We start from the raw sequence: 144,179 nt of genomic DNA on the forward strand, positions 1-144,179 counted from the left end.
TTGACTATATTCTGGACCTGCGTTGTCGCGTAATTCGTCATATGACGTGCCGCGTTAGCGCATCCGGAAGTCATCCGGGGCGCGCAGCGCGTAACGTAAGCATAACAAGTCATGTGACTTGTTAATAAAACTTTTCATTGGTTCATTTTACTTTTCTTATTGTAATGATGAAAGGCTTGGTCATATCACCTAAAAATTACGCTTTTCATTACTTCCGAACATTATTTTTTCTTAAATATATGTTATAATGTTCCAGGCTAATGTACTTTCCCGGAAATTTTACAACTGTCCTGCAAGTAAAATATATTCTTTTTTCGAGAAAAAGAGCGTTTCTTCGTCCCATGACGGAGCCGTTGAGCAAAAGAGGGTCGACCTGCTGTCTTAGTCGCCGATACGCCTGAATATGAGATTCTTATCGATCACTTTATGTTGCAGGAATAGAAAACACAACAGCCCTTGACCATTTATCTTTACTGCGTTCCTTCGTATTATACCTTTTACCCTTCATGTAATTGGTCTGCTTTATTTCACTTGCCTTTTAATGATTCTAAAACAGTGACTATTATTAAAAACTTTACCAATGTATATACTACTACCATGTTTTCTTTTAAAAACCTTTATTGTGAAAATTTCATTATACAAATACGAGCCTATAACCACGTGGGCCTGCCACGGAGCAAACTGTAATCGTATATGATGAATAGACATTTACACTGTAGAGGAACGTAACGGGCGGGCCATTAGGTTGCAAGAACTAAGGTGTCTAACAGTTACGGAATCGGTGGACGTACATTTTATAATTAAAATACGACAGGGCCAGTTACAATAAAATTATCTAGATATACATTTGCGGGCAAGTACCATGGGTGATGTTAATTCGAACTTTCAACAGTACAGTAATCAATAACACATCAGAACTTAATATCAATAGGGATGTCGAAATATTCAATCAATTCTCGTCCCCGCCCGCCATGTGCTTCAAAACTGCATACGTATCTCGTGATTTCAAGGTTCTGCAACCAGTACACAACAAGGAGTTACGAGTCCCATTTATTCCGGCGCCATTTTGGGCGAGGACGGGCAGGTCCAGGATATAGTCAAAATGTCTCTACCAACCATCGACTATGATGATGTTCATATGCTGTATTTATTAGAGTAACACTCATCTGTCCACATGAAATTAATTTACCACAATCTAAACATGTCATTTTAATCTTTCCAAAGTTCTTCTAAATATTTGGGACCATTTCCCTTGCCTCTGAAGCTCTCAGTGCCACTTCTTTGATGAATGTACTAGCAGGTCAGGGGTTCTCCTCCAAATCTCTCTTTTATGCAGCACTATAATTAATTGGTGCCACCTCTCCATATGATGATGCATGGTATAGTTACCACAACTATATTTTTTTTCGGTTCCTCTGGAGAGTTCATCGTGGCAGATGAAGCGTGTAACGTACCGGGCATTTACCTTTTTTTGCATGTACAGGAAAGGAAAAAAAAATCGAGCGTCCGAGTTCTAAGGTGTCCCAGGGCCATTTTAGTGGACCAGGCCCAAATCCAAAGAACAGGCCGCCATTTTGAGAGTCCTCTTGCAGCCGCCTGTCGCTGTAGCATCAACAGCAGCCGAAACTCAGCTGAATGGCAACTGAAACGGTAAAGGGGCGCCCCACTACAGCAGATGAGCCTCCACCTAGGAAGGCCCATTCACGCCGGCTCCCCCCCCCCCTTCGGGCACCCCACGCCGTTATTCGGAGCAGTATTGTAGGATGGCCACACCAGTGCGGCAACTTGCTAGACATCACCCCGGTGGTAACCGAATCTCAACGCCTTGTGGTGTCTTCTATTCAGAAAACATTGTTATGCTGCCTTCGACCTATTCGCCGCAAGTGCGCACACAACTCAACTGCATAGCTTGCTAGACACCACCTCGGTGCCATCCGGATCTTGGAATGTCAGCGCCTTTTGGTGTCTTCTCTTCAGAAAATATTGTTGCGCTGCCTTTGGCCCCATTCGCACATTGGTCCGCAACTTAGACATCACCTCGGTGCCATCCGGATCTTGGCATCTCAGCGCCTTGTGGTGTCAGTCAGAAAATATTGTTGCGCTGCCTTTGGCCCCATTCGCACATCAGTCCGCTACTGACACCATCTCACAGGCCAACAGGGCGCCCCACGCCGACTTTTACCATTGTAGGATGGCCACACCAGTGCCACAACTTGCTAGACACCACCTCGGTGCCATCTGGAACTTGGCATCTCAGCGCCTTGTGGTGTCTTCAATTCAGAATATATTGTTGCGCTGCCTTTGGCCCCATTCGCACATCGGTCCGCTACTGACGCCATCTCACAGGCCAACGGGGCGCCCCACGCCGACTATCAGCATTGTAGGATAGCCACACCAGTACAGCAACTTGCTAGACATCACCTCGGTGCCATCCGGATCTCTGCGCCCCACTGCAGATGAAGTGCCTCTCAACTATGAAACCACCAAGGTGACATCCGGATCTTGGCGCGTTGTGCTGCCTTCGGCCTATTCGCACATCGGTCCGCTACTGACGCCATCTCACAGGCTAATGGGGCGACCCACGCCGAGTTTCAGCATTGTAGGATGACCACACCAGTACAGCAACTTGCTAGACATCACCTCGGTGCCATCCGAATCTTGGCATCTCAACGCCTACTTGTATCTTCCATACAGAAAATATTGTTACGCTGCCTTTGGCCCCAATCGCACATCGGTCCGCAACTTAGACATCACCTCGGTGCCATCCGGATCTTGGCATCTCAGCGCCTTGTGGTGTATTCTCTTCAGAAAATATTGTTGCGCTGCCTTTGGCCCCATTCGCACATCGGTCCGCAACTTAGACATGACCTCGGTGCCATCCGGATCTTGGCATCTCAGCGCCTTGTGGTGTCTTCTACTCCGAAAATATTGTAGAAAATATTGTTGCGCTGCCTTTGGCCCCATTCGCACATCAGTCCGCTACTGACACCATCTCACAGGCCAACAGGGCGCCCCACGCCGACTTTTACCATTGTAGGATGGCCACACCAGTGCCACAACTTGCTAGACACCACCTCGGTGCCATCCGGATCTTGGCATCTCAGCGCCTTGTGGTGTCTTCAAATCAGAAAATATTGTTGCGCTGCCTTTGGCCCCATTCGCACATCGGTCCGCTACTGACGCCATCTCACAGGCCAACGGGGCGCCCCACGCCGACTTTCAACATTGTAGGATGGCCACAGAAGTGCGACAACTTACTAGACACCACCTCGGTGCCATCCGGATCTTGGCGCGTTGTGCTGCCTTCGGCCTATTCGCACATCGGTCCGCTACTGACGCAAACTCACAGGCCAACGGGGCGCCCCACGCCGACTTTCAGCATTGTAGGATGGCCACACCAGTGCGGCAACTTGCTACACACCACCTCGGTGCCATCCGGATCTTGGCATCTCAGCGCCTAGTGGTGTCTTCTATTCCGAAAATATTGTTGCGCTGCCTTCGGCCCCATTCACACATCGGTCCGCTACTGACGCCATCTCACAGGCCAACGGGGCGCCCCAAGCCGACTTTCAGCATTGTAGGATGGCCACACCAGTGCGGCAACTTACTAGACACCACCTCGGTGCCATCCGGATCTTGGCGCGTTGTGCTGCCTTCGGCCTATTCGCACATCGGTCCGCTACTGACGCAAACTCACAGGCCAACGGGGCGCCCCACGCCGACTTTCAGCATTGTTGGATGGCCACACCAGTGCAGCAACTTACTAGACACCACCTCGGTGCCATCCGGATCTTGGCGCGTTGTGCTGCCTTCGGCCTATTCGCACATCGGTCCGCTACTGACGCAAACTCACAGGCCAACGGGGCGCCCCACGCCGACTTTCAGCATTGTAGGATGGCCACACCAGTGCACCTTACTAGACACCACCTCGGTGCCATCCGGATCTTGGCGCGTAGTGAAGCTGCAGCAGCTGCAAATAAGCTTCAGACAGTGTTACAACCGCTGCTCAGAACTCTCAACTATGACACCACCTCGGTGCCATCCGGATCTTGGCGCGTTGTATTGCCTTCGGCCTATTCGCACATCGGTCCGCTACTGACGCCGCCTCACGTGCCAACGTATTTTCTCCGCATTTTATACCCTATGCCGCATAACAGGTCATGTGACTTGTTTATAAAACTTTTCATTGGTTAATTTTACTTTTGGTTTCCTAATGATGGAAGGCTTGATCATATGACCTAAAAACAACACTTTGCATTGGATGAAAACTTTTTTTTTTTGTCCCAAACGATGAAAGCCCCACCTTGTTTCTGGATGTTTCAGACTGAAGCTGGCGTCAGCATGAGAGCACCACCATCTCGTAGCTCAGTCGTGGTCATTCCGCGAGCAATCATGGCAGCCGCTCCCCACCAGAAGCCTGCAGGAGTCGGGGCCCCCAAAACTTTTGATGAATTCTCAAGGCGGAGGGGACGCTTTCGAGAATGGGGTCCAAGACCTAGCAGACAAGCGTCCGATTTCCAAGGTGTCCCAGGGCCATTTCAGTGGACCAGGCCCAAAAAGGAAACAGCCTGCCGCCATTTTGAGAGTCCTGTGACAGCCGCCTATCGCTGCACCGCAAGAGTGGGCGCAACTCAGCTGAATTGCGGCTTTTGACACAGTGGACCAAAAACGGACGGAATGGCAACTGAAACGGTAAAGGGGCGCCCCACTACAACAGATGACACTCCACCTGGAGAGGCCTGTTCACGCCGCCTCCCCCGGGGCGCCCCACGCCGTTATTCGGAGCAGCATTGTAGGATACCAAAACCAGTGCGGCAACTTACTGGACATCACCTTGGTGCCATCGTTCTGCTGCCTTGGAACTATTCGCACAACAGTTTGCTACTGATGACCCACCCCCCCGCAACGCCCCACGCCGTTATTTGCTGGGTGGCAACTTACTAGACATCACTTTCGTGTCATCTAGATTTCAGCGCGTTCTGCTGCCTTGGAACTATTCGCACAACAGTTTGCTACTGATGACCCACCCCCCGCGACGCCCCACGCCGGAAATCTGGACGTTGTGCTGCGTTGGGACTATTCGCACAGCCGACCGCTACTTCGTTGTTTTGCCCTAAAAATGTTTATATGTTATTACTATTTTTGTTTTCTTGTATATATTTATAAATTATTAAAGTTTTATAATCTTACTACTTTGTCGGAGTGCTATATATTTTTAATGTGACACATAATTGTAAAAACTTTGATGTACAAAGAGTCATCCCTGGAATCTTCCGCTTCAGGCTCGGTCCCCTCCCCAATCACAATACAGGATGGTTTTCAGATAATAGCAACGCTTCTGCTGTGACGGATCTCATCGAGTGTGGGCCTTGATCTACTATAACTCCTTTGAAGAGGGGTGATTCTTTACAGCTGTGGCCATAAACTACATCTGCAGGGCTAGCTGATGCCCTAGGACCAGCCTGGACAATCGGACACAGAGGAAAAGGAGTGTCAGAGGGTGCGGTAGTGAATAGGGCGAAAGGGAGGTGTCGGGCGGGCACAGGGTGTGATTCTCAGGGAAGAGCAGCGCAGATGGGGGGAGGTTTATTACCCATGCATAAGACAGAGAGCGGGGGTGACCACTGCCTGGGGGAGATGCTTGCGAGGGTGGGGAGCCATGCTAAGGATCGACAGCGTGCACAGAGTGGGTCTGGTCAAGGCATCTAAAATGGCTGCCGTGCACGACAAAAGTGTGGCATTTGAAAAAAGACAAGATGGCGCAGACAATGTTTTTCAACACTTCCTGATTTCCTTCGAATCGAACGTTAACAGACGTTGGGGCATATTACCAAAGTTAAGCGATATTTATCCCTAACGATGCTTAGCAACGATTTTTTTACCGTCAGAAATTATAGCAGATAAACCTTGCTATTATCAAGGTTTATCGCAAATACGATAAAAAACGACCGCAATGCATTAATATCGCTGAAAACTCAGCGATATTCATGCATTACCGAGCTAATGCTCTTAGCCATGTTATCCACCTTCCATTGGATAACATGGCTAAGAACTGCTCAGGGCAGGTGGTAGCTTTTGGAGATATTCGCGCTTATCTCGAATATTTCCAAAAGTTGATAATAGGAGATAGCGATGTTAGCGACTGTTTCCAGTCGCTAACATCTTGGCATGCCCACTTTGCATGTCATTAGTGATAAATATCACTCACATGCAAAGTGGGGCCCAAGATGGTCGCTATCTTCTACTAGCCGTCGCTAACTGGTGTTAGCAACAGCTAGGTAATACACATATAATTTTATCTCCGCGAAGCGGAGCGCTGTTACAGATATATATCTTGTTTTTGAACGTTAATTTCTCAAAATGCACTGAAGCACATATATTGAGACCTAGCAAAGGCACATCGGGCTACCAGTCCCTACAATTTTGCCAAGTTTCGTGCAAATCCATTCAGCTGTTCGATCCTACCGAGAGACAAGATGGCGGCCGCTACGGACTGTTTGGAATGTTTACAGACACCGGAGAGCCAATCAGCTTCGCTTCGCAAAGCTCCGTAACGCGAAAAGTACGCGAAGCGGTGCGCTGTTACAGATATATATCTTTTTTTGAACGTTAATTTCTCAAAATCCACTGGAGCACATATATTGAGATCTAGCAAAGGCACATCGGGCTACCAGTCCCTACAATTTTGCCAAGTTTCGTGCAAATCCATTCAGCTGTTCGATTATTATTATTTTTTTTTTTTTGCCCCGCGGGGCCCTTTTAAAACCTCCACATCAAACCTAAACGGTCAGGGAGGATCTACTATGCCCCCTTATGGTCATTTGCCCCTTCGGTTTGGCCTCCGCTTGTCTCTCGATCCTACCGAGAGACAAGATGGCGGCCGCTACGGACTGTTTGGAATGTTTACAGACGCCGGAGAACCAATCAGCTTCGCTTCACAAAGCTCCGTTGCGCGAAAAGTACGCGTCCTGGAGCGCTGCCCGGTCCGCTGTTACAGATATATATCTTTTTTTAAACGTTAATTTCTCAAAATCCACTGTAGCACATATATTGAGACCTACAAAAGGCACATCAGGCTACCAGTCCCTACAATTTTGCCAAGTTTCGTGCAAATCCATTCAGCCGTTCGGGCTAAAAGTGAGGCCAACCGCCCTATGGAAAACTCAATGTTAAAAACACGTTTTGGGACCCCCCTTTTTTCTCGGCCCCCCCTTGACGAACCCCCCCCAAATTTTCAAGGGCTACTCAGAAACAAAATGTGCCATTTTCCTGAAAGTTTCAGCCAATTCCGTCCACAAACGCCAAAGTTATTAGACATAGAATTTTCAAAAATCCCATAGAGAAAAAATCCTAACTATATATACCTACTGGCGACCGCCAGTAGGTAATATATATATATTGGTAGTTATACTTAGAATGCATTTTCCAAAGGAAAAGTGTTTTTTGATTTAACTTTGGCGTCGGTTGATGAATCGTTGCAAAATTTTCAAAACTAATGACCCGCTATGATCAGCTCCTGTCTTGAAAGGTTTGGGGGGATTCGTCAAGTGGAAGCCAAGAAAAAAGGGGGGTCCAAAAAAGCGTTTTCCCCATGTTAATTTCTATAGGAACTTTAGACATGACTGCAGCCTGAACTGCTGAACGGAATTACACCAAATTTAGCAAAAAGGTAGCTTTTGGTCCAGAAGCACTCTTCTGTTTACATTCTGTAAATCTGTTCAGTAGTTCCTGAGAAATTAAAAAATATATATATTGATATCTGAGAACCAAGAAGGGTTCGCAAACCCTTCCGGGCACGAGCTTTTACTGTGATTGGTTGCCAACATTCCAAACCAGGAAGTGTTGGCAGCCATCTGGTGACTCGGTAACCGAGTCACAAGAAAAAGGTTGAAAAATAAGATGAAAAACAAGAAAAGGGGGCAGGGTAGAAACACCCTGACCCCCTAGGCCTGCTCATAGGGTCCCACAAGGACCCCCAGGGCCAAAAATTGCATTTTAAAAAAAGAAAAACATCGGCTGAATTCGTGCTTGTTGCACCAACTCTGATGGGAAAAGAATTAAAAAATGAAGCGCGTTTAATGCGTTCCTGGGTGGGCCAATTCCTGGGCGGCCCACCCTCCTGGAGCCCTTGATGGCCCTGGGGACCGCCACCCTGCAGGGCCGGCTCCTGCAATGTCCCTGGGTACCCACACCCGGGACATTGATGTTTGCTATGGCAGGGCCATAGCAAAGTCTGCTTTGCTTAGTTGAAGCAAGAGCAGGAAATCCTACTCTCACTTCAACAAAGTAAAGCAGGATTGCTTTTGAGCAAGGCGAGCTGCATGTTATCTGCTCCCCTTGCTCAAAAGCAATGCTGGTTCCCACAGGAGGCGGGGAGCCGGCAGGACTGTGGGGGTACTGGGGCTCCCTCCACAGTCCCAACACAAAGGGCTGGTCACGGGAGATGGGATACCGGGGCCAGGAGTGGCCCTGTAGGGGTGCCATGTGGCCCCACCTCTTCCATTTGAAAAAAAGAATGGATGGGCCCCGGGGGATGTGGTCCCCCAAATCGGCCTGGGGAGGTGGGCAGTGCGGCACCCCCTCCCCAAATAACAATTATTTTATTAATGGCCAAGCCCTGGGGAATGTGGTCCCCGGGCCAAAAGTGGCAATATATTAAAAAAAAAGGAGGCCATGCTCAGTGGGATGGGGTCCACCGGGCCAAAATTGGCCTAGGGAGGGGGCCCCTTTCCATTATTTTTTAAAAAAGAGGTCAGGCCCTGGGCGATGGGGTCCCCAGGGCCACAAAAATAGTAAAAGAAGTACGGGCACACTACCACCTTCTGAAAAAAAAGCTGTCAATACGTTGGAGGCCCTGTCCCCTCCCTGCACCACTCAGCAAATACGCCACCAGATGCATTCTAAGTTGGGGGATAAAGTCACCATGAATACTGAGGGTCCCTGGGGGCCAACTAGCCCACCAGGTACCTCCAGTAAACGCCACATAGTTGTTTTGCAGAGAGTTGGTCCAAGGCCATGTCCTTTTTACACCACTCTGCAAACGCCCCTCTTGGCGCACTGCTGGTGGGGCGATGAGGTCCTCCTGTGTCCTTAGCATCTCAGGACACAAGTGGACTTCATCCCCCATCAGTAATGTCATTTGAGATGTCATCAGTGATGTCACTGACCATGTCATGAGTGATGTAATATGTGACGCCGTCAGGAGTGTATATATATATATATATATATATATATATTTATATATCTATATATACATATACATTCACTGAAAAAAACCATAGGTTTCACACACGTTATAGTTAGGAATTAGCATTTAAAAAACCTTTGAAATTCACTGAAAAAACCATAGGTTTCACACACGTTATAGTTAGGAATTAGCATTTAAAAAACCTTGCAAATTCACTGAAAAAAATAGGTTTCACACATGTTATAGTTAGCTGGACATTTCACTCATACAAAACCTTTGAAATTCCCCCGTTATAGTTAGTTCAGCTAACTATAACTCGCGCGACCGCAATGCACTGCTGATGACATCACATATTACATCACTCATGACATGGTTAGTGACATCACTCATGACATCACTGATGACATCTCAAATGACATCACTGATGACATCACTGATGACATCATCCTTGTGAAAGAGTGGCAGACCTCCTTTCACCCTAATATAACCTTTTGATACACACATTCAAAAAGGGAAACTACAATTTTCAAAAAAATTGAGATACCAATACCAATTACAACAACCTAACAACTACAACCTAACAACTACAACAACCTAACAACTACAACAAATCTAAAACACCTCTGCCTCACTGATGATCAACATCTCCTGTGATAGCCACATCACCCACTATCTGATACACTTACAGTACCTCTACGTCAACTACTAGAATTTTTTTAACCTGATCACCCTCACTCACAAAGTACTTTTCAACACCACACTACCCTTTCTTAACAGCAGTAATTTTCCCAGGCCAATTATTTTCCCTAAAATATGGGTTGTAAAAACACTAGGTAAGAATTTGGTAAGTCCTAAGGCAAACGTTGTTTAAAAATCAATTGAGTATCATTACAATGAGTCCAGCCTTTTGTACATTTTAAATAAGCTGTGTAATGTCCTGATGTTGTAGAAGGACCATCATGGAAAATAATTGCTACAGTTACAAATGTTCTTCCTGATATTGATAGTTGAGAAGCCACAACATGTTTTATTAAAGTTGCCAGTTTTCTTCCATCAGGTCTGCATCCTTGCAGCATTAAAATTACATACTGTCCATATCTTTGTATAAATAATGTTGATAACATTTGTGAGTTACATTGGGTACAGACCATGTTTTGATTTGCTTCTCTAACTAGATTATTAAAAGACACTGATTTGCAGTCTGGTAAAGTCAAATATATAAATCTTTCAGTGTCTATTTCAGAAGTACTTGAAAACGAACAATTGTCACAGTCATGTTGCCATTTATAAGAAAGGCCAAAAAGATTTTCAATATCTATACATTCATCTTGCAATACAACAAGCATATACATTAGAAATTCCTGACAATCTTGCTGAATATTCTGTGAAAATTGATTTAAACCAGAACATATGTCTAAAACATTTCGAATATCAGAAACATTTTCCATTTTAGTTTTATCACTACTACATTTCTCAAACACAGAATTCAACAAACAACAAAATCTTTTGTCGCGATTTTCAACAATTTGTTGTACTAAAGTTTCAAGAAAAAAACAACATTAACCACTACATTAGCATAGCAGTTGACACTAGAACTGTTTTGAAACTGAAAACCAACAGCCTCTTCAATAAAATCCTTTTTCTTCTTGGTTACTATCACTGATTCATCTAGTTTTTTTTCTTTTCTCTGCAACCTCGCTACAATTTTTCTCATATCTTCTTTTTCGACTTACCACATGCTTTTCAAATACTGGATACTGAGGTAAATTGGGAGCATGTTCTCTTCTTAACCTATTATACTCTTTTAAACAATTTACATCTGCACTAATCTTTGTGTCATCAAAATGAATCAGGTATAATCCAGATAAAGTTCTGACTCGAGATAAAGCAACATATGCCAGACCCTCTTTAAACACAGTACTTCCAATATTCACCAAAGCACAATCTACACTTAAACCTTGGGATTTATGAATAGTCACCGCATATGCCAAACAAACAGGAAACTGTTTTCGGCGGACATATAAATCTTTTGCAAGCAAAAATCGAGCTGAACAACGAATCAATTGTTGTACTTCTTCAATTTCATCAAATTTGATTTTCGAAAATTCAATGTCATCTCTATTTGGGTAATTCACAAAATCAACAACATTACCCATTGCTCCATTTACTAAACCTCTATCCACATGTAAATAATGTCGTAAAATTATCCGACAATTTATACATGCATAAACCAGCAGTTTTAGATATTGATTTCTCTAAAGAATCCAATTTTGACTTTAACTTTTCTGACAAAATAATAGTAGCTCCTTCATGCTCTATTCTATCAATAGCTTCCAGTTTTATAATTTCTTGATTTTCTAACTTTAGCATTTTTCCATTGAATATTGAACATTCTTGCAGAGTTGGCATCAAGTATATCACTGATTTTTTTTCTGCAATTTTTCTATGTATATTCTCTGGGAGAATATTTTTGTTTAGGAACACATTTGTAAGTAATCGTGCCTGTAAAGCTTCTTTGCGATGTTCACTCACTTTTCCAATTCTTATATCTTCAAGAATACTTTTATAAACAGCATCCTTTGCCTGTCGCATATTTGTAATGAGTTCTGAATATTCGTAATATGACCAAATATTAACATTTCCAATGCTTCCCAGGCACTTTCTGGTGTCTTCATGTGTAACTGTTTTAAATACTGGCTGTCCTTTCACAGGAGTTAGTTGTAGTAGACCTCCAAAAACTATGACGGGTTTGTCTCCAAATAACACATCATACTCTGTTTTAAGGATGTGTTGCATTCTTAAATGCACAAAGGCAAGTATTAAATTTGATACCATGCTTACCTCATCAATAATGAGAAGTTTCATTTTTTTCAAGACTCTAGAAACTACACAACAAGCTTCTCCAGATAGCTTGTGGTATTCTAATTTATTTTCATGCTCTACTGGCAGCATCAATAAACGATGTAAAGTAATCCCTTTATTATTATGTGCTGCCAACCCAGTTGGAGCAGTAACCACACAAGAGAGTGACCACTCAGTTCTTTTCTGTAGATAAGTTGCAATTCCTTTAATTAGAAAACTTTTCCAGTTCCTGCTTCTCCACTCACGTACAGTCGGACAGGTTTAAATGACGTACATGAGCACTCTTTTTTCTCATGATATAAACCATGCTCAATCTGTTCTGTCACTTGATCGTATATTTGTTTTTGCTCAACATTTAGTTGTTTTTCCAATTCTTCTACGTTTATTACATCCTCTTGAGCTTGTTGCATTGCTGTTTCCACCTCATCCATGGCAGTTGCTGCTTCATTTTGAATAAGTGGTTCTCATAGTGGATCCCGACTCAATGAAGCAGAACTTTGACTGTCTTGAGAACTGTCTCTAGATATCTCTGCTGCAATTGTAGCTTCTTGCTGTATTTCGTCATTCAACATTTTCAGATAATTAGTAAAAACAGGACATTCTATAGTATTTTTAGTTGCGTTGAATGAATCTTCATAACTGTCAAAATCTCCAAGTAGTTCCACTACTGTACGCCATGGCTTAAAGAGTTGCAAAGGAGCTAAATAGTAATATTCTCTTTTGACAGGAGTTTCGTAACTCAGTTTTCGGTGATTAATCAAATGTCCTTTTCTTTGTTTCACTAAACATCCTTCAGATCCAATCACAGCATATACTCCTTTAGTTATATATTCTGTTATATTCCTCTTAAAAGTATAGCTTTGCAGTACTTCATAGAGACAAACGTTCTCAAGATGATTACTTCTATTTGGAATTTTGGATAGTATGTATCCAACATATTTGTCTTCAAAATATCTGTACTGTCTGGTTCTCTCCCTGCTAAATACTCAATTTCTTCTACAGATTTCAAAACTCGATTTTGTGTTCATCCAAGACCTAAACTCACCCAAATGATTGTTCTAGATTTGGAGTATAGATTCGCAGATGATAAGCGATCTGAACATTCATATGCTCCGATTTCTTGATGAGACAACATCTTCAAACCGTAGCTGTACAATTTCTTACTTAGGCTCTTTTCATGAGAAATTTCTTCCCACATTTCCTTTAGTTCCGTCTTTTCAGATTTAGTAATGTAAGACGTTACATATCGAGCCACAGCAATGGAGTTGTCTGCAACATATTGAATATCCATGTTAGCATTCCACATGGACAAAATGCCTGGGTTATAGTCATTTATGTATTTTGACTCTTCATTTCTTCTTAAGTTGTAGGTATTTTTCGGTGATTTTCTTGTGACAGTATGTCGCAAAGATGACATAAAATTGTTCACTCTTCCTTTTGATAATACTGAACGTGGAAATGCAAATCGACATTTTGTGTAGAACTTATCCTTAGATTTGTACTTACGACGACAGTATTTTCCACAATGATGGGTTTGAAACCGTAAGACTTGATGTCTTAATTTCTTTTGTTCTGTACTTTTTGGTACAGCACATGTAGAATATTGTTCAATAAAACTCATCACCGTGTCATCTGAATCTGTTCCAAATTTGGAGGCAACTTTGATCGATAGCCGCATATGTATGTGAGGAGCACCTCTTGCTTGATACTGCTTTCTCCAAAAGAAATCCAGAACCTCTCCAAGAGGAGGATTTTTTTTGTTTGTTATAAAAGACATCATAGCTTCAAATCTATGATTGAAATACCCGCATACATTAACTGGATCCAAAGAGCACAGTTCTCCAGGTGTCTTGTATTCTATATTTTCTAAGTTTGCATTTGCCTCTCGAAGAAATTGAAGTAAATCTTCCCAAGCATTCTCTGCACAGCTTAGGAGTTCCTAAGTTTCTTAGCATACATTTCAATTCCCCATGACGACGGTACCAATACTCATTAGTACCACGCCGACATGCCATGAGAATAATTAGCTGTGATTCCAAAACAGTATCTTTCTGTTGGACTTTATCCATAAAGTCCTTTGCCGAAACATTTTGCAGATGTACTCCACTTTTTAGTATATCGTTCACTGCATAAGAAAGTCCAGACAATTCACTCTCAAATAGAAGATGAAACAAATATGGAATACATTGGCGAAACCTTGGATCTTCTGCATATCTTCTTGATGTCCGGTATTCAGATGCAGGAATCCACCTTTGCCTGTTGGAAATAACTGAGGGAAACAACGAGCTTCCAAGCTTTTTTCCCATACACTAATAGGACTTCCTTTCGCTTCTTTCATTTGGAATAACTCAATAGTATTCCCCATCACTTCTTTAGAGTGAAGTGGATGCACACTGTAAAGTTCATAAATTTCTTCAGTTCTGGGCACATCCACTTTTTCAATTTGTGCAGTTGACAAATCACTGTCCTCTTCTACAGTTGTTTCCTCTTCTCCTACATATACATTTTTATAGTATTGATTATTATTTACCAAATACAACATTGCCTTTTTCACTTTCCTAACATCCACTAATTCTTGCCAGATGTTCATACTCTTCGTAGGAACGCCATGAACTAGAATAACTAGAGGTTCCTCTTCCACATTTTCTATACCAATTGTTTCAATATTTTTCTTTGAATCTAAAGGCAAATATACAACTCTTCCCTTTAATTCTCTCTGTAATTCTGACAGAGGAAATTTCCCTGTCTTAGGCTCCATACGAAAAATAGCATGAAATGGATGCACACATTGAATAAGAATAGACTCATAAGTATTTAAAACCATCAGTTCAGAAGGAATATTTACCAACTCAAGATTATTATGTACAGCTCTAGCAGGCATTTTGTTTTCATTTAATTTGTTATAACAATATTTACAAATATGTTGATCAGAACCCAAATCAAAATAATTTGCTACCAACAAATAAGTTGCAAATTCCTTCCACTCATTATTATTCTCCTTTTCACTTTTTAAATATAGATCAACTAACCTGGTCTGATTTTTATAATGAATTCGTCTACCATGTAACCATGTACTGTAGAAATGCCATAGCAACTCTCTCTGTAGCATGTAGTAATCATTTCAGTGAATTTTCATTTCTACATTTTCAGTCCCACCTTGACCCCCTACACTGCCTGAACAGCACTGCACTGTCCTAAACCCTGAAACACCATCCCTAGCAAAACCTGCTAAACTCTTTCAACACTACTGTACTGCTCTCAATCCAGAATCACCATCCTCAGGGAATGCCCCTATAATGTTGAAACACCACTGAACTGCCCTAAACCCTGAAACAGCCCTCCCTGCATGATCTCCTACAGTGCCCGAACACTGCTGCTATGCCTTAAAGTCTAAAAGAACACCTCTTGCTATACCACCTACACTGGGTGAATACTAGTGTAGTTTTCTAAACTCTGAAACAGCACTCCCAGCAAGACCCCCTTTCACTGTAGTAATCATTTTACTGAATTGCAAGGGATACTGTCATGTGTCTAAGATCATAGTGTGAGTTAGTATTCATATTAAAAAAGGGCCAGAATAATTTGCTTAGTTGACGTGTTTAAAAATATGAGAATACATGTACTCATGGAGTGAGTCAGGCTTTAGGATATGTAGTGCTAGAAAGTTCTATGCAGCATGTGTTTCAGGCCTCTTTATTCTCAAATAGTCCCCGTGCTGTGTAATAGAGATCCTGGGTGTGCTGTAGAAATGCCATAGCAACTCTCTCTGTAGAATGTAGTAATCAGGGTTTAGGAAAGTGCAGTGGTGTTCAGGCAGTATAAGGGGTTAAGATGGGACTGAGAATGTAGAAATGAAAATTCACTGAAATGATTACTACATGCTACAGAGAGAGTTGCATTGGCAGTTCTACAGCATACCCAGGATCTCTATTTCACAGCATGGAGACTATTTGGGAACTGAGAGGCCTGACACACATTCTGCATAGGACTTTCTACCAATACATGTTCTAAAGCCTGACTCACTTCATGAGTACATGAACACCCATATTTTTAAACACATCAACTAAGCAAATTATTCTGCCACATTTTTCTGAAATGAATTCTGACTCACACTGTGATCTTAGACGCATGACAGTATCCCTTGCAATTCAGTAAAATGATTACTACAGTGGTAGGGAGTCTTGCTGGGAGTGCTGTTTCAGGGTTTAGAGTAGTGCAGTAGTGTTAAAAGAGTTTAGCAGGTTTCGGTACAGATGATGTTTCAGGGTTTAGGACAGTGCAGTGGTGGTCAGGCAGTGTAGGGGGTTAAGGTGGGACTGAGAATGTAGAAATGAAAATTCACTGAACTGATTACTACATGCTACAGAGAGAGTTGCTATGGTATTTATACAGCACACCCAGGATCTTTATTACACAGCATGGAGACTATTTGCGAATTGAGAGGCCTGACACACATGCTGCATAGGACTTACTACCAATATATGTTCTAAAGCCTGACTCACTTCATGAGTACATGTACACCCATATTCTTAAACACATCAACTAAGCAACTTATTATGCCACATTTTTCTGAAATGAATTCTGACTCACGCTGTGATCTTAAACGCATGACAGTATCCCTTGCAATTCACTAAAATAATTACTACAGTGGAAGGGAATCTTGCTGGGAGTGCTGTTTCAGGTTTTAGAGCAGTGCAGTAGTGTTAAAAGAGTTTAGCAGGTTTTGGTGCAGATGGTGGCCTAGGGTTTAGGACAGTGCAGTGGTGTTCAGGCAGTGTAGGGGGTTAAGGTGGGACTGAGAATGTAGAAATGAAAATTCACTGAACTGATTACTACATGCTACAGAGAGAGTTGCTATGGTATTTCTACAGCACACCCAGGATCTTTATTACACAGCATGGAGACTATTTGCGAATTGAGAGGCCTGACACACATGCTGCATAGGACTTTCTACCAATACATGTTCTAAAGCCTGACTCACTTCATGAGTACATGTATACCCATATTTTTAAACACATCAACAAAGCAACTTATTCTGCCACATTTTTCTGAAATTAATTCTGACTCACACTGTGATCTCAGAAGTATGACAGTATCCCTTGCAATTCAGTAAAATGATTACTACAGTGGAAGGGGGTGTTGCTGGGAGTGCTGTTTCAGGGTTTAGAGCAGTGCAGTGGTGTTCAGGCAGTGTAGGGGGTCAAGGTGGGACTGAGAATGTAGAAATGAAAATTCACTGAAATGATTACTACATGCTACAGAGAGAGTTGCTATGGTATTTCTACAGAACACCCAGGATCTATATTACACAGCATGGAGACTATTTGGGGATTGAGAGGCCTGACACACATGCTGCTTAGGACTTTCTACCAATACATGTTCTAAAGCCTGACTCACTATATGAGTACATATTGTATACCCATATTTTAAACACATTAACTAAGCAAATTATTCTTCCACATTTTTCTGAAATGAATTCTGACTCACACTGTGATCTTAGACACATGACAGTATCCCTTGCAATTCAGTAAAATGATTACTATCTGCTACTGAAAGATTTTCTATGGCATTTGTGCAGCACACCCAGAATGTTTGCTAGACTGCAAGGAGACTATCTGAGAAATATAACCCTGATATACAAGTGTATAAGTGGTTAGACAATTTCATGTACAAACTCTACATTTTTAACAACAGCACTGTACTGCAAAAAATATGTCCTCAAACACATCAACATACCAAATACTCCTTTCACAATGTTTTGCCCAAAGCAGACAAATTCAACATAGATCCCTTTATAAATTAACAACTCACCTTTAAAAATGCTTTTGTAGTTTTAGAACAGTGTCAATCACACACCAGATTTTCTAAAGCAGAATCTCTGAATTGAGCACCAGTCACTGCAACCAAAGAATGGCATAGCTTCCCTCTCATTTTACACACATATTCTTGTAGATAACCGAACAAATATCTCCCCACACAAATTCAAAACCAAACTAACATTTTAATTGGTTCTACATTGAAACACTTTCAATCTCACATAATATTCAACCTTCCCCCACTGCTCTCTCTGCCTGTTACCATGATAACACTCCATACAACACCTAACTGAACACACAGGTAAAAAGTTCATCTGCAAAGCAATCCAGCAAGGGTGTTTGACTTTTCAATAGAGCAGCGAAACCTGTGCAATGTTCGTTTCAATCACTTTCTCTCAACCATTAGCATTTCTCCTTAAAAAAAACAGTAGCATACACCCTAGTTTTCAATGTTGAATTTTCAGAAACCACCAATCATTTATTTGTTTTCAAGTGCACTGAATCTCATCCACATTTTTTCTAAACACCTACTTTTCAAACTGCCATTTCATTTCCAGAGCCCATCTGAGTACAACCAGATCTCCCTTCGAGATGCTTAGAGTGTGGATTGTAGGACACAGCTATATTTTCTGGAGTGAAAGGTATGCAGCAAATAGATGCTTTCTCAACCTTGATTTACCAAATGTGGATATTATCTGGATTGGCCAGAGAGGATTGAGATGTCACCAATTGATGCCATTGGTAAAATCCTTTTTGCATCTCCCACACCTTGACCTCATAATTGTGCAGTGGTGGTAATGACCTAGGCACTTTGACGGGGTAGGTCTGGAAATGTTTTTAAAGGACACCTTTGGGCAATTGATGTCACTTTTTCCACAAACTGCCTTTGTATATTCTAATATATGCCAAAGGCAAAAATGAAACTGGTCCAACCAATATTGTCCACAGATTGAGAAAGCAAGGAAACATGTGAGTAAGTCTGTTTCTGCTTTCCTCAGACACTATGGTATGGGTTCTATATACCACAACAACTTGCGTTACAACATGCAAGGCATTTATAGAGGAGACGGTGTACATTTCACAGATGAGGGAAACAGAGTCTTCCTCTTGAACTTTAGACTCTGCATTGGTACTTACTTGTAGGTACGAAAAACACTCAATGAACACAGCGGTTAATTTTAGTGCCAACCGAAATCTAAACACTCAAACTTGTTATTTAACTGTATTTTTTTTGTTTCTTCTGACGTGCCCGCAACATGCGCACACCTCGCGATTCTTTTTTTAAAACAAAAAAAGTTTCTTTTGCTCTTCAGGGTATTTCAGGGACACCCTGAGAAGGCCTAGGGGGTCAGGGAGTCTTTACCCTGCCCCCTTTTCACGTTCTCCACTTTCATTTTTGACTCACTTCTGCCTCGAGGGTGCGAGCAACGTGCACGCACCTCGCGATTTTTTTTCAAAACAAAAAATGTTTTGGGGCCCTTTGGGGTCCTTCAGAGACCCCCTGAGAAGGCCTAGGGGGTCAAGGAGTCTCTACCCTGCCCCCTTTTTATGTTCTTCACTTTTGTTTTTGACTCTCTTCTGCCTCGGGGTGCGTGCAACGTGCGCGCACCCCGCGATTTAAAAAAAAAATACAATTTTTTTTTAGGCCTTCGGGGTCCTTCAGGGACCCCCTGAGAAGGCCTAGGGGGTCAGGAAGTCTCTACCCTGCCCCCTTTTCATGTTCTCCACTTTTGTTTTGGGCTCTCTTCTGCCTCGGTGTGACAAAATGGCGGCCAACACTTTTTGGTTTCCACCGATTAGAATGTTGACAAGACGTCTAACAGCAAATCAGGATTCCGCTCGCGCACACCCAATTGGCGCACACCCAATTGGCGCACAGTGTGCGCACGGGTGTGCGTACAGTGCGCGCTTATAGATATTTATATTTTTTTCTTTTGATTTTCTCAGGAACTACTGGATGGATTTACACCATTTGAACAAAAGCGTGATCTGTGAATCAGACTCTACCATTTTGCCAAATTTCTTGTAATTCCGTTCAGCTGTTCGAGCTGTAGCCGTGTCAAATCGTCCTATGGAAAATAAGATGGGGAAAACACGTTTTGGGACCCCCCTTTTTTCTCATCCCCCACTTGACTCATCCCCCCAAAACTTTCAGGGAAGGAGCAGAGTGGGCCATCTTCTTTGAGAAATTCGCGAAGATTCATCAACCGGCACCAAAGTTATTTCCAATAGAATGTTGCAGATTTCCTATGGAAACTAGGTCCTAACTAAAACTACCTACTGGCGACCGCCAGTAGGTAATATATATATATATCTATATATATATATTACCTACTGGCGGTTGCCAGTAGGTAGTTAGTAGTAGGTAGTTATAGTTAGGACCTAGATAGGAAATCTGCAACATTCTATATGGAATAACTTTGGCACCGGTCAACGAATCTTCGCGAAATTCTCCAAGAAGATGGGGCACTTCGCTCCGCTCCTATCCTAGAAGTTTCGGGGTCATTTGTCAAGCGGGGGCCAAGAAAAAAGGGGGGTCCCAAAATGTGTTTTAACCATGCAATTTTCCACAGCGACATTTAGACACGGCTACAGCCTGAACTGCTAAACAAATTTACACCAAATTTGGCAAAAAGATAGAGTTTGGTTCACAGATCACGCTTTTTGTTAAATGGTGTAAATCCGTGCAGTAGTTCATGGGAAAATCAAAAGTAAAATCGTAGATATATCTATTGACGAAGTAGGGTACGCATATACTCCGAGGAGCATACACGTAGCTTTATGAGCACGAGCTGCATGCTAATTGGCTATCAACTGTCTGTCAACACTTTAAACCAGGAAGTGTTGGCAGCCATCTTGTGTCTCGGTAGAACCAAGGCACAATAAAACTGAAAAACAAGTGCGCAAAAGACATAAAGGGTGCAGGGTAGAAAGACCCTGACCCCCTAGGCCTGCTCCGGGTCCCAAGGCCAAAACAAAAATATTTTTTTAAAACAATCGCAGGATGCACGTAGGATACGTGTATCCCATGGGGGAAAAAAACGAAGCCTGCTTTATTTGTAATTAGCCCCTGGGGGGGCCAAATCCTGGGGGCAATGTAGTTCATTATAAATGGGGGCCCAGAGGGGCCCCTCAGCCCCGGGGAACACCACCCCCAGGACTTTAACATTACATATGTGGCGGGGCTCACGGCCCCCCTGAAGCCCAGGGGACTGCCACCCCTGGACTTCTTTTTTTTATAATAATGGGGGGGCCCAGAGGGGCCACCCAGCCCCGGGGACCGCCACCCCCGGGACTTTAAAATTATGTATGCAAGGTGGCTCCCAGCCCCCCCCCGCAGTCCCGGGGACCCCCACCCCCGGGGCTACATTTTTTTCAAAATAAAATAAAAAAACCTGTGTTGTGGGCTCAAGCCCCTCCAAACGCCCGGGGACCGCCACCTCCCTGGGGCACTACATTTTTAAATTGGGGGTCCGTGACAGACCCCCCAGCCCCAGGGACCACCACCCCGAGGCTTTTAAATTTTGGAGCCTCGTGGTGACCCTGGGGACCACCACCCCCCAGGGCCGGCTCCTGCAGTGTCCTGGGGTGCCCACCCCCGGGACACTGTTGTTTGCTATGGTAGAGAGGGAGCCTCGTGGCTCCCACCCTATCATAGCAAACTGCTTTGGTTTTTGGAAGAGAGAGCAGGAAACAAGCTATCTCTTCCAAAAACCAAAGACTATTGCTTTCCTACATGGGGAGCAGCTAACATGGGATGGGGTCCCCGGGGCAAGAAGTGGCCGGGAGGGGGGCCACTCGGCCCCCCTCCACAACAATTGTTTTTTAAAAAACGAGGCAGAGCCCCGGGGTATAGGGTCCACAGGGCTAAAGGAAGCCTCAGGAGGGGAGCCACGCAGCCCCCCCTCCCCATTTTTTTATATAAAAAAAGCAAGAAATGCGCCCCTTAAAATCTAAGGGGTGACCCTCTGGGCGCATCTTTTTCAAAATCGCAACAGCGATTTAAACACAAATGAGCAAAAGTTTGTTCGCCAAAAAGGATTTCTCTAACACAGTTGAAAAGAATCCGTTGTGATTACATGAATCAGTTTATTTCACTTGTATATGAAGAGTTCAATCAATGTTGTAGATCACATTAATAGTTTGTTCATCTTACTAATGGAGTTCAATTATATATGAAGTGGTCCCAATGCATTTCGTGCTGGCATGGCACTTCATAAGGTGAATCTTTTGCTCATTTGTGTTTAAATCGCTGTTGCGATTTTTAAAAAGCTGCGCCCAGAGGGTCGACCCTTAGATTTTAAGGGACGCATTTCTTGCTGTTTCTAATCCTACACCTACAGGACGAGTAGGTGATACCTCCGTGGCACGCTACAATTTAATTACCTGCTCTCAGATTTAGCCTGTGCACAGTCGACAAACTTTTCTTTGTATTTCACAGACGGTCGCCCACCACTGACTGTAGCACGGCCCACAACTACAACTTTCGACAGCAATCATGGCAACATATGAAGACATAACCAGACTCACAGGTGTTCGTGCTGAAACTTTTGCATTTGTTGAGGACGATGCCTCCAAAATGTATGCACTAATTAATGAAGACACCACACCTATTCCCAACAAGAAAAACAAAGAGAATAACATCAAACAACTATTATATCTCACAAAAAGGGAAATAAACCAACGGCTCCAAGCGAGCACCCTTATCAGATACCATCGGGCACAGCGGATTCCAAGAGGTCTTAGAGTTCCATTAAAACTACTACTTTGTGAAAACATTCGGAAATTCGTCGAACGTTGGTATGCCATACTGAATAAATGCTTGTTAGATTTTGATTTTAATTATAATTGAAGAACTCTCCAAGGTGCTAGAAGAATTGAATAAAGAAATACCACAATCCAAAAGCGAACTACAAGAAATGTTGGAACAGGAAGATTGGGACACTGTCATAAAAGATATTAACCAACAACTGGAAAAATACAAAGAGGAAATTAACGAACGTAAGGTTCGCAAATACAAAAGAGACACTATCGATTACAAGTTGGGGGAGGTCTACTCATGGGCTCGTACTAAACCATTGAAATTCCTCTGTTATAGTTAGTTGTACTAAGTATAACTCGTGCGCCCAAGATCCACTGCTGATGATGTCACATATGACATCATTCATGACATGGTCATTGACATCACTGATAACATCACTGATGACATCTCAAATGACATCACTGATGACATCACTGATAACATCATCCAGTGAATGTGGTTTGGTTCATTAGTTAAATATGTTTTATATATTTAGCAATCTGCATTGAAGAAAGACTGGATATATAAATATAAATATCTGGATGGAGGATTTAGTAGCAGTGTGATTGACTGTTTACTTGACTAATTTATAGTGTCTCACTAAATATATTGTATAGTGACTAAACTGTGTGAATATCTGTATCACTTTGTCAGTTGTTGTGTAAACTGCTGCAACCGTTGGTTACTAGCTATGTGAAAGTCTATATTAGTTATTGATTAGTTAACTGAGTATATGTATGGGAGAGTGAATGTGTGTGTGGTTCGGTGGGGGGTGTGTGACTGCCGAAAGATGTGTGAATAGTTGATTCAGTAGGTATATGAGGTTAAGACTACATGTTATAACAATTGTTTGGGTGAGTGAATATCTTTATGAGTGTGATAATGAGTACATGTCCAACAAACTAGAAAAATAAAAGGCAGTGTAGGTGACAGTTATTTTATATAAAAAGTATACATAAGACTCAGTGATTTTATGAGTGACTGTATGGATAACTGTATACTTGTAATAGTGATTTTATAACACAGTAAGTATGAGTTACTATCTATAAGAATACATGAAGAGGTGTTTGTATAAGTGTGTAGGTGAGTAAATGATCCATTCTTTGCATAAGTGAGTAAGATGGCTGCATAAGTGCTGGTGTGTAATGTCGATATAGGTGTATAAGTATATTTGACAGTGTTGTATTGATTATTGACAGTATGTTTGAGTAAATCTATAGGTAAGTGATTAGATGTGTGTGTAGATATAGGAATCACTGGGTGGGTTTTTAGAAACTTGTATTGGTGTGTCAATGGACTCAAATATGGTACTCTAGTGTATGATGAGGTGTATCAGATTGTCATGTGGATTATGTCATCAGTGATGTCATCAGTGATGTCATTTTAGATGTCAGGTTTTTCAGTGAATTTCTAAGGTTTTCTAAATGGTAATTCCTAACTATAACCTGCTTGAAACCTATGCTTTCTTCAGTGAATATATATATATATATATATATATGTTTGTATCATGCATACCTTTCCTCTTTTCAAGTGCAAAAGTTTGTGGTATTAAAACAGAAAAAGGTTTGAGAAGTAAATAAAAGAAATACAAATGACCCATCTTGGCCTGTTCAAAGTGTCATGTTTTACATTACTGAGTAACTCACTTAGAGTTAAAACAACTGGGATACATTTACTCTCTCTCCAAAAGCTATATAATTCAGAATGTGTTTTTGCCTTATAATAATTGCCTCTGTGTATTCATATATTGTTCAATTATGCCATATTTTGAAGCAAAGAGTAATCTCATAAAATGCATTACATTATTGCATATCGATAAAGTGTTGTAGCTTCCTGCAAAGGTGTAATTTCATGGATATATGCAGTAATAATTTGTTATCCTATGTCAGTCATGCCCTTAATGGGCCTACCTTCTCTACTGTGTTTGATAATTTAATTAAAGCAAGATACATACAACTAATATTATAATTTTTTGTTAAATATGCAACATACTTTACACTTGAAACAATGTATCCCCCATGAGATTCAATGGTTATTAATTCCACATTGGTTACATGGTTATTCACAAAATACAATTAAATGAAAAATCATATCACTGATACCCCAATCTAAGAAATCCTAGCAAAATACGTTCCTATTATTTCTACCTCTGCCACACATACTAGAAAAAAATAGGCAACAGACAATAACATAGACAGAACAAAACAATGAAGACAATAAAATAAGGTATAAAAGGCAATAAAAATGACCAAGCTTATTTGGGATTGAAATCATGCATAACAGTCATTCATAAAGTTGTGGTGTGCTACAATTTAAAAGTACCTTACAATATTATACAGCTCTACTCCTCCCTCTATTATTCTTAATTAGAATGGTGTCCACAAGCCAGTACCTCATCACTATTGACTCTATTGGGGGTCTTAACTGTAAGTTAATAATAAACCTAGACTCCATTCTGCACAACATGAGAGCCCTATTGCCGCCTGTTTGACCTGGCACTTTTTACAGAGATATTCCCAAAGTTTTGCCTTCCTCTGCCTATTTTTCTGACATTCTTTTTTCTGCCTTTAGGACTCTGTGCACCTTACCACTGCTAACCAGTGCTAAAGTGCACGTGCTCTCCCCTCTAAAACATTGTATGATTGGTTTGCACTAGTTTGGCATTTTGAATGTACTTGCAAGTGGTATTCTGTATGCCCAGGGCCTGTCAATCAAATGTCATTAGTGGGCCTGCAGCACTTTTTGTGCCACCCACAGACATAGGCTTTCAAACCTGTCTCAGGCCTGCCACTGCTGGGCCTGTGTGAGCAGTTTACTGCTACCTTGATTTGGCATTTAAAACTGCTTGCCAAGCCTTAAACGTCACTTTTATTACACATAGGTCCCCCCTAATCTAAGCCTTAGGTAGCCCTATGGGCAGGGGGCTGTGTAAGTAAAAGGACATGTGCCGTTATAGTGTGGCATGTCCTAGAAGTGACAAACAGCCTACTTTGTTTCTCACTACTGTGAGGCCTACTCCTCTCATACACTAGCATTGGGAATTCCCTTATATATGCTTAAGTGGTAATTCCAGATCTGAAAGAAGTGGTGTTACCATGATTAGTATATTTAAAATGGTAGTGATAAATCCTGCTTATGGGTGGAGTTGGATTTTACATTACTATTTCAGAAATTAATCTTTTCTCTGTTCTTATGACCCTTATGGGCTTACTTACAAGCCCCTTGCGCCTCCAAGGTGTCACTTTTAATATGAGGAAAAAAGGAAGTACTGGTGGTGTAAGGGGCTTGTAAATAAGCCTCTTCATGTTTTGAGCCTGACTCCAATCCATGTCTGTGCCTGGGAGACAGCTACACTTGTGCATACTTTCCAGACTTCCACCACACATGAAGGGCTGGGTGTGACAGGTGTTACATCTGCATTCATCTGCATACTGATGGTCCTCCTAGGCTGGGAGAGGGCGAGTGATTTTACACTATACATATTTATAGGCTGTGTCCTGTCCTCACACAAAGGGTAGATTACTGTACACTGGTGCGAGTTGCCAGGGGTTGGTTACAAGAGAGTGTTGTGCATTTTTAAGCTTTCTTGTGAAGTCACCCCTACATCAAAGACATTTATGAGTATAAGAACAATGGCTCTAATCCCATGTTTTGGAAGCACTTTTGGGATCTGGAACTGAACCTCTGTCAGAATGACTGCCTTGCGGCTTAATGGACTCATCTGCCCTGCTAACTGGTGGGTGGCTTTAAGAACTCAACTGGACTGCCTTTCTGCTGGTTGCGCATCTTTCTGCTGCTCCCTGACTCTGGTTTAACCAGACCCTGTGTTGGGAATTTGTAGCTGGAAGCTGCAGCCTCTAAATATGCACACTGCCAGGAGAACTGTTGTGCTGCTGGCCATTCTAATTCATTGCTTTGCTGAGATGACCTGCTGATTACTGGGCTGAAGGAGAAAATGCCACTCTACAACTACTTTGGATGTGCTGGCCTGTACAATACTACCTGCTTTGGTGCCTTCTTCCCTAAGTGTTCTTCCAGGGCTTATTAAATCATCCATGTCGTACTACTAAGCATGTGGTGAACGCTGATATGTGCCCCTTGTTGTTGTAACTCAGCACGTGGTGAGAAATATGGTGTTGCCGAGGCCCCAAGTACCCTGAGAAGCACATTACAGCACCAAGACAGGCATGCCACCTTCACGGCTTGCGCTGTTCAGGATGTGCATGATGAGCATTCCTTGCTGAGGGAAAGCAGCTGGTGGAGTAACTGAGGATGGGCTAGGCACACAAAAGCCATCAGCCCTTTTCACCCCTCCTGGACAGCACCAGGTGAATCTAGCCCAGGAAGGATGGAACCCCAGACACAGTCCTCTGCTCCTGAGGCCATTTTTATTCCTACCGGGGTCTCCCACATTCCTTGCTGCACTCTTGAGAAGGGCTGGGAGTCTGCACAGCACCTGTGAGAGTCCCAGTTGATGTAACTACCATCTTGCCCCACCCACCAGGGATTCTAGACCTGTCAAACAAAAGTGCCATAACCCCAGGGGAGGGGCTCAGAGCTATTTAATGTGGAGCTGACTCAAGTCCTTAAGCCTTTTATGCTCCTTTACAGCCCTCATATTCAAGGCAGCTATATTTCACTATTTTGAAACTAAGGAACCTAGCAAAGTCTTCTTTCTGATCCTGCCATATGTGTGCTCCCAACCCCTTTGTTGGGCCATACCTGGGGGCACTTGCATAGGCTTAGTGGTGGCATTACGAGGCCCCTATCAAGAACTTGTCACAAATTAGGGAAACTGCAGGAAATGACCGTATAGAATGCAGTAGTTGTGCGGATGCTTCTGTGCCCTACAATTTTGCACTTGTTTATCATATAAAATGTAACAGAGATGCAGGTGTGCTGTAGCCTACATTTTCATTATTGTATATGGTGTTTCAAATGCTTTTCCCTCCAATCTGAATGCATAACTTGCAAAGCATCGATTGATGTATGTCGTTTTAATTCTTGCCCTTGTTCAGGATGATAATTAACATTTAAGTGATTGCTTAGTATGCACAGTATTTATGATTCATATCATTTTGGTCTATGCTATGTACAATATACTACTTTTTTTTATATAATACTGTGTGGAGTTACTCTTGTGGTATATTCGGTGGTTTCTGTATGAATGTACTGCACAAATGCTCTGCACATTGCCTCTGATGATAAGCCTGACTTCTCTTTGCCAAGCTACCAAAGGGTATGCACAGGTTATCTTTGGTGTGTAACTTACTTGTCCTGACAAGACTGATGAGTTCTGCTTGGCTTATGTGCACACCCTAACCAACCAGAAACCCTGGGGCTTATTTAAAACAAAATTACGCAGCACGGAGCTCCAAGCCATTTTGCTGCGTCAAACTGCATTACTTTGAAAGCACTGGGGTGCATCATAATTACAACAATATTATGTATCCTTGTGCTTTCTCCTGCTCCGGCGCACTATTGGCTGCCATGCTACAAAGCAGGAACCCTTGCACCATGGTCAAAGAGTGCCGACGTTGAGGGGATGATTGTATTTGTGTAGGAAGGGACACTTTCCTGCACAAAAACAATCATTGATGGGGAAAAACAAGGAGAAATAGTATTTCTCCTTGTTGCACCTCTTTACGCCTTCCTCTGAGAGGCGTAGGATTCTGATGCATTCCCAGGTTTATGAAATGTTATAAATCTGGGAACGGGGCAGAATCCATGGCTGTTGCCTCGGAACAGCCACAGCAAAACCATTGACACACCCCTTTCATGCAAAGTGATGCATGAAAAGGGGCCTTATTTACAAGGCCATGAAAAGCCATGCAGCTTGGCTTTGCCTGGCCTTGTACATATGGGCCAGTACACTGCGCCATGGTTCATCAAAAAAGTCACACACCTGAGGGGCAAGGGCCTTATAAATAAGACCCCCATTCTAGCACCTCCTCCTTCATTGGAGACTGCCCTATGTAGGCAAAACAGTTTCAGGCAATTATAATTACTGCCATGAGCCACCTGAAAAGGACTTTTTCACCTGCCTTCGACCCCCTCCTCTGAAAGATTATGGAGACATATATCTAGCCTTAAAGGATTTTGAGGAAACCTTTAAGTAGGCATTGAACATCATTGCCCCTTGAAATGTAGCAAAACTAAAACCAAAAATCTTGTCTCACCCTGGTACACTGAATCCCTAAAGAGGGAAAAAACAACTTGTAGGAAATTTGAGCATAAGTGGAGAACGTCCAAAAAGGCTGAGGATAAATTGATCTATAAATCTGCACTAGGAAAGTATCCAAAAAATCAGTGCAGTAAGAAAGATTCTTTCAGTTGTTAGAATCAACACTGCAGAAAATTCTTCAAAATAGCTTTATAAAATCTTAAAAGAATTTACCAACCCGAAGATGTGTACCCCCACCAGTCCAGCATCTTAGGTGTTCTGTGATGATCTTGCAGCCCCTTGTGAACAAAAGATCGTTAGCATTTACCAATCCCTTTCAAAGAATGCAGTATTGATAAGGGAAGCCACACCTGAATCTTTGGCTAGCCCCCTGATTACAACTTAGGAGTCCTTCAATCCTGCCACTTCTGAGAAAGCATTGGGCCTGCCTAACAGGAGTAAATCTGGATCTCCTGGTGATCCATCCACTCCACACACTGTTGTTACTTTGGCCCTGTTAGACTTGGCTCTTTTGGCAGGTTCACCCCGAAACTTTTTGCATTTGCCTAGCCTGTTTCTGTAACCTGGTGTTGGTGATTTTAGGACTCTTTCACTGTGGTCCAGTGTAAAGTGTGTGCGCTCTCTGTGTATGTGTGGTGAGAGTGGCATGCCCTCCCATAGGAATGCATGGGGAATATGTGTGACCATGGTAGTTCCTGATGTGTGGGGAGTGCAAGTTCGAGTTTGGTATGTGCGAACTCATGAGATTAAATGCTGCGCGATGGTGTGAAAGTGACACTTTTAGAAGTTGGCATGTCTGTGCATTGAATGTAATTTGACTGTCTGGCTTGTGATTGGCTGGATCTGGTTGGTGTGCCTGGCTCCAGAAGTCAGGATGGGTCTTCCCCGGGGGTGAATGGAGAGATCTGAATGTTGATGGTCGGAAGGAGTGCACCTGGGACCTGAATAGGGCTGGGCCTTCCCTCCACAATGCTGGCTCCACCCCCTGTGGTGTGTCTGATGTCCCTGACCCATCCTGTGAATAGGCAGAGGGGCTGAGCAAAACAAAGTGCTCAAGAACCAGTTGCATCTGGTTCGCCCCTTGCCTGCACCTTTGGAGACAAAGGATTTCAGTGTATAAAAAGGGGCTGTGACCCCATAAAAACATGTTCTTGTTTCCAACTCGAATCTACCAGGGGCGTGCTGCTGCTGGGGCCCAGGGGAAGGCTTGCCTCCCTGGGCCCTGCCCAGCCACTGGATGTTCTGAATACCTTGAGGACTTCTTCTTGCTGGGAGCTGTGTTGCTCCATCCTCTGATCTCCAGGATTCCTGGGACCTTTCTGGCTGCTCTTGCCCCTGCCAGGACCTTCAGCAGCCTTCCTGCACCTTATTTTGGGACTGGGCGCGCTTTTAATTTAACTTCCCTAGGAAGGGGAGAGCCTGGGGGCTGAGCAGAGTGGCACTGCAGCCCTTGCTGAGGTAATCCCCTGCCTGGGGATCCCATCTCCTTGTGTGCCTCTGGGGGTGCCCACCCCGCTTATGTGGAGTTCCAGCAAGCAGGTCCCTACCCTGCATTATGCCCGTGTTCGTATTGTGGTAAATCCAAGCGGGTGCCCACCCCGCGTATGACCGCCACGTCCCGAGCCACGCTCTAAACCTTTTTTCTGAGCACTGGCCCAACCCGGAAGTCAGGCAGCCATGCCTGACTGGGGGCGGACCCAGCGTGCATCACTTCCGCTTCCCCCCGGCCGGGGAGAAGCCGCGCAGAGCCCGCCGGCTCTGTTTTCGAGTCCTGGTTCCGAGGAGGGGGACCGGGTAAAGATGCGCCCAGGTGTGCCTAACGGGGCTCCCAGGAGTGAGGGGAGCCCCAGAGCACCGCCGCTGTCCCCCGAGAGGAGACGACACCGGCGAGAGGAGAACCCAGGTGAGTGGGGCTCATAGTACTTAGTCAGAGCTGCCCCGTGTGTGCAGTGGGTCGCTCCAACGTAGAGATGGCGGCCGAGAGGGCCCCACTGGGGTCCCCCATTTATCGTGGCCATATCGGGGAGCTTTGTCGGCACCCGGGCGGCCCCGCTGGTGAGAGGGCTGCCCCAACAACCTTGGGCATATTTGTTTAAAGTGCCAAGGTGGCTCTCCCACCCCCCATTAGTTTTCCGAGCCAGATGGCTCCAACGAAGGGCATGCGTTGTTTAAGAGCCCCGTGTGGCTCCAACCCAGGGTACCTTTATTTTCGGAGCCAGAGTGCTCCCAATGTGCCCAGTATTTCCTGAGCCCGAGGGCTCCAATGATGGGCATGTTTATTTACAGAGCTTAGGTGGCTTCAACGTTGTGGCCCCATCATTCCTAGACCCTGCGTGGCTCCAACATGGGGGCGCAGTGATTAAAAGAGCCCTGGAAGTGGCACAGTGGTGCCAGGCCTACCACAGCTGCGCAGCACTTAGTGCCAGCTGCAGCGTTTAGGCCCTGTTCTTGTTCTCAGCTGGCGAGCAAGTAGTGGGCAGCTGCAACGTTTAGGTTTGCGCAGTTGGCGCACCCCTGATTGGCGCTGCATTGGCAGCGCACCCTGACATTCTGGACACAGGGCATTTGAGCCCCTTCTTGGATGGCCAGTTGGCCAGGGGGGTTGGTATGTGGATAGGGCGCAAGGCCCTAATGTGATTGATGTGCTCTAAATGTGGTGCTAGGAAATGTAATAGGTTAAGTATGTGTTACGCACCATGTTTGATACCTCTTGGGGTTGGTTTTACTTATGGAGGTTTGTGTTAGTGAGATTGTACTTCACTGTGATTTATGCCCCTAAATGTGAGTTAGGGTCTAATGTGTTTAGACTAGTGAGAAGAGTACATAATGTAGTTTATGTTACAGGTTGAGGTGGATTACAGTGATTACCAGTAGTTACTGGTTGTAGGTTTATGATCTATTTTCACTTGTACCAGTTTCTGCTAAGTGTTTAATCTGACAGTGGCCCACGTGTCCCTGTTCTGTGTAAACAATCCCTTGATAATATTGCCCGTGCCAGTTGGCACAGTGTATGTTATGTGTTTACTAAGTATGGGTGAATTTTGCAGACCTGCGGTCCGCAAATTCGCGCAAAATCGCAAAAAATCCGCAAATTTCCCGGATTTTCCCGCAAACTCGTGGATTTTTTTGCAATTTACACTGGGGTACTTTCTAGTGGCTAATCCAGTAATTGCTACCTCGTTGGGTAAATGTATAGTGCTTTTCTACATTACAGCTGTGTAAAGTGCCACAAGAGTTGTCTCCAGTGACCATGTGTGTTGTACTGCCATCGCGCCGAAGGGCGCTGAGGTCCCTTGAGTGAGCTGGCCATGCCAAAAAAAAATATTTGAATTTTCGGTAATTTTGCAAGATTCGCGGATCGCGAAATTGCAGAAAATCCGCTAATTTCATGAGCGGAACTGATTTTTGGTCCATGCTTAGTGTTTACTATCTAATGTGTTGTGAGAATACAAAAGTTATTTTTATATAACCTTGTGTGGACTCTGGAGTTCCTTTTATGGTGTGCCTGGGATGTTGTTGCTGTGTGCGTGCACAAATGCTTTACACATTGCCTCCGGGATAAGCCTGTCTGCTCATGCCAAGCTACCAAGGGGGTAAGCAGGGGTTATCTTGGCATGTGACTCCCTTGCCCTGACTAGAGTGGTGGTTTCTGCCTGGCTTTGGTGCAAGCCTTAGCCAACCAGAAATCCCTGTTCTAACATTGGTTGTCAGCGGTGAGGATTAGGACTTGTGTTTGCGCAGTACCACAGCGACAACTGGCTACATTACAAAACTCTGCATTTTTAGATAGTCACACGTTGGGGATTATTGTTTGTGATTTTGTTTTTCCTCAAGAGTGTCATTTTTAAATGGTGTTCCTGCACTTTATGTTTAGTGGCAGAAGAGAGAAAATGACAGGGCGGGATGCCAGTAGATAGGGAGTCCCTTGCTGGGTCCAATGCCCAATCGCTGTTCCCAGAGGTGTGGGTAAATAGGAGAGAGGGAGTGTGGAGGAGAAATGGCTAGCTCAGGAGGGTGGTTATCGCCTGAGTGTAGTGTGTGTGTCTGGATTCCCCAGTATGGTAGGATCCAGTGGTGGCAGCAAAAATGTGTCCAGTGCGTGAAGTCCCATTCCCAGTTCCCAGAGTATGGTGCCTGGTGCTCAGTAAGAGGGGTACAGGTTGAGAGTCAGAGGCAGTGAGGAACTGTCTCACCAGTCTGGAGGGGGAGGGTGTGGATGAGTGGTGTGTTGCCCTGGAGGAGTAGATGCAAGTTCTTTGTTTGATAAGAAGCTTGCATGGGAGGTGTACCTCTGGTGGTTTGCCGTAGGTCCTGCAGAGGCCCTGGAGGAGTAGGTGTGAGTTCTTTGTTTGATAAGAAGCTTGCACGGGAGGTGTACCTCTGGTGTGCTCTAGATCCTGCAAAGGCACTGGACGAGTGAGTGTGAGTTTGTTTGATAAGAAGCTTGCACAGAAGGTGTACCTCTGGCGGTGTACTAGAGGTCTTGCAGAGGCATTGGGGAATGATTGCAACAGGATTGACGTGTGTATCTTCTGGTCTTGTGTGGGAGAAGAGGTTCATGTGTAGCCCAGCTAGGTCCCAGTAGAAGGGGAAGGGTTGTAGGGGCCCACGTCCTGTCTCTGAGGAGAAGGAGTGAGAGGGACTGCCGGGCATATTATCAAAAAAGGGCGTTACATTATCGCCGCTTTTTATCGGCAGGAAACTGCCGATAAAGCGGCGATAATGTGCTTGATAATATGCTCTATGAATTCCAATCGAAGCCCATGTTAGATGTGAAGACATCTAACATGGGCTTCGATTGGAATTCATAGAGCATATTATCAAGCACATTATCGCCGCTTTTTATCGGCAGGAAACTGAGGGCGTCCTCACCTCTGACCCCGGTACATCCGGAGAATGTAGATCCCAGGCGGTAGACCAGTGATGGAGAGAACTTGAACTGGTGGGAGAGTTGTGTTCTGGAGGGTGCAGAACCCCAGAAGTAGAGGTAGGGTGGGGCATTCTTGCCCGTGACCTCTGGTCAGCCTGAGGGTGCAGACCCTAGGTTGAAGGATCAGTGGTAGTGGTAGCTACTCTGAGAGGGAGAGTAGAGAATAGCTATTGTGTGCCAGGGGTTACTGCACCCCACTCTGTGAATTCGTCAGGACCTGTGCCATCTGGATGACCTAGGGCCTGGTCCTAGCCGTGGACAACTAGAGAGTACCAGTGGGGTATCCTGGTTGGACCAGAGAGTTCTTGTTTGGAGGAAACCATGTGGGTTCAGAATGGCGTAGAACCGGAGGGTGTCCCTGCCATGCGGGCACGCGTCCGTGTTTCATCGCCCAAAGCAGGGAAGCCCATCAAGGGAGTGATTGGTCTACCCTGCGTTTCGGCTGGAAGGGGGTTGTGTTGGACTTGGCCCATATGGCAGGTTCACCCCGAAACTTTTTGGATTTGCCTATCCTGTTTCTGTAACCTGGTGTTGGTGATTTTAGGACTTTTTCACTGTGGTCCAGTGTAAAGTGCGAGCGCTCTCTGTGTATGTGTGGTGAAAGTGGCCTGCCCTCCCATAGGAATGCATGGGGAATATGTGTGACTATGGTAGTTCCTGATGTGTGGGGAGTGCAGGGTTGAGTTTGGTATGTGCAAACTCGTGAGATTAAATGCTGCACAATGATGTGTGCAGATTTAATGTGTTTCTAGTGTGGAAGTGCCACTTTTAGAAGTTGGGATGTCTGTGCAGTAAATTTGATTTGACTGTCTGGTTTGTGATTGACTGGAGCTGGCTGGTGTGCCTGGCTCCAGGAGTCAGGATGGGTCTTCCCCAGTGGTGAATGGAGAGATCTGCATGTTGATGGGAGGGAGGAGTGCACCTGGGTCCTGAATAGGGCTGGGCCTCCACAATGCTGGCTCCACCCCTGTGGTGTGTCTGATGTCCCTGACACATCCTGTGAATAGGCAGAGAAGCTGAGCAAAACAAAGTGCTCAAGAACCAGTTGCATCTGGTTCACCCCTTGCCTGCACCTTTGGAGACAAAGGAATTCAGTGTATAAAACGGGGCTGTGACCCCATAAAAATGTTCTTGTTTCCAACTAGAATCTACCAGGGGCATGCTACTGCTGGGGCCCAGGGGAAGGCTTGCCTCCCTGGGCCCTGCCCAGCCACTGGATGCCCTGAATACCTTGAGGACTTCTTCCTGCTGGGAGCTGTGTTGCTCCATACTTTGATCTCCATGATTCCTGGGACCTTTCTGGCTGCTTTTGCCCTTGCCAGGACCTTCTTCAGCCTTCCTGCACCTTATTTTGGGACTGGGCGCACTTTTTATTTAACTTCCCTAGGAAGGGGAGAGCCTAGGGGCTAAGCAGCGCGGTGCCGGAGCCCTTGCCGAGGGAATCCCCCTGCCTGGGGATCCCCCCTTCTTGTGTGCATCTGCGGGTGCCCACCCCACTTATGTGGAGTTCCAGCAAGCAGGTGCCTACCCTGCATTATGCCTGTGTTCGTATTGTGTAAATCCAAGCAGGTGCCGCAGCCCAAGCCGCGCTCTAAACCTTTTTGCTGAGCACTGGCCGGACCCGGAAGTCAGGCGGCCGTGCCTGACTGGAGGCAGGCCCAGCGTATGTCACTTCCACTTCCCCCCGGCCGGGGAGAAGCCACGTAGAGCCCGCCGGCTCTGTTTTCCAGTCCAGGTCCCGAGGAGGGGGACCGGGTAAAGATGCACCCGGGTGCACCTAACGGGGCTCCCAGGAGTGAGGGGAGCACCACCGCTGTCCCCCGAGAGGAGACGGCACCAGCGAGAGGAGAGCCCATGTGAGTGGGGCTCGTAGTACTTAGTCAGAGTGGCCCTGTGTGTGCAGTGGGCCGCTCCAACATAGAGATGGCGACCGCGAGGGCCTTGCGGGGGTCCCCCGTGTCCGTGGCCATATCGGGGCACTTTGTCGGCACCCGGGCGGCCCCACTGGTGAGAGGGCCGCCCCAACGACCGGGGGCATATTTGTTTAAAGAGCCGAGGTGGCTCTCCCGTCTCCCATTAGTTTTCCGACCCAGATGGCTCCAACAAAGGGCATGCTTTGTTTAAGAGCCCCGTGTGGCTCCAACCCAGGGTACCTTTATTTTCAGAGCCCGATGGCTCCCAATGTGCCCAGTATTTCCTGAGCCCGAGGGCTCCAACGAAGGGCATATTGATTTACAGAGCCTAGGTGGCTCCAACGTTGTGGCCCCATCATTCCTAGAGCCTGCATGGTGCCAGGCCTTCCACAGCTGCACAACACTTTGTGCCAGCTGCACCGTTTAGGCCCTGTTCTTGTTCTCAGCTGCCCAGCAAGCAGTGGGCAGCTGCAACGTTTAGGTTTGCGCAGATGGCGTACCCCTGACTGGCGCTGCATTGGCAGAGCTGGAATGCCAGAAACCGGTCCTCGGAAGCTTGTTTCCGGTCCAGGGAAGGCATGGCTTGGCAGTTCGGGCTGGACTGTTCCCATGAGGCACAGGGTCAGACTGATTTGCATATAGCCATGTCTGAACTGGGGTGGCAGAGTGGGCTAAAGAACGGTGATGGATCAAACCCAGATCTTTTGACTGGGTGTGAGTGTTTGATTGGTTCAGATGCTCCGTCCATCACCACCCCCTTTTGTACCGCTTTGGCCGCCATAAGTGTGGTAGGGTATGCTCAGACGTGAGTCCCTTGCTCACTTTGCCACTGGATTCAAGCAAGCCGGGCTGAGGACGGCTGGAATGCCAGAAACCGGTCCTCGGAAGCTTGTTTCCGGTCCAGGGAAGGCATGGCTTGGCAGTTCGGGCTGGACTGTTCCCATGAGGCACAGGGTCAGACTGATTTGCATATAGCCATGTCTGAACTGGGGTGGCAGAGTGGGCTAAAGAACGGTGATGGATCAAACCCAGATCTTTTGACTGGGTGTGAGTGTTTGATTGGTTCAGATGCTCCGTCCATCACCACCCCCTTTTGTACCGCTTTGGCCGCCATAAGTGTGGTAGGGTATGCTCAGACGTGAGTCCCTTGCTCACTTTGCCACTGGATTCAAGCAAGCCGGGCTGAGGACGGCTGGAATGCCAGAAACCGGTCCTCGGAAGCTTGTTTCCGGTCCAGGGAAGGCATGGCTTGGCAGTTCGGGCTGGACTGTTCCCATGAGGCACAGGGTCAGACTGATTTGCATATAGCCATGTCTGAACTGGGGTGGCAGAGTGGGCTAAAGAACGGTGATGGATCAAACCCAGATCTTTTGACTGGGTGTGAGTGTTTGATTGGTTCAGATGCTCCGTCCATCACCACCCCCTTTTGTACCGCTTTGGCCGCCATAAGTGTGGTAGGGTATGCTCAGACGTGAGTCCCTTGCTCACTTTGCCACTGGATTCAAGCAAGCCGGGCTGAGGACGGCTGGAATGCCAGAAACCGGTCCTCGGAAGCTTGTTTCCGGTCCAGGGAAGGCATGGCTTGGCAGTTCGGGCTGGACTGTTCCCATGAGGCACAGGGTCAGACTGATTTGCATATAGCCATGTCTGAACTGGGGTGGCAGAGTGGGCTAAAGAACGGTGATGGATCAAACCCAGATCTTTTGACTGGGTGTGAGTGTTTGATTGGTTCAGATGCTCCGTCCATCACCACCCCCTTTTGTACCGCATTGGCAGAGCGCCCTGACATTCTTTACACAGGGCATTTGAGCCCCTTCCTGGATTGCCAGTTGGCAGGGGGGTTGGTATGTGGATAGAGAGCAAGGCTCTAATGTGATTGATGTGCTCTAAATGTGGTGCTAGGAAATATAATGCGTTTAGTATGTGTTTCGCACCCTGTTTGATACCTCTAGAGACAGTTTTACCTATGGAGGTTTGTGTTAGTGAGATTGTACCTCACTGTGATTTACGCCCCTAAGTGTGAGTTATACTTAGGAGGTAGGGCCTAATGTCTTTAGACTAGTGAGAAGAGTATATAATGTAGTTTATGTTACAGGTTGAGGTGGAGTACAGTGATTACCAGTAGTTACTGGTTGTAGGTTTATGATCTATTTTTACTTGTACCAAAGTGTTGATCCTGACAGTGCCCCATGTGGCCCTGTCCTGTGTAAATAATCCATTGTGAATATTGCCCGTGCCAGTTGGCACAGTGTATGTTATGTGTTTACTATCTGATGTGTTATGAGAATACAAAAGTTATTTTTATATAACCTTTTTTTTAATTTTATTTTTTTTACCTCATATTGCGAAAAGAGAATGGATACTAAGGTGTTCGGGGGAAATTGACGGTCTGTTCATATTGTGAAACCTTCACTGCCCCGGATTTCTGTTAACACTCCCAGCGGGAGTTTCCCAGCCGTTTCTTAGAACCAGTCAATATTCTCCTCTTTACCTTTATCCAACACAATAATTCCAACGTTCTGTGATGAGCTAGCCCTAGAGCTACTCAGGCAGAGATCCAGACCTGCCAGGAAATTATTGTCTCCGCTTTAATCATTGGTAAACAAAGAGAAAAAAAAAACAAGGAAAAAAAGAAAAACCGGCCAAAGCACAAGAAAAAGAGGGAAAAAGGTCAAAATTAAAACTAAATTGTCAATCAGGAGTAAAAAAATGTACCCATATCTCCCAGTGCTGCATTCTTTTTGTATTATTCCCTTTTCTATCCAACCTACATACCCTAGTAACAGAATTTAACCATTCCTCATGTGACGGAGGTACCGGTTTTATCCAGTTTATGCAGATCTCTCTACGTGCTAATAGTATCAGCACAAACATAAAATTTTCCTGAGGTTTACTTAGTCTAGTGATATTTGAAGTGATCCCAAAAATAATTAAATTAAAGAGGTACTTACAGTTATTGGGGTTCTCATTAAGGCCGAGAGTGTCTTACCAATTTCTTGCCAAAAATGCTCAAGTGCTGGGCAGTGATGGAACATATGGGTGTCATCTACTTTTTCTTCGCCACATTTACTGCAGGATTTTATCGATGCACCTTTGAAACTTGCTAACCTCTTTGGAGTCCAATACGCTCTATGTATTGAGAACAGGTGATTTCTTTTTAAAGCAGCGGGTTTTACACACGCCCAGCATAATTCTGATGATTTTTTCCAGATCATGTTTAGATCAAGGTCTTCATTGGTAAACTCTCTTCTCCATATTTTTTCGGGTATTGATTGATCTTCTTCTCCAGCTTCAATTAACGCCCAGTACCATTTTGATATTTCTTTTGTTATCGTAGATTCCTTTGTCATTTCCTTTTCAAAGTTTCCTATGTCTGTTGTTCCTTTTGGAATGGTATTAGCCCAGCTCTTCAATTGATAATATTTAAACTTCAACACTTTCCCTTCCGTTATTGTGTGTAGGTGTTCCCATGATATTAATTCATTTTTGCATAGAAGTTGTCCCCATTTTTCAAAACCCAGTTGTCTAAGTACACTGGATAATGCATCTTTAAGGCATTCTGGTGTTCCAGGTGAATCCCATATTGGGGCCATATTACTCTAATATGGGATCCTCAAGATGCTTCTAAACTGGGTCCATAATTTGACCGCATTTATTAGTAGCTTCAATTTTACTTTCTTATTTGGGATGGCCAAATTTGAAAAGGAAATAGTCTTCTCCATTTGTAATATGTTGCAGGAAATTTGGGAACTTACCGTGCTTCATTAGCAGCGTTCTAAAGTTTTTAAACTGAAAAGCCCTGCAGTATTCAATAATATCAGGGCTTGCAATGCCCCCTTGATTCTTCTTTCTCCTGAGTTTATTCCACGCAATTCTTGTGCTTTTCTCCGACCAAATAAAGCTGGACAATTCTCCTTGTATTTTCTTTAAATCAGCTTTATTAAACTCCAACGGAATCGTGTTAAAAAGATACATGAATTTGGGGATGATGGTCATTTTGACTGCGTTTGATTTGCCCAAAAAGTTTAGTGGTAGACCAGACCATGCTTTAAGAAGTCTTCTCATTTCTTTTACTACTATATTTAAATTTAATTGGGTAATTTTATTCAGGTCTTCAGTTAAAGTGATCCCTAAGTATCTTATTTTTTCCTTTGAGAAAGCTGGTTTTATCGTACAATTCCAACTCATTGCCTCTGTCTTACTGATATTTATCAAATAGCCTGAAACCCTGCCAAAGTCCTTCATTATTTCTTTAATCGCTGGTTCTGAGTTATTGTAGTTGTCCGTGAACACCATAAGATCATCTGCATATAAAGCCACTTTCTTTTCCCAATTTTTATATCTAAAAGGTGCTATTTGGATATGATTTCTGATTGAGCAGGCTAAAGGTTCAATATATAAATTGAAAAGTAATGGAGACAAGATTGAAAAGTAATGGAGACAAGATTGAAAAGTAATGGAGACAAGTACTTTTATATAACCTTGTGTGGAGTTCCTTTTGTGGAGTGCCTGGTATGTTGTTGCTGTGTGCGTGCGCAAATGCTTCACACATTGCCTCCAGGATAAGCCTGTCTGCCTCGTGCCAAGCTACCAAGGGGGTGAGCAGGGGTTATCTTGGTGTGTGACTCCCTTGCCCTGACTAGAGTGGTGGTTTCTGCCTGGCATTGGCGCACGCCTTAGCCAACCAGATATCCCAGTTCTAACAGGCCCCAATAGTTCTTGCTCTAATTACAGACCTATGTCACCGTTCTCTCAATCTGGAAGCTCTTCCAACCAAATGGAAAGCTGCTCGGGTTAGACCTATTATTAAAAAACCTATGGCCTACCCCACAGACTTGGTCAATTACTCAAGATCAATTAACTTTGGATACAGTGGCCCAAGGCCCAAGTGCTATATCAATGCCACTGAGAAAAAATTCTCCCAATAGTCCAAACTTTACAGTTAGGCTAAGTGACAGAAGTGAATACCTAAATCTAAGGCCAACAGAAAAGTTACCTGAAGTTCCTTACCTTTAAAGTCCCTTGATGTTGCCTCAGTTTCAATAGAGGATGATCCTCCCCTGCTACTCCAGGGACAAGCCGGGGAACAGGAAGGACAGAACCTGAAGGGTGACTGGTCATTGGAGAATGAGGTCTTGGCTGAACCTATGTCACTTCTATGGGCTAAACTACTACCAATATTTACTAAACTGGATGTTTTAAATAAAGCTAAACTGGATGTCAAGAATTCAGTGGGCAACCAAAAACAAGCATGTTCTCTTTCTCATGGATAATGAAAGGACAGATACCAAAGCTCCGTTAGGTAGGCTTGAGAATTATTCTCAGGGGATCCTGCCACCTCGTCCCCCACCCGATATCACACATGTCTTCCCTGGAGCCTCTAAAAAACATGGGAATTGCCCTTTCATCCTTTGAAATCCATATACCTAGAGGGACCCCATAGCTCTTAAGAACAAAACGCAATCTGAAGAATGACCCCCTATGGTACTAAAGGGTCAAGGAAGTGCAAAAAATGGTGATAGAGAAGAAGTCCGATTGAAAGTACAACAAGCTATAGGATTGCCCCCAGCCTCTTGCCCATATCTGATCATCCTTGCTGGTGTTCCTGACCTAAGGAGAGGTCAAAAGGAGTCATATGAGAAGTTATTTAACAGAACTGTGAACTGGTTGGTCGGCTCCAGATGTTTTCCACCTTGATTGGCCAATATTATCTTGATGTTAAGGCGGGTGAGATGGATTGGTACTAGGAGGGCGTATATACAAGGAGATTGCTTTATTGTTAATTTTGCTACTCAACCTTTTGCTAAAAGGTTATTACTTGGGAAATTGAGTACTCACGTGGAATCCAGTAACCTTGTTTTATTGCTTTTGAGTTATTTTTATAAACCAAATGATCAAGCGATCTAGGCTCCTTTTAGGGCACCTAATGTACCTAGAGTGAATTCTTGCAGATTCAACAACAACAGTTGGGGGCCCGGTGAGCCTGTCCAGTTTTTCTGATATACCTACATACAACTGATTTGATGCCCCTGCAGATGTAGATTGACTTCCCAGAGAAGAGAATGGTACCCATCAGTGTGTTCCCAGAGATGAGGTGAATTTTTGTGTTACTGATATAACAGAGAGGACGACTGGGAAAGGAGTGCTTTCGAACACTTCAAACAGTAAATTGACCATATTTAGGGGGCGATTACGATATCGGGTGGAGATGCTCTGAACGGGATTCTCCGAATCCGATTTGAAACCTATGTTTCCATCTGAATTGGATACATTTGAGACCGACCAAATACATTGCAGGGAAACCATTTGGGCTGTCGAAATCAGTTCCAAACTGCATTCGGACAGCCCGTTGGAGCCAAGCGTACAGCTCTATGGAAACGGTTTCCCAATACAAAATAGCTGTCGGAATCTGACACTGGGAACCGCTAGCAGGCCCACCTTCACCCTGAGACCCTCGAGTTGGGGCCTTTGGGGATACCCATGGGACTCCTCTATACAACCATGCACAGAGTGGCAGGCACCATGGGGTGCCTGCCACAGGGTGCATGGTTTTCCCCAATCACCCCTTTTTTTCAATGGGAGCCTGTGTGCTCTGCCTGTGTGCTCTTTATGAACACAGGCTCCCATTGAAGTCAAAGCGAACCCGACCAAACGATTGTGATCGGTCGGTCAGACTTGCAGAACCCGATTCAGTCAGAAAAAATTCCAAACCGATCGGTCAGAAGAGTTTCCGACCATCATCGTAACTGCCCCTTAGTTGGAACAGTGCAGGGTTAAGCTCACTATTAGCGGATGAGCAGGGGATGGACCTATGTAAAACATATGGTATAGTGTATTTTCAAGAAACCAGGGACATAGTGGGGATTTTTTTGATGGGTTTATTGCATTCTGGGCTAATGGTGAGGCTTGCCCGCTTGGCAGAGTAAAGGGGGAGCCTGGCAACGTTCATAAGTTTAAGATTAGATTGCACCACATGACAAATAGTATTTGACTTCGGAATTATCTTGGGTGTGTTACTATCTTTTCCCCACAATATTAGGGTGCTGATGATTAATATCTAGACTTCACCATCTACAGAGATAGCACTGGACATAGAGCTAAGAAGATTCAGTGTAAAACATTGCTAAAGTGGCCCTTCTTGCCAATAGTCCTGCTGTTTAGAGATTTTAACTTACATCCTTGCGAGATTTGTGTTGAGAAAAGGAGGGATCAGGAACATAGTGAACAAATTCATTTTAGGTACTCATGTACTTTATGGCCTCAGAATTAAACCTTATTAATATTTTATCTAAAGAAACATACAACTCCCCTACGGCAGTCCTGACTTTTAAGGGTAGAGGTAATAATACAGCTAGTGATTATATTTTTGCATCTGCATGCTTGATTCAGTTTCTGGTGGGATTTAGAATAGTATGTATTATCTTCAGTGACCATAATCCAATCATGGCAGAATTTGGCTTGTGTGATCTTGCATCTAAGACTTCTATCATCGGACCTGCCAACATCAAAAGCACAAGGGAGGAATTTATTAGATGGGATAAGGTCATACTGGAGGACGTTCAGAAGAATTTGGTCCAGAGGTGTAGCCGGGAATTTGAGATGTGTCTGAATACTGGTGCCCATAATCGAGCCATTGTGGACTCATTCTGTACTATTTGTACTGAGGTCCAGCGAGCCCTGACTAAACACATAATTCCAAGACAATTAGCTCAGGACCTAAATTGGTTCGATAAGAACTGCACAAGGGTTTATGAAGAACTAAAGGCAGCCCTTAAATCAAAACCAAGCTCGACATGCGCAGTAAAAGTGGCTCGCAGGAATAGAATAAGCACCTTGAAAAGAGAAGCTTGTAATAAGCTTAAGGAAGCTTGTAGTATGAGAAATAGTGCAGTCTTCTGGAAAGTCATTAATCAGACATTATTTAATGAGCGAACAGTACTGGATCTGAGTGTAACTATATCTGCTCAAAAGTGGGTAGATCACTTTGGTCACAATAATGCAGGTGACAAGGATGCTAATCTTATTGCACCTCTGTCCAAATAAACAAATGTTTATTTTGAGTTGGAAGAGGTGATATTGACACCTGCGAAGGCTCTAGGCCCAGATGGGGTCCAGACAACCTTTTTAAATCATGTCAGGCCATATTCCCTCATTATGGAAGCAATCAGTTAGAGTAACGATTTTTAAAATAGGGAACCAAGCTCTTTTTTTATAGACACAGAAGTAAGGGTCTTGGGTAGGGTTTTACTGGAGCAATTAACAGATTGGGTTACTAACAAGAATATCTTGTCAGAAATTCTATATGAGTTTAGGCCGGGCCGAGGCACTATAGAACAAAACTTGAATTTATATCTTTTAGTTCATAAATACACAGTGATCAAAAGGGAAAGTATACATCTAGCCTTCATGGACCTGAGCACAACTTTTGACATATTGGTGAGATCTAAATTGTGGTCTGTGCTGAGGGACATGGGTTTGGATGAGGCCCTGGTGATGTTTATGCATGATTTGCACGCAGGACTTGATACTTCAGTAAGATACGGCCCATTGGGGGAAAGCACTGTGCCCTTTCTGTTAGGTATTTTAATGCCTATGCTTTTTATTTTATATATTAATCAATTAGATCCATTTTTAAGGGAACATTGTAAAGATGTGCTGAAGGTAGGACATAGAATGGTCCCCGCCTTGCTGTACATGGATAATTCTGTTCTTATTTCCTGTGTGGCCAATGACTTACAACTTTTATTATGCCCATTTTATGATTTTAAGGAAAATCTGGGCCTAAAAAAAACTACTCCAAATCATATACTATGATAATGGGACCCAGAAATATCAAAACTAAAACTAACATAATAAAGGATCATGATGTTAAATATTGGAGCGATTTGTTAGCATGAACTGAAAGCCATTTTGTATTTCTGGCAGCCATCTTGTCTGCCATGTGCTGCCACGTGCTCGCCATGTGCTCTGTCCTTCCTCGATGTTGACTGCTCTTGTAATCTGCCTAGAAACAAACTATATTTAGCATCTTCCACCTTCATACATGCTCAGTTGAACTTGCAGCTGTCCTTGCAACTGTTTCTAGTCTGTAAATGTCAGGATGTGTTCACAAGAATTAGCAACTGTTAGCTCCTCCCACTTTGTTGAGCAAGCAGATCTTGCATGCCCATCTTAGGCATTTTGCATGCTTACATGAGCCAGGACTGCCCCTTGGTCTTATACTGACTACGTAACCCTAAGCATAGATAAGGCACCAGTTGTCTGTACTCCTCAGACTGCCTCATTCATTTGCTAAGGCTTCTGTGTGACGTAGTCTCCCTCATTTGAGGTTAATAAAGATGTTACATTTATATTTCAGCTTCTGTGCCAATTTCTTCTTTGTTGGTTTAAAAGGACCAAGTATCAGTGGGACCCCTGAAAGGGTTTCTATTTTCTACAAAAGGCGCTCCAACGTGGACCTCATCAGAGAAGTGGTTATCTAAGGAGTGATCTTGTCAGGAGACAGAAATCTACTGTGGAGGACAGGACATGACTCTACTAAGGAGGTGCTCTGTGCACGGAGATTCTGGGGATTCTCTGTCTCTGCAGCCCAGTATATTTCTGATCGTCCTGATTTTGATCCTTCACATGATGTCATTCCTGACTGAGAACCTTTTTGGCGTGAGCATTCTAAAAAAGACCGTTAGGTCATTCAGAACTTGGCAGTTAGAATTTGGACAACCATTTGTTTGGTAAGAGTCATTCTGCGGCACTTGCTGTTGGTTTTGATGCCTTGGATTGGTAAGGTAGTTTAGTAACACTTACTGTGGCTTAGATTTGCATTGGCCAATTTTTGATTAGTATGTATGTAATATGTAAATTGCAATTTATGTAGGCAGGTAATGAGGAGATTTTTCTTTATTTGAATTTGTTTGAACGGCACAACGTACGAAGAGTTCCTTAAGCGCTACTTTGATTATAATACTGCATATTTCGCACTATTTTTGGCATGCCTGTTTCAAGCACACATCGAAGAATGTGTTGCTTTTTGGAGGTACCATAGTGAGATGTGAATTAAATTAGCCGGCTCCCCTGAGGGAATAGCTAAATAGATTTAGGTATAAAAACATATTTCTTCCTTGGTGATTCTGTATCCCCATGGAATTCAAATATGGACATAATACAAACAAGGATCCTTTTCTGTGCATGTTTATAAATAGAGATATGCAGAGCGATTTTTTGGTGTTCTGCCAGTCCAAGCTAGTGAATTGAGTGTATTTTGGCTTCTTGAAAATAAAACAGTTTGTTGGGCTTTTTTTTGCAGTCTTTTGGAATACTATTAAGAAGCTCTTCTTGTAAATATGACATACAACTAGTATTTACAAATGGTTTGGTTTCAGCACAGTCTGTGGGCTGTCCTTTGCTTCTGTCCTAAGTGTTGATCTGTGGGTTAATCGTGTGTCTAAATGTCTATATGGTTCATCGTTTCACATTAGTGATACTTCTGTAAGTAAATAGCGACTGCGCTATTTGTGAAATAATGGCTCTTAAGCGCGCTGTATCATGTGTTCTGAGTGTATGACCCCTTCTGTATATGTCTGGAATGAGCTCAATGTGTGTGTTTGTGTTTTCTTGCTGTCATCAGTCTGTTATGCAAAATGTCATTTAATCAATATTAAATAAAAATAATAAAAATCCAGAAATGAACCATATGATATGCTAAATATCTATATGTTACTATTTAGTTTATAGAGTAAGCAACTATGCACATGTACAAACTGCCAATGCTTAAAAGATAAAATTAGAATTCACATTGAATAGGAATGAAATAGGCCTTAAAAAAAAGAAAAAGTGTGTTTTGCAATAAATAAACAATAAGATGTTACACCATTTTCCTTAGATACATTGTATTGGATATAAACAGGCAAACACATCATCTGAGTAAATTGGATGTTGTTGAACTAAATACATATTATAGAACATGCGTTGAAATGCCTCAGTTTTAAATAGACAGACACCATGCTTCCATTTCAACACTAAAAAAAGCTTTACAACAGCTGTGTTTTAACTGCCCCTGAGCAGCAGTTATTGTTTTGATTGTAGACCATGGAGAGACAGGAATGTTGACTCAGCCAGGATTTTGTCAGTTAAACACGGGGTAAAACTCTCCATTTCAGACTGCTGTTTTAAAAACTTACAAAAAGCATGTTCAATATTTTGAATAACAGGAAAACATTTAAAGTAAGGATTTCCTTTCTTAAAGCCTTTTTTTATAAGCATATTTGTGGTTCTGATGTTAAATAATTGTCCTTTTAAAAAGTGGCGCAAAAATTTGTCATGTTTCAAGTAAGGCTTCTGTGCTTAGGCTTGTGAATGAATGCGTCTAAATCTGATAGGCAAGGGATGCAGCTTGCTTTTCATGTGGAATTATCAAAAATGATTGGTTTTATTAACAAAAAGATTAATTATGAATTTTTTTTAAAAAAAATAAGTGCTTTTAAATTTGTTTTTTAATATTTTTAAAAACCCTAAGCATATATAAGGCCCCAGTTTTCTGTACTCCTCAGACTGCCTCATTCATTTGCTAAGGCTTCTGTGTGATGTTGTCTCCCTCATTCGAGGTTAATAAAGATTGTTTTTTTATATTTCAGCTTCTGTGACAATTTCATCTTTGTTGGTTTAAAAGGACCAAGTATCAGTGGGACCCCTGAGAAGGGTTTAATTTTCTACAATGAGATAGGTAAGGTGGACAAGTTCTGCTACTTAGGCATCTTGCTGGATGATAAATTGTCCTGGGATTCTTTAATGAAATCACACGTTCAACCTTTTCATAGGGTCGCCTTCATTATTGATGCCGTTTCCAGGTGACGGCTACAGCCATATAAAGTATGTATTACACCTCTACAATGCTAAGTGTGTTCCAACTCCATCCTTTGGAGCGGAGAGCTGGGGTTACAAGTCTTCCATTATTATACAAGTGGCAGAAAACATTGATTTTAGAAAACTGTTCCGCAGAACATACCTGCCGAAATAGCGCACGTTGAGATAGGTGCACGCTTTATTCCTGACTACATACATTTGCACCCTACACTTTTATGGTTTTTGATAAGGGTAAAAAACAAGTCAGAATTAAACAGATTGATATTGAGAGATTTTCCGAATATGTATTAGCCTGAGTTACATAAAAATTACACTGACAAATTTGGGTAAACCACATCCTTATAATTTATTAGAGCTAATTTCTAAATCAGATATCACATGGGTCAAGAGAGCATTTAAGGTATATACCCAAGAATCTAGAACCTTAGACTCTCAGCACAAAAAGTATGGTATGGTGAAATCTATGGAAAAAATCGAATTTTACCTAACATTGGATATGCTGGTTATGCACAGAAGGTTTTTAACATACTTTTAGTCTGAATATGTTCACTCAATTAATAGTGGGATGGCATACACCATCAGACCACCCTATTTGCACATGTGATGCATCCTCTACACTAGACACTTTACACATTGTTTTAATTTGCCCTAAATGGGACGATCTGCACCATAAATATATCCGTCTATTACTTGTGCCTTCGAATTTTCTGCAAGGAAGACCAGCTCTTTTATCTTTGCCATTTTTGACAATATTTATGTATGTTGATCTTTATCCAGATTTTCAGCTTGGGTATATTTTGCGTGACATTTTATTTATTTTATTTATTTATTTATTTATTTAGGAAGTTTTATATAGCACTGCTGGAACCAAGAGTATCAGAGCGCTTTACAAGGTAGGTAGACATATTAAGAAATAATCAACAATTTACAATGTTCAGAAAAATTCACAAAAAGGTAAAACATTGAATTAAATGCTAGAGGGGGCAGAGAAACAATGGGATAATAAGAGGGATAAAAGGGAGTTGACATTAGGGAGAGAAGGGAGTGTAGAGAAGGGGAGTAGGGAATGGAAGGAGGGAGAGGGGGTGGGTAAAAAGTGAATCATAGTGGGGTGGTAATGAGCGGGGTCAGAGTCAAAAACATTAGGAATCCCAGTGTTTGTTGAGTAAGTGAGTAAGTAAGTAATTCTTTATTGTGTGATTAATAAAAATCTTTGCAATTGGTATAAAAGGTGCTTGTCTTGAGCACTTTTGCAAGATACGTAAAATAGGGAAGGATAAAAGAATACATTTCATTACAATCACATTCGTGTAAAAACATTTCAAGATTTTGCAATGTCAATAAATTTGTAAATAAATATGTGCAAAAAAAAGTCTTGTGGAGTCTTTAAATGGAGAGGTATTAAAAACCCAGGATTCCTGTGAGGCACTATCAGTGTGTGGTTTCTTTGCTTACTATAGCGGTGGGAAAAGGACACTGTCAAGCATTCGCAGTGAAAGTTATTTTCTTGTAAAGGTTTTTCGCAGGTCATAGTTATTCCAGATCATGGAGTAACGGCTGGATTTAGTGCGGTATTTGCTGATTTCATGAAGCGAACCAGTCTGCAGGCTAATTGAATGTCCTCCCCGTTAAAGCATGCCAGCAATGCCTGTCGACGGGTTCGCAAACGTCTTTGGTTCCACAGCTGTGTTAGTTGTCTCCTTCGTGCACTGTCTAGGGCTTTGCAGCTGCATAACAAGTGCAAAACATCCTCTTTTGGATCTTCGCAGAGTCTGCAATTTGTATTGGATTCTAAGCGTTTCCATGGGGGAAGATGTACTTTTGATGGTATTACCCCCATTCTCAACCGCAAGAAGGATTCTTTCACCGCCCTTGAGAAACCAGTGCCTAGTTAGACCTGTGGTTGGGGCCTGGTGTAGTTCTGAATCACGAACCACCCTTGAGTCCTACTAGTTAGTGCTGCTTTATCTTCTTCCAGGGATTGATACTTCAAAGTTTTGTTAACAAGCCGTTTGAAGCATTTGTGTGTGCAGCTTGTGTCCCAAAGATCTTTTAGCGCGAGGGTGTTTATTGCTGCTTGAAGATAGACCATTGTAGAGATGTTCATGTTTCTTTCCAGCTCTCTCCATAGGTAAGTGTTCAGGGTGCCCGTCTCAGAGCTCTTTACCTTGTGCCAGCATTTTGCATAAGCACCCTTGCGTGCTATTTGTTGTTTCTGTAGGCCAAACTCAAGCCTTAGTTGAGCTGGCGAAGTGTACGGAGGGCAACTGAAGAGTATTCGCATTGATTTTGCTACTACTTTGTCTAGTGTGGACTCATCTCTTCCTCTCATACATTCGCTACCATAGGATATCAATGGCAGTAGTCTAGCCTGTAGAATGTTTAGCAGAGGGAATAGGTTTGGTCCCGCTATTTTGTTCTTAACGCCCTTTAGAGTAATTGCCAGGGAAATCCCTCTGGTCTTAATTGCCATTTTTTGTTGTTTGAACAAGCCTTTTGAGTCGAAGATTACTCCCAAATATTTATATTCTTTGACTGTTTCAATCTTCTGATCTCGCAGGAACCATTGTGAAGGCTGCTTTTTAGATTTTTGATCTAATATCATCGCCTTTGATTTTCCCAAGTTTATGCTTAATCTGTTCTTTTCGGAGAAATCGCTCGTTGTGTTAATGAGTTGTTGAAGCCCAACAGGGGTTTGGCTTATTAGAAATAAATCGTCCGCATACAACAGGTTCGACAAAGTGAGGCCCCCTATCTTTGAGGTGTGATGATTGCATTTGTCAAGGTCGTTGGAAAGATGTTTCAGTGTTTGTTGAGGAGAAGTACTTGAGTCTTTTTTTGAAGAGAGGGTAAGAGGGGCTGCAGCGAAGGTCTGTGGGTAGAGAATTCCAAATCTTCAGAGCAGTACCAGAGAATGCACGAGATTGGGTCTTTTTACATTTTAGTTTAGGAGGGATCAGCGTAAGGGAGTTAGTGCTCCTCAGGGAGCTAGAGCATCCTGCTTTTTGAAGTTTGCTTCAAAGGTAAGAAGGGGTGTTTTGGTGAAGAGCTTTGTGCGTGATACACGCAATCTTATATGTGGATCGTCCTTCAACTGGAAGCCAGTTTAGGTTTTTGAGGACAGGGGAGATATGGTCATATTGTTTACAATCAGAAATAAGTCTGGCGGCAAGGTTGAGAACAGATTTGATCGGTGCAGGGTGGACTTTAGGGGTTCCAGCAAGAGTGGTATTGCCATAGTCAATCTTGGAAAGGACAAGTGATTGTACAACAATTTTGAAGTCATCAGCTGGGATAAAAGCTTTAATTTTTTTGAGGTGGTGAAGAGTAAAAAGAGCCCTTTTGGCTGCATTTTTATGTGAGGGATGAGATTAAGATTTTGGTTGATGCTGATGCCTAGTGATTTGACAGAATTAGAGGTGGAGAGGGTGTAATTAAGTGCTTTGATATCATTAATCCAGAGTTGAATGGGAAGGGGGTTATTTTTGGGAGTGCACAGGATGATTTCTGTTTTTTTAGGATTAAGTTTGAGATGGTTGAGATGGAACCAGGTTTGGACTTTCATCAGAGTGTCATTGAGGTGAAGGATGTCCTTGTGGGATTTAATCTTGTAGTAAAGTTGAGTATCATCGGCATGGAGGTGATAACTGATTTTGGCATGTTTGGGAATGAGGGGTTCCATGAAAAGATTGAATAGGGTTGGGGAAAGGATCGATCCTTGGGGGACACCGAGTGAGTTAGGTTGAGGTTTGGAGAGGCAGTGACCAAGCTTAATTTGTTGAGATCTATTTTGGCGGAACGAGGAGAACCATTTAAGTACAGTGCCTTCAATTCCAAAGCGATCTTAGAGGGTATTAAGAAGGGTGGGATGGTGGACAGTATCAAATGCAGCCGAGAGATCAAGGAGGTTTAGTAGAGAGGATTCACCTTTGTCTAGAGAGCGATGAATGTCGTCAGTAATATTGAGCATAGCAGTTTCGGTACTGCATCCCTTTCTAAAGCCAGATTGGAAAATGTCAAGGAGATTGAAGGAGCTGATATGGTTATCTAATTGGGATAGGACACATTTTTCGAGTGCTTTAGATAGGAAGGGGAGGTTAGAGATAGGGCACAGATTGTTAAGGTCCTTAGGGTCAGCTGAGGGGTTTTTAAGAATGGGGGAGATTTGCCCTAGCTGAAGGGAGTCAGGAACACAGCCAGTGGAAAGTGAGGAGATGATGATGTCAGTCCAAATTGGGGCTATAATCAATTTAAGATCTTGAACTAAATGGGAGGGAAGAGGGTCTTTGGTGTGTGAGGATGGTTTGAGTTTAGAAATTATGTTAATGATAGTGGTTTCAGAAATTGGACTAAATTCACTCCACAAAGTCTTGTTTTTCAAAAGGTGCCCTGACCGAGATGAATCGAGATGGGGAGGGCAGTGTTGGGTTGAGAGGGGTCAAGATGTGGTAGAGGGGAGGGTGAAAGTGAGTTAGGAATGTTAGGGAGGATGCATTGGTTAAGGGGGGTTGGCGAGAGAGACAGAGGGAAGAGAAGGATAGTTCAATGTTGTTGATTCTATTCATAAAGAAGCTGGCGATGTATTCACATCTATCCACAGAGGCTGCTAAGTTTGGAGGGCCGGAGGTAGTTGTTTTTTAACAATATGAAAGAGTTCTCTGCGGCGGTTTCTAGCCTGGTCAAGTTGAGACCGGAGAAAGGAGGCCTTTTCGTTGAAGATATGTTTTTGTATTGGGCTCTAGTAGTTCTCAGGAGAGCCAGGTTATCAGAGGTGGGATGGCTCCTCCAGGCACGTTCAGATTGTCTGAGGGTCCACCTTTCATAGTTAAGTTCGGCATTGAACCAGGGCTTGGGAGGGATGTGTTTTTGTTTTTTAAGTTTGATTAGGGCAATTAGGTCGAGGGCATCACAAACGGAATTACTGTAATGGTCAGTAAAGTCGTTAGTGTTAAGGGAGGGAGGGGGGAGAAGTAAAGGAGTTTTGATTGTAAATTCCAGTTCGCCATGTGGAATGAGGTGAAGGCTGTGGGTAGGTTTCATAGGTAAAGTGATCACAGTGGAGGGGTGAGTAGTAGGGCTATTCAGGGTGAAGAAGATAAGGTGGTGATCAGACCGATCTACAGGGAGTTTATTGGAGAGGGAGACCAGATCCTTGCTCGTCAAAATCGCATCAAGGGTGGCACCTTTAGAGTGGGTCGGAGCATGGCAAAGTTAGGGTCAAGTCAGTGATGCCTAGCGCTTCATTAAAAAGGATGACAGCAGGGTCATCAGTTTTGTTCCAGTGAATATTGTAATCGCCGAGGAAAAGATTTGTGGAATGGGAGAGAGATGCTTGAATGATAAGCTCAGTCATTTCTATAGTAAAGGGGAGGCAATTTCCCGGGGGGTGGTAAATAGTGTGTAGCCGAGTTGTGGGGAAGCTAGGACGTGTGAAGTCGGCGCAAAGGTATTCAAAGGATGTGGGGTCTTGGAGCTGAACAAGTGAGATGTTAAGTTCGTCTTTAAAGATAAGGGCAGATATCCTCCTATTTGATTGATTCTATCATTCTTAATGATAGAGTAGCCTGGTGAAATGAGCAAGTTGAGGATGGGGTGGAGTGGGCTTTGAGCCAGGTTTCAGTAAGGAATGCGATGTCTAAGCTTTCTTTCAGAATGGTTTCAGCAATCTCAGTTGCGTGGCAGGAGGCGGATCTGCAGTTTATCAATATCCAACAGAGGGGAGAGGGGACAGATAATGGGGTGGGGGGACAGGAGGGATAGGTTTAAGTAGTTGGGGGGTCTAGGAGAGGTCAGAAGAGTGGGGGTCTGTTTGTTCCTAAGAGAACTGGGATAGTGGATTGACTAGTAGGGGGGATAGTGGATGAAGCAGAGGCGGGAGAGACAGGTCTGAGTAGTTGGGGGGTCTAGGAGAGGTCAGAAGCGGGGGAAGTCTGTTCGTTCCTACCAGAATTGGAATAGTGGATTGACTGGTTGGGGGGATAGTGGTTGAGGCAGAGGTGGGAGATATACGGGGGTTCGTAGACAAGGTATATCTCGAGGTTATAGAGCAAATATCACTTTGAGGAGGGGAGATTGTATTGATCTTGCAGGGTGGGGCACTTAAGAAGGGTTCAGTGTGTTTAGATCTGATTGTGTGGTTACCAGGGAGGGGGTGAGTGTCGGTATTGGTGATACGAATAGGAGGTCTATAAGTGGGTGGATTGAGATGAGTGTCGATAAGCGGCGGTAGGGTGTGCTGTGAGGCGGTCGATGTGTGGACAAGATCTGAGGAGAGGGATTTAACAAGGAGTGAGATATCATTTCTGAGAGAGGAGAATTCCGAAACGAGGGATGAAAGGAGAAGTTCGACCATAAGGAGTAATTGAGTAGGAATTGATGGGAAAAGTGTATCAGTAGTTGTCGGGAGGTTGTTAAGGTAAGGGTTATCGAGGGGTGGGATGTTCAGGGGGGAACGGGGGAAATCCTGGAGGAGGGGTGAGGGGAATTGAAATGGGGGAGGATCATTTTTGGGGTTAGGGGGTATACAGGGTGTAGGCTTAAGAGTGGCATTCAATTTAGGGGAACATAAAGTAGAATGAGGTGGAGAGACAGTAGGGGTTGGCATGTCTGGTGTATTGTGGGATGTTAAGCCGAATGAAGGGGTGTGTGAAGGTGGTGTCGGTGGGGGATGTGGGGGGGCTGTAGGGGAGGTGAGGGGGATGGTTAATCGAGGGGGGAGAGTATGAAGTGCAACAGAGGGTGAGATGGAGTGGGAGTAAGAGGGAGGGAGGAGAATAGAGGAGAGAAAGTTATTAGAATGGAGGGATATAAGGGGGTAATTGGGGAGGCAGGGGGCATCACTGGGGCGTTGTTTGGGGTGGAGTGAAGGGGGGATTGTTCAGGAGGAGATCAACAGGAGGGGAGCGTGTAACCAAGCCTAGGGAATTCAGGGTTAAAGAAGTAGCCTGAGTAGGAGTGGGGGCATCAAGGGAGTTGGGCAGTTTGGAGGAGTCAATAGGTGGGGTGGGAGAGTCATGGGTGGACTGGGAGACTTTAAAGAGTTGGGAGACATTAGGGGACAGAGAGACCGGGGTTATAATGTTATAATGTTGAGAGCGAGGGAGGTAAGTAGAGATTGAGAGTAATCAACTTGATTGGGGGAAGAGGAGTGTGAGGTGGTGATAGGTGATAAAGGTGGAAGAGGGTGAGGGGAATCAGTGTAAGTAAGGGAGATGGGATCAGGGGATGTTAAATGCTGTTGTTGGGTAGGGGTAACAATATGGGGTGTACAAGAGGGGGTGGGTAGGTTAGGGAGAGGAGATAGGGGGTTAGGGGAGATGATGGTGGGTGAAGAAGGAGCTGAGGGATGGGGTAAGTCCAAGGGAAGCGACAGGGGGACAAGGGTTAAGATAGAAGGAGTTGGGTTTAGGGGTTCAGGAGGAGAGATGGAAGGATTGAGGGATTGTGTGAAGGATTGGGAAAGCGAGATGAAGTAGGATTCAAAGATGTGGAGGTGATTTTCAGATGCCTGGATGAGAATGTTTCCAGATTTGAAGATGGAGATATCATTTTCGCCCGGAAAGGAAGGGAAGGGAGTGGTGGAGAGTTTCAGACCCTATGGGATATTGCGGGAATTCGTGATATGGAGGTGACGGAGGAATAGGCTTTTCCATTTCGAAGTGCGTTTGGTGTAGAAGATGTAGTTGGAGATAATGGAGGAGTTAAGGCTATTATGGTGATCAGCAAATAAGGTTTCAGGGTGGAGACAGAGAAGTTTATGCTTCAGGTTCTTCTTACCATGTTTGGAGAGATGGGAGGGGTAGAGGATAGACCAAGAGTTAGGGCCGAGTTTCGAAATGTGTGAAGCTGAGATAGTGGGTGGGAGTGAGCGGGGAGGCATGATTAGGGGTATAGGGAGTTAAAGTAGGTGCAAAACAGGTTAGACCGTACAAACCAACTAAAAAAAACTATAAAAGGCAGAATGGGAGGGGTAGGAAGAGTTAAGTCAAAGCAGGTTGAAATAGTGAGGGACATGGGTGAGGCCAGACAGAGGGACACCTTGTGGAGGGGTAGTGTAAACAAAACTAATATACAAGGCAATCTTACAAATGGGCAGCCAAGGAATAGAAGGAGGAGGAAGGAAATGGGAGAATATAGTTACGTTTAGACAATGCAGAAATAGCAGAAAATGTGATAATTCAAACGAATATTAGCTAAAAACCTAAGTTACAACATATACAATAGAGCATATAAAATGAAAAAGGGGACTCATCATACATTAAATACAAAAAAGCTAAAATATAAACATGAAGAATGTAAAACAAATTAGTACAGACACGATGTGAGCTCATGGTCGTGAATAAATGTCACTGGGGTAAAATATAAGCTGCGAAGATAGAGCAATATAGTATAAGTAAGAAAAATCAAACAACATGTATAAACAATCAAACAGCATGTATAAACAATTAAACCCCCATGATATAACAAAATAATAAAAAATGAATAATGCACAACATAAAGAGGGGGGATATAGATATGTATAACCAATATGTAAAGACAAAAAAGAAAGATTTAGATTAGAAGGGAAGAGTAGAATGGAGCAACAGTGAAAACGGTGGAAAGTTTAAGGAAGAAGGTAAGCGCAAGAAAAATGTAGGGTGAGTATGGCTAAAAAAGATATGGAAGAGAGATAGAAATAGAATAGAGTGACTATGTCTAAGAAAGATATAGAAGAGAGATAGGGAAATCAAGGAGAGAGAGGAATATACTTTGAGGGATGAGGAAGTATGCTGGCGTTACACAGTCAATTAGCAATTCGGGCTCTCTTTAAAGATGACCACCAAATTTTGAGGGGGAGGAGTGAGTCCTTTCTTAGTGTCTATTAATCAGCAAGGCAGGACAACAACAACAAAATACAAAAGGCAAAATGGAGGTCTAATTAACAAACATTGCTTGTGACTTTAAGAGACAAAATGGTCACCACAAGCTTGAGACAGCAAACAAGCAGGGAGGAGAAACAAACACATTGTAAGTAGCTTCCAGGTAAGTTTTGGTGAAGATAGTAAGTAGGATTCGTGATGGGCAGTAATAAATATCATACAACACATCAGGTAAAATAATCTTGGGAGTATATAGCGCATAGAGTAAAAGACATCCTGTAATATTACCAGCTAAAAAACACAGATTAAACAAGCAGCTAAACATAGAAGGTTAGGTAAAAAATCACCAAATGAGGTAGATCGATTTAGGAGCACGTAGCGTATTAGGTTAAATGTATCTATTAGCTCTACAATATCAAATACAGATTGTCCAGCATAAAATAAAATAATTTTAAATAAAAAATAGATATACTTACAATGCTAGTTACATATTACAATTACGAGTGACTAAAAGGCTCGTGAGTAACGCTAAGGAAACTCGTAGGGAACAGGACATTTAAGTTTTAAACTTAAGTAGGATAGGGAGTAACAGCACACATATTAGAGGGCATCAAGATGCATACAATTACTGTTGATATAATTAACAGTTCAATAAAAATAAGATACGATTATTCTATCACAAATTACCTTCATGTAGCTAAACTGGGAGTGGAATCCAGATAAAGTTATGGGCGGGTAGTAAGCAGGAGGCTTAATCACCGTGATCTTGGGTTAGAATTGGTTGTCTGGTAGATGTACGAAAAAGGCCAGAAGATGGCGCTGATAAGTCAATAGTATTCTTGCTTCGATTATTTCACAAACTTGCAATAATATCCAAGCTTTGGGGCCAGATGCTTAGGTGTTGGGTACGTAGTATGTTGCGACTGAGCAATTGTATTTTCGTATTTACTGTCTCCCGCATTCAACCGGTGTCATCCACTATTAGACTGCAATTCCCATGATCGGGTCGCGCATATCGTCGTGGGTCACAAATACCACCTAAGAAATTATTATTAGCGCATTGGGGCAGTGTAACAAACGTCATGTGTTAGGGCGCTTTTTACATCCAAGTTTCGGCGTCGTCTCTTCCTCGCTGCACGATGCCCCGGCGACTCAGAGCAAATCCACCGGGAGCAATGATGCAGCAAGGTACACGGCCCGCTCCACCTCCTGCAATGTTTTCTGTTGACCGCTAGCATGCAAGCTCTCACCTCGCACTTCAGCAGGGCAGGAATGTCAGGCTCAGTCTCGAGTTGTCCCTCGGTGTTACGAGGCGGGTTTCAGATATTTCACAGTATCCCCGGCAGCTTACGATTTCGGAGCAGCGCTCTAGTTTTGGTTTCATCCACACTGCGGTGTACGCCGCCGCCATCTTGTTTTGATATGGAGGGCCAGGAGTCCCACCTTCCGAGCTGCATTTCTCTGCCCAGGCACATTATTTCTTAAAATCAACGCCGGTATCTGGTGGCGCAGCTATTCCTATTTACTTTCCTGTGCTTATTATGATTCAAGGTTAATATGATTCACGACCCGCTCCACCTCCTGCAATGTTTTCTGTTGTCCGCTAGCATGCAAGCTCTCACCTCACACTTCAGCAGGGCAGGAATGTCAGGCTCAGTCTCGAGTTGTCCCTCGGTGTTACGAGGCGGCTCTCAGACATTTCACAGTATCACCGGCAGCTTACGATTTCAGAGCAGCGCTCTAGTTTCGGTTTCGTTTACGCTGCGGTGTACGCCGCCGCCATCTTGTTTTGATATGGAGGGCCAGGTGTCTCACCTTCTGAGCTGCATTTCTCTGCCCAGGCACATTAATTCTTACAATCAACGCCGGTATCTGGTGGTGCAGCTATTCCGATTTACTTTCCTGCGCTTATTGTGATTCAAGGTTACCAAATATGCTGATTTTTTCCCAGGATCGAGTCCCCGACCAGCAGAGCAGCATCTTCTGTTTCTGAGGGAATCTTGGCTTGAATTTTATGTTATAGTCATGAATTTATTGATGTTTTTATTGCATTTTTATGATTGCTGACACTAATCAAAATAAAGGAAACAGTGACATGACTGGCTTGGTCAATTATAGACCAGTATCATTACCTCCTTTTCTTAGGAACATTAGTGAGTCCCTGGCTAACCAACAACGTGGTTCTTCTCTAGAAACATATTCCCTATTAGACCCCTCCCAGTCTGATTTCCATGCTTCATACAGTATGAAGTCAGCCTTGATGGAGGCCACTGACACAATCAGTCTTGCCTTAGATCATGGGAACTCCGCTGGTTTTACTGGTTCTATCGGAGCTTAAGCTGTGGGATGGCTGAAAACCTTTATGCTGGAGCGAACTCACATGGTACAAATGGACCTCTATAACTCAAGAACCATGTTCCTGGATTATTGGGGTCCTGCAGATATCCATTCTGAGCCCTACCCTCTTTAATATACAAGTGACTCCTTTGGGTAAGGTTATCATTTATCAGGTCATGTGGTTTTGATACCATTTCATATTCTGATGACACCCAACTTGTCATCAATATGGGGTCAAATCTGGAATTCACCCAACACAACTTTAGGGACTGCTTGTTAATAAAAATTGCGTCCTCGATCATAGCCAATTTTATTCAGTTTAATTCCAGTAACACTGGAATTTTGATATTTGGGAAAGCACATGCATTCTGGTCCACTGACTGGTGGCCATCTGAATTAGGACCAACCCCTACTCCTAAACAGATGGCTTACAATCTAGGTGTTCTCTTAGATGACAACCTTTCCATGAATGAGCATATCAGTTCAATTTCTGGGACATGTTTTGGTGTTTTGCACATGCTCAACAAAAGCCTTTCATTGAGATCCTTTGCAGACCAGGAAACGCCTGGTGCAGGCACTGATAGTGAGATGCCTGGACTATGGGAAATCCCTCTGGGTCACAATAAACTAAGACCTTTTATCCAGACCCTAGGTAGTGCAGAACATGGTGGCCCGCCTTGTCTACAACCATCCTCCATGGTCTCCTTCTGAGCCTGTATTATGTTACCTTCATTGGCTTCCTTTAAAAAAGTGTACTCTTTTTAAACTTCTTTGTTTGGTTTTCAAATCTTTGCATGGAAATGGTCCATGTTAACTAAAAAACAAGCTGCAGCCATATATCTTGGCTTGCCAACATAGATAAACTGAACCACTACTGTTATGTCCTAGTTGTATTTAAACAGCTAGGTATGGAGGCCACTCTTTTTCTTTTTTGGCCCCCAAACTTCAGAAGCAGTTACCACTACAGCTACGTTCTTATACACCTCTACCTTCATTTAAGAAATCTCTGAAAACATGTTTTTTTAATCTTTAATTTTATCATCGAACTGTGACTTGTGCGGGATGTTCAATCGCCAAGAGATTCTTTCGGGGATGATTTGAGCACTTAACAAATCTATAAATTAAAATTGAATTCACAATTACAGTTGAATAGTTTCACAATTTTAACTGCCATTTTCTTCTTTGGTATTATTTATATGTTGACCTTCCCACCGTTTTTGCATGCTTTGTAATTTAAGCATGGATAAAAGCATTTCTCTGACACATCAGATTACAAACTAGCCTTCGTTGTAAAGTAGCTATGGAATTAGGAGTCCTTCAAGGATATTATTTTCCTATATGTGATTTGTGTATGTATATGTAATGTGTGGCCAAACATGTTGCCTGATTGAAAAATGCATGAATTTTGGTAAAAGATCTTGCAAATCACAGCCACGTTTGCTGAAAATGTTGTTATAAACCTCATTTTCAGTTCTTCTTGAGGTTTATTTTTATCCACTTGAAGGTCCTGATGTGAATTTTGCCTGACCTTCTCTTTGGATGACTCTACTACTGAAACAAGGTACCCTCTGATTAGAAATATTTCAGTAATTTCCTCCTGAACTCTGTCAAAATCCTCATTATTGCTGCAGTTGCATTTAGCATGAAGCAAGTCCCCAGAGAGGATGCTCCATTTCAGATTTCTAGGGTGATTATTGGTGCTATGCAAGACTCTATTTCAACTGTGGGTTTACTGAATAGTGTACTGTGGATGGGTTGTCATTGGTTGTTAGAGTCAATTCAAGCAAATGGACCTCTTCTTTACTCCTGCATGGTGTGAATCGTAAATTCAGACCATTCTATTTAGAAATGGAAATATACTCTTCAGCTTTATCCAATTCTCCTTCCCAGACAACAAATAACTCATCAATGTAGCGCACCCATTATATGGCTTGCTCCATCCATTCACTTATGTGATCCTCCCAGGCCTCCTGCTTCTCCCACCAGCACACAGACAAATGTGCATAGCTGGGGGAAAAGCAGTTGTGCATAGCAGTCTCAATTTTTTTGCATATAATATTACCCCATAAATAGGAAACTATTTTAATACAGGCAAAATTTAATGAGATCTGAAATCATCTGATTATGTTGATAGTAATTCAGAGGTCTGCACTTGAGAAAGTGTTTGACAGCTTCAATACTTTTTCGGGATATTGTCAGTAAAGAGTTGAGTCCATCAAAACACAAGTCCAGGCTAATATAATAGAAACATTGGCTTATCCCCAAATGGTCATTTAATTTACTGATAAGTCCCTTGTAAAGTGGAACAACATGTACTCAGGGTCTGTAAAGTAAATGTTACTAGTGGGCCTGCAGAACTTGTGCCACTCATTTAAGTAGCCTTACATACCTGCCTCAGGCTTGCCATTGCAGCCTGTGTGTACAGTTTTAAACTGCCATTTCGACATGGCAAAACCAACCTTTTTCCACCCCTAAACCTTCATACATACGTCACCCCTAGGGTAGGCCCTAAACAGCCCACAGGCCAGGGTGCAATGTTTTTAAAAAGTAGGAAATATACATTTAGGTTTTACATGTCCTGATAGTGAAAAACTCTTAAATTCATTTTTCATTTTTGAAATACCTACCTCTTCCGTAGGATATCATTGGGGTTACCTTATTACATTTAATAAAGATAACTTCTAATAGGGAACAGGCACCAGTTCATGTTTGGTGTCTTGTAATGAAAAGTCCTCTTTTATGTTAAAGTCAGATTTAGCAGGAAGAAGCACTGCCAAGCAATGAAGGCTGCCCTGCTGGCCTGCTCTGCTGCCCAGGAAGAGTTGTTATGCCCAATGACTGCTGTTGCTGCACAATGACTCTTCTGCTGTGAGTTGCTGTGCTGAAACCAGCCTGCCTGTTTGTCCCAGGACTCCAAGATCTCCAATGGTCAGTGGGTTGACCTCTTGTTCTCAAGCCATAGGAACACAACAGACTTACCTGCTACAAGCATCTTCGGTGCATGATCGCACATCGCCTCGATAGCACCGCAAGCTTGATCCAGCAAAGTGCTTCTCGATGCCTAAAATGAGCCCAGTGCCGTGCAGCTCCAATGCAGGATCACACATTGCCTCATCAGCTCTGTTAGCCCAACCCAATGTAACACATTTTGACAATGAAAAACGGGCCAGCTCAATGCAGCTTTGCACATCTCAAACGAAGTCCTCACCATAGCCTAGTGATTTCGCCAGCCCCGTCCCAGTGCAATGTACATTGACCTCAGCACCTATGCATCACTATGCAAGACTTCACAAGCCCCAGCATCTTTCTCAACGAGGATGCAGGATCTAACCCTGCAAGCTCCTATTGACAGTCACTGACTTGACTGTACAACACTTCTTGGCACTAGACCTCACATCACAAGCTCCATAATATCAATGGTTTCTTGATGCTGGTCAGTGCAGCTCGAAGCAAAGGACGTTGCATCACACCTCAATCAGGAATTCGGATACTCTTGTTCAGTGACTTAAGTGGGTCCTTCCAGCCAGTCCATGCTCCATCGTGGTCAGCCTCAACTTGCATCTTTGTCCCAGTCCAGCGCAACCAGTTACCAACAGTTGGCACTTTGTACTTTTTCGTGCTTGCTTAAATCTTCAAACTTGCTTATCTCAGGTTCTACAAATTTTATTTTTGTTGTTTTTGTCTTGTTTTATTTATTAAATCATACTCTCTTGTTCAAATATGGAGTGAGATTCTTCTTATGTTGTGTTTTCACTTTCTTACTGGTTGAAGTGCTGTATAAGTACTTTGCACATTGCCTTTAAGTTAAGCCTGACTGCTCTCTGCCAAGTTACCAGAGGGTTGAGCACAGGTCCATTTGGAGTTCACCTGTGACTTCACCCTGACAAGGATTATTGTTGCTGCAGGAGTAGGGTTCACTACCCCATCAGTAACCCAATTTCTTACAATCCACTGTCTTAAATTTCTTAAAACTAGGAAGATGAGCACTCTTGAAAAAATATTTGAATGTGAAGGGAAAGGAATAATGATTACCTTTGGAGTGTAGGAGGTGAAAAGGCATGTTGCTGAGGCTTGGCAAAAACCTTTGGCTTTTAGTCAAGTCAATTAGGCTTTATTTCGATTTAGAATATAAATCATAAAAAGCGAACAACAATCATAATACAATACATTTGGTTTACAATAAAATCAATATGTACAAATAAAAGAGAGATAACTATTCTCACAAGTATAAGGCTCAATTAAAAACACAGCTTTATTCTTTGTAGGATGAAAGTAAGAAGCCGAGCCTATGACTTCTAGCTATTAGGGTAGTTAAAAACTTAGGTAATACTTTTTTAGAAGTTCGCCAGAAAAATCGTAACATGACTTGTTATTAAAAGACAGATAATTAGCTTAAAAACGCTCTATGTCTAACCGTACATTTGAGAAAGTTCATGACATGATAGGTTATCCTCTCTTCCTCCAACTGCTGCAAATATTGAAATGCTAAACGACATTGTCTAAATCCAATTTGCTGCAGCAATGGGATCAGCCACTTCTTCCTAAAATCGTGAAAGAATTTACAAAAAAGGACGGTGTGCATGGTCGATTGTGAGGAGGTGTCATCGCAAGGACACAACGGAAGATCCTTGGCCCAATTGTTTCTAATGGGGAACGTTACCAAACGATGGAATAAGTTCAGCCTGAACCTTACCAGAAGATACCTCTCATAGCTTGTGTTGGTAAGTATGAGGTATGGCTGAATGGAGGCAGTCGTTTGTATTTGGAGGATGTGTGCTACTGAATTTGTTGTTGCCTCTTTCGTTAGTCTTAGTTCCTCTAAATGGGCCAGACATTTCATTTTTAGTGCCTTACTTGAGACTTCGGACATTGAGGAGGGATCATAATAGTACCTTGCCTGTCCCATATCTTGCAGGAACTTCTTGATGTAGCACAACCACCTAGAGTTGTGGACTTTGTCGAATGCTAAACAGTCAATGAAGATGGACTGGGTGAGGGTTGCTTTATCGGATCTCCAAATTCTGTGCCATAGTAATACTGGTTCAGCCTTTGCTAAATCAGTGACGTGTGGGAGACCCAGCTCCATATGACAGGCCATGGTGCCCATGCTCCTTGGGACTGCCAAAAGATACCTTAGGAAGGAATTTTCCACTTTCTGGATTTAAGATAGGGGCACGGACCCCCAGAACCCTGCTCCATACAGAGCCACTGATAAGCATTTGGCATTGTAAATCTTGATTAGTTCTCTAGGGGGTCTCTTGCCCAACTTTCTAGAGAAGTTTACAAGTGCTGCTGTGGTTCTTAAAAAGAGTAACTTTCTGGTTTCAACAGCAGTGTTCCAGGCTAATTTATTTTCTATTGCCACTCCCAGATATGAATAATTTTGCATGGTCTCTAGTTTTTGGCCATACAAGTAAATGTCCCTCATTTTTCGTTTATGTCCTGTGATTGCCCTCATCACGAAAGTTTTACTTGTGTTGACTTTCAGGTCAAGACCTGCCATAAAAGCCGAGTATCTGTCCACGCTCTTTTGGAGTTCCAAGGGGGTACGGACTAAGATGACTGAGTCATCAGCATAAAGGAGCGCAGGTATTGGTCGGCCATTCACCATGGGAAGGTCCTGGGATCCCCTGATCATCACATCCTCTAGGCCGTTAGTATAGAGTGTGAAGAGGATGGGAGCCAGGACACATCCTTGCCTTACTCCTTTTTCTACACCAAATTCCCTTGTTAATTCTCCATGCACCCCATAGCGGACTCTAGCTGTGGCGTTAGAATAGAGTTCCCTCAGAATCTTAAGCAAATTTTGTGGAACGTCCATGTCACCCAATATAGTCCAGAGTTTCGAGTGGGACACGCAATCGCACGCGGATGATAAGTCCACGTAGACCATGTACATGTCGCCCCTTTTAATATGGACATATTTATCTATTAATAGTGTCAGATTCAGAGCCTGTTCTATGGTGCCCAACCCTTGGCAAAATCCATATTGGAGGTCCGAAATGATCCTGCCATCGTCCACCCAGTCCTGTATTCGCTCGAGTATTAAGCGACCTGCCACCTTCCCTAGCGAATCCAGGAGGGAGATAGGACGATAGCAAGCTACCGACCCCCTATCTCCCTTTTTAAAAATTAGAACGAGTATGGATTTAGACCATGAGGCCAGGAGACCTATGGAGCATGTTGCATTGAGTACTCTGGTTAGGAGTGGGATCCATATGTCCATCTGAGCTTTAAAAAGGTCAATGGGGACACCGTCCGGGCCCGGTGCCTTGCCACTTTTACTTTCATGTAGGGCCAACTCAACTTGTTTCATTGAAAACTGAAGGTCAATCAGAAAGGGATTATCAGGTTTATCTGTATGTTGGGTGTCCTGATTGGAGTGATCATTGAACGTGGGATCATCTGGGTTGATCTTAAGTATCTTAGAGAAATGCTGTACCCACTCATTTTCGCCTATTACAACATCTATTTTAGGGTGATCGATGTTGTTTGCTAAAAAAGGAGATTTAATGACTTGCCAGAAGGCAGCCGAATTTTTAAGAGTGCAGATTTCTTGCAGTTGTGACCAGAGAAGAGTCTTTAGCTCTTTTTTCCTGTTTTTAGAGCTATGTTATACTTATTCCTAAGGTTCTTTATTTCCAGTGGGTTTTTCACTGTTTTCCTTAATGCCGTTTTTAAATCTTGGTATGTGACCGTACAATCATGATTGAACCAGCCCTTTTTCGGCTTGGACTTGTGTTTAAGTTCTATCCATAAGGCATCTTTTATAGTTTTAATGATCCTTCCAAAACTAGGAATGATTTCCTCGTCTGTAGTGTCTGGGTCAAATCATTTCAGGATGCAAGAAAGAGCCCCTGTAACCACTTTCGCGGTTATTTCCTTTGGGTCTACTTTCCCCCATTTCAGAGCATAACCATTTAGTCTGTTCAGCATCAGATTGTTTTGCTCTAAAATAGAACCAGGGTTAGTTTTGGGATTGCTTGTTGACGGATATATGATGCTTAATGGATAATGGTCACTAAGGGCACTGGTATGTATTGTAAATACTATATCCCCTGTCCTCTCCCCGTTTGAGACCAAAATATAATCTATCGTTGATTGATGGCCCTGACCATGAAAAGTGGGGGCCAACGTTGCTTTCTTGTTGTTAAAATTATTTTCTTGGACAAGGTTTAGCTCAAACATAGTTTCATTAAGTTGACTTCCTAGATTGCTATGTCTAAAATGAGATATGGAGTTATCCCTTTCGTCAAGAATTCCACATGTGTTATTGTTGCCAGCTGGACAAGGGCCCAGATTAAAGTCCCCCCCCCCCCAAATTATCACTTTTTCCCTATTACCCTTCTCTGTGTGGGTTCGGAGGGTATAGTGGATTGAGGATACCAGGCTCGTTGCCTCTTTTTCTGGGAGATTGTTGTAAACATTTACTATGAGGAATTTGTCCCTATTATTTAAAGTTAGAGCAATGATCTGGTAACTAGGCTCAAGTTTTATGATGTCTACTTCCATCTCTGTCATAAGATTGGAGATGTAAATGGTTAAGCCTCGCTTTGCTCGTCCAGACGTCGATGGTATTGCTGGTGAGAAATAAGTCTTGAACCCGGCAATGTGCATGGGTTCTAATAACCAAGTCTCTTGAAGGGCAATGATGTCAAAGTTGGAAATAAATGTAGCCCATTCCTCTAGCAAAACTTTAGTGCATTTCCCTGCTATGTTCCAGAATGAGGCAAGGAGGGAAAAACTTGGTTCTCTCCCTTTACCTCTCCTTTTTTCTATGTTTACTTGGGTAGTTTTTGGGTCCTGTGAGGGACCGGTTACAGCGGGAGGTTGGTCAATGGCAATGATTTTGGTCGCAGGATCTTTAATAACAACTGGAGCTCATTTTGTTTTTTTAAAGAGTCACAGGGAGATAATCTGGGATTTGTCTCGGTTTTGTTAGGAACGGAGATCAGAGTGCTATTTAATGCGATGTGTGATGTGGGCTTGTGATGCAGTCAATCGACTCCCTCTAGTCCATAAAGACTCGCATAACGATTTTGATGAATAATTGGGTAATTAACCGGGAAATGGTTAATAATTCTGGGATTATGACTTCTAAGATTGGGGAGAGGAACCATTAAAGACCTAGGGTAGAAATAGGTCAAATCACAGGGCAAGATCAATTTATTTCCCTCTTCAGGGAACCAGTTTAAGATGTAACTGACTGTTCTATGGTCTCTAAAATTGATGACGATTATATCTCCCTCTTTGTCCTTTATTCTGGAGCCGAGCCATGGAAGGCGGCGGACATGTAGTATCTCGCCGTTTAGGTTTGGAGGGAGGGGCCGATTCTGCCTGAGCCAGTATATGGTTTTGTCTTTTAGCTGAGAGTGGTCTTCCCTCTTTCCTTCGTCTAGGGTTGGAACTCCTGTTAGTACCACCACTAGTGGAACTGCTTCCGGTGGCAGTTCCACTCGGCGCCACCTTTGCTTTCTTAGTCCCTCTGAGGTGTTTTTGTCAAGTTTGCTTTGTGTCTTTTCTAAGTTTGAGACTGTCTTCTTCTTTGGGGTCTCTGCAACTACGTGTTGTGCGGTGTGGTGCGTTATTTTACCAATCTCTGGCCTTATGGATTTCGTTTTGCTTATCTCTGGGGTTAGTGAATCCTTTTGAGCAGTACCGTTTATAGACAGTACTGTGGGTAAATTAGCTGGAATAGACCTGGGGACGCTATCAAGTAGTCCTGTGTTTACAGCTAGTTTTTCCTCTAAGGATCCGAGCCTGTCTTCTATTTTTTTGAGTCTTTCTATTAGTGACAGTGTAGAAGCTCTAATCAGATGTTCAATTGTTCCTATTAGATCCTTACAGGGAGTTTCTAGTGCCGGGGGTAATGAAGGCGTACCTAGATTGGGTATCATCGCAGTGCTTGGGTTGTGAGGTTTGATAGTTTTACCGAAGTCCGTGTGGCTAATTTTTTTCCTCTGCGGCTCATTCCCTTTTTTTCTACGTTTCCTTGGCGGTGATACTTGTACTCTAGGGTGTTTAGAATTTTTAGCGCTCTTGCGCGTGATCTTTACTACAGGTAAGGGCGTGTCAGGGATGAGTTCAATCTCTGATGGTATATTAGCAGGAGGTGTTGGGACTGGACTGTATAGTATGCTAACTATTTCAGGGGTGGGGGTTACATCTCGTAAGAGGATAGGGATACTGTTAGTAGTTGTCTCTGTGTCCTCGTTTCCAGCAAGACTACTGTCATGTAATATAGTTTCAGGCTGAGTCCGCACGGGAGAGACCCGATTGTTTTTAATCAGTTCGATTGAGCGACGTCGTTCTGCTCGTCGTTCTGCAAGGGTACTCTCCCTGTCCGTATCTGAGGAGATCTTAAACACAAAATTGTCCAGAGTCCCTTTGTTAAGGCTACTAGAGTTGTTTGTGTTGGTTAGTGCCATGATGCACAGCAACGAATATCCGGGAGGGGATCAAGCAAAGCAGTGTTAGAGTAAAACCCCAATGGAGCTAGGTGGCTAACTAGGCAATAGTCACGGCGGAGGACAAAACATAAAAGGAGTTGGTACCTTGCGATATGGGAGCTGGTGGATAAAATATCAGGGAGTGGACCCAGCCTGGCCTCCCTCGGCTCCTGAGGGCTACAGAGGGCCCGCCCTTTGCCGGGCTTCGCCCGGCGCGATCCGCACGCGATTCGCGACGCGGGGGCTCTCACAAATTTAAAGCGCCTCCGAGCGCGGGACCAGCAGTGGCGGCTTCCGGTGTCCAGCAAAGCAGGCTGGTAGCTGTAGTCTCCCTCCACTCGGCGGCCGTGTGGATGGCTGAATACGGCGGCGGGAGGGAGACCAGAGAGGCAGCGGGAGCGGAGCTCTGCAGCAGGGGCAATAAACAACAACAGGTAGGTTCCCCCTCCGTAATCCTTAGGCGAAAGTGAGCGTGACACCCGCTCCACCGGGGCTGTCACAAATTTAAAGCGCCTCCGAGCACGGGACCAGCAGTGGCGGCTTCCGGTGTCCAGCATAGCAGGCTGGTAGCTGTAGTCTCCCACCACTCGGCGGCCGTTTGGATGGCTGACTACGGCGGTGGGAGGGAGACCAGAATGGCATAATCTGAATGAAATTTGCTGGCCAGTTAGCAAGCTAAACTCAGAAAAGGTGTTGCCGATTTCGAATAGATCACCAATCAGTGTGTCAACCCCAATAAGAAGGTAAAGAAGTTGTGATTTGCTAATAATTAAATTGGTTCCATTTTGCTTGATGGCCATACATGATAATAGAGGTAGCTGAAGTTAGCTTAACTTGTTTATGCAACAGGTATTTGTCATATGGCAGATTGGCTTCATAGGAATGTGACCAATCACCAATGTCTATGAGCAGAATGGATTGGTCAAATGCTGGGTTGGGCAAAAGCAAGTTGGTGTTAGTCACACAGCGATTGGGTGCAGAATGTCTGGCCAAACACCAGAGTCAAATAAATAGATGAATCTAGGAACCGGTTACAGGCAGTAGCAGACGGTGTCTTGGCAAAGTGGTGAGGAGGAGGGAGAGGGGACTGGGACAGACAACCATAAAAAAATGTATACTAAAAACCTTTTTTTTTTACCTGTTTAATGCTCTGATGCTTCTCTCTTGCTCCGTCACGGTGCACTGCAGGCACAGGCTTCCAGAACCACTAGGCAAATTCTGATGCTGCATAAAAACAGTATCAGGACTAGGAGCATGGGCCTGCTCTCTCCAACCCAGCAACACAGCTGATTGAAGAGAGCTTTCAGTGCGCATGGCGGTTTGGCCGGCCGGAGATGGTTGGCCAAACCGTCATGTGCACTGACAACCAGTGCACCTGACTTTCCCCTTCTGCCTGTCATCCCCAGTCCCACTCCACCAGGCAATGCGAACAGAAAAAAAATGGTAATAAACACAGGAGTGTTATTATTTTATGTTTCATTTTTTGCCTGCTAGTGGGGGGAGACACTCCTCCACCATGGCGGAAGAGCCGCCGCCGGTTGCAGGCTAGACTCTTTAGTAATTCCAATTGTAAACAGCCAAAGGCAATGTTCGGAGTTAATTGCCTACTTGTGAGATGGTCAGACAATGTGCCAAATCCTGCTGAGCATAGCTTTCAATGAACAGAGGAAGAAGCCTAGAGGAATAAAATAATATGTAATTTGGATGTTATATGTCATCAAATAAAAACAAAAAATAACTGAAAAGATGTGTTATATTAAGTTTTGTAAGGATAACAGATGAGTCTCGGTTGATAACACCATTAATCCCGTGATGGCTTATTTTCTGCCTGCTCATGTTTTTGGCTGTCAGAGCATGAACATGAAATATTTAAAAGGCAGGGTCTTAGCAAGAGCAGGAATGAGGGCAGGGTATGAGAAGAGGGAATGAACAAAAGGAAATGACTATTGTAATGCTTTCAATGCATTGTATAAAGACATCCATGTCACATGACATAAAAAGGAAAGGCACAATGTGATATTTTAGGAGATCACAGCATGTAGGTTACAGGTAGTTATGACTAACATAGCTCATACTCTATTACCATTTACTTCTAAACTTTTCTGAAACTTACTGACACAATTGCATTATTTTTCATTTACATTGCAAAATCTACCAGCCCCCGAAAGATGACTAAAGTGCAAGTAATTAAGCCATCAACTACATTTCGAATATGGTGGACAACCAATAGTTTTCAGATATGTAGGAATATTTAATGGGATTGGAAATGGTTCTTAGTGCAGTGACAACATGGGGGCAGGCATGGGGGGCGGTGCAACTAATCGGATGCAACCCTTTAAGGCTCGCTAGCAGTGTCATCAGCTTGTGAAGATGTCGGCTATAAAGGTATATGAAAATATAATGACAACGATGTCGAAACAAAAGCTGCAAAGATGAGCCTTCTTCGTTAGTAGGCACCTCTCACTTTGGTGACAATCAGTTCTTTCTTGTGTTCTGCGTTTCTATAAGTTAACAATTGTCGAGAAATAGTAAAACTATGATAATAGGATGACAGATGACCCCTGCAGAACACATCTTTGTTACAAGTCTACTTAAGCTAATATGTTTAAACTCAGTCTGATCATAAATATCAGAGAATTACAGCGATGGCACTGCTCAATGGGATTTGAGAATTTAAGCAGGTATCTGGCAGTTCCGTAAATATTAAATATTGTTTCTCCTTTTTCATCCTGGTAACGAAATAATCCATCAAGCAGGAGCGGGTTCTAATACTTATTTTGCATTATATGTCCGAAGCTTTGGATAATTAGGATTCATTCTTTAGAAATGTGAATAATTAAAAACAGCATGAAATAATTAATATATAAGATTATTGGCCAACATAAAAGATCAAGTTAAATTATATTAAATACAACTGCATGAACAGTTATTTTTTGTAAACCATCCCATAATTATTTTTTCAACAAATTACAATCCTAAAAAAAACATCAATGCAGAAAAACCTATTCACATAATAGTGAACAGTTCATTAAGATTGCAGCTGCTGAAATCGAGCAGAGCTGTATGATTAATCTTGCACCTGCATACAAATCTCATGAAAAACAAAACAAATTATCAGCATTATTGAGATGCAGCGAAGCGACAGTAATTGTAAAACAGGTTATGAAACGAGACCCATATTAAAAGTAAAATTATTACTAATAATATTTTATCATGTAGCATTTTTTTCATTTGAGTCACGTAAGCAATAAGGGAATCTATATGTCTTACACTCAAAATTAGTGTCTTATCCCACAAAATTATTAATAAACTGTGTTTGAGTAAATGGCATAACAAATCTATTGCAATAGTTGGCTTACATCAGCACTTATTTGTAGGAACTAACACTTCTTTCTAACCAAGCATTGTGCGCAGTAATAGCATTTAGTGCACTAGTGGTAGTATTGCTCTGATTACTTACCGGTAATCCTCATTACTCCTTTTCCTGCTCATCCTCGACCAAGTCATAACTAATGAGGTATATTCCACTGACAGGAAACAAAACAGGAAACGCTTTTAGGCTCCACCCATCCTCCTGCCAGGGGCTATAATTTGCACAGCCAGCAGGAATCACTTCCTGACATACCAAGTAGAGAAGGCCTGAAACAGGGAGGGTGGGTGGGAATCATGTCTGGGTCAAAGACGAGTAGGATTAAGAGTAATGAGGATTACTGGTAAGTAATCAGACCATAACATTTACGTCCCTCGTCCTCGACCAAATCACAACTAATTAGGCATACCAAAGCAAAACAGCACATGAAGGCCTTTGGCACACCAACACACAAAAACAGACCAAGCACAAATGTGGAGTGCACCAACGTGAAATGTTTAATAACAAACCAGAATCAAGTGGGAGCAACAGGCCCCACAGCACACAAAACACCACAACCAAAATTCTGAAGCCTAAGTCCCAGCCTGACAAATCTCATCCAGGGGCACCCCAAGAAAAGCAGCCCAGGAAGCAGAAACACCCTTTGTAGCCTGGGCCTGTACTCCAGATGGACAAGGCAAATAGATCCCTGATAAGCCAAAGAAATAACAGACTTGATCCATTGACCCAGCGTAAGCCAGGACGCAGCCTCCCCTGACCAGCCTAGCCAAATTTCGCAAACAGGGAGTCAAAAGAATGAAACCCTGCCGACCGGTCCACATACACGGTCAAAGCACACTTCACATCAAGAGTGTGCAATAACTGATCAGCAGGAGAAGATGGGGAAGGGTAGGAAAAAGGGAAGTTCAATACTTGTGAAGAATGAAACCTAGAACGAATTGTAGGCAGAAAACCAGAATCCAAACAGAGGGCCACAACGTCATCCATAAACTGCAAGAAAGGAGGAGAACGCAAAGCAGTAAGTTCACCCAACCTCCAAGCCGAGATAATGGCCACCAGAAAAATCAAATCAAAGTACAGGAAGTTAAGATCAACAGACTCCAAAGGCTCAAAAGGAGAGGACTACAGAGCACTCAGGATCAAAGAAAGATCCCAAGGAGGAACAGAAGAACGAACAGTAGGAGAGGAGAGAGAAAAACTCTGGAACAAACGAGATACCAACAACCCATCTGAAGATTGCAGGGAAGCCGGATCTCGGAAAGCCTGAATAGCAGTCCACTGGCCCTTCAGGGTAGACAAAGCATAACATTTCTGGAATACATCCAGAAAAAACTGCAGGATATCAGCTAGAGGGCAAGAGGTAGAAGACAGACCAAGCTCAGAACACCAGGAGGTGAAGGAAGCCCAATGTTTAGAGTAAGAAGACAAAGTCGACCGACTATGGGAGGTCTGCATCACCATGATAATGTGGTCAGACAAACCCTTGACCCCAAGAGACAGCTGTTCAACCTCCAGACTGCCAAGGTGAGAGGGACCAGGAGGGAAGGAGTGACAGACCTCAGGGGAGACGGGCAGTGAGGCAGGATCCAAGGAGGACACACTGCCAGATTGAGTAACAACGGAAACCAGGACCTCCAGGGCCAGGGAGGTAAGACAGCCACTACCTGCGCCCCCTCCTTCTGCACCTTCAGTAAAAATGCAGGGATGAGAGAAAAGAGAAGGCATACAGCAACCAAGAGGGCCAAAGTAGAGACTAGGCCTCCACCCCCCAGACACCCAGCTCCAGAGTCCGGGACCAAAAGAGGGAAAGCAGAGAACTGGTCTTGGAAGCGAATAAATCCATAATGGGAGTCCCAAACCTCCAGCAGATCAACCAGAAAATCCTGGGAGAGAGGCAAGAAGTAAGAGACGACAGAAAACTGTAACTCAGCACATCCGCCACCACATTGTCCAAACCCCGGATGCGCTGAGCAGAGAATGCCAGAAGATGAAGCCCTGCCCAACTCATATTCAAACAGGCCACCAGATTCAAGGAAGGACTGTGAGTACTGTCCTGGTGATTTATGTAGGTCACAGCAACGTCGTTGTCGGACCGCACCAGAACACTCCATGCCAGCAGCCAATACTGAAAGAACTGGAGGGCGTTCTCCACAGCAGACAGCGCCTTCCAGTTGGAAGACCGGTGGGACTCCAACCTCAGCCAACAAGCCTGGACAGACCACTGACCCATTGTAACAATCCAACCTGATGCACTGGCATCCATTGCCAACACCACCGGAAGGGAAGAACGAAGCCACATGCCCTGGGAGAGATTCTCAGTATTCATCCACCACTGAAATTGGCCACAATCTCTGGAGACACCCAAATAGAAATGAAGAAGTCCTGAACAGGGAAAGGCACCAAGTGGTGAAGGTGCCACATCAACGATCGAAGATGTAATCTGGCCCATGTCGCAGCCATGTGACCCTGCACTTCCAGTCACTGAATCAGTAGAGATGAAGAACAAGACAACAATATCTGCAACAGAGACTGCAGACATAGAATCCTGAAAGGAGGTAGGAACACCTTGCCCAGAACAGAATCGAAGTCTGCACCTATGAAGGAACTCCGGGTGAAAGGAAGGAGATGACACTTTGGAAAGTTCAGGAGAAACCCATGGCTTTCTAGCAATGAATGGTCAAAGACAAGTGCTGAGAGATCACTAAGGTAGAAGAGGCCTGCAGAAGTGAATCGGTCAGGAAAGGAAACAAATACACTCCCAGGAGATGAAGATGGGCCACAAGCGGAGCCACCACTTTGGTGAAGACCCTGGGAGAGGAACGCAGGCCAAACGGAAGGACACAAAACTGCCAATGCCGACCGTTCAGGTAAAACCTCAGAAATTGTTGACACCCTGTGACACCGGCACATGAAGGTGTGCATCTTGAAGATCCAGGGTAGACATCAGGCAATCAGCCTGAATCAATGGAATCACATGTTGTAGGGTCTCCATCTTGAACAGAATATTCCCGACAAACTGGATCAAAGGCCTGAGATTTATCACAATCTGAAAGCCTCCTGTGACTTTTGGAATGAGTAAAATGACAGAATAAGTTCTCTGACCACACTCCTACTGGAGAACAGGCACAATTGCCCTCTTCAGAAAAAGAGACTGAACTCCATCCAGCAGAACTTGATGATGAGCCACATTTATTGGGATCAGATTCCGCACCTTGCCCGATGCAATTGGAGGGGAAATTAACTCGATCCAATACCCCAGGCACAGGACATCCAGGATCCACTGGTTATTTGTTGTGACATGCCAGGCCGCCAGGAAAAGGTTCAGCCTCCCACCAACCTCTAGCTGCACTCTAGAGGGAACGACTCTAGAGGGAACGACCCTAGAGGCGGCATAGTCAGGAACGCTGAATACCCTGTCCTGCAGCCAGAGGGGGTTTCTTCTTTAATTGATGCTGGAACCCTTTCCCGGTGCTTTTCTGGTTCCAGAACACAGACTTCTGAGGATGAGAAGGCTGACTGAAAGATTTAGCATTGGAATAGAACGACTCCTTACAATGAGGTTGATGCCGGAAGGATAAGGAATGCTTCCGTTCCTGGAAAACCTTGGGCAGATTTTCCTCAAGAATATTCCCAAAAAGACAAGAATCAGTGAATGGTAAATGCAAAGCCATGGAACATTGAGCTGCATCAATGTTCCACCCCATCAGCAATAAATTACACCTCTGAGCAATGGAAGCACCACAAGACATGGCAGAAGCACACACAGAGTCAAAGGCAATATCCAAGAGGAACTCTGCCTGACATTCCATTGATTCCAGCAAGTCAGGACAACTGTCGCATTCCTGCATGGTGGCAAATAATATCTTTAAGTCCGACAGCAATGACTGAGTGGCATAAACTCCATACACCCATTACCGATGGCAATATGGGACCCAGTATAGGTCTATAGGACGTCCGTTACAAAAGGATGAATAGGTAGAGTCTTGGTGGCCTGCTTCTGAAACTGTGGCAACACCCTATCCCTGGACATGCTGGCAACCTTCTCATTAGGAAAACTCATGTTCTCACTGACATGGGACAGAATGCATGGTACAACTCCTTGGAAATATATTTTCCTTTAACGTCCACTGCACCCAAAGAGGAACTATTGGAAGACTCGGGTCTTTAAATCCAACAAGATTTTAAAAATCAGCCTCTGTAATCGAATATCATCATCCAACCTCGCCTACTTGGCAGGAGAGGCGGGATGCACACTGTCCCCGGAAAAGATGTAGAAGAGATAAAAGAAACATACCTGCACATCTGGTGATGTTACCCCTTAATGACCAACAGCAGGCACAGGTATCAGAGTCAGAAGCAACAGAAGAATGAAGCTTTTTTCCCCTTTTATGTAAATGAAGGTGCAGAAGCAGTTCACACCAGTTTCAGCAAGCGCAATGACAGGTTACACAGTCACCCATCAGCTGACCAAAGAACTAAAGAAATGAAGGTGGGGGTGTGGTCACAGCACGCTGAAAAAAGGAAATTCCTGGCTGCCGTAGGTCGAAACTCAAGGGGAGGAGCACCCGACTCACTGCCTAGTTAGGAAGCTGTCTGTGTAGTAGCTGGCACCCAGCAAGTCTCACTGCCACGATCCACCAGCACCCTGGTGTCACAGCCCCCGTCAGCAAAGAAAAACACCGCCTGCCTCTACCCATAGGCCGTTACCACAGAGGTGGGCAGGGACAGCACACGCAGTGCTACGTGAAGACGGCACCCTTGCGTATCCCCAGTAATGCAAGTCCGGCCAGATGCAGGCCCCATTTTATTTTTGGCTGGACCAGCCGAGAACCAAAACCACTCCACTACTACCACCTTGGAGCAGAGAGGAAAACAGCCCCAAACACTCCGCACAAAGAGACATAGCAGAAGTTAACTTGCACTGCTCCAAGTGCATCCGGCAGAACAGCCCTCGGCCATACCACCAGACAAATCCGTGGAGTGGCCAAACGCCAAATGAAAGAAGCAGAGGAAGCCAAAAGACAACCGAGTCCTGTCCAGCCCAGCAACACATCCATTAGAATTAATGGGGTAACCCTGTAACCCTCAGAACCTGGGCGGGTATTTAAACAAACAATAATGGTTCTTTTGGGAGGGAAATATAATTTAGCAAGGTCTTTCATCTTGTAATGTAACTTGTGTGTCCCTGGTGGGGTACATACATAATAGTATAAATCATTGGACACTGATCCCAAATGGATGAGAAAGTACTTATTTACTTAACCACTTTCTCAATGTTTAAATACTTCAAGTCTTGATTATACTGTCTATAAAAATACATACATTACATACGGTGCTCTACAAAAGTGTTGCGTGAAAGATTGATACAAAAATACTAAAACGAAATTACATACAAGTTACAAATATTCGAGGTTGTCGAATGTCAATACAATAGTCTTTTTAGGCAAAATGTATCCTTTAGTTCCTATCAGACTTTGTGCAATTCAATGTCTAGTTGGTTGCGTCGACGTTTCGACCCTGTTGGCGATGCGATGACTACGTGCATCAAGGGCGGGTCTTCATCAGGACTGGGTAAGTGATGGACAGCCTTATTTTCGCCAAATGTTGTCCGTCCGGTGCCCGCCAGCCGACTGGGCCCCCCGGTGGCAGGTGGCTAACTGCACTTGTATTGGTGTTGGTGGGTTCCTTAGTAACAGTAAGTAGCCAAAGTACTATGCTTAGGCGGCTTGGCAATTGCTCAAGCACTGGAGCGACCGTCTCCTGGGATTCTCCTTCATTCGTGAATCCTCGAATATTTGTAACTTGTTTGTAATTTCGTTTTTGTATTTTTGTGTCAATCTTTCACGCAACACTTTTGTAGAGCACCGTATGTAATGTATGTATTTTTATAGACAGTATAATCAACACTTGAAGTATTTAAACATTGAGAAAGTGGTTAAGTAAATAAGTACTTTCTCATCCATTTGGGATCAGTTTCCAATGATTTATACTATTACGTATGTACCCCACCAGGGACACACGAGTTACATTACAGGTTGAAAGACCTTGCTAAATTATATTTTCCTCCCAACAGCCCAGCAACACAGGCAATCAATGTCACTCACGGAATCCATGAGGTCAAGTGCCCTGACTCCAGCAGCTCCCACGATGGCCCAAAAGCACCCCCAGAGACCAGCAAAGAAAGTGCTTTCTGCTTGCTATGTAATCATAGCCCCTAGCAGGAGGGTGGGTGGAGCCTAAAACCATTTACTGTTTTGTTTCCTGTCAGTGGAATATACCTCATTAGTTACGACTGGTTCAAGGACGAGCCTGCACTCTACTGCCAGTGTAGTATGCTTAAGTGTCACTGAGGCTTCTGGCAGGGGTGAAAGTAGCTTGAGAAGGAAGTTCCTCCTTCAACTTCCTGGGTGTGTGCTGGGGCCTCAGAACAGCTGTGGGGTTTAACTACATGCAGCAAGGAGGTGCCATCCACTGGACCTGCTACAATTGATGGCAGGTTGGTGTAAATGGTCGGACACTATTCAGTCCAGCTATATGAGTGGCAAAGCAGATGCCCTGACCTATAATGAAGTTGTCGGACTGGTTCTTGTCTGTTAGATGAACACTGCTTATAGGAGAGGACTCAGAGGCTGTCAACGTGCTATACATGCAAAGTATGCATGTAAAATCAAAGAGGAAAAGGGGAAAAGACCAATTTAATTGGACAAAGGGGTCAGCAGGTCTAATCCTCTGGTCCAGCTAAAACCCTCCCCAAACCCTCACCTCATTGGATAGCTCGAGCTTTACAGGCTGAGAAGCCTCCTCAACTCATTGGAAAAATACACGGTTCTACCAGAAGATCCAAGAGAAGCTGGTATTCAGGGGAGATTCTTCTCCCTCTGACCTCCGTTAGTAGTATGTGCTCTTCCTCACCGTGGACCTTCCAAGGAGCTTAATGCCTTTGAGGAGAAGAGATGCTGACCAGACTGATTATTTAGTCATGCTCTTGGGGTGAGACTGTTCATGTTGATGTGCAGGCGTGAAAGTGCATGCACTTTCTGAGTACCTGTGATGAATCTTTGCATGTATATTTTTTTAGAAAGTTTGCATGTATGTTATATGTGTGCTGGTTTGTATTTCTACTATTCTTTCAGAATGCCAGGGAACATCTCCTAATTACAGTAGAATACAGGGCTGTACATTCCAGCTGTCCCGTGTACAAAGAGCTGTGTACTGACCCAAGGATTCACAACAATGGACGTGTGTGACATCTGTTTGTTTGGAAGAGCTTACAAACAAGACCACATAGGCCCGGATTCTGAAAGGAAGGGAGGGGGGGAGTCTAATCCATGCGCACAGAGTTCAATCTGCAGGGAAAGGAATTCCAGGTTTTGTGTGTAACTCCTCACCTCTGCAAATTTTAGGATCTTAATTCAGTCTCCTACACAAGAATGCAAAGTATTCAAAAGGTGTCTCGTCCAACAGCTTGCCTTCTATGGCTGGCACTTTCTCGGAGGGAGCTTAAGACTCTAATTCCATATTAGAACTCTGGGATCTTCATGGAGAGGTGTCATGGGAACAATGCTTTGGGATGTGTGGATTGCTATTGTAGTGAGGCTTGTTCCATCTTGCCACTATTATTATTATTATTATTATTATTATTACTTTGAGTTTTATATTGCACTAGCTAGACCTGAAGGTATCAGAACGCTTTACATATGTCTTCTTGTGCATACTGACCTATACCTGGAATCCAATAATGTAGAGAGCCCTTCCAAGGTGGCAGTCTTGTTGTGTGTAATTGCAACGTGAGAACTATTTGGAAGTATACAAAATAGAGTTCCATGATTGTCATCAAACTCTGTCTAAATGTATTGTTTGTTATTCAAGTTTGTTATACCATTCCTAGATGGCTGTCACATTGTGTCTAGATGCAATGAGATGCCAATCTTGTAAATAAATAAAATACAGACCAAGTATGACAATCGTTATAAGCTTTTGAATCTGTAGACTTATATGACTGTAGATGCCGGGCTACTAGGAAGGAAAAAACGCAAGAATCCATTTAATTTTGGTAGTGGCAGAATTCTTATTACCAATTTATAATTTATTCGTGAGCAGAGGGAAAGGTGATAGAATCGTACCAAATAAATCACCTAAATAGATGTATTTGGTCCAGTTGTTTTGTTCTACCTTAAAAGAGGTGTATAATATTTGCAAAATGTAGTTACAGCCATTGTACCCCCTTGGCCACTGTCTACTAGAATGCACATGTTGTAGGTTTCTTCTGCTATTCAAGTGTGAAAAGAAAGCTTGGTTTCATAACGAGAGGCTGGACAGGATCCTCTTCATCATTTGTATCAATGTCAAATCTATTGCAAATCCTAGGAATTCAACATAAAAAATGAAACAGGTCGACGTTAGAGAGCCCTCTAATTTCTATTGTACATATATTAAATGCATGAATTTGTCTTAAAAAAATTTCAGCGGTAGGTTTATCGCATGCCACTGATGTAAAGTTGAGAAGTCTGCTGCAAAACGGAAAACAAATTACATCGGTGTGATAGTGCGCTGTCAACAAACATATTCCAAATTTGACACACAAAAAAACATGGTAATATGAGTGGTCAGTGGTCACTGCGGTGGGTACCGAGTATGTGTTAGGGTGACGTATTACAAAAATAATCAATGGAGCTATACCTACCAATAGCTCCCACATATCGTCTTACCAAACAATCGATCAGTTGGCAGTGAAGAAAAGTCAATCATTTATTAGACAACCAATACTCTATAGAGGAGCCCCTCCGACATCACCCAGCCAGTTCGTGGAGAAGACTGCTGATCCACACTCAATACATGGCATATATACTTTCACTGCATTACATGAGATCACCGTACATGGAAAATTACTGGCAGGCACAGTAGTGTAAAGGAAAGACCATATATGGCACACAAAGCTCATTTAGAAGTCTGCTTCTACTAATATTGGGGAGGGTCAGGAGGGGTGACTCCCTTTCGTCTCGGTGCCTGGAATGCGCTTATCACCTCTGTAACCAGATGTGACATTGGGTCTAAGAACAAGAGAGAATAGTATGAATTCAGCTGTCTGTATAACTCAACTAACAGGGCTAGCTCAGCTCCTGGGGGGGGTGGCAAGTGACCACCGTTCGAGTCTAATACATGCACAGATAAAATGGAGTCTGTTTGGTTCTCAGTTTGCGTATGAAAGAAATATAATGCAAAAGCGGAAAGGAAGTTCCTGCATTGACATAACTAATTAACGTATTTTATAATATGCATGTGAATATAGATACATCGTGCTAACACAAAAGATTAATATGAATGTAGAAAATCGATTTTATCCCTCAAGGCAATCTGGTAGATACTGGGCAGGTGTGCCAGACCTATTAATCCAGCACAGAGCAAAGAAACAAGTTAACAGGATTTCCAGAAAATCAACGTAATTAATTTTAAAGGCGCAGAATCCTTTTCGAGAAGCCTTGCTTATATCTGTAGAAACTAACTTGGACCCATGAAAAGGCCAGAAGATCCATGCACACACATGTTTAAAGATGCATGAGCAGTAAAGAAAAAAAAGTTGACTTTTTGTGGTAGGGTATGCAACAGCCCATGGGACCTGTGTCTGCGCCCATCATTGCGCAAAGCTGTCATTAAAATGATCAAATGATCAATAATGGACAGCTTCCACCTAGCGTCCACTGGTGATAGAGTAACAAGGGCAATCAACACGTTTTGGTGCTTTACAACTGCTGGAATGGGTATAATGCGTTGATACATATTCTTGAAAATCACAAGCAAACAAGTCTTTACAATGTAAGTCAGAAGGACATGTTGTTACTTTGACATTTATTTTTGTACCCTTGTAAAGGGTGCCAGTTTGTGCAGTATGGGGATTGGAAGAGTCAATATCAACGGGTCCCTTAAGAAAATACTTCCATGGTTAGACAACTGTGAACCGACTTTATTAACATGTATATTACAAAGATGCATTCTAATTTCAGCAGACCTCCCAAAAATATGTTTTTTTGTAAATGATTAGAGTAGTATTGCCCCAACCACTAACAGTAGTTTGGGAAGTTACTTATGTAGAGAATACTCAAGATAGAGAAACAAGTTAGAAGGTCACAAAAAAACATAAAATAAAATACATGTAATTCTGCCCTGGGTAGTGACTGCCTTGTACTGTGGGGTCAGGGTGCTGCCCTGGGTAGGTGCCTGTTTACCTTCCTGGTGTCTGCGCCTGTGTAGCCAAGGAGGGTTAAGCTCAGTCCAACACACACCCTCTCCACATGGGCCTACCAGGGAAGCCCATTTTCCTTGACTATTAAGTCCCCAATGCCAGGACTAGACAAAAGTCATAGTTAGCCCCGGGGGCCAGCCTGCTGGCCATCTGCTTGGTCAGTGTGCTGGGCCATCCGGTTGGCCAGTCTGGTGACCACATGGACAACCCAGCAACTGGATGGTCCAGGATGATTGAACAACGCCACTCTTCGGACCACTGGGAGGGTGCAAGCTGCCATCTATGCTCGGCCTTCACTCTTTGGGTAGCGGAAGGGCCTCCACAAACAGCAGGCCCTCAAGTCAGACAGCCCCTGGCAGGGTTGAAGCTCTTTGCTTGAAACAACAGCTGAGACTGGCCAATCAGTCCATGCCTAAATGGACCAAATGGGCTCAATCTATCAGGATATACGGCGTTAGCCGGATCCTCCCCGGTCAGGCCGCTCTGCTTGAGGATGTTAGCTTTGCCTCACTGACTGCTTTCGGAGAATACAGGCTCAAAGGAATGGCCCATCATGCAGGTCTGGGAGCAAGACAAGGGTCTGGGCCCATGGGGGCCCCAATGGGCCAGCCAGCCTTGGTGGCACCGTGTTGAGAACCACTGGACTGCAAAGAGATCCAGAGTGCCCTGTCCCAAAGAATCTGGAGCAAGGCTACCCTCTTTCTTGCAATTTGTGCACACTTAGTGATAGATGGGATGGCTGGCACGAATGCAGCTGATCTCCTTGAGCCCTGCCTGGGATCAAGGAAGAAAATGAGCCCCCATCTGGAAAATCAGGGCAGCCCAGCTATCTGGAAGCCCCATCGGAAAGCATGGTGTGCTAAACGTTTGCCAAGGGGCTTGGTGCGTCCAGATGGCCAGCCTCGAAGGACGGGCATTTGGTTGCACTTTGCCTTAAAAAAAGGGCTTCTGCTTGTCCTTAGAGAGGATGAGGCCTCTGCAGTCCAGGTGTTCGGAGCCCTAGCTAGGTCTTAGGGCTGCGAGGGGGGAGTGAAGGGAGCTCTGACCCTGGGGCTGTAGGCACCTGAACATGCCAACAAAACGGGAGAGGGTCTCCCTGGGCCCAATGGAGCCCTGTGCCAGGCTGTTAGCAGTGAGGTAGACCGGAGGAATGAGACATGGATAAGCGCCTGCTCAAGTGTCCCACTGAGGCCCGGGGCACGTTCAGAGCTCCTGGCCGCGGCTGCATCCAAGGGCCTGTGGGAACCTGCCCTTGGCAGTGCGGCAGACAGGAGGACCGATCCCAGGGTGAGAGTGCCTGCCACGGGGCCTGGCCTCAGCCCCTGAACCCAGCTGCTCATGTGGTGGGCCTGAGGACAGAGACCAGGATTGGAGGCCCTCACCCTAGGACCTGCCAGGACCCAGGTCAAAGCTTTTGAGCACGGACATGCAGGGAAAGCCTATCAGGCCCAGTCACAGCTCCTAAACCTGGCCAAGCAGGGGAGGTCTCTCCAGGCCCACAGGATTCCATCCAGGGTGCTTTGCCATATTGCGGGTCTGAGAACAGAACCCAGGACAGGAGGCACCCATCCCAGAGCCCCCCGTGGCCACAGTCAGAGCTTCTGAACCCGAGCAAGCAGTGGAATCCTCCCCTTGCTTGATGGACCCCCAACCCGGGCCCTTGGCAGTGCAGCATGCTGGAGAACCGATCACAGGATGGGAGCTCCCACCTTGGGGCCCAGCCAGTGGCCCGGTCAGAGCTTTTGAGGCTGGCTGAGGACTGAGGAGGGAAAGCCTCCACTGGCATGATGGGCCCCCATCCCAGGCCCTTCAAGGTGCTGTAGGCTGAAGGATGGAGCTCAAGATGGGGACTCCTACTCCTTGGCCCAGCGGGTGGCCCGGTCACAGCTTCTGAAGCCTGCCAAGCAGGGGAAGCCTCCCGGGCAAGATGGAACCCATTCCTGGCCGTTCGCAGTACGCTGGCGAAGGGCAGAGCCCAGGATGAGGACTATCACCCCGGGGCCCCCCCGGGTGCCCGGTCAGAGCTTTTGAACTTAGCCAAGGTGGGGAATACTCCCTGGGCCCAGACAATTCGTAATAACACTTGTTTTGCTATTTTGTGTTCCCATAGATGTTGGACCCTAGCTCTGCCTGCACCCAGAGAAACCTAGCCAACCTGTACTTTTTTAAAGACTAGACACCTAGGGCTATCCAGGTCGAGCTGACTTGCATAGCAATCACCAGGTTTTATTACTCTGGACCCTTACAAACTTCAAACGTTGACCAAAAAAGCACATTTTTCTCACATTTCTGTGATGGAAAGTTCTGGAATCTGAAGGGAGCCACAAACCTCTTTCTACCCGGCAGTCCCCCAAATCTTCTGATAAAATGGTACATCACTTGTGTGAGTATACCTAGTGCCGGCAACAGAAAGTGGACCCAAAACACAGCACATTTTTCCACCAAAAATGATCCCTTTTTTTCCAATGAGCTGATCGACTCATTTCACTTTCAAAGAAATGATGTCAGCGCACCATGGGTGCCAATTGTCATTAGAGAAAAAACTAAATCGTCAGGTAGCAGAGGAAGCTCTTCCCCTGCTCCTAAGGCTGAAAAATAAAAAAGAAACCCCTCTGCTGTAGACAGAAGTGGAAATTCCAGGACGCAGACAGAGGATGGAACGGTTTCGTCCTCTGCATGTGCCACCAATCCGTCCTCTGCACAAAAGGGGTTAAAGAGAGATTGTGTGAGAGGAGTTATTCTGAAGTATACAAGGAGATTACATGAGATGGCAACTCTTATTATCATACTAGAGTAGTGGTCATTCCCCTTCACTGAAGACTGGTGGCTTGCTCCTAGAATACATCGATGGATATATGTGGCAGATTTGTGTTCGTGAAAATTATTGTGCGGAATAAGTTGCTTATTGTTGGCTCTATTTGTAGTCCATATGGCGGTAAAAGGTATTTTTTCACTGATCTGTATAGATTTATTGTGAACATTGGACTATAAAAGTGGTTGTAGGGGGTAACTGGAATTTCTCAATGGATCTGGTAATGAACTTGCAAGGGCTAATGGACCATGGCACAGCCGGAGACAGGTATGTCATTTACTATCAGACCACATTCTTCTGGAGCCATAGTGTCACTAAATCTAACTGGCAGGATGTGCATATCCTGTTCCATGCACATGGCATGCAGAACAGACTAGATCATGTCTTAATCCCGTAATGTCTAATATCATGGGTGAAGATGTGGGAGATTATAAATAATGGTTCTCCGACCATACTTCCATGAAGCTTACCTGCAGGAGATTGAGAGTAAATACCTTACAATATAGAATGTCTGAAGAAAAGCTATGACTGTTTCAACATTGGAAAGAATATTGGGAGATGAATGAATATTCTATAACCTTTCTTTAGATCCTATAGGCATCTGAGAAACTCTGTGTCATGGTATCTATGATGTGAGGCTCTTCAGTATCTTGGAGAAAGGTGGAAATTAGGCAAACCATTCTGAAAACAAGACACCAGGGGGAGTCCAGGGATGTGAGGCTTGTGTGAATTGGCCAAGGTTGTCCTGCCCAGAATCCCCTTCAAACCTCACATTTAGCTGAAATAATCACATTTTCCTCATAACCAGAATGGTCTACATACCTGTATATTGCTTTAAAAAATCTAGTTAGAAAAAGTTACAGTGAAAATGTAGACATAAATGGCTGGGTTTTTTTCAACACAATTTAAAAAAAATGTATTTCAACTGTTAGTTTCTATAGTAAAGCCTTAAAGGCTTCAAGGATATCCACAAATGACCCCTTGCTGAAGTCAGAATTGTGTCTTCTTTTAAAAATGTATATCCCTCTGGGATAAAATTATTTGTTTCCCACCTATTTCTACTTCTAACTGGAAGGCAGTTGAAAGCACATAACATTGTCTCAGTAAAATGCAAAAACTGTGTACAAAATGTTGTTTTCTGTCAAAAGCTACCTTTTCCTGAAAGTTGGGTAGATGGTGATTTTACCACCAAAAACCCTTTGTGGATACCATTTGCAGGGAAAAAAGCACATGCTGTCTTCTTCAGCACCTTTTCCCCATTTCTCCCCCCCAAAAAACATTTAGCTGTATTTTGCCTAATTACTCAGTTCCCGCCAGGGGAATCTACAAATCCTGGGTACCTATAGAAGAAATGGACGCAAATTTGGCATGGATACTTTATGTGGACAAAACATTATGGGGGCCTATGAGCAAAGTATCCCAAATAGCCAAAAATGGCAGGGCACGGCGGTGGGAAAGGCCTGGCAGCGAAAGGGTTAAGAGACTGAGAGAGGAGTTTTGTATTCACCTGAGACAGCAATGGAGTTATTTCTAAATGCTGCAATGTGTGCTTAGCAGATTGGGTGCAAAGATGTTCAATGAATAACAGCCTTTAATTTATAGTAACTTGAACATATGGTGTAATTTTAAAGAGGTGGTCGTTGGCTTTTCTAGTGTCCTGATTGAAGAATGTTTGCAATTAACTCAGGCTGATAGAAAGCAAGCTAAGATTTATGAAAGACTACGTGAAGGCTGAATGTTCAGAAATCATGTGCTCCCTTGACGGTAGCCTATGGAAAGCACTACTCAAGGTTAGATTTTCTTAACTACAGTGTGATTGGCATTGGGTACCACACAACCGACACATAACAAACTTATAACAATACTCTTGTTGATAGAGGTGTAGTGAGCTAGATGGAGAAAATTTACTCATTGTGTGGTCGTGCATGGCATGCCCATGTTTTGGAGAGGAGTGAAGGGTAACATTTGAAAGACATGTCGTCTTAAATTTGATCAGACCCTTTCACTGGCATTGCTTCATAAATCAATGCATGTGCCTGGAACCAACAACCATTGGAAGAGATGGCTACAAAAATCACTATTGGTGGTGAAGATTCCCATGTTATGACACTGAACATCTGGAATTCATCCAAATCCAAGAACAGGTAAAAATATGTGATGAGTATGGCATCCTATGAGCTCACTAGATAAAAACTTAGGTTTAGATTTACTAACCTTTCATGCAACACAGTACAGCAAGACAGGAAATAGAGGGAGAACACAGAAATCTAGTCTGCTAAGATATGGCACACTTCTGCTCTTTCATAGTGCTGGTGCACATCAGGCCATCAAGATCAATTAATTGCAGGCACCCTTGCACTATGGTACAAGGGTGCCTGCATTACAAGAAGAATTGTTTTTGTGCAGGAAGGGATACCTTCCTGCAGGGCAACAATCTCTCAAGGCATATTCCTCTTCCTAAGTGCGCTGCATTCTCAAGCACATGTAGAAAGAGGAAATAACAAGGATAAAAAAAGATTTTTCTCTTCGTTATGCCATTCTTTTTAGAGGTGCAGTGTTTTCAAACAGTCCCAGGTTTAGAAACCTTTGTAAATCTGGGTTTGTGTGAAATCCATGAGTGAATGCACGGGAAAACGGATGCCATCCATGGAAGGGATCCAGAACAAAAAGTAAGGCAATGCAGAGCAAGCCACTCCCATGCGTTACATTTCTTCACAAAACCACACAAGGCTGAGCAAATCACCCCTTGAGTGGCTTTGTAAATACCTACTAGCATTTTACATCATGCCTGCTACACAAAAGTGGTTAAAAAATGACACAAAATATTAGTAAATCTGACCATAGTGACCAACGCTGAGTGTTTGAGGCAATATGGGGCCACTTAGAGTCGCCTCAGACAATTGGAACAGTAGTTTGTCTTCCTTGATGCCTGACCTAATAGATTTGTCTAATGGCTTTTACCATCTACTTGTAACACTTGTTTGCTCTCTGAGGCCAACAGTCGACAAAAAAGTTAGTTCTATTACATTGACCGTGGCATTTACTGTATCCTTTTTTATTATTTACTCAATTGTTGGGTCTAGTTTGGTTTTTATTTATATTCCTTATCATAGTAATTTAGCCGAGATTTTAATTCCATTTTGTAGCACACTCTCTGCTAACACACGTTTACTTTTTTTGCTATTGTACCGTGATGAATTCTTATTTCGTCGATTTATTCTGCTTCGAGTTTCCAACTTGAAATGTTGAATATTTCTGTTGCTATTTCGCTGTCCTGTCTGCTCACTGCAGCCTAATATTACTTTTTAAAAATTATTAATAAAGAATTTTACAAAATCTGGACGAACATTGCAAAGATTTGAGCAAACTTTCATGTTAATGTCTGCTGAGTTGGAACATTTGCGTACTGCTATTTCAAAAATCAAAAACACTAAACCACAGTAGATCACTCATGAACGTTTTAGGAAAAGCATAAAATATTAACCAGAGATGTTCAGAGAGAAAGCTGATCTAGCGGTACACAAATATTTCTACTTAAAAGACTTTCTCTGGAAGAAATAATCACCACGAAGGCCGATGATCGAAGAGAAAAGGAGGTAATTCCGGGTTTCATGTGAGTGCACAAGCAATATGAATATGCACAAACTACTGTTTGCCATATTTGAAGCCAATGTCTCTAATGATAGGTTATATGGTTTGGGAAAAAAATGCCATTGAGTGATTGATTCCTCTAGAACATACATCATGTTGATGATTGCCTCCAGACATTTAGAGAATTGGGCCATGTAAAGTCATAAAGGTCATTATGGGGCTTATTTACAAGCCCCTTGCGTCGCTGGTGCGTCACTTTTTGTGACCCAACGTTGACACATTTTGCTACCCTATATTTACAAGAACAGGTACACTCTGCGTGGCTTTTCCTGTCCTTCTAAATACAGCACCTTTGCAAGCAGCACTTTGCATGAAAGGGAGGCTCCATGGGTGTTGCTGTGGGTTGTCCCACGCAACACCTATTGAACCTGACGCATGTCCAGATTTATGAGAAATCACAAACCTGGAAATGCGTCTGAATGCTACGCCTCCCCAGGGGAGGTGTAGGGAGGCACAATGATGAGAAATGTATTCATTTCTCCTCGTTTTTTTCCTCATTCTATGCGTGCTGCATTCTGCAGCACACAGAACGAGGAAATCACCTTTGGTTTATGTGCAGGAAGATGTCCCTTTCTGCACAATAACAATCATTGAAAATGGCATTGTGCAAGCTCTGTGTGTGCTAATGTACCACATATAGGAGTTGAACAACGCCATTTCAGATTGTTTATGTGCAGGAAGGGCCACCTTCCTGCACATAAACAATCATCCCCGTGACGCAGGCATCCTTGCACCATGGTGCAAAGATACCGGCATCAGCACATGGCAGCAAATTGTGCGCCAGTGTAGGGGAGAGCAAAGGATCCGTCATATTCTTGTAAATATGACGCATCCCTGTGCTTTGAAAGGGCCATAGCGTGGGGAAGCCAAAAGGCTTGTCGTGCCACACTGCAGCATGTTTTTGTGAATGAGGCACTGTAGTTTTAAAGCTAGGGCAGAGGTAACTATGCAATCATATTGAAAAGAGAAAGATGAGCATGAGTCACAAAATGAGCATTTTGCCCATATGTCTGGACTTATGACAGTAGGACCACATGTATCAAAATGTTAACATTGCATGTGTACATGCACCTATTATTATAAACTACGTGCATACACCTCAGATTATTTCAGCTGAATTCCATATGGTTGGTCTCCAACACTGGAGTTCTCATTATTCAAACAGGGCTAGTTATTAACTCATAATTTATTCTCATTTGTAATGGAGGAGCTAAAGATCGTTGGTCTGCAACGACTCCAGAGTTCTAGCCAGTAGTGGAGATTTAATGCACTTCAATCCATAACTTTTCGATTGCTAATTGACTGAGTGGCGTAGCTCAAGGATGACAGTGCAGCCTCCCCCCTTACCTGCGGCCATCGCAGAAATTACCCCCTGCACCTACATTCGGCAAACGAAGCGACCGCCACAGACGGCCAAATGCCTAGCTATGCCACTGAATTGACTAGCTTTTAGTGGTATGGTAATGCACAGATGTATGAATCCCTTGCCATTGGTTCTATGCAAGATGATTCACAATTGTCCTTATTGATTAAGCCTAACAAAAGATGAAACTGGTCTGGAGTTGCTTGTCTTCAAGTTCAGTTTGGACATTATAGTGTAGTTTGAACTAGATTCTTCATAGACTGCTAAAAGAAAGGCCACTATGCAAGCACAGAAAGAAAACGGATGACCTAATAAACAACAATAATATTTTGCGCTTAGATCTCAACATGCAAATATGTGAGTCTCAACATGAGTATATGCGTGTTAATTTACATTAAAAAACCCTCAGTGAACAGTCCAAAATCTTTATATGCAAAATATAAAAGTGTCAGCATACTCCTGGAGCTATATTCTTAAGAAAATAACAAATTTAAAATTTACACGCTCATAATGTCAAAGACAAACAAGCATTTACAATGCAACGGTTTCGCCTTTGCAAAAGTTAGAGCTATTGGCATTGTAAATGACAACATTTTTATTTGTGTGTTGGTTTTGAAAACAGATAAATAAATGGCATTGTCATTTACATTGCCAACAGCTTAATCTCTCGCAAATGTAAGACCTATTGTACCCTACTGCCACACCCAGAGCCACACACACCTAGGAGAGCCACACCCACACACCTAGGGGGCAGGGAAGCGAGCAAGTACAGCGAGGGGGCAGGGAAGCAAGCAAGCACAGCAGGGGGCGGGGAAGCAAGCAAGCACAGCGAGGGGGCAGGGAAGCAAGCAAGCACAGCGAGGGGGCAGGGAAGCAAGCAAGCACAGCGAGGGGGCAGGGAAGCAAGCAAGCACAGCGAGGGGGCAGGGAAGCAAGCAAGCACAGCGAGGGGGCAGGGAAGCAAGCAAGCACAGCGAGGGGGCAGGGAAGCAAGCAAGCACAGCGAGGGGGCAGGGAAGCAAGCAAGCACAGCAGGGGGCGGGGAAGCAAGCAAGCACAGCGAGGGGGCAGGGAAGCAAGCAAGCACAGCGAGGGGGCAGGGAAGCAAGCAAGCACAGCGAGGGGGCAGGGAAGCAAGCAAGCACAGCGAGGGGGCAGGGAAGCAAGCAAGCACAGCGAGGGGGCAGGGAAGCAAGCAAGCACAGCGAGGGGGCAGGGAAGCAAGCAAGCACAGCCAGGGGGCAGGGAAGCAAGCAAGCACAGCCAGGGGGCAGGGAAGCAAGCAAGCACAGCCAGGGGGCAGGGAAGCAAGCAAGCACAGCCAGGGGGCAGGGAAGCAAGCAAGCACAGCCAGGGGGCAGGGAAGCAAGCACAGCCAGGGGGCAGGGAAGCAAGCACAGCGCCCCCTTGTGTCTCTTCCACAGAACAATTTGTGGAGAAGTCGTCATGCGCAACAGGCCACAACAGGGATTTTCATCGGAAACAGAATTAGCCCCTAGTTGTGATCAGAGGTCAAAAGTAGTACTGGAGTCACCGACCTCTGAATGAAAAGTATTCAATCCGCCCGGATCAGCAAAACTCTTGTAATGCAGATTGCACATAATTCTTGGCAGCAGGCAGATTAACCCGCTGAGCTATCTTTTGATTGGACGCAGACAGAGGCTTCCAGCATCATAAGGAAATTAATATACATTCGTCTGAAGTGATGAACACAAAAAGTTCTCCACACTAAAATGTTGATAACCTTTGTAAGTTTTCAAAAGAAAGAATTCCAACATCTCTCCACAAAAAATCAGGCGTGTGCAACGTTCTTTTTACATGAGTGAATAGCTTGTGTAAACAACAAATACTGAGTTACCTGTATGTCAGCTAATCTCTGTTAACTGTGAAATTAGATAAATTAATCGGCGGCATGCTCTGTGGTATCACGTGAATTGAGAAACTGTATGAATACCTTGTGCTGCTAACCTGCAGTTCTCTTGCAAGCAAGTGGAAACGTGAAATTCGCACAAGAATATAATATGTCATACGTTTCCTAACATCTGCAGCACAGAAAAGGTATGGTTTAGCATCATGCAGATACAGCTCAAGGAAATATGTGCGATTTAGGCCAACAGGCGCAGCAAAGGTCAGGCAGGGCAAGCTTCCAACACAAACAGATGATGCTAGCTGGGCTGCTTGTCACGACGAACAACAAGTACAGCTGTCAGTAGACAAACCTGGATACCACAGATGTCAAAGAAATGATGGGGGTGGCTCAGGCTGTGACTAACGGCGAGGGACATCAGAGCATCGTGAAAGACACATGCAGGTTGACAACATCTGAAAAAATGAGAGATAGAGGAGAGAGTGCGTGAGAGAGAGTAGTGAGTGCGTGAGAGAGAAGAGAGTGCGTGCGTGAGAGATTTTGTTGCAGGAAGACTGGAAGAGTCGATGTTATTTGCCACATATTTACATAGCTCGGTGGGGGGGCATATAATGCAACATCATTGACATCTACACTATGTATCAAAGGAACCTCTCATAGTGCAGTCTGCATACACAACTGTCCAAGTACAGACCCATTCACAGACTCTGCGACGCACCCAAGTCTCCACTTACAGTGACTCGTGCCTCAGATCCAAGACACTCCCAGAGCTCTCACAATGCATCCTCATCCTGACTAGTAACGTGCCCGGCACCCCAAGACTTAGAAAATCAAATACATTTGATAGAAGAAGTTCAAATGGGAATTTGAAATAATCAGTTATATTTATTACTTTTATCCAAAGTATGGTACAAAGACCTTTTTTTACATAAATACTATTGCCAAATAGAAATTGATAATCATTTTACTTACTTCAAAAGGATGAAAGGCAGTGAAGTCCTTCTGGGTATTTGACCCTGTGACTTACGGTACAATAATCATTCACTCATCACGACAGCACACACTCTCCTTCTTTGAGCTTTCTTCACACATGTATATTTTCTACTCAGAACTCGCGGGCATGAACCTCGTAAAGAGAACTCTAGAAGCAGCAAAGTCGTGGGAAAAATACTTGAGGGAACAACTCGCCATTACGTCCTCCTGAGGTTGATAAAATGAGTACCAGTGAACTGGAGTATCACAGCCTCTTAACCACCTTAAGGTAAATTTGAATCAGCTGCATACATTTTGTCCATTTCATCTACGAACCCCACTGAGCCGGTTACGATAATTTGCCAGTCCGTCTTTACCCGTGGAAGTAGTGGGCGCAGAAGGTGAGCAGCAGCAGCCTGCATCCGGGGGAGCCGGGGTGCGGGCTGCAGAGCACCAGCAGAAAGGGCACAAGGAACGAGGGCAGCTCCTGCAGGAACCAGCCGAACTTGGCGGGCACAGAGATTTACGTCTGCTTCTTCAGCACGCCCACGTGCTTGCCGTAGGTGGCTGGGGTGAACTTCTGTTTGACTAGCAGGAGGACGCCCAGCAAGCAGAGTGCCGAGCTCAGGTACAAATCCAGACTGTGCGCACGAGTGACTCAGCCGCGCGAGCTGAGGTTTGATGCGGAGCCAAGCGAAGGAGCGACGGCAATACATATACACCCCCCTGCCTTTCGATTTAAAGCGCCCTCCGTCACCCCCGCCCCTTATACCCCCAGGGAGGGGCCGCACCTCTACCCCCCTGACTGGCGCCCGGCTTCCGAGAGCCACGAGGAGAAAACTTTTAACAAGCTCAGGTACAAATCCAGGTCTCTCTCGGACTTTCACCAGACTGTGCGCACGAGTGACTCAGCCGCGCGAGCTGAGGTTCGATGCGGAGCCAAGCGAAGGAGCGACGGCAATACATATACACCCCCCTGCCTTTCGATTTAAAGCGCCCTCAGTCACCCCCGCCCCTTATACCCCCAGGGAGGGGCCGCACCTCTACCCCCCTGACTGGCGCCCGGCTTCCGAGAGCCACTACTTCCACGGGTACAGACGGCCGGCAGATTCGGGGGCGTGTTTTTCGCGCTCTCCCCTTCCCATTGGCTGGAAGGTAAAATTCCAGCCAATGGGAAGAGGAGAGGGCGGAACTTAAAAAAAGACACAGAAACGCCCCCGAATCGCGTTTTCAGGGGAAAGCGTGAGTGACAGCCAATCTCTTCCAATGGCTAGCCTCCATTTATGGAGCTAGCCAATGGAAGACAAGGCGGGACCAAAGCCCATATGTAGAGACAAAAGATTTCGGCTCCGCCCACCCACTGCTCACGCAGTGGGACGGTAGCCGAAACCTAAAAATATGTGCATGTGCCACTGATGAAACCCACCAATATCTGAAACTTGTCTGGGCTGACATGTCTCCCCATCTATTTGAACGCCATTTAGCAGTTTATACCGGGTTCTTTCTAGAAGGCAGAAACAAGGCTGCTTTGCTATTACATGAACCAACGTTCATCTACATCTGTAATCACGCAGACAATAGAGTAGATAACAGTGGTTTAGAATAAATCAAATCTTTTTTGTCCAATCTAACACAGGCTTGGTTTTGATACAAATGCACACTCTGCAACTACAACTAACGGGGCATGCCACCAGGATTGATCATGGAGCTGACTACAGCATCAGGGTCTGGTAAATGTGTCTCTGTCATAGCACCTCTCACACCATATCACCTCATACCACCATCACTTCTCAGTGACACACCTACTTACAACTATGGGCCCGGTTAAAAAAGAGCCTCTGCAGTCATGGTGGAGTCTCCACACTCATGGCAGAATCTCCACACTCATGGCAGAATCTCTGCAATGCCTGAAGTGCAAAGATTCCACCACAGGTGCAGAGATTCTGCCACGACTGCGGAGGCTCTTTCTGAACTGGGCCCTATGTCTCTATCATTGGTGATATTGACTTTGTGTGCATGTTCTCATTGAATATTTTTGGAAGCTACAGTTTTACAACTTCTAAACCTTCCTGCAACCTCTACTAGCGGAGTGGTCCAACAGTGTAACCAGGTCTGGCAAAACAACTGACTATGGTAGCAAGATCTGATAGGTGCATTTCTGTCATTTTTTTTTTAATTGTCTCTCTGCATCCACCTCCCACATCTCAATATCTTTCCCACACAACTACGTCTCTGTCACAGTCCATCTCATCCCTTTTTCTGAATGTACTGTGCTATTCTATAGGATCTGCCCACACTCCCAGTGATGATCAAAAAAGTTGCTGCAATAATAGAAATGGTGTCCCATATTTCTTACAACATTTGTGGGGTCTACAAACCATCTGCAAGAGAATCACATGACCCACAGGCCACCATCAGTGCAGGCCACTAAATGGAAATTGATGAGAAGATTCAGCCTCCTTTTCATGCACAGATCAAGGTCAGAGCAAAACTAAGAAGATTTGACACTTCCAATGCCAAATGTTCTTACATAGGTGACCTTTTACCCAGTAGATAACTTCTGTCGCTCCGACATCAGGCTCTTGGTACCATGTCTCAATCCCTGTACCTGATATACACAAAACATGTCCCCAGGCATGGTAGATTTACTCTGTACAAGGGTCACCCATTTTTTCATTCATGGCCGCAGCCAGCTGCATATGCTCATGTTTGTTTTTAGAAAAGGAGCAGGGGATTAGCAAATGTTTTCAAAATATATCGATTCTAGAAAAACCCCAAAGTGACCATTTTAGTATAAAAGACTCTCACTCCCCCTTACCAGACAGAGGAGAATTCCTTCCACGCTGGACAGAGACTCTGCAGGCTGATCCTTCGACAGGCATGACCTGAAATCCCTTGTGGGGTACCATCCTTGACACAGAGACGGGGTGCTTCATTCAGAACCATCAGGTGAGGGGTTAGCACTTACCCTGGGAATTCTTGGCTCCATTAGGTGTCATTAGGTTCCATTAGGACATATCCTAGCACTTACACATACATGCTTCACCTACACATCTAGACTACACATGGTTAGGTAGACTACGCATCGTAGGAGTATGACAATGCTATTGTTTTATGATTGATTCATCTAATTATCACTATTGTAGAAATGTATGTACTTTTTACGATGTCGGTACTAGCGATTACCTTTGTCTGCTCCTGTCTTTTGATTGTCACAGCTAACAAGTTTCCCACTGACGCTTGACCAATAAATAATTATTGAAACCATTCCAATCATCATTCTATGTATTCTGACAAAAGCAAGCATGAGTGACTGAACAAAAGATACCATATTGTTTCCACGATACCTGAGGAATCAGGGTTGTCATGTTCAGTGGTTGCAAGAAACTACCTACCACAACATATTACCAAGAGGGGTGGTAGTGCACTGAAGAGCTAGCAGGTCTAATGGCTGACTCATCCTGTGGGGGTGTCCAGAGTCTGACTGCACACCAAACCCTCAGTTTAGGTCATCCAAAATGCGCAGGTCCTGGGAGTCCTACGAACTACACAATAGGTGCCGCCAACGTTGGTCGGTTCTTATATTAACTGTAAAATCTGAGTAGTTCAGTTGTGCTTTCTCAGACAATCCTACTCAAATTTTCGGGAGATGTCTGAAGTGGGAAGGTTTATCTGCCTCAGCTGAGCAGGCACAACCTGTGTATTGGCTCAAGGTTTTAGACAAGATTGTACGGACTAAACATTTCTCTATCGTTAACCCTGGGCGTAGTTTGCATAGGCGCACTATGCGTAGCTAAGCGAAGTGCACTTTGCAGTACGCATGCTACAGTGCAAGCGGTCATTTTCTGCCGCTCTAGTAGATTTGCAAACAAGCGGCAGCTTTCTCAACACGTACTGGCAGTTTCTCATCGCGAGCGGTCGCAAGCATACGCGACCACTCGCAATGAGAAACCTGACCTCCCCACGTTGAGCATCTTGCCTGGAGGTTGACTTTCCATGCTCGCAATCAGCAACTTGATGTTGCCGATCGCGAACAAGGAAAAAGTCTCGCCGGGATGTTGATTTTGCTCACTTGCGGTCACCAACGACACTACAAAAGGACATCACAATAGTTTTTGAAAAATAGCCAAGATGTATCTGTGTAAAACAAGATGAAAACATTTAACGCAGGAGTTTTCTGACCCTTGAAGTCACACATGTTGCAGATGGAACTTCATGAAGTTAAAGGTTGAAGTCAGGAGCACTGGGGTAGGCAGGCATTAGGGCTGCAGAGCACAGTGGATCAGTGCGGTGTGCAGTGACCTCAGGTCACGGTGCAGGCAGCGATGGCGTCCAGCAGTGTCTGTGAGATCAGAGCTGCAGTGCCAAGTAGGGTAGTGTTCGTTGTGGTGCTGACAGGTTACAGTGCAAATCTAACAGTTCAGACCGACCGCCAGGTCACGGGCCAGCTACATTGTCAGGTAGACCTGCAAACAGTACCTTGGAAATGCAGGGCATTGTGGACTTTGCGACGAGCTCCAGAGAGGGGTATACACCCGTTACGACGCAACTTTTACTCCGCACTACCATTACAACGCGGGCATTACAACGCATGGCATTACAACGCATTGCGCTGGGGGGCGCTCTAGGATAAGAGGTAAGTTTAATTTACTATCCAACACCTTCCCTAGGGTCCACGGGGACTGGAGTTAGAATAGTAAATTATACTTACCACTATCCAGCACCCCAAAGCGCTATGCGTTGTAACGGTATTCGTTGTAAATACCGCGTTGTAATGGTACGCGGAGTAAAAGTATGCGTTGTAACGTCATACATCCCCAGAGAGGTGGCAGTTCATCATGTACCTTACAAGTGGTTCCCCCAGGCCACAGTGCAGGCAGTGGCATGGAGGTCAGCTTGGAGCAGTGGTGAGACTAGAGCAGTGATGTGAAGTGAGGCGGTGCAGTGTGAGGTGCCCAGAGGTCACAATGCAAGCAGAGGCTCAGTGACGATGTCAGATGGCGTCAGTGAGACCAGGGTTATGGTGCAAAGTGTGGTGTGAAGTGCAGTGGTGCTTGTGGCAGTAACTTCTGTTCACGGAGTCTGGAGCAGAGTCGTTCATGGTGTTGGGGTTGTTTTTTTTTCTGTTGCAGCACAAACCACAAAACACGCAGTTCCCAGTGCTGCTGGCAGATGAAGATGAAGTCTTTGATGCTCCTGAGACTTCTAATGGGAGGTAATCACTACTTCAAGCCTTTGGAGATACTTAGGAAATACCTTGCAGAAGCTTTGCTCCAGTCCTTTTACTGCTTGAGATGGAAATGTTTTTTAAAACAGTTAGAAATGTAAAGAAGTATACTTTAATAACAACATATAAAATGTTTGTTATGTAAATATAAACTATTTAAAAATCTTCTTTGAATATAAAATATAATACTGTTGATAAAATGTAATCCTTTTGGTGGGAATTTATTTTGTACTTTAAACGTCAGACTTTTTTTTCCTGAATTTGATATATTTCAATTAGAGTTTAATTATAAATAACATTATGGATTTAAGTCAAAATAAATGTTATTCTAAAATAGTCTTTTAATTTAATTTTGTTGTATGTTAAAAACACATATATAATTGACATTAATAGGTAGCATAAAATTATTTTAATGCATTTTATTTCTAAGTTTTCTCTGCAGGATCCTGACCAAATTGTAAGTTGTGGCAAATAGTTGTAGTGCCTAGACACATAATTCGAGTAGTAATGCTGGGAGAGCATAATATTTGCCAAAATGTCTTGCAATAGTAACAAGTGAAGCAGAAATTGACATCATTTTAATGGCCCTGCGTAAAGATTAGGCTTCCAAACCACTGCCTCTGAGTTGGGAATGCGTGTTAGTATACACTATGAAAACCATACAACATTAAGCCTTTAAAGCTTATCATTTAAAAGTAGTTGCCTAGCATATCACCACAATTTTATGAAGTTCATATAGAGTCAACTTCAACATTGTATCTAAAATTAGAATGAAGGTGTAGTTCATGTTGCCACGAGCACATTTGGACTGGTGAAGAAATACAGGCTGCCTTCTCAATTGGAGGAATACACTTCCATGCATGTCTATCATTCTGACACTTTCTGGCAGAGATGCTGTTTACAGTAGTGTTGATTTGTGTATTTGCATTCAGGCAAAAGCCTTTGCATATACAAAAATTAAATTATATGAGTCGATAAATTCACAAAACCTCATTAGAAGAGAAGGCTTGGAAGTAAGGTAAATTGTTGATATATTATATGTCGATACTCTCTTGGAGTGGGATTCTAAGATGAGAAATGGAAAGACACATCATATGCAGACAAATTTAAGTTGATTTGAATTCATCTTTGAAAAAGGGATGAAGGATCATTGGAAAACGTCCCCTAGACATAAAGTACATACCAAAAAGCAGGCACGGATTAGCTCAGTAAAGTTTACATAGGTGCCTTTCAAAAAGCTAATGACGTATTTTTTAATAAGTTGTCATCTTCAATATCAACACTAAACTGGCATACATAAAACTAGAAGGGGGGTGAATGGGCCCATCCGGCACTCAGTCTGTGTTCTCCCCATACTTTGCTCTAAATGTAAGCAGTGCTCTAGGGGAATGGATGTCAACCCAGCATCCTAATTTTTCCTTAATAGAAGCCTAACCCCAGAGCACATACACATAAATGTCCTAAACAAAGGGTTGTCACGTCTTGTTCCTTTTTTAGCCAGACTTTGTTTTATTCTAGTAATCGAAACAGCCTCACACCAGCCAACATGTGTTTCGTCATCGGGTTACAGTCACTCCACGACTTCTTCCGGGCTGCAAAAACGTCAGGTAGGCCTTGTGTTCTGTAATGGTCATGTCTGCTATGTCTTTTCGAGCCTCAATCCAGGTATAGCACAAGCTCATGTGTCCTTTAGTAACACTTCTCAAGTGCGGGTAGCCGGATCCTACACCTTTCACATTATCCTTAGTGGCCGTAGAGCTTCTACTATACCAGGAGTGTTGTGTTCTGCGGTGTCTTATCATTGGTTTCTCCATTTGTGAGTAGGAGAGCGATTGAGACGCTGTAGCTAATCGGTCCTGGTTTTGTGGGCACTAAGGTGGTGGGAAGGCTTAGCCCCTATACACCCAGGTCCCATTTTCCTGCACATAGCTCTATGTAAGTGCAGAATCCCTGCAACAAATCAAGATATTTGCTGGGACATCTTTTAAGGAGAAGGTCAGCTGGTGCCTTGGTGGGAGCATGATTGAGGAATCAACTTGCTGCAAGTACCTATTCGACAACAATGGCTCTTTCAGATAATAAAAGCAGAAAATCAAAAAGAAAGGGGTTGCCCTTGCGGCTAGCATAGCTGGTATACTTAGGAATCGAAACAGACAATCATTCAGCCCTATTCTTGAAATCACCAGAGCAAAGGTGGTTTCCACGCTCGCCTACGGAAGCTAGGTGCTTCAAGGCAGAGACGCATCGGTCTTGAACATGAAAATAGACTGCATATATAGACATATCTTCCAGCTACCCGGAGCACTTCACCAGCCCAGATCAGGCTTTAGTTCGGGCTGACAAAGCAGTTCCATGCCAGACATGCCACCTTTGTCATCTTTTGCCACAAGTTCAAAAACTCTCAGGAAAACTCCATTAGCTTTCACATCTGGGAGGAGATCACAAAGAAATAACGTTCACCAGCTCGTGAATATCTCAATGGAACAATCAATTTGCTAGGAGAGCTGCTGTATGCCACGGTCAATTTGAAAAAATTGTAAGACAGGGCAGCCCTAGCAAACTGTTCCCACACCTGGGCCATACTAAATAGCTGTAAGATCTTGAAACCCTTGCAGTATCTGGGCGAAGTTTTAAACCTGAGGATAAAAAGACTGTGGCTAAAATTTGAAGGGGACATGACCTGACTGCTATGCAGCCTCGCAATTAAAAACCTGGCTCACACCATCTGCCTTGCAAAACGTGAATGCAAAAAATTGAGCGATGAGGTCAATTGCAGTACAAAAAGCAGTGAAAACCAGCAACAGACCTGCAAATCCCACTCGTCTGGTGGGAAAGTGCACTATTACAGCTCCAAAAACAACACACCGGAAACAATCCAAAGTGCGTAGCAACATGGATGCACCCTGACCAAGCGCAGAGGCCGACGCGAACCCCACAAGTCCCACAGACCACCAGCAAGGAACAACGGGGTCGGGAAAGGCCAAGGAGAAGAGGAAGAGGAAGACAGGGTGCAGTCTGCTGGAAAACCAGATCAGCGTCACCGAGGTGACAGAACACAACCATCAACTGACCCACAATTACACCACCGGGAATGCAGTCAGAGTGTCAAGGAGGACTATGGAGGAGGCCAAGAGGCGCTGGCATGATGTGAAAGTGTAAACCAGGCACAAAGACGCTGCCACCCGGAAGGCAGCAACTGTGACAGAAGGTGGGAGTTCTGTGCCACAGGACGGTGCAAGGAGTTGGGAGTCTGGACACAGCTCAATAGGACCTGACACAACAACAACAGGGTAATGACCAGGGACTGGGGGGACATGGGCACAATGGCACACATGCACAATGATGTGTAGCACACTGCACACCCACAATGACCCTGGATCATGTCCCTCATCATCGTGGCACTCTAGCAGCACACACACACATAGCAATAACAGCACATCACATTGACAATGTGGTACAATATGCAACCCCGACGCTGCCGAACAGAGGACACAACTGGCTCCGCACACGCACAGAAACAGGCCTATTATATCTGACAGAGATTAAAACTATGAAATGGAAATGTATGCATACAACCTCACATCTTTCATGCAGTTAAAATGTACACTCGCCCGCATCAAATCCTGCACCTCCAAAATAGTCTCGATGTACATTGTCATACAGTCAGCATGTAAACAAGAACAATGTGCCAACATACATGTCAGCACAATGTAAACATGCATCTCCCCTTTACAAAGCAGAGGGACACACAACACCTCCCGCATAGCAAACCAGACAACTCATCAGTGATGCCGGTGAGGACCACCACACCTACGAAATTGATGCCCACAACAGACCATGGACATCCCATGCAACCCACCATCAGGACCAGGGCAGCCAAGCTACTTACGGGAGAACCCAGCCCCTGCAACAGACCACACAGCATGAAGCACCCACAAGCACGGCAGGCCCACAGCACTTCACCGACCCACATATGGCACCCCACTTGCCAGGTGGCAGAACGCCAAAAGGAGGTGGCCGAACAGGTCCAGGTGTGGTCTGAACCCATGGTAGATGAACTAGTTCACATACGTGGGTGTCCATTACCCTTCAGGGACCACCTACACCCCACAAAGGAGACCCACACTGCCATAGAGACATATGCAGATGCACATTTCCAGTACAGCACCACGCCCAGGGACACACACATATCTGCCACACACCCACGTTGGCTCTGCGTACAATGGCCCTGTCCACCCCCCTTACAAATTAGGTGGGTGACGACAAAGCTACATGTCCAAACACTAACCCGCTGCCGTCGGTGACATGTCTGCGTCCACTGTACACAGCACAATGTAATGTCGTAGGGCCCAGGGCCCTCATACATACAACAAGACCACAGGGACAGTGCAGGTATTATGTTGAACTGGCTACGGGCACATGTGCCTGGCCCCTTTATTGGCAGGGCCACATGTACAGTGACACCTGTGCTGGATGTGTGGGGTGAGTATGAGCCAGCCTGCACAGAATGCTTGGTGCCGGCAACAACTTGAACAGTGGGCACCAGTGCAATGGAAACAGAAAACACCTGCATAACAGTCAACTGCTGAGGAACATGGAGGGAGCCGGATGAAGTAAAGAGGTCAAACAACATACAAACAGAAGTGTCCATGACTTTCAGTGCGCTGAGGTTGGGGCACTAGAGCTGAGTGCGCTCAGGTGAAGAAAATGTCTAGGATAGTGTCCCTCCTGAACATTCCTGATGCAGCTGCAAGGGGGGGGTGGTACACCTGCATCATCTTCATCATTGTCCTCCCAGGTCGCCCACATTGCCTGAGGTGACATTGCTTTGTGAGCTCTCCACAGCACAGAACCGAAGCAGTAATGGACGATGATTGGTGGTGCACTGAGTTAGTGGCACCTGGAGTGCTGATCAGTGGATGAGGCAGTGCCAGTACCACCGTTTCGAATCTGGCAGATGGCGGTTGGAGGTGGTCCTGGCGATGGTGGCGTGTGCCTCCTGCAGTGATGCCACGTCCTGGCTGGTCTGGACTCGATTTGATGTGTGAGCCCTGGTGGACTGCATTTGCGGCCGGAGGCAGCGGACAGCATAGGGCCACAGACACATGGCGTTGATGACTCCAAAACCATCACCTCGGAGGCCATCCAATATCTCAGAAGAAGGGGTCCTGGACCTGACCAGCACAGAGTTAGTGGCCCGGGATGCACAGCGGCCGGCACAGGCACCCCTCCACGATAAGGTGACTTGCGGTATACTGAGGTAGGGCCCCGCTGACTGAGCAGGTCCTCTTCGAGGTCCAAGTGGAATGTGGCAGAGGGTTGTAGGGGACAGTAGAAGGTGTCCTCCAAGGCATGATGCAGAAGTCTGATCTTATCCGGAAACAGCAAGTGTGGGAGTGTAAAGCGATAGCCTCGTTGCCATCACCAATTCGGTATCAGCTACATGAGGATGAAAACTACACCCTAGTCCATAGACTCAGACGCCACCAAAGTTCGAACAGAGAGTGTCCATGAATATCAGGGAACAGACTTAGTGGCACCGGGGCTGAGAGGGAATGCAGTCAGCTATTATCCCAATACACTGATATGAACTCCGCCATTGCTAAATCAGGACTCTGTGACCTTCTGGACCGGAGTGTAGGCTGGAGGCAGAGTCAGCAGTGGCCCAGGCACAGAGTTAGTTACACCAGGGCAGTTGTCGGTAGTGTTCGATCACCTCCGTAACGATCATCCTTTATCCCTCCTGACTGCAATGTGTCATTCTCTTACGCCTCTCCTTGTGTGCAATGATATGTACAGCGGCACGGGGTGCAGCAGGGACACAGGATCGCAGGCATCCCCGCTCAAGGCAAAAGCGTCGGCCTCGTGGTGGGGTGAGAGGCGCTGCCCTGGCAGAGACGTTGGGCATTCCAGAAAAGAACCACGCCCCTCTTTACGTGCCTTTTATTCACACCCCTACTCAAGGCTGGCATACACTGGGCCAGCCCACTCCACTCAAGCTTACAGGGGGGACATAACAAGCTACATTCCCACAATCTTCCCCACTGGCTGGGGTGACATAGTTGCGTCCACTGTCCACAACACTCCAAATACCATTGGTGTGTGTCAACATGGTTATGTGTGTGTGGTCTGCTTACCGCAATCTGGCCCACATATCCACACCACACTTGGCATTGTGTACCTTCTCATTCATGGGTCACTTGCCTCCTTCACACATGCCTGGTCCCCACCTATTCCGACATTCTGCTCTTTTGTGGATGAGGTGCGATGCTGTCGATGGCTAATGTACATTGCTGGGCCACATTCCCATAGTGAGTTGTGCTGTCGTCTCTGGTGGATGTGCATGTTGTATGTGAGCTTGTAACATGTGCATTTCCTGTGTTGTGAGTTGCATGAGTGGAGTTGAGGTGTGTGGTGTGTGCATTTGGTATTGGCCAACAAGCAGTGCATTTACGTGGGTGCCATTATGGTAGCACAGGTTGATGATGGACTGTCGGAGGTGTATGCATCATGCACACTGCCTGGGTGGTTGGAGGCGACATTAGCGGAGACTCCCCGGTGGTCCACTAGTGCCTGCACATTGGTGGGATATGTGTGCTTTCTGTTGTGCCTATTGTGTGCAATGTTGCCAGGGGGCACTAGTGGGACATGTGTGCAGTAAATTGCCCCATGAACAGTGCGGGAAGCCTGCTGTGGCATACACACCTTGCTTGGTCTCTGGCTGTTCCTGCGCAGTGTCGGGGAAGCATTGGTACTGGGGTACCAAGCTGATGGTGTCATCCGTGACATTTGTGAGGGACTTGAACTGTCCTTGCTGTGTGACTCCGCCTACTCGGGCGGTTGTTTGTTGGAGGGAACCAGAGGCCAACAGTGGCATCACAGCCAGCAGCTTTGTCTTACGTGGGATGTTGGTTGTCCGCTGCATTAGTACCATCATCATGTGGCCAATGGTGGTCAGGATGCGGTGGTGGGTTGTCTCTTTGAGCCACAGACCCTTCTCCTGCCACACCTGCAGCTTCACCTGTGACAGAACCACCAAACCTCCAAGTACTGGACCCAACCACCTCCTCTGCACACTCCTCAACACTCGCTCCGCACGCAAACACGCCATTGAGCTCTGGGGTCTGCTCGAAATCTCCGGCCCAAAAGTGGCCTTCCAGACCGAGACCTGGTGGAATGACTCCTCGATGCACGACATTGCCATATACATCCCAGACGGCTACAAGATCACCTGCAGGGATCGTGCGAACAGAATAGGAGGAGGAATCATCGTCCACAAGTCCACCCTCAAGGTCGCCACCCATGCAGACGACACACTCAACACCGCCAAACACCTGCACTTCCAGATCCACACCGACCCCAACACCACCCTCAGAGGAACACTCATCTACTGACCCCCCAGACCCCGGGCTCAGTTCAGCGACTCCATCGCCGACCTCACCAGCACCCACGCACTCGCCTCCATTGTCTACATCCTCCTCGGGTACATAATACATAAAAAGAGTGCCCTAGAGACTCCAAAGTCGTCCGTGAAAGCGAGTTGCCACACGTCGGACGGTTATGGAGAATAACGTAGATTAACAAGGCAATTGGATGGAACACAGCCAGGAACAATAGAGGGGTGGATAACCGTTGGCAGAGTAGAAACTATAATATAAGGTCAAAAGAAAAAGGAAAAAAGGAAAAAAAGATTTTAAGGTTCCTTATTCTATACAAGATAAATTTGCTGAACAACGGACATGAGCGAACTACACATGTTATGGTCCTTATGAGATATTGAAGCTACTTTTGTGGAGCTAGCTACGTGTGACACACCAAGAAAGAATTCCCATTACTAATATGCTAGGATAATTTGAGAAGTAACTACAGTTGTGGTCGCTATACGTTATATTCTTCTAAGTGATACGTGGCAAGACTGAAGTCCGAATTGAGTATGAAATTCCAGGTCATAGAGAAAATGTATTGATTTATCTAGTGAGTCCTGATGAAGGTGGTCGTCAATGCTGTTATTTTCCACCGAAACGCGTTGGCCAAGGCTTTGTAAAATCCCTCCAAAGTGATTCTATACTGGACAACTGATAGAGAAATAATAGAATGTGTTATGTATATAAATAGATGAAGCTGTGAATGTGGGTGAGTGTGAGAGAGTGTTGTATTTGGGCTGTTCTCTACCTGGTGATAAGGTAATTTATATATTGTTATAGGATTTATGAATGTTGTACTGTGATTTAAAATGGAAATAATGCAATTTGAAATGAAGAAAATACAATTTTTTAACTCAGAATAATGATGAAAAAGAAGCAATTGAATGAAAAAACAATTTAAATATTAAAAAAATGAGAAAGTAAAAAGATTGTGTTATTGTAATGTGTTAATGCCCAGAATAATCAGAGGTTGTACCCTGAACAAATAGTTTAAAGGTCACGAGGGAGCTCTTCTTCCATTGTATTCTTTGTTTCCCCTCTTCTCCCTGACCTAAAAGTAAACCTTAGAGGGAGTCCCAAAAACTCTACTTTACATCCTCCTCGGGGATCTGAACTTCCACCTCGAGAACAACACGACGCCAACTCCGCCACCCTGATCGACAACCTAGACAAACTCGGCCTCAGACAACTCGTCACCGCACCCACCCACGCCGCCGGCCACACGCTGGATCCCGTCTTCTCCACAGGCTCCCAAGTCGCCTTCCACCACACCACCGAACTTCACTGGGCCGACCACCGCTGCAGCCATTTCACCTTCAAGAAACCAACCACACACCACCGCACCCAACAGCTGCCTCGCCGCTGCAGGAGCAAAGTCACCGAAGACCAGCTGATCACCTCCCTTGCCAAGAACCCACCCACCAACCCAGACGCCGCAGCCCGAAACCTCAGACAGTTGATCGACGACGGCGTCAACACCCTCGCCCGTTCGAAAAACCCTCCAAGAGCCATACCAACAAGAGAGCCACTTGGTTGACCAACGAGCTCCAGACCGCTAAACGCACATGCCGGAAACTGGAGAAGACATGGCTCCACAAACGCACACTGGACAACCACACAGCCCACAAGGATGCCACCCGCAGACACCAGCACCTCATCAGATTAGCCAAGAGATCCTCCTTCAAAGACCACTTGGATAACAACGCACACGACAGCAAAGAGCTCTTCAGCATCGTAAAGGAACTCTCCAACCCCAGCGCCAACGGCAACAACATCCCGCCCTCACAAGAACTGTGCGACTCACTAGCCATCTTCTTCCACCGCAAGATCGCTGACATCCACAACCAGCTTCAACACCACGACCGCCCCGACTACGCCAGACTCCACCTCCCCTGTGAACACCACCAGAGCCAACCACCTGACCTCCTGGTCCAACATCAACGACGAGACATGCAAGGTCATGAACTCCATCCACTCCGGATCTCCAACTGACCAGTGCCCACACCACGTATTCAACAAAGCAGACGCAGCCATCGCACCCCACCTACGGAAGGTCATCAACATCTCCTTCGAAACAGCGACATTTCCGGAAAGCTGGAAGCATGCCGAAATCAACGCTCTCCTCAAGAAGCCCAAAGCAGACCCCAAGGACCTCAAGAACTTCTGGCCCAGGAGCGTGACCTCGGCCGAGTAAGCTGGTGTTCAGCTCCTCTGGTCCGAGGTTTCCCCTTGGCTCATTTTCCGTATTCCTGTCCCAGCGATTTTCTACAGAATATCCTTCTTGCTAAAAGCGATCCGCATTACAGAGGCCTCTTCTTATGGCGCTTGCCTTTCGTTTGGACTCCGTGAGGTCAAGACTCGCTGTGAAGCTGTTTTGGATCTGGCGGGCAGCTCGTCATTTTGGTCTCTGCACACCTGGGCCGGTGTCTCGGGTGTAGCTCCGAACTCACGGGATTAGCTGCTGCCTGTGCTGTGATTCTTTGACCTCGACCTCATTGTCTAATATGCCTCCGAAGGTCTTAACAAAGACGGCCACCGTAGCTCTGAAGACCCGCGGCTCTGCTCGGATTAACCAAGAACCAGAATCTAAGGTTCCCATCTCCGCGGCCCTGAGCGAGAAAGGACATTCGGCGGCAGCCACAAAATCTTCTCCTCCATCGGCCGGCACAGTCCCGAAGAAAGGGAAAACTTTACCGGAGCTCTTTGATCGAATTGGATCAAAGGGGAAAGCAGCGGCTTCGCAAGGCGGCCTGGGAGGAACTGAAAAGATGCAGCTCATTTCAAAAAGTTCAAAAGCCACCAAAGACTCTATCGGTAAGGAGGGGGCTCTGGCAGTGGGTACTGTGATTGCAGAGCTGGTGGCCTTAGTGCAACAACCAGCTATAGTTTTCGATTTAGATATGACTGCTACTGATGCTACTCTGCAGATAGGCACTGAAATCTTCCATGCAGATTTACAATCCATTGTTGATACCTCATTACAAAATACAGTGCTTCCTGACTCCAATAATCATCAGTCGAAGGATTTATCAGAGCAGATGCTAAATCCAGGTCCTGCCAGCTATTCAAACCCCACCCCCCAAGGCACTCTGGGAAATGTAGTCCAGCTTGGCAATGAGCTCATTCCTGCTCTGGACCTGTGTGTCAATTCAATGGTCCCCCATTTCGATGATCTTTCGGTAGAGCATCTCTTAGACACAAGGGGGTCGGAGATCAGTGAGGCTACTGATAAACTTTATTCAGTCTCAGATCATTCCCTATCGGGGGAGGATGAAGATGCTGAGCTCCAATGGTCTGATTATGATAGCGAAGCTGGTGATTGGCGTCTTAGCGAGGCCTCAAAGGATTTAAATGCAGCTGACTTCACCGATACAGTTCGTAAGGCCCCTGGCGTTAAAACATTGGCATTGATCACTAATATGACCGCATGCAGTATTTCATTAGAAGAATCTGCAATAAATAAGCAAGTTACAGCCGGTAACTTTCAGGGCGCTGCAACAGAAGCTATTGAAGAGGTGTCCCTTTCAACAATGTGTCAAACCATCATCATGCATAGGGAGGCAACAAGGCAGGAGAATATGCGCACACAAGGTGCCTGTCGCAAAATGCAAAATTCTCTTCGGCGTGTTATTAAAACATGCACGGACACTTCTGTAAGGGTTGGCGAAGCTGAGGAGCGGATTTCAGCTTCAGAGGACGCTGCAGCAGCTCAGAAGGATCTTGTAACGGAGATTAAAGAACAACGTAAGGATATTCTCTGGAAACTCTCTGACTTAGAGAATCGAGCAAGAAGGAACAACTTGCGAAACTTAGGTATTGATGAAAATAAAGAAGGCGAGGATGTTAGGCAGTTTATAGTAGACCTTTTTACTGAGGCCTTCCCAGAAGTCATGCAATGGGACTGGAATCTTGAAATACAACGTGCACATAGGTTTCCGTTTCATAAAAAGCAATCCTCATCTAGTACTAACAACGCCTATCCTCGTGCCATCCTCGTTTGCTTCAATAACTTTCTTGCTCGTGAAAGAATATTCGATTTAGCCAGACCAAACAAGAAGAGGATGGCCAAGAACTGCCAATTCTTCGTTCAGCCTGACTTTTGATCAGAAACAGTTGACCGCCGCTGGCATCTCCGCCAGCTGATATCCTTATTTGAGGCTAAGGGTGCCCAGGTATTCCTGCTCTTTCCAGCAAAGTTAAAGGTCATCTTCAAGGGCCAAACGAAGTATTTTCTCTCTGAGATACCTGCTAAGGAGTTCTTGGACTCTATCTAGTTCAAATCGCCTATCTTTCTTGTTTAACTGGGATAGGAACATTCTTTTTGGAATTTGCAGAGCCCTAAGATGACCTGATTGTTCTAAATTCTACCTTAATATTCTTCTTTTCTGATGGCAGGGTCATCTGTAATGTTTAGACAGGGGGGACCCCGGACACAGCGGAGCATGGGTGCTCACCAACTTAACCATCGTAAGGACCAAAGTCCTGCTGCTCTACATGGGGGGTGAAGGGTGTGGGGGGGAGGGGTGTGGGGGTGTGTGTATTGGGGCTGCATGGGGGGGGTGCTTTGGTGGTGGGTGGTGGTCAGGAGACAGGTTGTTTTTGCAGGAATGGGCTTGATCTTTCAAAACTTGCTTTATATGGAGCTAATTGTTACATCGTGCAAACTCACTCTCAGAGAATTACATTTCTGTTTGACTAGTAAAGTGTTTTTTTTGGGCTGCTGCTTTTTGATAATTCCTAATGGGGGGGATAGGCTTAGCTGTGCGACTTGGAATATCTGTGGACTGAATGATCCTAAAAAACGTAGGATTTTCCACAAAATGCTTCAAATTATGCAGGTAGACTTATTCTGCCTGCAGGAAACTCATATTCCCTGGAGTAGTTGAGTATTATTAAGACTTCCTGGGTATGATTTAGTCGTCTCCACTCGCCAAACATCTACAATTAGGGATGTTGCTATTTTGCTAAAGATAGGGGTTGGGTTGGTTAAAAGAGTCAAAGAAGACAATTGTGGTAGATGGGTTGTTCTGGAATTAGTGGTGAATAATCGTCCTTTGTCCATATGTTCGAATTATGCTCCTAATCTTGATGACTCCCAAGTGTTTAGGAATTTAAATGTGGAACTAGCTGGGTCGTCTCACCCAATGTTGTTTTGTGGCGATTTCAGTATCAATATTTCCAGTCAAATTAATATATCTACGTACCATGGTTATGCAGGTCGGAAGCCTCAAGTTTTTAAGGCCCTTCAGACCCTTCTTGAGGAACATGACCTGATTGATGTGTGGCATCATCATTATCAAAATGAGGATGGCTATACATTCTATTCTATTCCGCATAACAAAATGGTGTGTCTTGATTATGTTTTTATGTCCGATCAATTGGTCGGATCTGCTAAGATTGTAGTCACCCCTAGGACTATATCTGATCACAATCCTATAACTGTTAATTTCGTATGGGATCGCCCTGTTAAGCAGATCAGATCATGGACCTTTGAAAGGAAACTGCTCTTTGACGAGCAATATCAGGAACAGATGACTCCTTGGATTGTAGAATTTTTTAACATTAATAGGGGCACAGCTTCTGATTCTACTGTTTGGGACACATTCAAAGCTGCCTTGCGTGGAGAAACTAAAAGATTTGCTTCTTATCGCTGGCAACAAGCGCAGCAGGAAACTAAATATAGATTAAAAGCACTCCGACAAGCAGAACTTGGTCTAAGCACTAATATCCGGGTGGGCCAAGATGTGGCTAGTAGTCAGAAACTGGTTGCAGCAAAGTCTAATTTTTTAGAACCACTGTATAAAGATCTTGCAGTTAAATACACACAATTTCGAACCTTAATGTATGAGTTTGGGGAAAACTCAGGCAAGGTCCTAGCAAAGAGATTCCAGCAAAGGGCCATGGCCAATCGGATTGTCCGAATTATGGACCAGTTTGGTAGTATTCAGGAAACTCCTAGCGGTGTTATGAACATTTTTCTGCATTTTTACTCGAGTTTATATACAGAAGATCCTATTATCACTCTGCAACAACAAACTACCATGGATCAATTCTTTCATCCTCTGGACACTCTGAAGGTTACAGCAGAGAAAAACGAAGTATTGTCTGCACCTATCAGCTGGGAGGAGGTTGAAATTGCTATAAAATCTCTCTCCAGTGGCAAAGCAGCTGGCCCCGATCTTATTCACTTAAAGTTCTATAAGACGTTCTCATCAGTATTTAAGCAAGAAATGTTAGATGTTTTTAGGTCGGTGCAAGTCGGGCCATGCCCGATTCTTGGCGACGGACGATAATCGTCCTCTTCAAGAAAAAAGGCAAGGATGAGCTAAACCCCGCATCATATCGGCCAATAACACTTGTCAACACCGATAGAATAATTTACTTGAGAATTTTAGCTTTTAGATTAGCTCAAATTATTGTCCCTCTGGTCTTGTCTCGTCAACACGGGTTCATTCCTGGCAGGGACACAACTGATCATATCCGCCGCGTCATTGCTTTGCTTGATTGGGCTAAGGTCACAAGTTCTCCTCTTGGGGTGATCCTGTTGGACGCCGAAAAGGCGTTCGACAGGGTCTCCTGGGGATACCTGTGGGGTGTTCTACGGTGGAAGGGATTCTCTGTGAATTTTATTCAGGCTCTTCAAGTTTTATATCTAGCTCCATCTGCTGCAATCCGTATTTCAGGGAAGGAGTCAGATTATTTTTCTATCAGTAGGGGGACTAGACAAGGCTGTCCCTGTTCTCCCCTTCTTTTTGCCTTGTTTATCGATCCCTTCCTTAGTATGATTGAAAGCTCCCAGGCTATTTCTCCTGTCAGGGTTCAGGGAGTTGAGTATAAGGCATTGGCATATGCCGACGATATTGTTGTATTAACTGACAATGTCGACCAATTGTTTACTGCATAAGAAATTCTTGCGGGGCGATTCGGTGCTATTTCTGGCTATAAGCTAAACGTCGCAAATTGTTCAATCTACAGCTATGCCCTTCTCAAAGGCTCCTACAGTTCCAGAGGCTACATACTTAGGTGTTCAAATTTCCGCTGATGTAGATCAGATCCCTGATTTGAATTACTCCCCCATAATTGATTCACTTCACACTAAGTTAGAGAGATTGGATCATCTACATCTCTCTTTATTTGGTCGCTGTAATATCTTAAAGATGTTTGCCCTCCCCACTCTTAATTCCTAAGGCAACATTAATAAGAGCAGAAAGGATATGTCAGCGATTTTTATGGGGCTATCGCAAACCAAGAAGGGCGGCAAAGTGGACTTGTCTACCGCGTGAGCGGGGCGGCTGGACAGTTCCGAATCTGTTATATTACTACTGGGCCGCTTTGATACAACATTTTGGTGTCCCTTTGTTGGGTGACTCAGTTGACATCCCTCTGCATTTGTCTCCATCTATATATGCAATATCGCTCGGCGATGCTGCCATAGGAGTTTTAACTCGGATCCTTGAACCAAGCTATTTTAAAAAAACAAAATTTAAGGTTTGTTGGGCCCTATTCTCGGTCTGGCAAAGAACCCGCCACCATTTTCTCATTTCAAAGATCAATTATTATACCCCATTTAATGCTACAGGATTATTACTTCTAATATTTCAAGAGGCTGTGATTATCAAATGGAGCTCTGTTGGGTTGAAGGAAATTGGGGATTTGGCTCAGTTAAGTCAGATGGCTTCATTCTCCTACCTGAAGGAGAAGTTTCACTTACAATTTAATCATTTTTTAAAATATTTACAGCTTAGAAGTTTTCTCGATAAGAATCTTTCAAGAAACCCTAATATGTTCGATAAGATCGTCATCGTTGAATTAATACAAAGAAAGTCTAGATTAGGATGCTCTGTATCACTGTCTTCTCTCTCAACTCCCAGATGATTTAGAGGCTCAGAACAGTAAGTGGGCGGGTAAATTTGGGGTTTCATTTGTAGACTTAAAATTTCTGTTAGAATTAGCCAGGTCTGTTTTGGTCTCAGGTACACTTCGTACTCAAAGCTATATGTCAATGTTCAATCTCTACCATACTCCTGCCAAACTAGCAAGCTGGGGAGTTGCTAGAGGTGCTAAAGGGTCTTCTTGTGCTAGATGTAAACTTTTCTCTGCTGATTCTGTTCACATGTTTTATGCATGCCCTGCTTTACGTTCTTTTATAAATAAAATTGAAGCCTTTAGTAATCAGCTAATTGAAACCCCTGTTAAGATTTCTACAGAGCTAATAATAACTGGCTACGAACATTCGATGGCCTCTGAAAGAGCAAGATATATTCAAGCTTTTCTGTTTATTGCAATGGCCATGATCAGACTCTGTATTACATCACAGTGGCTTAGCGTTGAACCGCCCATTGCCTGCCATTGGAAAGCTAGAATGCTTGCATGGCATAAATTGGAGACGTCAGTCCAGCTATTGAGAGGGACTAGAAGTCGTTTGATTGCCTCTAAGAATTGGGCACCATTTGAGAATTGGCTATCTAACTAAAATTTACTTTATTGTATTGTATTGTATGAATTTTTTTTCTGTTTCTTCTTCTTTTGTATTTTTCCATGATATTTTCTTTGCTCTCTAATGTATAATCTTATGTCTCACGTCTCCTGCCACCATGTGTTCTTCAAATGAAAAATAAAAATAAAGTTTAAAAAAAAAAAGAATTTCCGGCCCATCTCCCTGCTCCCGTTTCTGGCAAAGGTCATCGAGAAAATCGTCAACATGCAACTGGCCCGCCACCTGGAAGACAACATCTTGGACCTGTCCCAGTCCAGATTCAGATGAAACCACAGCACCGAGACAGCCCTCATCGCCGCTACAGACGACATCAGGCGCCAACTAGACAACGGCGACATCAGCCCTCATCCTCCTGGACCTGTCAGCCGCCTTCGACACTGTCTGACATAGCACTCTAAAGACACGCCCCCTAGAAGCTGGAATCCAAGGGAAGGCTCTTCACTGGACCACGTCCTTCCTCTTCGGCAGCACCCAGAGCGTCCGCCTCCCACCAATCTGTAGCCACGACATCATCTGCGGCGTCCCCCAGGGCTCATCCGTCAGACCAATGCTGTTCAATGTCTACATGGCCCCCCTCGCACAAGTGGCCCGCCATCATGACCTCAACATCATCTCCTACGCTGACGACACCCAGCTCATGCTCTCCTTCACCAAGGACCCACACACTGCCAAAACCAACCTCCACGAGGGAATGAAGGACGTCGCCGACTGGTTGAGGAGCAGCCGTCTGAAGCTGAACTCGGACAAGACGGAGGTCCTCATTCTCGGACCCACCCCCTCAGCCTAGGACGACTCCTGGTGGCCGACCACACTGGGAACAGCACCAACACCCACCGACCATGCACGCAATCTAGGATTCATCCTCGACTCCTCCATCTCCATGTCTAAGCAGGTCACCGCTATGTCCTCCTCCTGCTGCAACACCCTCCGCATGCTCTGCAGGATCTACAAGTGGATCCCGACCGAAACAAGAAGAACGGTGACACAGGCCCTCGTCAGCAGCAGACTGGACTACGGCAACGCACTCTACGCAGGAATCCCAGCCAAACACCTACGATGACTACAACGCATCCAAAACGCCTCTGTCCAACTGATTGTCAAGGCCCCCCGCTGCAGCCACATCACCCACCACCTGAGAGACCTACACTGGCTCCCCATCGACAAGAGGATCACCTTCAAGCTCCTCACCAACGCACACAAAGCACTCCACAATGCCGGACCAGCCTACCTGGACACCAAACTCAGCTTCCACACCCCCACCCGCCAGCTCCGCTCCGCCAGCCTCTTCCTCGCAGCTGTCCCCCGCATCCGACGAACAACCTCTGGCGGCAGATCCTTCTCCTACCTCGCCGCCAAGACCTGGAACACCCTCCCTACCCACATACGGCAGACCCAAGACCTACTCGCCTTCAGAAAACTCCTCAAGACGTGGCTCTTCGAGCAGTAGCAGCACCCCCCTCTCCTCTCAGCGCCTTGGGACCCTCACTGGTAAATTGCGGGCTTTACAAATACTCTGATTGATTGATTGATTGTAGTTGTCAATGACATTCTCTGTTGTTGGCTGTGTGAAGTTGGTGCATTTTCTGGGGTCGCTGTGTTTGTCTGAGCTACCTCAGTGGGGGAATGGGGGGTGTCCTGGGGGTGGTGGTGGTGGTGGTGGGTGTTGTGGCCCTCTTGGGTGTCCGGCCCACATGTTAAGTGGCTCCATGGTGTCTATTGTTCTTCAGGTGTGGCTTTGGGCTGGAATCCCTTTTGTGGTGCAGGCTGTGGTCCGACTTTGCACCAGGTCAGAACAGGTGTTAATTTCCTGCTGCTAACGTGCCTTATCGCATATTTTGTGGTCGTATTGCCTATCTGGCTGGTCGTTGAGAATGTTGGGGAGTGGTCTTGTCGGGACTTTTTGCATGGGAAGGCCTACTTTGCATCTCATTAGCGATAGTTGCCGGGGTCGTCTGTTGCGATGTTTTTTGCGGCTACTATCACAATTAAACTGGTGATGTCGGTTGTTAGCACCGACTTGTGAATGGGGCGATAACTTTATCGTGACTTTGGCTGCAATAAAGTGCCGTCAACTCAGCGATAGCTCCTTGTGAATATGCCCCTATGTTGTTTGAAGGAACAAAAATGAACATGTCAGGCTGGAATCAAGCAGTAAAAACTCTTGGAAAATGTATCCTAATGTTACCAAATGTATGTCATTTAGCATTTGCGGAGATTAAAGGCAGTTTAGCTAACCATAACAGATCGTTTCTGAAAATAACACTGCTGAAATGAGTCGCATTCTTACGATACTTGAGAAAGCGTGTCAATGCCGGCGCTTCAATACTTTTGAATATGGCCAGGCAATTTAAGCAAAAGGGTACTGCTGCACTAAAGTGGGATATGTAATAGAACACAATTTGAGCTCCACTAAATTGTGCAGGATGCTTTTTCGAGAGTCCCCCCAATAAAGAATAATAGCTTATGCAATCCATTCCCATTCAGCATGCTTGGCATCCGAGATGTCCATTTACGTTTGAAAACCGTGGTTATGGTGATGACCTGGCTCAAGTGAACCTTTGTCTGAATTCCTTGTGTCTCTCTAATTTTGCTGCGGAACACTTAAAGTAACAACGTCTGCAGTTAGTGAGCAGCAGGGAGCCTAATGGAGCCTCTGTTTCCATAACGACAAATAGGATTTGAACACAAACAAAACTGAGTGGACACTGTCTTCGCAGCAGGTGAAAGCAGTTATTCACAATAACAAGCTACACGACATTCAGAAATACATTAAAGAGTGCCGGGACTTCAGCTGCATATTCAGTAAATGTATTTTGTCGTAAGTGCATGATACTTTAGGTTATTATTGAGCTTAGGGGGTGAAGTCTGGTCTTTCTGTTTGTAAGCTCCATCCCAAGTATAAAATGACATCTGCCCTGCGCCTTCATTCTAAAATGTTTCCATGAGAACTTTATTGCATACATGAATAGGCCGCGATGTTCTTTCTTGCGCTCAAAATTAAGACGGGGGTAAAATTGTCAAGTGAAATGTTTTTGCACAAAGTTAATTCTTTGCTAATCCCTGTTATATCCGTGGCATATATTTCATGTATGCACTTCATTCGTTGTTTTATTAATCAGTTTTTGAACAGCAGTTTAATCGGGGTTTCTCCTAACCCCCTCATTCTGTGCTGAGGTAACTCTGAAGATGTGCCCGATTACTCATTTCGTTTAAGATAACATTTCCACTATTGCGACGTATTTATGTGTGAGGGTCTGTTATGTTGAAAATGTACATATTTCAGGTGTGATAAAACTTCCTCAGTCCAACCTGTCAAACTTGGTTACAGTAGTAAAATCACTCCAAGGGTTAAAATTCACCCCGGGCGAAGCTAGCATAGTGCCACTACGCGGAGTTCCACAGAGTTGGGAAAAACTCTGTGAAACTCAGCACTGCCACCCGCCTCCACCCCCTTCGTTCGCGCATGTGCATTTCTAGCAAGGTGTCTTGCGAGAAATGCGCCAGCGCGAGCACGCATGCGCATTTCTCGAAAGATGTACGTCCAACATAGGGGGCTTGAACTGGAGAGAGACGGCGAGGAAGGGGAGGGCTGCCCGGGGACGCCGCACTACAGGTATGAGTTTATTTTTTTTAAATTCATTTTTAAATAATTTATTTTAGAGGGGGTGGAAGCGGCAAGCCTATCTAGAAGTGGGGGCTGGCGAACCCCGCTCCGCTGCGGAGTTGGAGTTTTGCCCTATTCTCCGCATTCTCAGCAGAGCACAGAGTTGGCAAATCTCCACACACTCCGCTGGCTTCTGTGATTTTATAGCTTGTTAAATCTGAATAAATTAGAATTTCGAGGCCAGATGTACACACACTAGTAATATCGATTTCCTAATTGCTCCCAAGTAATCGGAATATCTGTACCACAAACACCATTTTACTGGTGATACCCCCTGCTCCTGTAAGAAAAAATTAGGAGGAGAAACTGTTTGCATCATGTCTAGGTGCTACAATAATTTCAAAAAATAATTTCACACAAAAAACTCTCACTGTAATTGCTTACAATAGTTATTACTACTACAACCAACACTGTTTCCTATACAGGACTTTTTTTTTTTTACCAAAATAACATTTTTAGAGAACACTAGGAAGAAAAAAATAATTTGTAATGAAATGGAGCAGCTTATTAACTGCACAAAAACGCATGTTTTCAGAACAACAGAAGTCCTTTTCTCTTCTATTCCATTGTAGTACCATAGTCTTCCACAGTGAGCGCTGCAGAATAAACACCAATGTCATTGCTATTTCCAAACAGAGCATTTGCAATGCAATAGGTCTCGCATTAATTAAGTTTGAGCTATTGCTATTGGCATTGCTGAATATTGCTACACCAATTGCAACAAAAGTCTATAAATTGTAGGCCAAAAAAAGTGTATTTATTTTTGTAGCAATGGTGGCATGCTGCGCTTTAGATGAATATGTTTGAAAGTAAAGTGCGCCATACTGCGATTGCTACAATAGTGAATTGTGGATGCGTTAACAATTGATGCGTGCACTGATGGCTGGTGGTGTGTGTGCCTGTAGAAATTGTGCACCGATGGCTGGTGGTGTGTGTGCCTGGTGGAAGTGTGCACTGCCAGCTGGCAGTGGGTGTGCTTGGTGGAAGTGTGCACTGACGGCTGGTGGTGTGTGCCTGGTGAAAGCATGCACTGACGGCAGGTGGTGTTTTTGTGCCCGGTGAAAGCGTGCACTGATGACTGATGGTGTCTGTGCCTGGTGAAAGTATGCACTAACGGTGTGGTTGTGTGTGTGTGGTTATATGTGTGTGGTTGTGTGTGTGGTTGTATGTGTGGTTGTATGTGTGGTTGTGTGTGTGGTGTGTGTGTGTGGTTGTGGTTGTGTGTGTGTGTGGCTGTGTGTGGTTGTGTGTGTGTGTGGTGTGTGTGGTTGTGTGTGGTTGTATGTGTGGTTGTGTGTGTGGTTGTGTGTGGTTGTGTGTGTGGTTTTGGTTGTGTGTGTGTGTGTGTGGCTGTGTGTGGTTGTGTGTGTGTGTGTGTGTGTGGTTGCATGTGTGTGTGGTGTGTGTGGTTGTGTGCATGGTTGTGTGTGTGTGTGGTTGTGTGTGTGGTTGTGTGTGGTTGTGGTTGTGTGAGTGTGGTTGTGTGTGTGGTTGTGTGTGTGTGTGGTTGTGTGTGTGGTTGTGTGTGTGCTTATGGTTGTGTAGGTGAGACCTAAAAATAAACCACAAGCGCTCAGCACAGCAACAGGCAGCCGTGCAGGTCAAACCGGGGATTTCAGCCCTCCACATCGACCCCCACAAGCAAATGCCAAAAGTGGCCACAGCAGACCTCAACAGGTACCTGCCATACAGGTGAGGAAAAGCGCGAAGCACAAGCAATGGCCATCCCCGCCAGCAACCTCTGGTAAGGCAGTCTGGCGCACAGAAAAAGCAAAGTATACACCGGTCGGAGAGAAAGCAGCACAGACCTTTGACCAGGTAATCCATGGCGTAAAGCTACGCCCACCTCAGCCAGAGGGAAACACAGCAGGACTCCGGCTTGGCGCCCAACCCCAAAATCCTCACAGCAAATGCAGCCAGAGAAAAGGACCGCAGACCACCAGCCGGACATCAACTAAACAACTGGTAAGTGTGAAAATGGCATAACAGCGGGGTCAAAGAAAAAGAACGAACAGCATTTATCAAACAGGCGGACACCCTTAGACACCGGTGGAAGGGCCGCCCAGCAAATAACCAGAAGGAGAAAAAGGACCAGGTGAGGCAAGAGGGATAAAGGGGTAACACGAGTGACACAAAAGCGCGCAAATCATTACTGGTTGCAGTCAATGATAACGGCAAGCAAGCAGGGCCGGACTACAGGTAAAATGATGCCACGGCAGAGCAGCATGACCACCTGCCGCACAATGCCTAGGAGCCCCAGACACCCTTAGAAGCGGTAGACATACCGCAGGAAACACCGACCCAATGCAGCGGCACCGCAGGCCTCAGGGAACCAGAATGCCCAAAGAGACCCACACGGCCTGCCGACCCCACAGGCATGTCAGTTAACAGCCTAAGTCAGCAGCTAAGGAGACACAGCATCCTGAACACCAGAGCACAACCCCAATCCAGCCGGGGGCTAGCATTGCAGAACCCCGGGTGGGCCACAAGAACATCGGAGCAAAAAAAAAAAACAAGCGCTGCGCGAGTTACTAGTGTTAAAAGAGAGTAGGCTGGGAAGGCGGGAGTACATTAGTGGTCTTAAAAGAGATACAGCTTAATCTACAAATAGTTAAATAGCGCTATTACACGCGAGCACATTAATGATGGTGCATATTAACTGTTTAGTGCAGCCTGGGCGCCAGCTGCAGCGCCTTATTCCAAGTCGCCCATTGAGCCTGTCGTGACCTCTAATTAAACGAACAAGCGGCACTGAAAGTGATCGCGAAAGCGCCATGGGCGGAGCAATGCGCCCACATTTGGCCTATTGCGTGGTCTATTAAAAGAAACTCGCATGCAAAGCCCATTAGCGGAACCCAAAAGGAAACGCACACGCACCAGTGTGTGCGATTCCAGGTTCCGTTTCTAAACCCCCAACAAAACTGCTCGCCTGCGCGTGCACTGCTGCTCAGTGCATCACGAGGGGCGTGCCCTAATAAAAACGGTTGTTGATCAGCTTCTCGAAAACCTCTCCCAAACCTGTAGCATGAAACTGCGTAGATGTTTGGAGAATGTTGTTCCAGAAAACACCTGAACCAGAAACCTTGATTAAACACAGTAAGTGGAGTGCATCCGTGACCACAAGTAGGCACAGACAGCCTCAGGAAATGGAGAATCGTACCACAATACCAGCGCGGGGAGATTCTCGTGATACCAACACTCACTGTCTTTTGGTGGAATTCTCGTGCTGCTGCTGCTGCTAGTGGCCTTTGGAATTCATCATAAGGGCGAACTTCGTCATGCACTCATTGCAAGTGCTGATGAAAGTTGAAATACTCGCAAAGCCCTAACTTGAAACAGGCTTTACAAGTACATACTTGCGGCACTTCTCTCCTTTTTCTTTAATGAGGGACTGAAAACAAACACACACAACAATGTATGGTTCTAACAGCAATCCACAAACATGGCAAAAGGGGTGCTGCGCTGCAATAGTAATGATCCCTGAGCCCTCAAAGAGAAATAACAGTCAGTACCTTAAATGTCTTTGATAGATTTTGATGATAATACTTGTGCTTCTTTTTTTTCTAGTTAAAAAAAAAACAATCAGGATCCAGATCCCATGCTTGTTGTAGTATGCCCCTTTAAGAGTTGCTGTAGCCCTTAAGATTGTTATGGTTCTATCTGTGTTCTATGTTCTATATGTGGGAGTTAGGCAGTGTTTGCCTGTCTCCTGCATACTGTGGATGTTCAAGCTGTTTCTCTGGATTAAAGTCTACTTCTCATCTTACAACTGTCTCCTGGAATTACTACACTTGTCTACGTATTTGTTAATTATAATCCAGCAGCCGCCAATGGTTTCCACATGCGTTTAAGGATGAAAGAGAAACACAGTAGAAAATAAGTACTGAGGCCCTGAGAACCATTACCAACTGACTCTGTGATCTAATCCTTTTCCCAACACATTCTAAGAACTGCATTACACATAATACAGGTTCCTAGGTAACTAGTAAACACAAATATTCTATGTACAACTCTATAATATATGCTACAATAAGAACACTACATAAACATCAGAGGTGCCTCCATGGGAACACCAAAGAACCGCCCCCCCAGAAAGGAAAAAACTTCTAATCTGGTGGGCAGTTCAACAACGTATATGGTGATGCGAGACCGGGGCGGTCCGACTCCTGCACTGCCAAACTCGTAATGTGGCCCATAGTCACTTTTTTGAAGCTCTGCTTTTTCCAGTTGGGAAAGACTGCAGGCTGTAGCTAAAGAGAACTCCATGAGGTTGGATACCATTTCCGGGAGTTACAGCTGACCCTGATTTGCTGCTGTGCAGTATAACGTAGGCCCGGTGGCAATGCGCCTTTTTTTGGATGAGCCTGACAGCCCCTGTTGATTATCAGAGCAAGAACTGGCAAAATGTTTCTATGTTTCAGGTTTCAGGATGTGTTGTATAGTGCACAGTGACACCAGTCAAGGGTCCATGACCATGGTACAACACTTACGGGGTTAAGGCTCATTCTAGTGGAGGTCAGAACAGGGTTTAGTCCAGCTGGAAATGGCCAGCAGGTCATACAAGAAAATGTCCTCTTGAAGCTTGTTGTGTCCCAGTAGCTAAGCAAGAGGTCAGTCTAACAAATCCTGGAGTCCATCTCTTTGTCCTGAGTATAATAGGGAGAGCAATTACAGTCTACAGGGCTCTTTGCAGGTCACAATTCGCATGTCCATTTCTCTTCTGTTCTTCCAGAGGCTCAGGAGTCTTCTGAGGAGGACACTAGGTAAGCCACATTTATGACCATAACCAGCTGGTGGATGAGGTAAACTCCTGGCCTTTTCCTAGCTAATGGTGTAAAAGATACCATTGATGACCTTATTGACTATTATAGCACTTCCTGTGGGTTTTACAGCAAACAATCCCACAGTGCGGTGCTCTGCCAAAAAACAACTTGGCAGAACCTTTCTTCCCCTGTGCTGAGCTACTATGCCCACTTTAGATGTGATCAGGGAAATGAGTAACCCTTCTTCTGTGGTCACTCAAAAACTCGTTCTGTGGGGAGCTCCCACTGTGCATGTTGCCTCACTAGCTAGTGGGACAAAGGCAAGGGGCGGGCTCCGGTGTTAAGCATTTCTGATTGCATGAGAGTAGGGCCTTTGAAGTTGATTACATTTCAGGGTATTGCCCAGATTGCCGACCTGCCATAGAAACAGAACATCTACCCACACCGAGGGCCTTTGTCTCAGCTCTGAGGTCAAGTTTACACCTCACCAAGGGTGCCATTCATCTCCGATGTGACAGTTGAAAGCTCATGTATATGGGTTTCTAGAGGCTTTCGGCTGGTAACAGGCGAATCTTTAAGAGTACCTGTTTTAAAATGTTGACTTCAAATCTGCCTTTACTAAAGATTAGGGTTTGTAATAAATATTGTCCAAGAATTATCTCCATAGCTGTTCCCTTAGTAGAGAAATAATTATTAAATGTAAGATTGCACCCCTGTGCTTTCCTATGGAACAGCTAACCCTCCTACAGTGAAACTTGCTTTTTGGGCCTTTTCACTGTAAGTTCATGTTTACTATGAAATCGGTACATGCCCTGCTCTTAAATACCATGTACTCTTCCTTAAAGGGCAGTAAGGCATACTTCAAGGTGAGTTACTCAATTTTAAAAGGAGGGTATAGGCCTGTGAAAAGGGGTTATTTTGACAGTTCAAATATGCGCTTAAAACCTGCATCACTATTCTACATATGGTAGGCCTGCAGTCATGTTTGTCCTGTCACTACATTGGGTGGCACAATGTGTGCTACAGCCCACAGGTGACATTTAACTTACAAGCCCTGGGTACACTTAAATGCCACATACTTGGATGTGTGACATTGATCCACATTCTGTCCATCACTGTTGTGTTTGCAATTACCGCTCTAAGTGTACTGGGGATGCTCAGACGTGAGTCCCAGGCACTCCACACCACTGGAGTCAAGCTAGCCGGGCTGATGAGAGGTGTTACCTCGAAACCAGGCCGGTCCTCGGATGCTTGTTTCCGTTCTGGGAAGGACATGGCTTTTGTAGTTCGGACTGGACTGTTCCCATGGGGCACAGGGTCAGCGCTGATTTGCATATCGCCATTGTCTAACCCAGGGTGGTGTGGAGTGGAAAAACGATGGATTTGGGCCCAGATCTTTTGACTGGGGTGAATGTGTGACATTGATCCACATTCTGTCCATCACTGTTGTGTTTGTAATTTAAAGGGGGAGCACAGCCACTTTACTGGTGGTTGGCGGTGGTAAAGTGCACAGAGTTCTGCAGCCAGCAGAAACCTTCAAGTAAACTATAAGGGGGTCCACCACATATACCATCATTGCACTGCTGCAATCTCCAGGGATCAGAGATCCCTGGTGGTGCTGCATTGGTCTTGAGGCAAGACTATGCTTGGCAGGACTGCCATGGTCCGGCCAATCATATTATGATTTTCCCCTCGGCCGCAGTTTTCATGGCGGTTCCTCTTCCCTGAAAACCATGGCAGAGAGGAAACTAAGGGGACCCTACAGGAACCCCTGTTGCCTCTGGACTCTGGGTGCATACAGGGGGGCACGTTGTGCCCCTTGTGTGCATCCAGCCTAGTAGCTGCACTGCATGGACTGCAACAGTCTATGCCATGCAGGTACGGCCTTTGACATTCCAATTGATGTGCCTATTTCATTGGCACCACCGTGGAAACACCAAAGAAGCACCCACCAGTGACTAAAAAAGTGATAATCTGGTGGGTGATGCGTAAACAGGTTTGGCGGTGCAGGAGCGGAGGGGCTGGCAAACCGCCAAACTCATATTCAGGTCCTAAGTGATGACAAAATAGATTCCTGAAGGAAAATGAGCAATAATGGCAGAGCATACTCAGGCATCCGAGTAACTAAACAAATCAAATGCAATATATTTTCAGCATGCTACATCGCGATGCCTTATTTGTTAATATGGCTACTTTTCAAGCTGTAAGAATTTAAATAGAGTTGGGAATACACGTATGCGTTATAAACTTTGTCTTCTCTTTTAAGTTGTTCAATTTTAATTTGACTGTTGTATTTTCTATAGATTTCCTGACGTCATTTTCAGTTACCTAGAACCATTTCAGTATTAGGGTGGCGGCGTTCTCTAAACATTTCAATCTAAAACATTGTGCCAGGAAAAACAATATTTGTTTAATCATCACACCTGGAAGAAAAAACAGACAACTACATTAAAACGGTTACTATCTAAATTAGAACTGGAAAACTGTGAGCATGGTAATTGCCTTTCAGCAGCTGTTGCAAAGCTGTGAATTCAGATATATGGCTAGATATTGCCAAACTCACAAAATGCCTGTGCTCTGTGTAATTGAATAATGCTATTATCTGTCGCTTGTATTTAATAGTTGTATTAGCATACTTTTCACCCATGACTAGAAGCATAGGTTCATTCCTAATTTCAGAATTTCTGTAAAACCGTCATTGTATATTATTGTTAACAAGATTAGCGTGTGGCTTTATTTATGGCTGATTAACACACCTATATCCACTGTCTTTTGTAGCTAAACCTGCTGCCATTTGGCTTCCTGTGTTTCATTTTAAGTATTTTTAAACAGCACACTATTCATTTACTCTAGGGTATCTAGAGGCAATATTTCAGCACTGTACAAAAATTACAATTTAAAATTACAGAGATATGGGGGAGACTGAAATGTTGAGCATTGTTAGATTACCTATACTAGGAAATTCGTAACCGTTGTAATGATGCCCCTTGTCCCATGGCTTAGGCCACACATGAGCAGGTTGGCAGGGTAATCTACCATTACTTTGCGGCCACTACTAAGACTTACGATTACTACGCATTTTTTACTTAGCAGAATCTTTTACTTCTCATGCATTAAGTTTGCATGCTTTTACTTTGCATATACCGTTACTTAGCAAAGTCAATTACTTGGCTTGCTATTCACATTGTTGTTTGGAAAAGGAGGCGCTTCCATTTCCAAACAACGACGTGCAGCTCTGACGACGCCTGAAGCAGGAGAAGGGAGGCAAGCACGGTGTGGGGAGGAGAGAGAGGTAAATGGGGCAGTGTAGTTTTTAGGGTCATGCAAGGGGTTGTCTTTTAGGTTTTAGGGTTACATTTGTGTAGTGTAGAGTAGTGTATTTGGGTTTAGGGTAGGGGTCGTGCAGGGGGTTGTCTTTTAGCTTTTAGGGTTGTGTTAATTCAGTGCAGAGTAGTGCATTTGGGTTTAGGGTAGTGTTGTGGTGCAGGTGGTTGTCTTTTAGGTTGTAGGGTTGTGTTTATATAGTGTAGAGTAGTGTATTTGGGTTTAGGGTAGTCTCGTGGTGTTTGGGTAGTGTAGGGTAATGTAGTATATGAGGGTAAGGGTAAAAGAGTAACAAATGTATAGTTAGTAATATACTGCGAAGTAAATGCATATTTAGTACTTTGAAATATATTTGCGAACTGCATGAGCTGTTTAATCTTGCTTAGTAATGGTATTTGCGATGTAAAAACATCGTAGTAAAAACTTTGCCTCTTCAAGAGGGCAGAGGGTTTCTCACAAGTGGTACCAATGCAGAGCTCTCGTAACCGGCACTGATTATATAAATGAATCCTCAGCCAGAGAGTTCAGACTCCGAATACACAATGACAGAGATTGTTGAGCATCATTGTTTGAATGTATCGCTACTTCACTGCGCATGTCTACTACTGGACCCATTAAACATCGTCCTCTCCAAAAATAATGTCATCATCAGTTGACATGCAGTCACATTCAGACGCAAACTTTGGAAAAATGACACATTGTGGTTTATTACTTCAGTTCTTCTTTTAGTTGTCACCTGGGTGCAGTGACAGCTGCTCCACAATGGTGGAGGAGGATCGCCCCACTGCCTGGCTCAGAGTCAACAAATGTAAACTAAAATGATGTTCTTGCATTGTTTAATTTACATTTGCTGGCTCTTAGGCAGCACTGTTGGGAGTGGCGAGCCGAGGTATTGGAGGGGGAGGAGGAGTGCTAGTGCACTCCACTCCCTAAGAGCGCATATGTGTTCTGCCCGGCCATCTCAGACCGACCAAAACACACATGTACAGTTAAGTTTTCACCAATCTACCTGCATTGAGCAACCAGGCTGGAAAAAATCCACAGCCTCCCTGGTCTGAGCTGAATGCCTTTTCTGCCTGCTAATCGTCGAGCTGCTGTGCAGCATGGGGATTGGACAGGGAGTCTGCCCCAGTGGCTGCTGGGACCAGCAGACAGGAAGAGGAGAGGCAGCGTGAGGAGATGCGATGCTGGAGCGGCAAAGGTAATTTTGTTTTATTGTTTTAATATTCAATTCCCCACGTGACCCCTACACCACCTACACAACATCCCCCTGCCCGACCACCCTTCGTTTATGGTGGCCGCCGCTGCCTGGGTGCACATGCGGTCACCATAGTCCACATAGAAAATTGAAAAGGGAAGTCTAAACTTGATTCCAGGATGGAGATGCTTCAGGAGAAAATCATCTGAGCTAATTAAAGACACTTTGGCTCTACTGTATTGGCTGCCTCTGTCAGCTCACTTTTGCCACCTGACCAGAGTACCTGAATTGTAAGTGTATAGAGGGGGTCCAAGAGGAATGATGTGAAATTACGTCATTAACAAAACATATAAAAAATAGGCAAACTGGGTCCCTTCTTGTGGTTGAGCAAGGAGTTAAAGTATATGCTTGTAGAAATGCTTTGAAGGCTCACTCAACAAATTTCCCTGCAGCATGTGCTAGACGAATTAGCTTGGCAATAGTTTTCATAAAGCACCCCACCTTGCAGTTCGCTTGTGGCCACTGTGGTGTTATTTTACAATGGTGAACACCCAGTAAGTGAAAGAAGTCAACAATGTCCTGACTCTGTAAAGGAGTTCTATTGTGAGTTCTTAGTTCTCCTTGAAAATTACGAGTGGCCATGATTTTCTCCAACCCACTAGCTTTTACCCAGGGATGTAGTAGGACCCTTTCAATGATGATGTACACTGGGTATTTGGGGAAGTTTGCAGCTTGGCACTGGAGGCAGTGCCTAATAGTTTCTTCTACTCATGGCAATATTATGTACAGTTCCATGGGATGGCAACGGGCATGTGCATCCATTTTGTGCACCCCACGGTACTGCAGTGTTACACATGCTTGTGTGGCCTCTTCTGTGATACATATATTGCCAGTGCATATACAGCTCCTGGTGCTATCCTAAGAGGGCATACCGTCATTAGCATGGGGTGTGCCCCTATTCAAATGAGAGAACCGCTTTGCCTATGCGCCCAAGTGCTTTTATGGGTACAGAAGCAGATGGAAAGAGGTTGTCTGGAGATGCATTAACTGTGTGCCACAAAAAGGTGGCACACGGTCAGTGGTCAGTGCACCCCAAGAGGTCAGCCCTCTGAAGTGGGTTGATCTGGTTCTCATGGACCTCTTAGACATCCCATGCACACACCTACAGAGCGATCTCTGTCCTTCAAGCAGCCACTCTGCTTTTCACTTCAACACTGCCGGATGGGTAGCCACAAGTTCTGTCTGCTCTGGAAAAAGTGCATTTTCAGTCATTTAGGGTTCACCATTGCACAGACAGGGAAAGTTCTCCAACTATTATCCAGCCCCAGGTGATCAAGTCTGGGAAACCAGACTATGTAGAGAAGTCTGTTTTTTGTCCTTACTATACCTTGATGCACAGCATAAGCAACTTGCACTACGTACCTGACTAGAGCATTTTGGATGACTAAGCAGTTCCCTGTTTTTTTTTGTTGTTTTTTTTTTACATTTTTATGCAAGGAATATTCTACTTCAAACATAAAGAGAAGTGGGTAAGTGGAAACATAATCAAGACACTACAAAAGACAGATTTTAGAGCATATGGTCACAAATACATAAAAATCAAGTCAAGAAAATGCATTAGGGAAAACACAAGAAAATGGCAAAGTGAGCACGAACAAGGAGAGAAATAAGACGAATCATACAAGTGGAAAACAATCAACCTAAGGCCATGTCCAAACTATACCCTAACTCAGAGTCTCTTAGATCCATTCCGACACAGGAGCCCAGATTTTCGTCCCCGTTACTCTTTTCCTGTTCCTTTTGGTCTTATAAATTGCAGACTCAAGATTATACATCACCAGCAGCCTAGCCCTCCAAGAGGTCAATAGTGGAGGATCAGGAGAAATCCAATCCTTAGTGATACCAGCGCGCAAAATCGCCAGACATATAAACAGAAAAGAAGTCATATATTTAGATCTTATTTGCGCTTCAGACTCCGCTTTAACTCCTATCAATACCAGCTACCCTGTAATACAGACTGGTGATCCCAATATTACTGCAAGAAAACGTTGAATTGAGGATAACAAATCCACCAGTTTAGAACATGAATAGAACATATGCACAACATCTGCGGCAAAAGCACCACACCTATTACATTTAGTTCCAGCTCCTGTGCATCATTTAAAAATTTTACCCGGGGTATAGTATAAATTATAAATGGCCATGTAGTGCTGTACCTGCATCCTGCCAGTCAACAAAACTTAATTTGCCAAGGCAATAGAGGTGTTTAAATCAATTCCCTCTATATTTAAATTCCTTGCACACTTTTCTTGACATTGCTGTAAATCATCTGGTAATAGCTTTATCAAATTGGAATAGAAAAAATCAATGGGCATCCCTCTCCCCATCCACTCTATTAAAAGAGATTTTCTACGCTGGACCATAGCCAGCTGAGCCTAACGTACTCAAAAAACTATGGATTTGCAAGTATTTAAAAAAGTTATGTTTGGTAAACCATATTGTAGTTGTAGCTCTGTAAAGGACGGAAATTGGGCGTCTAGACAAAGATCTCCTAAGCGACAAATCCCCTTTTGCAGCCACTTAACGAAAGTTTGATCTCGAAAAATAAGGGGAAGTACACCTGTGGCTTCAAAAGGGGTGTAAGCACTTATATTCAACAAGCCTAGAAGCTGTTTGACCGGCCTCCCGACCACATAGGCAGCCTTAGGAATTGTAAACTTTTTTTTTTTTATAGTAGCTGGGTTCCACAAATGTTACCAAACAACTATTGGCCTCTTCACCCACCCCAAATTCATATATTGAAGGGCTATGGCAGGGCAAAGGCCTAGCCCTCGTCCCAACAAGCAAAGGGGAAATAAATTGCAAAACTGCCGCCAAATGGATCTAGGGAGCACCATCTAGAGCTGATATTCTCAAGTCTTTTAAAACAGACTACTGGAAAGTCGAGTGGGACGGTTCTAAACAGGTAAAGAAACATGGGCAACATGAGCATATTTAAAACATTCGACCTCCCATACAGCGACAGATGAAGATGATTTAATCGCTCTAGGGTAGAATTCACTTTGTCTAAAACTGGGTTTATGTTAATTTCAGGAATCTTAATAATGGGTGAGCAGAGTTTAATTCCCAAGTAGGTTGCTTCCGGGACGGTGGAAATACCGTCCGGAGGGTTGCCCCAATACAAAGAATCTGAGTTTTAGATAAATTTAACTTGTAGCCAGACAAGAGCCCAAACTGAGATGCCAGACCTTCAGTTGTTGACAGTGCGGAGGGGAGGTCAGTAGTGACAATTACAATATCGTCCGCATAGTCCAGGGCTCTATACTCAATGTCACATACTTTAACTGATTTGATATCAGTAGACTGGTTTAATTTAGATAAAAAAAATCAATATATAAGGCAAATAATAAAGGTGAACTCGGACAACCTTGTCACGTTCTGCGAGTGATTGTGAAGAGCTCTGACTCTCTACCAGCTAAGCGTATAAATGTATACACGCGGTAGGTAGCTGATATAAAGACTTCATTGCTTGAAGCATGCCAGGTCCAAATCACTTCAAGCGTAGAACCCCACACAAGTATGGCCAAGACACCCTGTCAAATGCCTTCTTGGCATCCAACAGGGTGATTCCAATAGAGGTCTTCGCAGCTTCTGCCCAGTCCATCAAAGCTATCACACGTTCCCTGTTAATATGCATTCTTCCGTTGTGGTGTCCAATGCATGAAGCACACTGTGCAGTGATCTGAGGCATGTCAGGGGTTCTGGGGTTTAGGCATACAGATTTTTCCAGAGGCAACTTCCATTTCATTTTATATAGAGATACCAATGCCAGCTGAATACACTTATCAGCTGTGGTGATAGTCTGGATGTCTTCTATACACGTGGGTCTGGGTCTGATTATTTCAATAACAAATAAGTAGCTACACTCAAAGTATCCCATACAATTTCTGGTGAACATGGTGTTGCAGGGTTTCTGTACTCACACAGAACTGTGCACAGAGGAGTGGCACCTCGGCAAATTAGGATGTCCCAAAACTTACCTTAGCAACCAACTCACCCCTTACCGAGCTAGCTACAGTGTCTCATTGGACATATCAAACACCCAATGTTTAGACAAACCAGAACATGAACTTACAGTACCTCAGGGTACGTGGGACTCATGAACACTCTTTCGTTATATTATCATTACAAACCAGAACATGGAGTAAAGAAGACACATGTGCATTTGAAATGTTTATTTACTAATGCCGTCTTCTCAGGCGCAGTATCTTAGATAATACAAGTACACTTATTATCAGTAGCAAAATTATCAGCATAGTTACTAAGACATAAAAAGCGAATGGTGACAGCATGTTAACATGCTGTAATGAATAAGAGTTAACAACACTTATATCTCACCCTCCCTGACACATATATTATATTATTAGCTAAGAAGGTCTCTTTGGGTTGTTTTAGGACGGGCCCATACCTTAGTGTCCTAGCATGAAGGAATCACATCAGCATACACCAGCTCTCTCTGCATGTGCACCGCATCAAGTGTGTTAACTATTCTCCTGCAAAGCAATATCAATCCCGCCTCAAGCCCAAGTTGGCAAAGGCTGCACTTGTGTTATGACTATGAAGGCGTGGAGATCAGACCTCATAACAATTCCATATCGTGTTGCTCCTGAAACTTCAGCACTCTCCGTGCAGACATGTTTTATTAAACAAAGCAGATATCAGAGCAATAACATATTATTCTCACATTCACCACGGCAAACTACTAGGTTGAAAGCTAAGTCAACAAATGAGGGTCGTGTGCAGAAGTTGCAAGAAAGGAAAAATGGCGTTTAAATCTGAAATGTACCTATGCTAACTTAACACGAAATATGGATATATAGGAGCTATACAACACCCCCCCATGATCCGAGAACGGACTAAATAAGGTAACAGAAGTGCCATCACATGAGAGCAGAATCCATTTATAAACGAGCATGAATAAAAATTCAATTATAAAAACTAATGCTAAAAAATAGCCCACAAATATAATGTGGCTCAAGCCAATAGGCAAGCAAAAATAAAATGTCTTGACCAAAAGTCAATAAAATCAAGGAAATGCTATCAATCAGCATGCCAATCTGAGGCAGTGTCTATGATAAGACCGTATATGAAAAGTAAGCTGCAACAGCCTCAAGGAGGAAGTCACTGTCCTCATCCGAAAACAGTTCAGCCATCCAGTTTAAAAGATGAAAGGAACATACGTGATCTTCCAGCACCGGATCCTCTATAACCATCAGAGGACAGCTCGGTGGGTTTTCAAGAAAACTTTGTTCCAAGAAATTTCGCGCTGCCGACAACACATCCCAGGGACCCATTAGTCCATGTGCCACCGCCAAGGCCATAATTCTTTCGTCAGAACAAACCAACTCGTGAGCAATGATAGGACTCATCAGTTGATCAAAATCGACGTCAGAAGATGCTGGTCCGCAGAGACACAAATCAATGGCCCAAAGGAAATCACAGGTCAGGCAGCGAAATACAGGCTGGACACAGGTGAAATAGGAGAACCGAAAAGATAATCCAAACGCCGTGCTTAGAGTCGCCAACGGCAGTGTGCCATAATAATCAAGCATGCGGTTGCGAAACCGCGTCAGTAGTAGCTGTGCGTGGTCTTGCACAGGAAGGGCATCCATATTTAAAAAGGCAGAAAACCACCAATGCGCCTGCCGCTAAAGCAAGTAAAAACGGGAACCCTCCAAATAAGGATGAAAAAATAGAATGGAAGAAAGCAGGGATGACTCCAAAAATCTTCTCAAAGGAAGTCACGAGACCACCGCTAACAACTTTAAAAAAATGTGCTAGGCCCGTTGTGGAGGATGCGTTAAAGATAGAACGGACCATAGCTCCGAAATGCAAGGGCAAATCAGTGTTTAAAAGAGCCTGAACCTCCGTGCGGGTGTTAGCAATGTGAAGCACGAAAGTTTCACGGGCCGAGCTCAAGGCCACCTCTTTCTGGGACAATAGAGCTCTTATTCTAGCCATGCCGCTGAATTCTGCTCCCAAGGTCGGTATCTGTGGCCAAATGGAAGACTCCCTATGTTCACGTGTGGGAGGATAAAGAACATTTCTGCAGCAAATAACTCGCTCACTAACTGTTACTATGAAAGCTATACCTTTAATTAAACCACAACAGTTTTCATTATTGAGCATTAAATAACTACCATTCTCTAACAATTTAAACGTGGGGATGATAGCAGGAACTGGCGTGCCCTGTAAAACGCAAGCCATATTCGGTCTGTCCTTGTTACATGAACCGTGTAACTGTATGTGTTTACACATCAAAGAATGATCTGGCGTCTCAGTACACTCATCCCCTGTTAGATAAACCTCTTGTTCATCCTTGAAACATCTGTATGTATATGGGAGTGACCAGACCTCATGAAGAAAACCGCTACCTAAGGGTTCAAAACGACCTATTGGCACATATTTCATACAAATTGAAAACTTATATAAAGCAAAAGGCAGCGTTATTAAACCGTGGATAAGCCACGTAGCAGCAGTGGTCTCTGCCACAGAAAAAGGCAAAGATTCCAATCTTTCAATATGGAGCATAGAAAAGGAAGCATCACGCATTGAAAGCAAGCGTTGTTTGTCTGTCAAATTAAACGGTGCAAATAAAGAGGAAACGTTCATGTATCCCCAGGGAACTTTACCCATTTTTAGAGTCTGTAGTGTCCATGCAAACTGCATGATTGAACGTAATTGATTTTGACCATGGTATAATACAGACACTTCATCATGCACAATATCAACAACAGACGACACAATATTATCTAATGTGTAAATTCTAGAGGAAAGCACGTTAATGCTATTGTCAACAACTGCAAGAACTTTCTCAAGATTTGCCTGATCAATAGCCCTAAGGCGTGAAGCAGCCTCAATTTGTGAGAGTTTCCAAATTTCATTGTAAACACCATATAACCAGCGTTTCGACCTGCCACTAGCTGGGCCCTTAATGAAATCATTCAAATCCACGTCTGCATTCAGTTTGGAAAGGTGATACTTAACCGCAGGTAAAGTTGAATGTTTCAGCCATGATTGACACAACTTGCCCACAGAGTAAGAGGTGACAGTATGACTCAAATCAAAACGGGGATCAGATCTAACAGCCCTAAAACCGTCAGTCATATTTAAAAATCTCTTTTGGCAAGAATCAGCACCACGGTGCCAAAGCAGCCAACCCTTGGGGTTCATACTGGAAATGTTAAAGGAGGAATTCAGAAGCAGAGCCTGTATTTCTCTAATGGACAATTTAGTAAAATTACTCCAATTCTCATATTCCTCCAACTCCGGGAAAGACGGGGTGTTTAACCTTTTAGATGTAGCCAATCCAAAGCACGTGGTCTGGGAAATGGTTTCATTTAAAAACCACATATGATTTGGGATGAGACATGCACGGTGCAAAGCCTCAGTGCCTTGTACCTGCCAGGCCCTTGAGCCCCAAACTGATTTAAGGTCTATGGTATCCTTCCATAACTCATACCCTCCAGAAACTAATTGATCCAGGAAGGCCTTTGAATATAACAATTTTGTATTTGTAAGTCGAACCTTGGACAGTGGCTGTTTTTGAAATTTAAAATAAAAGGACTCGGGATTGGACTGATTAAAGTCAGTGAAATAAGTATACTTTTTAAGAAACGTTTCTGAACTCCCTTGTGTTGGTGCTGGGCAATGTTCCCACTGAGTAAAATTAACCGCATCCCTTCGGGAAGATGTTTTGTGTAAGAAGTGATTGCCATAATGTTGGTAACAGAACAATTCACCATAATTAGCAGATTCTAAATATAAATCCTCAGCATCAAAAGCAGCATAATATTTCAAATCAGAAAACAAACTTTCCACAGCATTAACATCCCAATCATCAGAACGAATGTTTTGTTTCACCACATCCCCCATATTAACTCTTAGTACATTAGGAACATTAACGACTTCCGTTGGGCCATGAATCTGAAAACGAACTGCATCCCACGCGATTCCATCCAGAACAGGCCACGCTGTGATGTTAACCAAAGTCAAGTCTCTTTTTAATCTGTGTGTAGAATGTGAAGAGGAAAGTGGGGCCAAAGTTCCATTCAAATGAGTAATGCAAGTTCTCTCCTCGACATAGTGTCCATTCATAATCCGAAAAAAATAAAACACAAAACCAATTGACATAAAAAGGTAAACTGAAAAAAGGACCAGCCAAATGTATATCCAAGGAGGTATCAAAAAATGTTTTTTAAACAGGCTAGCATATAATGCAATTTTAGATGGTTTTTTCGAGGCAAGGGAAGCAGAGTCAAATGAAAATCTTGATTCCGTGGCTAAACGAGCTTGCAGGTCAGGCATGGACAAATCAGTGGGGTATGTATAGTCTGTCTCATCAAGGTTAGTTCCTGGTAAAGTATTCAATAATGGAGTGGAAACAGCAGGTAATTCGATGGCCACCTCAGGTTCATTATTAGAAGCAGTGGGCATAATTGAATTTCTCACAATGGAAGGACAGGAAACAGCCGGTGTCATGCTAAGAAGAATCGGCCACTCTGTGTATCTTGACATTGTCAATAGAAATAAACCTGTTTTCCTTACGACCTGGAAGTGGTGGTAAAATGACTGTTCTTGTGCCCTTCACTCCAAGCACTGGGACCGGAGCGCGATAGGAGGGACCAAACTCTTTCTTGTTGTCGATCTTCTCTCGAACCAGTTCTCCAACTTGGGGTAGCCAGCCAACTACCGGGATCTGCAACGCATCATCCGATGTGGAGGGCAAATGTTCCTTTGCAAGAGTGTCTCTCGTCTTTTGTAGATTCTGTAAAACAGTGCAATGTTCATCTGCGTCAAAGGAAGTGGCGCGAACCACCGAGTCTAGACCGTCAAGGTCAGGGACGAACATCTTGATGCCAAAGAGCATTTCGTATGGGGTCCGCCCACCCAGAGACCTTCTAGGGAGATTATTAAGAGCACGCTGCACGCCATAGAGGTGGGCCAGCCAGTTTCTGCCAGTGCCTATAACTCGGGCTGTCAAAGATTGCTTTAAATCACGGTTCATTCGTTCAACTACACTATTACCCTCGGGTCTGTAGGGTGACGAAAACTTGACTTGGACCCCCATCGAAGTCATGGCATCCTTATACGCCTTAGAGGCGAAAGCCGGACCCTGATCCGAATGGAAGGTACCACAGGCAAAAATCCCTATAAAGATACGCAAATCTCTGATGACAGTCCGGGAATCAGCGCTGCGATGTGGCCATAACCACACAAAGCGTGTGCATGAGTCAACTGCTACTAAGATGTATTTATACGCAGTATCAGATGAAAATGGACCGCAGTGATCTAAATAAACACAGCCTAGTGGTTTATTAGAAATGTACAACTGAGTCTGAGGCGGACGCGTAGCAGTTGAAGGTTTAATCTGCTGGCATATGTCACAAAGAAGGACATAATCACGCGTCTGTTTGTACAGTCCCCGCCACCAGAAACGTTGTTGTAGTTGCGTTACAGTGGCTGAGACGCCCGCATGCGCAGACGCCACACCTTCATGAGCCGCTGTAATCAAGTCTGTTCTGCGATCAGAGTTGGGAATCAGCCGTTCCCCAACATCAGGTATTGTCACAAAAGGAACCTTTTCGGGACTTAAGTGGTATTTATACTTCGAAGGGAATCCCGAAGGATGTTTACTTCCCTTCTCAGAGGCAGCAATCGCTGCCAAGATGTCGCTATCAATCTTGGTTTTCGACCTAGTAACTGCTGCAACTAAGTATGTAGATACTGCTGATTTCGCTGCTTCATCAGCAAGCGAGTTGCCAACAGCGTGAACTCCCACGCGCTGATGACCGAGAGTATGAATCACATAAACGAGTGGCAACACAGCCTTAAGCTCTGCCACTCGAACCCAGATCTTTTTATGTTTTATTGTGCTACCCTTGGAATCATGAAAATCATTTTGAATCCAAAAGAACAAGTTTTCATTGTAAGACTGGACACAGTAGTAAGAATCACTTACAATTAGAGTAGTAACACTTGGATCTACGTACTCCAAAGCTAGTAAGAGAGCACGAAGCTCTGCTAATTGTGCGGTGCAATCGCCCAGGGGCATCGTGTGTACCTCCCTGGAAACGAACTCATCATTCAACATAGCACCGACCACAATGGCGCAAGCGGAAACGTAGGCATGTTTAGAGCCATGCGCAACCTGCGCCGACCCATCAGTGTAAATGATGCAATGGAAGTCCTCCAAAGGTCGCATCGCCAGAGGAGCAGGGTGAACGAATTCATACTGCAAGAACTCCTGCGACCGTAAGGAAGCGTCAAAAATAAACATGACATCCGAGGATGACAATGACGCAGCCCACTGAATCCACCGAGGGTGCAAAGCTTTTGAATTTGGTACACTGGCTTTCGTGACTGCCTCCAAATGAGGACAGGGTGTTACCACTAGCATGCGTTTCCCCTGTGACAGAGCTCGTTCCTTTAGAATAGCCATCTGTACAGCAGTTAAAACCTTTTCTATGGTGGGAAACCGCATCTCAGCCGAGGTGTACAAGTGTGACTTGTAAGCAATAGGTACTGTGTCACCTTCATTAAAAGTGAGGTAAGTGAAACCCACCGTCCCAGGAATTATTCTTATGACCAGGTTGGTGTGGTTATCACGAGTCAGTAAATATTTAGAAGCGAGCAGATCAGCCTGCAAGGATTGCAAAATGGCTGAATGCTCAGGCAGCCAGCAAGATTTTGAGAAGGTTGGTTGTATCAAAGCATACAAAGGCTTGATACGCTGGGCATATTCCGGAATGTAAGTTCTGCCGAAATTCAAAAAGCCCAGTAAGGATTGTAATTTTTTCAGAGTTGTTGGTGCGCGCAAATGTGCGCACTTCTCCAAGAAGTGAGGAGCCAAACCTCTACCTTCATTGTTGAGCTCATAGCCCAAAAACAACACTGTGTGTTCAGCAATGTGCGATTTTGCAAAGTTGAATTTGTAACCCATGTCTGCGAAGTTGCAAACAAGAGAATTTACTCGACACAGATGCTCCCAAATATCGTCGTCTGTGAGATATATGTCATCCACATATGAAAAAGCATCAGGGTCGAGTGCCTCCAGAATAGAGACAATTCGAGCGGTAAAAACACCAGGACTATTCTTGTAGCCCATTGGAAGACGCCGGAATTGCTTTTGGACTCCAGCGCTTGTAAAACTGGTCCATTGGGAGCTAAAGCTGTCCAATCTGTGGGCATAAAAACCATTGGATATGTCAAGCGTTGTCTTGAAACGCTTACGCACGAGACTATCCACTAGGGCAGAGCCGTGGGTATTCTGTACTGCACAGTTACGGCAATGCGAGTTTAAATGCCGGTAATCCAAAACCAAACGATATGATCCGTCAGGTTTATTCACAGTAAAAAGGGGATTATTCATCGGTGACACACACGTTTCAATAACTCCCTGATATTCCAATTGTTCAAGGATTTCCGCGACGGAAGATTTTGCTTCACGCCGAATGGGATATTGAGGTTGAGGCTGCGGCTGAGACCGCAACGGAATTTCGTGGCAAGGCGACAATTTATCCCAACCACATTGGTTACGGTACAGAGCCGGCGCGAGAGCCCGAGCCCACTCTTCTGCAAAATGCTGCGCATGCTCTTTCGAGACAGTGTTCGCGAAACTGGGTAGGATTACCTCCTCCCCTCGCGGCGCCGCGAGCACAAAAGGTGGGGGCCAGTCAGCCTCCGAAAGTAAAATATCATATGTAGAAGACAGATTCTCCCAAAATACACCTTTAACGGTACGCTGTATGTCACCTTCAATTAACAGGACAATTTCATATAGTCTTTCAGGGGGAGCAAGTCTCGTATCCGCTGTTTCTATCACAACGTAGACATCAGTCGCTGTCACCCTCAGTAGTGGACGCAGCGCCTCTCTGACTATGGTTATCTCCGCCGCGCTGTCCAGCAAGGTCAGAGCCCACGTCAGATTCCGAAGCCGCGTTCTCACTATCTGTGGCATATCGATGCGCTGTTAAGGCTGCGACTTTCTTTTTCGCAAACTGCGGACGCCTAGGCGTAGAATCCTCCTGCTTCACTGCGCCGTCCGTCTGGCGGGACTGGCCACGTCCTTGTTGGCCACCACGTCCACGTCCACCCCCTCCTCCACCGGTCTTCGGGGCCGATGTGTCCTGAAAGGAACGAGGAGAGCGTTGATCAGAACCCTGAAAACGATCAGGCGATTTAATCATCGCGCGGTCGCGCAAATCATAAACTTTTTCGGGTGGCGCAGGAGCTTGTATTGCAGGAAAAGTACCCTGAGTCTGCGTTGTCTGCTTCCCCTGTGTCTGTTTTTTAGGCCAATTTTGTTTCTTGGACTTGGGCTGGGCATCTGTCACTGCAGATTGTCCCTGTGGTTGTTTTTTCTCCTTCACTGGAAAATATTTCAGACCTCTACTTGTGCGGCCAATCGTTTTATAAGCGGCCACCACAATTTTTGCTAACTGGCGGGGTTTGTCGGCATCGGGCAGAGCAGCCAAAGCATTCGACACCTGAAAGTTAACTGCATCTCCTTTAACATTGGAGAGAATGAGATCACTTACAATCTCAAAAGAACCACACAGGCGCATACCCAATTCAACCGCTGCCTCTGGACCGTGATCATTCTGAACACGTCTAACGATTTCAGGCAGGGCAGTCATAGACGGGGTGCCGAAGCACCTTGTATAAACTGCCGCAAATGTTTTTCCCCAGCTGTCACAGTCAGCAAGTTCAGGAGTAATATCCTTCGGGAGAGTAATCGTCAACATTCTATGTTTATCAGCAGGAGTAGAATTCGGAAAAACCGCCTCCAGTTGATCAAACTTCTCTGCTAGCCAGAATGGGAAGTCATCGTTGTCAACAGGACGCGCACCAAAAACCGAATTTACCATCACTGGATTGAGACGCATTCCGCCTCGTTCCATGGGAGCGGCCGCACCCCCCTGGGGACCACCAGGAAGATGTCGACCGATGTATTGCACTAAAGCACGAATCACGGAAATGGAAACTACATGCAGCCTGCGAATTTCAGCCAGGGTGCAAGCCCCGTGATTCGGGTGCGGGGTAAAGCCACCCAACGCAGGCCAATTAGTACCTGGAATTGAGAGTGGACCTAACCTCGCAGGGGACATAGAGTGGGGGAGGGCGCCATCAAACCAAACTCGATGCTGCCAATGATCAATAGGTATTTCCAATGCCCTGTACGGCGTATATTCAGCTGGGACATCCGAGGCGGTGTAGGAGTGGAACAAACCAGAATTAGCGTCCACAGCCGGAAACGTAACCCAAGAGTAAAACAACTCGTAAGGAAACGCCGGATCTGCACATACCACGAAAATCACAGCCATCCCATCTACTGGGACCTGGTACGTCTGAAGATGGTTGCGTACCGCTACGCGACTATGCTGCGCAATAGCCACCGCTGCCGCCATTACAGAACTGGAAACAAGAAAAAACAAAGAATACTTTGTAGCACAACTGGGTAGTAATCCAAAGAAACCGTTTAGGTAAGAATCAAGCTTGAATAAAGACCTATTCCAAAAAATAGGTAGGTTTCACCAACACCCCGTTTTCCGGAAACGGAAGTGAAGGGGTTAAGGCATGAACGATAAACTACTCGAGTGTCATGATATAAGACCACCGAAACCGTTGGGCGCCATGTTGCAGGGTTTCTGTACTCACACAGAACTGTGCACAGAGGAGTGGCACCTCGGCAAATTAGGATGTCCCAAAACTTACCTTAGCAACCAACTCACCCCTTACCGAGCTAGCTACAGTGTCTCATTGGACATATCAAACACCCAATGTTTAGACAAACCAGAACATGAACTTACAGTACCTCAGGGTACGTGGGACTCATGAACACTCTTTCGTTATATTATCATTACAAACCAGAACATGGAGTAAAGAAGACACATGTGCATTTGAAATGTTTATTTACTAATGCCGTCTTCTCAGGCGCAGTATCTTAGATAATACAAGTACACTTATTATCAGTAGCAAAATTATCAGCATAGTTACTAAGACATAAAAAGCGAATGGTGACAGCATGTTAACATGCTGTAATGAATAAGAGTTAACAACACTTATATCTCACCCTCCCTGACACATATATTATATTATTAGCTAAGAAGGTCTCTTTGGGTTGTTTTAGGACGGGCCCATACCTTAGTGTCCTAGCATGAAGGAATCACATCAGCATACACCAGCTCTCTCTGCATGTGCACCGCATCAAGTGTGTTAACTATTCTCCTGCAAAGCAATATCAATCCCGCCTCAAGCCCAAGTTGGCAAAGGCTGCACTTGTGTTATGACTATGAAGGCGTGGAGATCAGACCTCATAACAATTCCATATCGTGTTGCTCCTGAAACTTCAGCACTCTCCGTGCAGACATGTTTTATTAAACAAAGCAGATATCAGAGCAATAACATATTATTCTCACATTCACCACGGCAAACTACTAGGTTGAAAGCTAAGTCAACAAATGAGGGTCGTGTGCAGAAGTTGCAAGAAAGGAAAAATGGCGTTTAAATCTGAAATGTACCTATGCTAACTTAACACGAAATATGGATATATAGGAGCTATACAACAATGGAGACACTCCCAGTGCATGGCAATAGCCTCCTTTTTAATGTGGGAGTACTTTTGTTCTGAAGGAGTCAGTGTCCGATTGGCAAATACTTCCAGGGCCCACTCTCACACAGCTGTTTTTGCAGCAAGACTGCTCCATGACCCCAGGGGCTTGCATCCACTGAAAGCTCAGTTGCCTTGCCTGAATCTAAATGTTTTATTGTTATCTCTTCTATGAGTACTTCTTTGGTAGCCTGAAATACTTTTTGATGCCAATCATCCCAATGCTGTGAGGTGGCCATTTTTTTTTGTTCTCTGAAGGGATCTGTCACTAATGTGACAGTTCATTTAAATCTGCCACTGTATGTCCTCATTCCTAAGAAACTTCATACTTTGGATGTGTTGGTTGGTGGCAGTGAAGTCTTTATGTTAGCCACTTTCACTCAATAGGGTATGAGAATCTATTCCCAAATAAGCTAATGTCTGATCCCATGCATTTACATTACTCTTGACTTAGTTTGAAGCCACAGGGTCTCAGGTTCTGACTTACACATTTTACAGATGGTACACAGTCACTATGGTGGTGGAGGAGATTACCTCCACATCCTTTAAAATATATATATATATTTATTAATTTTGTACAGACAGATGCATAACAAATCAAAATCGTATGTGCAAACCGCATAGCATTATACATAATTGTATCCTTAGATAAGGTATTATTACTTCAGTCTAAATTGGAGACAATTATATTCTCCAGCGCGTTCTGTTCTTTTTCAAAAACATCATATGCATTAAGGCAGCTAACAAGGTTATAACGACTTAAACACTTTAGCGACCTGTATGAATGAGGCGGTTTAAGAGACACTCTGAGCCCGTGAGGGGGGAACCTGTGTGCAACTTTCCCACATGTTTCAAACTAAACGATATAAACATCTAGAAGGATAACTACACAAGTTGACAGGTATTTAGGCGTCTATTGTGGCAATCCTAGAAATGCTACAGCTAATGTTTGCCTACAGTCATCTGTTGAAGCCTCTCCTTTTTCCCTCAACCGTATCATGAAGTGTTCCCATATGTCTTTCGGGCGAGATGCCATAGGCAGTAGGTCCCAGAATACTGCTAACTGCTCTTGAAATTATGCTATGTCTTGTATCCAGGTGGCTATGTGGGGAATTTTGGAAGAACCCCAATGAATGGCTAACCTACCCTTTGGTATCAGTAGCATCATAGCTACTAGTCTGCGTTTCACAGGTGGGATTTCCTCTACATAACCCAGCAGTGCCACAAGTGGGGGATGCTCCAGAGTTAATCTGGTGACTGCAAGTATAGTGTTATGTACCTCTTCCTAAAATCCAGCTATGGGAGGCAGTCCAACGCTGCATGTAGAAAGGTAGCATTTTCACATCTGCATTTCCAGCACTTCGAATCTGGATGTAGCCCTAGCTTATGTAACTACATGGGGGTGTGATACATCCTGTGTATGAATTTAAAACACATAAGCCTCAGCTTGTAGTTCAGGGATAAATATCTCAGCTCGGAGCAACAGAATGACCATTGCTCCTCTGTGGGCATTTCATATAAATCATTTGTCCACCGCATCAGTGCTTTGGGGGCATTATTTGGGGTAATTGTTTGTGTTAGGTAACATAATCTAGTAATCATTCTGCTGGGTGATGGGGCTAGTGGCTTCATGATAGCTGTAGGGGTTGGGAAGGTCAGGCGCATAGTCTTGCAGGCAGCTAAAAAACGGTAGTATAGAAATAATTCAAGTATTGGTGTCTGAGTGCTATTCTGTTTTTTGTGGTGGTTCTAGAAATGTGTCTTGTGGGTACAGGTCACCTACCTTAGAGATGCCCATGTTTCGGGCACATTCTATAGAGCCTTTATGGTGGAGAAAAGGAAAATGTGGATCATTTGCGAGTGGGGTGGAGGATGCGTAAAGCAGTAGGGTCCCGACACGCTTCTTTAGACCATCCCATGCCCAACGCAGGGCCTCAACCGTGTTCACCCTGTGGTAGGGTTTATATACGGCCGCGAGCAGTGGGATAGTGTCAGCTACATGCTTCTCAATAGACACATGTGGCTGAAAAGGGATGGGGCGTATCCAATAATGAAGAAATTGGGCTTGTGCCCATAATGCATAAAGTTCAAGGTCCAGAGTACCCAACCCTCCCCCTGATAGTGGACGTGTCAGCAGTTCCCAGCTCACCTGAGGCTGTCTTCCAGCCCAAACCAGAGTGATCATGATAGAGCGAAGTGATTTAAAAAAGTCCTGGGTCAAATGACGGGGACATTGACAAATAGTTATAGAAACTTGGGGAGAACTATCATTTTGGTTATGGCCATTCTGCCAGCCAATGACAGAGGTAAAGCAGCCCAGAGTCTTGATTTGTGCTCCAGCCAGTCCACTAATCTGCCGAAATTCATAACCCATAAATCTTGTAAGTTTCTACTTAGTCAAACACCAAGGTATATAATAGCACTGTCAGCCCATGTAAGCGGATATTCCAAATCAATTTCTAAAGGGGCTTCGGTAAGTGGTAAAATAGAAGATTTGGACCAATTTATTTTTATGTCAGCCATTCCGCCATATCAAAGGACTTCCCCCAATACTGAGTTTGAGTTTTCATCTAGTTTACAAATATATATTGTTATATCATCTGCGTACATTGAAATTATAAGGCTTCCATTTGTGAAGCCCAGTTCGCAGGCGGTATGGTGCTGACAAACTCTGGCTGCTAAAGGCTCTATCGCCACTGCAAACAGCAGGGGCGAGAATGGGAATCCTTGTCTAGTGCTGCAGATTATGTAAAATGGCTCCGATATTAGCCCATTAGCCCTGAGGCGGGCTGTGGGTCTAGTGTAGAGCAGGCTTATTAAAATAATACAGTTAGGAATGAATCCTAGCCTAGGTAGAAATGTAAACAAGAATGGCCATTCCAGGGAGTCAAACGCCTTTGTTGCGTCAGGAAACACTGCAATGGCTGGTAGTTATGGATC

The sequence above is a fragment of the Lissotriton helveticus genome, chromosome 2_1 (assembly GCF_964261635.1).
Source record: "Lissotriton helveticus chromosome 2_1, aLisHel1.1, whole genome shotgun sequence".
In the NCBI taxonomy this organism is placed as follows: Eukaryota; Metazoa; Chordata; class Amphibia; order Caudata; family Salamandridae; genus Lissotriton; species Lissotriton helveticus.